The following is a 144,179-nucleotide window of genomic DNA, read 5'->3' as shown; positions in this document are numbered from 1 at the left end:
TCACATCTCATTGACCCTAGAGTATGTGGCAGAGAATAGCAGTAGTTCCTCACCAGTGGTGTGTATCAGTCACCCCGGAAGCTCTCCTGGACCCCACATACTCTGGTCCCGACCCAGACCTACCAAACCTGAATCCCTGGGGTAGAAACAAACAAACAAACAAACAAACAAAAACCCTGCATTTTGATGAGTATTGGTTATGTTGTACTTATACTACTTTAAAATAAAAAGGAAAATAAAAGAATAAAGTAGATCTACTGTTATAGGAAGATGTCCGTGATATATTAACTGCAAGTTGTTACAGAATGCTATCATTACATGATTAAATGTATTACATTATTAAATGCATTCATCAGGCATTTTTGTAAAAATGGGAAATATCTGTATGTGTGATGTAATATACAGGTGGATATTTAAACAAAAGAGTCTATAGACTAGGGATTTTAGCCACTGTTTCCTGTTCTCCTTGCCATTTACCTCGCAAGCCCTAGATACAGTGAAACCAATTTCAAATATAGAATCACACCAGTTGGCCGGGCGCAGTGGCTCACACCTGTAATTCCAGCACTCTGGGAGGCCAAGGTGGCAGATCACGAGGTCAGGAGTTCGAGACCATCCTGGCTAACACGGTGAAACCCCATCTCTCCTAAAAATACAAAAAATTAGCCGGGTGTGGTGGTGGGCACTCATAGTCCCAGCTACTCGGGAGGCTGAGGCAGGAGAATCACTTGAACCTGCAAGGCAGAGGTAGCAGTGAGCCAAGATGGTGCCACTGCACTCCAGCCTGGTGACAGAGTGAGACTCCATCTCAAACAAAAATAATAATAAAAATTAAAAAATCATAGTGGTTATATTATGGCTCGATCATTGGATAGCCATGAAAAATTTGGCAAGTTGCTAAATTACCCTAAGCTTCAATGTTTTCATCTTTGAAATGAGATACAATCCCATTACTCCATGACACGGTATTATTGGAAGAACAAATAAGATTGTATACATGCCCAGTCTTGTGTCAGACAAATTATAAGACATTTTTTAGGGAAAAAATAGTATTGGAAGTTGAACGGTACTTGAGAATTTTTTTCTTCCCAAAAAAATATGAAATGGGGAAAAACACAATCGAGCAGTTTTATATTAATCTTTCTTATTTAAGAACAGGAAAGATTATACCTGGTTTCCCGGAGGATTGCTTGAGGAGTGTCAGCCCATCAGGACAAGGGAATGCAGAGAAGTCCTGGCTAACCCACAGACCTCACCAGCATGGTCTACCTGCCAAAATGAGAGAAAATGAGAGCCAGAAACTCAGGGACCCAATTCTCCCCTCCTAGACCTAGTATCCTTATATTAAACTGCTACTTCCAGTGTTAAGAACTCCACAGAAACCAAAGTACCCACAAATAATAAGAACTGTTTGCCTAAGAGTAAATGATCACCACACATTGATTTCATCCACTTTAGCCAGGTGAGGTGGCACACGGCTGTAATCCTGGCTACTCACGAAGCTGAACTGAAAGAATTGCTTGAGCTTGGAAGGTCGAGGCTGCAGTGAGCTGTGATTGTGTAATTGCGCCACTGCACTCGAGCCTGGGCGATGGACCGAGACTATCTCAAAAAAAAAGTTTGCTTTGTAACCCACAGAATATATGCCTAAAATGTTGTTTTCTTATTTTATTTTATTTATTTATTTTTTTGACACGGAGTCTCACTCTGTCGCCCACGCTGGAGTGCAGTGGCACGATCTCGGCTCACTGCAAGCTCCACTTCCCGGGTTCATGCCATTCTCCTGCCTCTGCCTCCCGAGTAGCTGGGACTACAGGAGCCCGCCACCGCGCCCAGCTAATTTTTTTGTATTTTTAGTAGAGACGAGGTTTCACCGTGTTCGCCAGGATAGTCTCGATCTCCTGACCTCGTGATCTGCCCGCCTCAGCCTCCCAAAGTGCTGGGATTACAGGAAGTGAGCCACCGTGCCTGGCCCTTATTTTATTTTTTTAAGATCATTTACAAACTATTTCTTGTTAGGAAAAATATTTATTTCTTAATTATTTATTATAATTATTATATTTATTTATTAATTATTTATCATCTGAACAATGTATGACATGCTAATATCAAAGAGCACTGGAAGGAGAGAGATTTACAACCAACCTCTGGCAACCTTACTGTCTAACTTGGGGTAACCCCTGCTGTTCAAATGAGAGAAAATGAGAGCCAGAAAAGTTACCTTCTACTACGTCTACGTTAGCATTAGAAGTTGAACAGTACTTGAGAAATTTTTTCTTCCCTAAAAAATATAAAATGGAGAAAAACACAATTAAACAGCATTATATTCATCTTTCTTATTTTTAGAATAAGAAAGATTATGCCTGGTTTACTGAAGGATTGCTTGAAGAGTATCAGTCTATCAGAACAATAGCATTCAGAAAAGGCCTGGCTAACCCAGAGGCCTTGCCACCCTGGTCTACCTGCCTAGTTGGGCCTTGCTGGAAGCACTTGTGGCTGCCACCTACAGGCCTGCTTCCAGCCTATACGCCTTGTGGCAAAAGCTGCATGGCATTTGGCAGACTGGAAAATCATGCAAATATTCATGATCTGGCCAAAATCCCTAAATGAGGGTGAGCAAGCTGTTAAGAGAAATTCAACTGTATCCTATTAAATGCATTTGCAGGAACTTATGAAGATGTTTATCTCAAGGAACAGGAGATTTGGGAAGTACAGGTTGGTCATCATGAAATATCTGACAGTTTATAGTGTAAGGTGGGATTGACACTAATCTAGTGATTCCAGGGTAAGAACTAGGGTTAACAAGTGGAAACTGCTGCCTAGTAATTAAGAGTAAAGGCTGCAGTCATCTTGGCTGTGGTGATGGTTTCACAGATACACCATGACGTATTTTATACTTTGGATATGTGCAGTGTATTTTATTTCAACTTCAGTAAAGTAGAAAAGAGTATAAGCTATAATGTCAGATAGTTTGGGCTCTATTGCTTAGCCACTTACTATCAGTGTGATCTAGAACAGAGATCCCCAACCCTTGGGCTGTGGACAGGTATTGCAGGAGGTGAGTGCAAGTGAGCCAGCAAAGCTTCATCTGTATTTATAAGCCACTCCCCATCACTCACATTACCCCCTGAGCTCCACCACCTGTCAGAGCAGCGGCAGCATTAGATTCTCATAGGAGTGTGAGCCCTATTGTGAACTACACATGAGAAGGATCTAGTTGCATGTTCCTTATGAGACTCTAATGCCTGATGATCTGTCGCTGTTTTCCGTCACTTCCAGATGGCACCGTCTGGTTACAGGTAAACAAGCTCAGGGCTCCCACTGATTCTACATTCTGTTGAGTTGTAGAATTATTTCCTTATATATTACAATGTAATCATAAGAGAAATAAAGTGCACAATAAATGTAATGAGTTTGAATCATCCTGAAACCACCACCTCCCTCCCCAACAGTACATGAAAAATGTGTCTTCCATGAAACTTGTTCCTTGTACCAAAAGGGTTGACGACTGCTGATCTAGAACACATTCTTCAACCTCTAATACATCTCCTGGAGTCAATATGAAGTTAGGTGAGATAATGCATATAAAGTGCTTAGCATGGAATCAACATGTGGCAATCATTTACTGTTAGGCAAACAATTACTGTTATTTTGAGGTACTTTTTCGTTGGCATTCTTAAAATCGGAAGGAGTAGTTTAATATACGGCTACTGGGCATAGAAGGGGAGAATTGGGGCCCTGAATTTCTGGACCCTTTGAAAGGACATCAAAGAGCACTGGAAGGAGAGAGATTCACAGCCAACCTCTGGCAACCTCACTCTCTAACTTGGGGCAACCCCTGCTGCTCAATTAAGAGAAAATGAGAGCCAGGTAATCTTGGCATTAGAAGGAGCTTTTTGAGACTGGCTGGTCTTACTTCCACCTAATGGTCCCAGTCTAGCCATGAGATGTTCCTGCTTTCCTCATGTCCCTGCTCTCAGTCCCTCTGCAGAGAGCTCCTTCCCCAGTCAGCACTCTGCTGGCATCTGACAGCCAGGGGGCTTGCATACCAAACACTATTAAGTAGTTAAGTATTTAAAAACAGGTTGTGAGAAACACATTCATTTCCTGTTTCTTGCTGCCTTACTATGTGATGTTGAACAAGTCATTCCACTGCTCTGAGCCTCAGCTGACTAATCTGTATAATGGGACTGATATTATTGTCCTACTCTTGTGATATTGTAAAGTGCTTGTTTCTGCTCAGCACAGAGTTAAGTGCTCCATTAATGCCAGGTCATGAGATTATCATGCACATCATGAGAGGTAGTAGGTAAAATTGGTAGATATAGAATGCAGTGCCCAAGTCCTCAACTCACGAACCTGTGCAGCTACTGACAGGAGAAGGCCAAAGGGCTTTCTTTCTCCCTAGATAATTCAGGTACATTTTAGACAATGGTTCTCCAGCGCTAATGTACCTGCCTTTGTTCTCCTAACCTACTGGGTTTGCTACCTCCCGAAATTCCACTTTCCCTTATTGAATTTAATACCTCAGTAATTATCCTTAAATTTGGATCTCCAGGTTTTTCTTTGCTTTGATCTTTTTAGCCCCATGATAGAACGGATGGTCTCCAGCTTATACCTTCCTCAGATGCGAGCATTTCATATGTCCAAGCAGCAGCTGGCCTGCCTCCTACTCAGTGTACCAGTGACCTATAGGCCCTATATTCTGCCTTCAAGAATCTGTGACTGCTCCTGGGTACGCAGCCTGGAACCTTCTTTGCTGGGGCCTCTCAACCCCTGGAACATGTTAGGCATCACAAGAGCCTGGCACCACTTTCCCTCTCTCCCTAAAACATCACATACATACGCAAACACAAACTCACACACACACTATTGGAGCATGAGCCCTGGTCACACTTCCATTAGATCCAATGGTAACAGTTGCCTCATCATTCCTTTCCACTACATTCTTCACCCCTTTCACTTACTTCGGAAGGTCTGTTGCTAATATCTTCAGTCCTTTTGGTCAAGGCCCTGTCTCTGACCCCAAATGTCACTCACAAAGCCTAATGTTGTGGTTAACAATATTTGCAATTACTACTAAAATATTTGATGGCACACATATGTTAAAAATGAAAAGAAGTTTTCTGGAAGAGTATTTGTTAATATTTATCAAAGAGGTTATCTGTATAATAATCATACCTAACATGAATGTTTGCCATGTACCAAACACTGTTAACTCTTATTTTCCTATCTTCAACTCTATAAAACAGAGACTTGCGTTACTACCACTTTATCCCACTTTTAGAATTCTCATAAGTGAATCATCTCAGATTCATTCAAATTGTATGTATACAAAAATGTATCACAGCATGGTTCAAATTGAGTTATATCCATATAATGGAATATTATGCAACCATTAAATATCAGAACATTCAGGAATGTTTAATATTTTGAAAATGATAATTAAATATTAAATAAAAACAATATATGCATATTTTTATACAACATGAGCCCGATATTATCCATGGGCACATAAACCAAAAAAGAAAACAAACAGAGAGAGATGTGACAAAATCCTGACAGTGAATATCTCTGAGGGAGAATTCCTTGCTTTATTCCCTTGTCTCTGTCATTCAATTTTCCACAATAAACATGCTTTAGTGTTATAATCAGAAAAGGTAAATGTATTAAAAATATATTTTGCTATAGCACAATGTAGTTAAGTTTCGCTTAATTTCTGCTGGAGCCCAAGTGTCCTGCTCGTCCTCGGGAGCTTCACAGTCTCTCCGATGCAGTCCACGGATGTGAATTAACATTATTTCCAAAGAAGAGGACCCAGAAATGTAAGGAAGTTTAAATTTACTCCAATGTACAGAAAATATCCAAATAAAGCAACCTATGGTCACTTAGTGCCAAGAAATGAATCCTCATTAAGGACCCACCAAACTTCCTGCACTGCCCTTAGAAATGGAAATTTAGCTACCACGTGTTAGGTTTTCTCTTTTCCACCAGGATGTTTTCTTCTTCCAGGATTTTTTATCTCAGCGATATCCTTGGTTTCTTTCCTCCCCACCAGCCCTTGTCTCTCCCAAATCTAGTCGGTCCTGGTTCTGTTTAAATCCTGCCTGGAGGTGCCTCCAAACAGACTCCCCTTCTGACCTGTGAGCCAGAACAGAACTGCATGTTTGTGCCTTTGGTAAAACTGGGCCACCTGAAGCACCACCACTTTCTTTCTTTTCTTTTTTTTTTTTTTTAGATGGAGTTTCACTCTTGTTGCCCAGACTGGAGTGCAATGGCGCAATCTCAGCTCACTGCAACCTCCGTCTCCCGTGTTCAAGCAATTCTCCTGCCTCAGCCTCCCAAGAAGCTGGGATTACAGGTATGAGCCACCACACCCGGCTAATTTTTTGTATTTTTAGTAGAGACAGGGTTTCACCATGTTGGCCAGGCTGGTCTTGAACTCCTGACCTCAGGTGATCTGCCTGCCTCGGCCTCCCAAAGTGCTGGGATTACAGGCATGAGCCACCACGCCCAACCCAAGCACCACCACTTTCTTTTAACTACCAAAGAACTTTGGCAAACAGTTGATTCCAGGAAAAAAGCTGTTTCTTTCTCTAGGGGGAAAATGTAACAAATGCAAAATCTTTCATCTAACTGCAGTAAAAAATAGACACTTCTCTTCCATTTTAGTCATTATTTCTAGACATATTGAAAGGAGCATGGATGTCTAGTCTCCCATAATCTGGACCTAAAGCCAGGCTCTAGAATGGGTTAGGAGAGCATGTGCAAGACTGTGAAGGTTGTTCATCTACAAAATAGGGCTAATAACTTTGAGGACTGTTGAAAGAATAAAAATTGTACATAAATGATAACATAAGTATACATAAACCTAGCACTCAGATCTTTGTTTCTAATGCCATTCTCCAATAAAAGGAACCAAAGCTCCTTGGAAAAATGGCTGAATCTAGGACTGAGGACACAAATATACAAGATGAGCCTCTTGTAGTACACACCCCAAACACCCCCAAACACACACCCCCCCCCCCCCAAAAAAAAACAAAAAAAAAAAAAAAAACCCCCCCCCCCCCCCCCCCCCCCCCCCCCCCAAAACCCACAACACCCCCCCCCCCCCCCCCCCCCCCCCCCCAAAAAAAAACAAAAAAAAAAAAAAACCCCCCCCCCCCCCCCCCCCCCCCCCCCCCCCCCCCCCCCCCCCCCCCCCCCCCCCCCCCCAAAAAACTGCCAGAACATACAAAAGTGCTTAAAAAATTAATGAGGATGGGTCAAATGGGTACAGGAGAAATGAAGGAGCTCCCAATGACCAAAGTTGGAACTATCTGAACAACAAAAAAAATCAGTACTGTTTTATAACCCAAAGTATAAATAAATATTTGTGAACCCACACTGATATAAATAAGTTATAGAATAAATAAACAAATGAGCGAGAAGAGAGAAATCTCTCATGCAGAAGAATTCAAACAATTTATGTAGATACTACACGCTTGCTAATTATAGGCTATTCATAGTGATTTCCTTCCAAAGAGTACAGTGTAGAAAAGAAGGAAGAGAGAAGCTTTGCAGTGGAGAGATTTGACTGACACTACGCCAACCAGCCAGGTGATCAAGGTCAACATCCACAGTGGCAAGTCATGCTGAGAGTATGTTATCCTTAATATAACGGGATAGGAATGGCACTTTGCCTCTGTGCACTTCCTTCCGAAAGCCCAGAATTCTAGTCTAATAGTGAGAAAAATGTTAGACAAATCCCAATAAAGCGACATGCTACAAAATACCGGTCTAGTAGTCCTTAAAATTGACAAGGTCATCAAAAGCAAAAGTAGTTTGAGAAACTGTCACAGCCAAGACGAGCCTAAGGAGAAATGACAACTAAATGCAACCTGGTGTCCTGGGTGAGATCATGGACAGGATAAAAAGCATCAGATAAAAACTAAGGAATTTTGAATAAATGACGAACTCTAGTTAATAACATAGCAGTATTGGGTTTTTGTTCTGGTTTTTGTTGTTGTTATTGTTGTTTTTGGTATTTTTTTGTTTTTTTGTTTTGAGAGAGGATCTCGCTCTGTCACCCAGGCAACCATAGCTCACTGCATCTTCAACCTCCCGGGCTCAAGCAGTTCTCCCATATCAGCCCCCAAGTAACTGGAATGACAGATGCACACCACCGTGCTCGGCTAATTAAAAAAAAAAAAAATTGTGTGTGTGTGCAGACAGGGTCTTGCTACGCTTCCAGGCTGGTCTTGAACTCCTAAGCTCAAGCAATCCTCCCACCTCAGGCTTCCAAAGTGCTGGGATTACAGGTATGATCCACTTCACCCGGCCTGTATTGGTTACTTAATTGTGATAAATAAACCATACTAATGTAAGATATTAACAATGAGGAAAATTGGGTGTGGGGTATGTGAGAACTCTCTGTGCTATCATCACAGTCTTTCAATAAACCTAACACTATTCAAAAATGAGAGTTTATTTTTTAAAAATTACACATACAAATATGCTTTACCAGCAGGGCATGGTGGTTCATGCCTGTAATCCCAGCACTTTGGAAGACTTGAGCCCAGGAGTTCGAGACCAGCCTGGGCAACAAAGCAAGACCTATCTAAAAAATAAAAAATTTAAAATTAGCCAGGCGTGGTGGCACACACCTGTAATCCTGGCTACTCGGGAGGCTGAACTGGGAGGATTGCTTGAGCCTAGGAGGTCGAGGCTGCAATGAGCTGCGATTGTGTAATTGCACCACTGCACTCGAGCCTGGGCAATACATCAAGACTCTGTCTCAAAAAAACAAAGTTTGCTTAGTAAACCACATAACATATGCCTAAATTGTTGTTTTCTTATGTTTTAAGATTATTTATAGGTTATTTCTTATTAGGAAGAGTATTTTATTTCTTAATTATTTATCATTAGAACAATGTATGACATGCTAATTATAAATTATATACTAGCAAAATCTCAATGCATTTTTATTGATTTTTTTTTTTTATCCTTGACAAATGGGAAGGGGAAACTATCGGGTGACGTGAACAGAATGGAAGGATAAAGGACTGGAATAAAAGGCCTCATACCACCACGGCGTTTACCTTTATTTTCTCCTCATACGATTAAACTCAGCCTCTTAGCATATCCTATTCTTGAGTAAAGCAGGGAGGCAGCGTCACAGCAGTGAAATCCACAGGCTCTGAGTTCTCACAGACCAGAGCTTGCATCCTGGTTCTCTAACACGTACCAGTTGTGTGGTCAGGGGAAATAATTTATCTCTACAAACTTCAGGCTCTTCATATGGGACCAAAGGGTAATAATATCTCCCCTTAGGACGGTTGCTAATATTAAATGAGATGACGTATATACAATGCTTAGCACAGTGTATATATAAACTCAACAATTGGTAGCTATTATTATTATTAAAGGGGTGTAAAATTTGGCCAGACATGATTGTAAAAGCAAAGTAGAAAATCAATATCTGGCCAGGTGCGGTGGCTCACACCTGTGATCCCAGCACTTTGGGAAGCCAAGGCGGGTGGGTCACCTGAGGTCAGGAGTTCAAGACCAGCCTGGCCAACATGGCAAAACCCCATCTCTACTAAAAACACAAAAATCAGCCGGGCTTGGTGGTGCAGGCCTGTGATCACACCTATTCAAGAGGCTGAGGCAGGAGAATCCCTTGAACCTGGAAGGTGGAGGTTGCAGTTGCAGTTGCAGTTAGCCAAGATTGCCCTCTGCGCTCCAGCCTGGGAGACAAAGACCTATCTCAAGAAAAGGGCAGGGCAGGGCAGGGCAGGGCAGGGACGGGACGGGAAGGGACGGGACGGGACAGGACAGGAAGGGAAGGGACCGGGAGGGGAGAGGAGGGGAGGGGAGGGGAGGGGAGGGAAGGGAAGGGAAGGGAAGGGAAGGGAAGGGAAGGGAGATCCATGAGTTCAGAGAGAGATATAAATAAACAATTGAATAAATAAATGGGGAGAATAAATCTTCTGTACAGAATTCCAGATAATTTATGCACATAGAGCTCCTCAGACAGGGCTACACAACTCTGCACTCCTTAACCCTGGCTGCTGGCAGTGACTTCCTTCCACAATGCATGGTATGGGGGGTGAGGAGGAAGTAACCTCGCGGTGGAGAAACCCACCAAACACTGCTCAGTCAGATGAAGAAGGTTAATTTCAAAATTGATACATCATGCTGCTAGCATGGCGTGATGAGCATAGCACATTACCTCTTACGTTCTTCCTCCCTAAAACCTACAACTCCTGTCTATCCATGAGAAAAACATCAGACAAACCCCAATTGAAGGGCATTTTATAAAACACCTAATACCCCTCAAAGCTGTCAAGGTCAGCACAAACAAGCAAAATCTGAGGAAATGTCATGGTCTAGGTGAGCGCAAGGAGACATAACGCTTCAATCTAATGTGGTATCTTGAATGGAATCCTGGTACATGAAAAAGATATTAGGTCTGTGAAATAAAAAAATTTTAATAATAAAAGGACGTTAGGCAAAAGTAAGGAAGACTGAGTTACGGACTTTAGACTTCAGTTAATACTAACACATCAATATTGGTTTACTTGTTGTAATAAATGCACCATACCAATGTAAGATGTTGACCAAAGAGGAAGCTGCCCAAGCAGTCAGATGGCTTGGGCCAGGAGTTCAAGACCAGTCTCAACAACATGGTAAAACCCGCCTCTACAAAAAATACAAAATAACAATAATAGCCAGGCAACACGTGCCTGTAGTCCCAGCTACTCAGGAGGCTAAAGTGGGAGGATTGCTTGAGCCCCGGAGGCAGAGGTTGCAGTGAGTCGATATCATGCCACTGCACTCCAATCTGGGGGACAGAGTAAGACCCCATCTAAAAATATAGGGGAAACTGACTTTGTTTGGGATATATGGGAACTCTCTATCCTATCTTCATAATTTTTCTGTAACTCTAAAACTATTGTAAAATAAAAAGTTCATGTTTTAAAAAAGCAGTGGGAATAGAATGCTTGTTACAGTAATTGGGAACTACCTGTTTTAAAGCAGTCTTGTCTTTGTTTATTAATTTGTTAAAGTAATTGAAGTCTCCATGATAGCAATGTCAGAATTTAGATCTAGATGGATGGTATGAACTAGTTTCGGTTTAAAAAACAAACAGAACATCCTCAGTTTAGTGGGATGCCTCTGCCCCCTAGTGTCTTAACATTCAATCTGCGTTTAGTGGCAGAGGACAGCCTGCAAGCTTCAGTCACCTGATGTTTCAAGGTCTGGACAAGAGTGGAGACATTCTCAGAGCACCTGATCTACTAGGATCATATTCCAGTTCGTTCGTACACCCAGAACCTTTGCACCGCTGAGTGGTCCTTGAAGACACTGGTACACGCACGTGAGGGAACCAGCTGGTGGGAATGTAAAAGGCAGGAGAGCAGTTTGACATGTGACTAGGAAGCCTTACAAATGTGTATAGACCAGGTGCAGTGTGACTCACACGTGTAATTCTAGCACTTTGGGAGGCTGAACTGGGCAGATCACTTGAGCTCAGGAGTTTGAGTCCAGCCTGGGCAATATGGCGAAATACCCTCTTTACAAAAAAAAATTTACAAAAATTAACTGGGCATGGTGTGCACGCCTGTGGTCCCAGTTACTCGGGGCAGGGGATGGGGGTGGTGGGGAAGGGAATAAGGGCTGAGGAGGGAGGATGGTTTGAGTCTGGGAGGTGGAGCTTGCAGTGAGCCGAGATCACTGACATGGTTTAAATGTTCATGATATAATGTTTAGCAAAACTCTAAACAATGTGGTCAAAACTTTAAGGAATACCACAGATGTACTTTAAGGAATACCACAGAGAGAGATATATATATCTATATATATATATAATTATATAAAATATGTATAAATATATAAATATAAATATTTATATATAAATATATAATATATAAATATAAATATATAAATATATTATATTTATATAAATATATAAATATAAATATAAATATATATTTATAAATAAATATATAAAAATATATTTATACATAAATAAATATATAAAAATATATTTATATATATATAAAAATATATAAATATAAATAAAATATATAAATATAAAATATATATATAATTTGTATCTACTATGCTAGCAGCATCTGAGACATACATCTGTGGTCCCACCAGGACTTTGATCTCAGCCTTATCTCAGCCCTTTACCATCTGGTGGCAAATGACTCTCTGGAGCACCTTCCCAAGGCTCCTGGACCACAGGCAATTGGGAATGTGGCCTTGCCCAGTTCTTCTCACTGCCACTGCAACAGGCTGGCTCCTCAGTGAACCTCCTTCCCTGACTTCTCAGGTTTCCCCAGGAATCACAGTACAGTTTTTCTCCACTCGAGGTTCCCATCCCTACCACTCTAGAACTTCTAGCATCCCACAAGGTGTGGGGTCATCTCTGAGATTTACACCAGCACCCAAACCCAGTCATACTTACCAAATCTCTCCTCCCTCAGTTGTGGAATTTTATTGAATCCCAGCTCTTATATCATTCATTCTTCCAAAATCAATTATTTATAAAATAAAATTTAGCTTTTGTACACAAAAGTCAGACTTTGAAATTCAAAATCCTTTTTCTCCAGGTAAGGTCTCTTCTAGGACTTCAAAAATCTATTTAGAAAACTTAAGTGCTAATAATTGTTTTCTTTCTTTCTCTTTGCATTCCTGCTATAACCTTACCCTGAATGCACATAGAAAGGCCTTGTGGGTGGTTGAATGATGAGGGGAGGGAGGAGAGTAAACGGGAACTAATCTACATACACACACATGTATATATGTGCATATATGCATACATGTTTATATAAAGAATAGGGAAATTCATTCTACAAAAGTTTTAATGATTGTCTATGCATTATTTCTTCTTTTTAAATACGTTTCCATATTTTCCAAATTTCACAAACAAGTTTTATATAATCAGAAAAAGAAAATTATATATGAAAAAGAAACAGATAAGATGTCTGCCTCCGGCATCACCATCCATAGTGAAGGAAAGTAGGGAACACAAGCTTTCTGTTGGCCACATCTCATCTGCAGTTCCTGGTACTTGATCTTTGACCTTATTGATCACTCTCTCCTTGAAACACTTTTTCCTTAAATATTGGAACACCAAGCTGTCTTAAGCTCTTTTTGTAGTTCTCTATCCATCAAAAACCTAGATCTCAGCTAGGCACAGTGGCTTACTCCTGTAATCCCAGCACTTTGGGAGGACAAGGTGGGCAGATCACTTGAGGTCAGGAGTTCAAGTCCAGCCTGGCCAACATGGTGAAACCTTGTCTGTAATTAAAACACAAAAATCAGGCAGGTGTGGTGGTGTGCACCTGTAATCCTAGCTACTTGGGAGGCTGAGGCAGGAGAATCACTTGAACCCTGGAATGGGGGGAGGTTGCAGTGAGCCAAGATTGCGCCACTGCACTCCGGCCTGGGCGACAGAGTGAGATTCCATCAAAAAACAAACAAAACAAAAAAACCTAGATCTCAAGCCTGAGTCTGATTCTGTAATGGGACAAAACGTGTGTGTTGAAGGCGGGTGAGTGGGGAGAGGGGGGCAGTTGGTGAGTATGAAGCAAGAGGGTAATTTACACGTAGGAGTAATGTGACTCATTTGTAGCCAGTGGGCAGACTGTGGTAAAATAAAGATGACCATATATCCCCTTGAATCTGGAAGCCTCTATGACTATTTTGACCAGTAGAATATGGCACCAGTGACATTTAAGGCTCAGATCTTAAGACACTGGCAGCTTCCACTTTCTGTCACTTGGAATACTTTCTGTAGGAGTCCACTTTGTCAAAAGTGAACTAGTCTGAGAATACTCTGCTGTGAGGAAGCCCAAGCTAACCACATGGATGTGCCATTTGAAGAGAGACATAATAAAATGGTTGTCGTTCTAAGCCACTAAGTTTTGGGTTGTTAGTCACGCAGCAATAGATAATTGGAAGTTTCCCTCCTATAAAAGGGATTAATACTATCCTTGTGGCTATATAAGAGGAGCTATAGTGAGAACTGCAGCCATATTAAACTTTAACTATCATCATGGAAGTTTCTAGAATTACTGTGGAGGAAGAGGCTTTTCTGTATAGGAAAATACTTTGAAAAGCCCATTAGGAGTAGAAGGTGAGATCCTAGGGGATGAGTTGACAAAGAGAAATAAAAGATATAATCAAACCACTTTGAATTTGAATTGCGCAGGAATTTGGAGGTAGGAAAGAGCAGAGAATAGAGAAGCAAGTAGAAATAAGGGAACAGAAATGAAGGAGAGGCGAGAAATGTGGCCAGGGAACAGAGATCAAGTTTCAAAAATAACTGAAAGGCTTTTTAAAAACACAGGCATCTAACAAATTTGATGTTGATTGTATATCCATGGGGAAAATCTCTATTAGATTAGCAGCCCCTGGCGCAGTTTTTCTAATTAATTACTAAAATACCTGAAAATCCCTATGTCTCCAAAATGTCCATAAAGTTTGCTACTAGTATAGATAACTTTTGTGACATTTCTGTTTTGTTTTTAAATTTACGTGGAAATTTTTTTAAGTATCTGAGTGCCACTCATAGGCTGACTTGGTACAGAAGAAGGATAACAGATGCCATTTCCTAAACTGAATTAATTTAGACATAGTGATTTTCAACCAGAGGTGATTTTGCCCCCCAAGGAATACCTGATAATTTCCTAAGGCACTTTTGATTGTCTTGACTGGGACAAGGACTGGGATGGGGCAGGGAAGAAGGACAGCAACTGGCACCAAGTGGGCAGAAGCCAGGGATGCTGTCAAGAATCCTGCAGTGCACAGCCTAGCCATCCACCAGGAAGAATCTTCCAGCCTAAAATGTCAATAGTGCCAAGATTGAGGAGTCCTGATTTAGAGGAAGTCAAAGATCCAAATCAAAGGTGTCCATGAGAGCCTAAGCCCCCTGCAGGAAGTACAGGAATCCTGAAGAAGACATTAGACTTTCCACGATCCATGGAATGTGGCTTGAATCCATCTTATGTAAATTATCGGGCAGAGGGTGATTCTAATTAACCTCTAGGTTACGGCATCAAATAAGAAAAACTAATCAGTTAAAGTTCTTAATTGCAAGTAACAGAAACTAACTCTGGAGAAACTGAACAGAAAAGGAAGGTATTAGGTAGTAGTGGGCAGCTCACAGAATCTCTGGAACAGTTGAAGGACCTGAGCTGGAGGCTAAGTAGAAAAAAACAACACTTCAAAGCATCCTACAGAATGGTCCATGAAGATATCGGCGCCTCCACCACTGGCACAGACACTGCTGGAATAAAGGAAGGATGAATGTTCTGGCAATCAAGATAGAATGGATGCTTCCAAATAAAGAAAGGAAAAAGAAGCAGGACCTCAAAGTTTCATTTTGAAAACATTTAATATCTTTCGGCCTTAACATGAGAAAGTGAAAACTCAGCCACGTAAGCTCAAAACCTCAGCGTCATTGTTGACTCCATAATAGTAATCCAAGTCAAAATACACTTGGATAAATACATTGCCCTCCTAACAGGACTTCTGGTTTTAGTCTTCCACCTATAACCAACACTACATCCACTGGTAGAGTAACCTGCTATTTGGATTACGGTGCTTCCCTGCAAAGAAATTATGCATACATTACCTTTCAAAACAAATCCAAACATAATTTGACATCATTCACAGCACTCTGTGGTCTGTTCTGGACCTACACTCCAGTCTTCTCTCCCACTACTCATCTGGTCAAATGATTTGCTTATTGAGCCCTAAGCATACTTGGCAAATGGTTTTCTTTCTTCTGCACCTTTATTCTCACCATTCTCTCTTCTGAGATGCCTTTTCACCTTTTATCTATCTAAATCTCACATTCGTCCTTTAAAATCCAGCTCAAAACTCACAGAACACCTAACAATACCACCAACCTACTTTGTGATCTTGAGAAAATGATTACATTTCTCTGAACTTAAAAAAGTACAAAGCGGAACATTGTATTTTGTATTCGTATTACACAATGTATACAATTAACATCGCATTTTTATTACATTTTGCTGAAAACTTTGTATTAGGAAACCACATTGTCTACACTGTGCTCTAGTGGAACTGGAAGCTCTAAACCTGTAGTCCTGAGGCACCGGGAGGGTGAGTGCAAGAGCACGGTAATTCCGGTGACTTCTTTGCTAATGAAGTAGGACTCATTTTCAAGTCCACCCTTTATCAAACAGATCTCTATGTTGCAATCTAACATACAGAAGACTGTATCTCATGATAACCTTTTCTTCCAGTGCTTTCAAACAGTGAGGCTTTAACACTTACATGAAACAGTTCTGAAAATTAAAAACACTTCCATCTCTTTTATTCTCTCTGAACAGACAATATGTTTTAATGGAGCAAATTCTCAACTTTCAGACTGCAAATTCAAGTGCATAATAAATATTGCATTTCTTGGGCTGGGCGGGGTGGCTCGCTCCTATAATCCCACCACTTTGGGAAGCCGAGGCAGGTGGATCACTTGAGGTCAGGAGTTCGAGACCATCCTGGCCAACATGGTGAAACCCTGTCTCTACTAAAAATACAAAAAGTAGCCGGGTGTGATGGTGTGTGCTTGTAATCCCAGCTACTCAGGAGGCTGAGGCAGGAGCATTACTTGAACTCAGGAGGCGGAGGTTGCAGTGGGACGAGATCAAATCATTGTACTCTAGCCTGGGCAACAGAGCGAGACTCCATCTCAAAAACATCTACATCTATATCTATCTATGTATCTATCTATCTATTGCATTTATTTAAATAGACTTAATTTTAACTGTACACCTTCATTTAATTGGTTTCTGGGAAGCAATTGCTGCCATTTTGGTAGTTCTCTCAGTATGAAAAATAAAATTAAGTCATTCTCCCATTATAGAGAGTGTGGTGGTTAATTTTATGTCTCACCTTGACTGGATTAAGAGATAACATGACAGCTGGTAAAGCATTACTTCTGGGTGTATCCATGAGGAAGTTTCTGAAAGAGACTGATTTTTGAAGCAGGGACTGAGTAAGGGAGATCTTCCCTCACTCAATGTGGGCAGGCACCATCCAGTCACCAAGTTCCTGGATAGAACAAAAAGGCAGAGGAAAGGAAAATACCCTCTGTCTCTCTCTTCCCCTCCCCCTCTCTCCCCCGGGAGCTGGGACACCCATCTTCTCCTATGCTTGGACATTCGAAGTCCACATTCTCCCCATTCCAACCAGAAACTGACACAAATACTATCCTGGCTGGGTTGTAGCCAGTTTTCTTAATGTATGTGCTGATTTCCTTAATTATTTCTTCCTATCTCTTCTGGCTATAGGATGGCTCAGTGGAATCCATTTTATTAACACCAACAATTAGTTGTTTCACACCCTGTGTGTAAGGCAGAAGAGTACGATCTGTCCGTTCTTGGAGATACCAGCTTCAAATTTGCCAACACCAGCAGCAATAATCAGGACAACACAGACAACCTGATATGTCCCTATAATCATGTTTTTGATAAAGTCTCCCTGACCTGAGGCGTCAGCGATAGTCACTTGCTGGTCTCCAATTTCCACAGGGAGGTATCAATGGTAAGTAATATCACATTCACACTCAGCCTTCAGTTTATCCAACACCCAGGAATAGTGGAAGAAGCCCTTTCCCATCTCAGCAGCCTCCTTCTCGAATTTTTCAGTGGTTCTTTTTGATGCCACCACATGTGTAGATTGGATGGCTAGTAGTGGTGGACCTGCTCGAATCTACGTGTCCAATGGTGACAATGTTGATATGGGTCTTTTTCTTTCCCATTTTGGCTTTTAGGGGGTGGTTTTCATGACACCTGTGTTCTGGAAGCAAACCTGCGGCAATAGGAATCTATATGTATTGATATACATATACATATATTTCTATTCTTACTATAAGTAGTGCTTTTGGTGGCGGAGTTAGGCAGTCTAAACAACACTCTGTTTTCTGCTATTGCTCCCAGTTTTACCTGTGGTTAAGTTGGCCATATGACTAGGTTTTGGCCCACAGGATGTGGGGAGAAATGAAATAAGTCATTTCTATGCCAGCCCTTACAAATTATCTCAGACAATCCTCCGTGCTCTCCAAAGTGACCTTGGAAGCCACATGTTTCAGATGGAGTAGCTGGGAACAACCTGGGTCTTCAGTCTCCTGCCTTTGCAAGAGCTCCCAATGCACATCAGACTGCCATGTGAGAAGGAAATGACCCCGTATTGTGATTAAGTCCCTGAGATTTGGGGGTTTGCTTGCTCAAGCAGCGTATCCCATTCTGTCTCAACTGATACAATCACTGCATGCACACTACGTGTCAAGCACTACTCTGAGTGCCCATACATTAACTAATTTTATAACGAGATACACATATTAGCAAATATCATAACATCATGGTAACAGAATGATACAGAAGGACATGCCTAAAATGGCCATTGAACCCCAAATTTACCACACATGTCCTTCCAGTATTTCTTCTCCATTCTTTCTGCTTGTCTAAATCTCACCCTAAACTTCATTTCAGTTAAGGAACAAAGCGGCAAACGAGATACGTTAAAGTAAAAAGGAAGAAGTTCTAGTGTGTGTGTTTCTTTTATATAAACATGTGAATCCAGTCTATTTGCTAAGAACTTCTTAAGAGCTGTGGAGTCCTAAAACCTCTCCTGCTGATAGAGCCTGGTAAATTGACTGCAGAAAGTGGATTAATTTTGCCTTCTCTAAACACAAGCACCACTGCTGTTTAGGTGGGCCTCCAAATGGGGAAAGAGTAGGTCCCGTTGTTCTAGTGGTGTTTGTGAGTTGGACCAGGATTATAGCAGTTGTCGTAGGATATAGCCTCAACTTGATTTATCTTGGCCCTTCCTACCACCAAGGATTCTTAGGACCATACAAAGTATGAGAGAAAAAGGAGACTGTCGACAGCTTGTGACAATGGGCAGCAAAGATGTGGGAGCTGGTCCCTTTGCAAGGCACACAATTTGACTCACTCTTACAGACGAGGACGCTGGCAAGCTAGAAACTAGTTCGGTGTAGGCACCACTAAGAAGAATCACCATGCGAATTCCTCAAAGCCTAGTATATATATTTTTTTATTGTACAGGCCAAGTTACAGAATAGGATGAAGGTGGGGATTATGTTTTTAGTCTAAAACGGAAGCAAAGAGAAACAAACCAGAGTGTGAGCAAAAAATACCTCCAAGTAGGGGGAGAAAACCTCAGAACTGGGGGGGTGGGGAGGAAAGGGAAGGTACAATTTTGAACATGACATTGGCTTAAAAGATTATAAATTGTAAGAGGCATAGCAACTTCAAAAAAGAAAGAAAAAACTCAATTGCAAAAGCTTTTAATGATGGGAAGGTTGAAACAGAGTGAAGAAAAGCAGTGGTGTGCTGCTCAAACAACGGTGTATGGGTAAGCGTTTAACAACGGGCTCTTCCAAAATCAGTGTGTTCATATGCACGTTTCTTATAAATTTTACTGTGAATAAATGCTTCATTACTATCAATCCTATCTATTTCAACAAAGAAGCTGCTCACATCACTAACCTATGAGTTTAGCTCTGACATGAATATGGGTTGTATTTTCCTGCACATTAGTGAATAAGAGAAAAGTAAAACAATGAAAACGTACATTAGGAAAATTTAAATTAATGAAGATGTGCAAGACTTCTTTACTGAATTAGATAATAGTTTTCAAATACTGAGAGAATATTTTCTCAATTCTCTATGTTATTCACAATGTAAAACCACAGACAGAATACACTTTAAAATTTAATCTGTAGTATTATTTTTTTCCATCACTTTCTTAAGATTAGATAATCAACAAAAAACAAATCAAGCCCTGATTTGTAGTGTGTGCTGATTTCTACAGTGGAAATACTGCCACCGTAACTAGTTTCAAGCTATACCAGCAACATGTCCCTGAACACAGAGTTAGAAAGACAGGCGCAGTAGTACCTCATTGTATGCATAGTGTTTCCACCATACAAACGTAATGGACGAAAAAACCAAGTGCATCGAAAATAGTTCTTTATGCTTAGTAGTCACAGGTAATCTCTGAAGTCCCCCAAATTTCTAGCACTCCCAATCCCTTCAAATCTGATGAATCTGATTATGTTTAGGTGGCATGAATTATTTAGGAGCCTGAAACCTCTCAAGAGAGTGTTAGGAAGGGACACTGAAGGGAAAACACTTACCTCTTCCCGCTCTCTAGGCATGTCTCTCCTCCCATGTTTGCTTCTCTGAGGCCCTCTCTTCTACTCCAGGCCTCCCAGCAAAACCTGGTTTTCTTATAAAACCAGAAGAGCCTTGAATTGCCAACATTTCTCCTGCTAACATCCCCAAGGCAAGGTTACAAAAGCTGGCTGTCTTTTCAATGAGGACAGAAGAGAGAAGTCTGGAAAACATAACATAAATCGAGAATGTATCTCACTTCAGGAGTTGGTACAGCTGAAGCAAGGCTTCAGTGTGAACACTGACAATGGGGCCACATGTTCGCAGCCAGTAACGTATTAGATTAGCAATCCCTGGCACAGTTTTTCTAATTGATACTAAAATACCCGAAAAGACTTTATCATATATATATAATATATACATATATACTTATATATTTATACTTTTCTTTTTCCTTTTTTTTTTTTTTTTTGACAGAGTTTTGCTCTTGTGGCCCAGGCTGGAGTGCACTGGCATGATCTCAGCTCACTGCAACCTCCCCCTCCAGGGTTCAAATGATTCTCCTGCCTCAGCCTCCAGAGTAGCTGGGATTACAGGTACACACCACTACGCCCAGTTAATTTTTGTATTTTTAGTAGAGATGAGGTTTCACCATGTTGGCCAAAATGTTCTCCATCTCCTGACCTTGTGATCCGCCCGCCTCAGCCTCCCAAAGTATTGGGATTACAGGTGTGAGCCACCGCGCCCAGCCATATGTATACTTTTATATACATATACGCATATATAATATATACATGTATATACTTACAATATATACATATCTACTATATATAATAGATATACTATATTATATATACATATATACCATACTGTATATACATATATACACTGTATGTATATACATGTATATGCTTATTATATATACATATAAGTACATACACATATATGTGTACATGTATATATGTATATACTTATAATATACATCTATATACTTACAATATATGTATATATTAATAATATATGTATATATTTTATATATAATATATATGTGTATAACAATGAAAACCCTCTAGCCAGAATCATAAAGGAATAATCACTCTGGAGTAGAATTAAAGGGCATAGTTATGGTCAATACATACTTTACTACATAAAAATAAAGGAGGGGCTGGGTGCGGTGGCTCAAGCGTGTAATCCCAGCACTTTGGGAGGCCAACGCAGGCAGATCACCTGAGATCAGGAGTTCGAGACCACTCTGGCCAATGTGGCGAAACCCCATCTCTACTAAAAATACAAAAATTAGCCAGGAGTGGTAGCGGGCGCCTGTAATCCCAGCTACTTGGGAGGCTGAGGTAAGAGAATCGCTTGAACCCGGGAGGCAGAGGTTGCAGTGAGCCGAGATCGCACCACTGCACTCCAGCCTGGGCAACAGAGTGAGACTCCATCTCAAAAAAACAAAAATAAAATAAAATAAAATAAATAAATAGCAGGATGACAAGAAAAAACAAGATGATAGCTGTAAAAAATATTGTATCAAATAATAGAAGGAGATCTCATATATAGAGGAGTAGCCTAGTACCTGGCACACTAAATCAGTCTTTACTATGCATATAATCATAATAGTTGTTATAATAGAAAGATCCGAAGGAAGATTGTATCTCTGAATTTATTAAGGGACAAGAAAAAAAATCAGACAATAAGTTGGCATCTTCAGTATAATGAAAGAAGCTTGACCTCTAAGATACAAGCACAGTAAGCAATACAAATAAGTAAAGGAAATATTTCAAGTTTTATAATTCAAGAGTAAATCCTTAAAACTACTTAAAAAGCAGGAAAAGGCAAAAGTGTCACTGCAAAACAAAATGAAATTTCTGACATGCAGTAGATTCCAGAAAAGGTATAAAAATCGTTTTTTTAAACAATGTTAAACATAGAGGATTTCTAAACAACGATTAGAAGTACAATTTTAAAACTACAGCTAGTTCCAGGTGTGGCTGTATAAACTGATTCTTTCCTCCCCTTTCCCCACGCCACCACACTCACACATTCCATATCAGAGATAAATCATCACACACAATCTCCCCACAAAGAAGTCTGAATCCTCAGCAGAAGCTGTGCATATGGCAAAGGGTAAATAAGTTTGCTGACCAGTTGACCTTAGAATAGGAAGATTTTCCTTGATTATCTAGGTCGGCTGATCAAATCCACGGATGCTTACATGTGGAAAGCAGGGGTGGAAGGGTTAGCGTTAGAGTGATGTGGTGTTAGAAAGATTTGACCAGTCATTGCTGCCTTTGAAGACAGAAATGAGGCACAAGCAAAGAAATGTGGGCAGCCTCTCAAAAATGGAAAAGGAAAAATAAAAAAGGATTCTTCCCTAGAGACCCATTTCTTATTTCTGACCTTCAGAACTATAAGATCATAAATTCGTTCTGTTTTAAGCCACTAATTTGGGGTAATTTGTTATAGCAGCAACAGGAAATGAATACAAGCCGGAATAAATTCCACACAGCACACAAGGCTCTTTGCCTTTTATGCTCACCTTCTGCTCCTCGTCTCTATACTAAAGAGGCTGTCTTCTGTTGGGTCCATTTCATTTTTCTTCTGTATGCTTCTTTGTATCTTTTTTTTTAACAAAAAAAGATACATTTTAAAATGTTTATAATGTTAACTTTCAACACATGCAAAGTGAACAGAAAAGTATAATGAACTCTCATATACCCACTGCCCACCTTCCATGGTTATTAACCTTTTGTGATTCTTGCTTCATCTAACCCCTACCCACTTCCCATCCTCCTCATGTAATCATTCTTCATAGTTTTTTTAAAATGTAAAATGTACATACACAAATCTAAAATTTTAAATGAACAAATCTTCACTATCCCTTCTGACAAATGGATGTGTTCATGTAACCAAGACTGCTATCATGATATGGAACGTTTCCATGTTTCTAGAAAGTTCCCCAATGTTCCTGCCCGCTCTCCATATCTATTTTTCCTGGTCTAGAGTATCATATAAATGGATGCTCTAAATCAAGCTTGTCCATCCTGCAGCCTGCGGGCTGCATGTGGCCCAGGATGGCTTTGAATGCAGCTGAACACAAATTCACAATCTTTGTTACTGTTTCTTAAAACATTATCAGTTTTGACCAGGCACAGTGGCTCATGCCTGTAATCCCATCACTTTGGGAGGCCAAGGCAGGTGGCTGACTTGAGGTCAGGAATTTAAGACCAGACTGACCAACATGGTGAAACCCCATCTCTACTAAGAATACAAAAATATTAGCTGGGTGTGGTGGCAGGCACCTGTAATCCCAGCTACTCAGGAGACCAAGGCAGGAGAATCACTTGAACCCAGCGGGCAGAGGTTGCAGTGAGCGGAGATCACGTCATTGCACTCCAGCCTGGAGTGTTTGTAGGGTACAAAAAATTAGCCAGGCGAGGTGGCAGCACCTGTAATCCCAGCTACTCAAGAGACTGAGGCAGGAGAATCACTTGAACCCAGGAGGTGGAGGTTGCAGTGAGCCGAGATTGCACCACTGCACTCCAGCCTGGGCGACAAAGCGAGACTCTGTCTCAAAAAAAAAAAAAATTATATATATATCTCCTCAGACTAGGGTTCATAGGAAGCGACCGTAAATGTTTGTTAATGAGGATTATAACATGCTTTTCTGAAGGATGGGGAGAGTTTGATAATGATGATGGTGTAAATATGTGTAACTGTAGCTGATTGTTGGCTTCTCCAGGAAACCACAGAGGAAGAGTACAGTGTGAAGGAACTTGGAGATCTCCCAGGAAGAACTTTGCAAAAGCTTTTCTGTAAAAATGTAAATATAAAACTTATGAAATCAATTTTAAACATTTCCATTTCCATTCACACCTCTCATTACCTTCCTTTCTGAAAATTTCTGATTTGCTGGATAATTCTGAAAGGGTCCCTTTTCCTGCTAAGGTAAATATTTTGAGTTTTACCTGGTGAATTGCTCAATTCCTAGCTGAACATAAAATTTTAGTCTAAAGTAGTAAAATTGTTTCACGACTTCTGGATCAGAAAAATATGTTAACATGTTTTTACAAGTAATTAATACACAAGTTCAGAGTACGAAAGGGTTTATAATATATGTAAGTCTCCCTCCCACTCATGAACCACTATCTTCAAGACCTTCCTTGACTCTGCCCTTCACTAGGACTTATCAGCTCCAGTGTTTCCGTGGGTTAGGCATGTAACATAAATGAGTAATGCAAGTGTGTCTGTTGTATAATGTCATATTAAATTGTATTCTTTCAACATCATACGATTTACTTGCATACTTGTGTTCTTTTGCCAAAAAAAAAAAACCCACTCTTTCTCCTTATTTTGGAAATGGCTGACCCTCTCAGTCCTTCATTTTCTCTCACTTTTGATATTGTAACCATCCAACAGGTTCTTCCTGCTCACTGCACAGACAAAATCCATTCACTGAGACCATGGCATTGCAATAGAAAAAGAGTTTAATTGATTCAAGGCCAGCCTACGCAGGAGAACTGGAGTTATCACTCAAATCACTCTCCCTGAGGGCTCTGAGGTTAGGGGGTTTTATGGACAATGTAGTGGGCAAGGGGGTAGGGAATGGGTGCTGCTGACTGGTTGGGGATGAAATAATAGGAGAACATTCCTTGTGTACTGAGTCCACCTCTGGGTGGGGCCACAGGATCACCTGAGTCATGAGTCATAAGTCTCTATGGGGTGAGTCTGAAAGATACCACAAAAAAAAACAGTCCTAGATTCTATAGTAATGATGTTATCTATAGGAGCAATTGGGGAAGTCACAAATCTTGTGACCTCTGGCCACATTGATTCCTGAGCAGTAAGGGACTATAGAAACTATACCTACATCTTAGCACAGTTCAGGCCCCTCTCATGATCCTATTCTCTTGGCCTTTCCTACAAAGGTGGTTTTTGGTCCCTGAGCAAGGAGGTAGTTAGCTTTAGGAAGTGACTATTATAATCCTTTCTTTCCAGTTAAACTATAAACTACATTCCTCCCCAAAGTTCAATTGGCTTAAGTCCAGGAATGACCAAGGACAGCTTGGAGGTCAGAAGGAAGATGGAGTCAACTATGTCAGATTCCTCTTGTCATAATTTTGCCAAGGCAGTTTCATTACAAGTAGTAGTTCCCTTTCCTCTTGATTTTTACTAAGAAAAGTAGAAGCACAAGCTTCATGATAAATAGCAATTGATGTGTTCAATTTCAGAAAGATGAGGGAGTTTGACCTACTGGAGAGAACATGAGTGCCCAAAGGATAAAAGTACTACTTGGCTCCTGGTTCCAAGACATTTTTTGTATATAAGAATTGAAGGTTGATGTTGTTAGGCGTCCTGATATTTTTATGATTTTTTTAAAATTGAAATTTCTTGATTTTTATTTTGGCAACAAATGTAGTTTTTGTTTTGTTTTGTTTTGAGATGGAGTCTCACTCTGTCACCCAGGCTGGTGATCTCACTCTGTCACCCAGACTGGTGATTTTTCTGCCTCAGCCTCCTGAATAGCTGGCTAATTTTTTTATTTTTAGTAGAGACATGGTTTCACCATATTGGCGAAGCTGGTCTCAAATACCTGACCTTGCAATCTGCCTGCCTCGGCCTCCTAAAATGCTGGGATTACAGGCATGAGCCACTGTGCCCGGCCCAAATGTAGTACTATTTTTAAAACACCGGATAGGCCAACACCATTCAAACAAAACAGGTCTGTGGGCTGAATTTGGTCCAATGGTGGCAGTTTTGTTATACAACAGTTTGCCCTCTTCTCATGGCAATACTATGTATATATGGGAGATTATTCGTTATCAGGACATACAGACCTAAAGCATAGGTTTTCATGGCTAGTATGGATGTAATTTATTGTCTAGTTTCTATACATGGACATTTATATTGATTCCAATCTTTTGCCATTTCATACAGTAGAGAAATAAACATCATCATGCATACATCTTTGCATATGTGGGAATGATTCCACAGGATAAATGCCTAGAAGTAGAATTGCAAAACAAGGGCTTCATAAAACATAATGATAACCACATATAAATGGTGATGGAGGTAAGTTTCTCCTTTTTTTGTGGTTAAAGTCTTTTATCCTTAATTTTTCTTTTTTGTTGTTGTTGTTCAAGTCTTTTGGTTTCTCTTATTTTCTAAAATAACAAGGAAGTAATGATTACAAAGACACTATTTGTACAACCCTACAATCCCAGGAAGATCTACAGTTTGCATAGGTGGGTATAGCAAGTTGCTAACTGGACCTGCCATTGAAATAGTCACCACAATAAACAAAGAAAATTCCAAGAGTCCTGCATTAGGGAATTGTACTGCCAATGACTAGGTCTTCACTTGGTGGTATTGTGAGTGCATGGGTCCAGACTTATGATTCTGACAATTAAGGGAAAAGGAATTTTCTTTATGCTCTGTGTATTTGTGTATGTGTGTGGCATGGGTGGGTTGGGCGTGGGGTGGGTAGCGAGCAGGAGATGAAAGGTGCCTGAGGTAAAAAGGATGCATAGGACCCTTTGATTTTAGTCCCTAAAAATTGGCTTCATAACCTTTCACAGGCCACATCCCTTTTATGGGCTCTAGTTTCCCTTTAAAACATAAAAGGTTTGTGTTGGAAAGGAAAAGGAGTACTTAAAGCCACAAAGCCGACTTATATTACCTAAGGAGAGAATGCAGATAGAGAGGGAGAGGAGCTCAAGATGGCTGGCTGACATCTGGGCCTGCCCAACACTGAGAAATTTGGGAGGGGAGCCAGCAAAGGGGCCTGGGAGCAGCAGTTCAGGACAAAAAGGAGAACGTGACATCCAGAGAGCCAAGAGAAAAAGTGGCTGAAGGAGTGCTCAGCACTGGCATCTCAGCTGAATGCTGCGGCAGGCTCAGGGGCCACAAACAATAGGGAGCTGGTGGAGGCCTTGACGAGGACCATTTCAACAAACTGATGGGCTTAAAATCCAGAAGAAAGTTTGTTTAAACAATTAATGAACAAATCATTTTGACGCCTTTTATAAACCACACAAACTTATTCCAAACCCGTTACTGGCCTAATTGATTGAAGTCCCTTTCCGACCTGATCCTCAGAGATTCTAAGGGACTTGGCCTATCCACGACTCTTCCTCTTGCTTCTCACCTCCCAAGATTGCCCTCGGGATGTGAAAGTGCTTTCAAACAAAGATGCCCAACAAAGAAGGTAGGCAAATGTGCAAGAATTAGTTTGTATTAATCTATTACTGTATTTCACCTTGCACTCCGTGCTTCGTGCTTCGTTTCCTTCGTGCTCCCTCAATATCCAGCTCTTAATAAATTCATGGCTCCCGGTGAGCATTCACCACTTCTGATTCCACGCCTTTAGCCCTTCCCGTCCCCGCCCAACTCTCGCTCCCTCCCCTGGCCAAATCTCTAACCCTCAAGGCTAATTCTGAATTCCAAACCGGAAGTAAGAGGGCGGGGCCACGTGACAGGCGATGGATTGCGCCAGTCCGTTCCCGATGCACTATGCGCATGCGCTAGTCCCCGCGGACCGTTCGTGCTGCCCTCCTAGAAAGGGTGAAGTGGTTGTTTCCGTGACGGACTGAGTACGGGTGCCTGTCAGGCTCTTGCGGAAGTCCATGCGCCATTGGGAGGGCCTGTGCCGCGGCTCTGTGCCCTTGCTGCTGAACGCCTCTTCCTGGGTCATTCCTGGACCGGGAGCCGGGCTGGGGCTCACACGGGGGCTCCCGCGTGGCCGTCTCGGCGCCTGCGTGACCTCCCCGCCGGCGGGATGTGGCGACTACGTCGGGCCGCTGTGGCCTGGTAAGTGCAGGCTCTAATCTGGCCCTGTTAATTCTGGGGCCTCTTGAGAGTGGGGTTGTCTTATCTCTATGTCCAAAATGTGCAGATAACTCTCAGGCCAGGCCGAGCGCAGTTGGAGAATTCCCAGATGTTCTTAAGGACCCAGAATGACAGGAGCCCTGCCTGGGCTGACGTTCGGAGCCGGCTTCAATTCTGGTCCTTGTCTCTGGCCCTATCCAACCCGAAAATTCTGGACGCCTCTCAATCTTGGCCTGTCTCTATTGTCCTTCTGTCTCTGCCCTTTACACTCTTGTGTCCTCAGTGTTCTGTCTTTCTCTGGTTGCCTTTTTTGCCTTTTTTCTGTCCTCTCCATGCCAGGTTTGGCTCTGTCCATGAGTCACCTCTCTCCACATTTCTCCTAACTCTCGCTGTCTTCTTTTTCTTCCATTTCCACGCCATGCGTACATTGCATCTTCAGGTACCTGGGCTCTTCTGTCGGGTAAAGGGGCGTCCGTCTCTTTCCCTAGCCCGCTGATAGGAGTCAGAACTAGAGCAGTGACGCACACGGTGTCAGAGGTGGTGATTCGAGATGCCCTTTCAATAGCAGCTTTTTTCAGTGTGTAGAGAGTGAGACTTGCTTTTTGATGCAAGGTTGTGAACGTGGCACCACCGTTCAATCATTGTTGCTCTGGGCTGGTTTAATTCTAAAAAGAAAATCATAGAAATCTTTTCATTTCTGTGGGTTACTATATGCATTGTAATGAGTTTAAATTGGATTTTATAGGAAATTTTGTTCTAATATCCTTAGATACCTTCAAGCTTAGCTCATTGTTGAAGGCATTTGGTAGGAAGTAATATGCATCAAGCAAAATTGGAAAAACGTGGTTTTCCTGAATTAACTTATAAACACTTGTCTTGAATTTTTTCCAGACCTTTTTAAGTGTTGTAGATAATTTACCGTGTTTATAAGGAATGGAATGTATTTGTTAGTTTTGTTTTGTTTTGAGCCGGAGTCTCGCTCTGTCGTCCAGGCTGGAGTGCAGTGGCGCGATCTCCGCTCACTGCAACCTCCACCTCCCGGGTTCAAGCAATTCTCCTGTCTCCGCCTCCCTAGTACCTGGGATTACAGGCGCCCATTACCACGCTTGGCTAATTTTTGTATTTTTAGTAGAGACAGAGTTTCACCATTTTGGCCAGGCTGGACTGGAACTCCTGACCTCATGTGATCCACCCTCCTCGGCCTCCCAAAGTGCTGGGATTACAGCCGTGAGCCACCGCGCCCGGCCCAATTTGTTTTATATACTGGAGTCCAAAATGCAGAACTAGACGAGATACAATAGTTAACGGTGTTAGTTAATTAGAATTATTGCATAGGTATTTTTAATCTCACGGAATTTTAGTCTTTGTGTAAGTTCACAGCCCTTGGTATTAAAGTAAGTTATTTACAACCTTTGCATTTCTACTTCTCAATATTGAGCGGGGAAACGTATCTGATTTTCTTTAACTAAAAAGAGAAAAGCCTGCAGAAGACGGCATTCTCTGTTGGAGCGGTTAAGGTGTGTAGGAAGAACTACAAAGATGGAGTTTTAAAACCAACTGATTTGTAAGTGGTATTTATTTAATTGGATGTCATTGGGCTAAATTATTTCTAAAGTTACCATGGATACTATTGAGTCATGGCTTAAAAATGTCTCCTGGTGATGGCACAGTTTAGCTACCTAAAGAAGTAGAGATGTGGGAAGCCAGAAGCCCCAAACTCTGGAATCTGTCTTTTGCTATAGTTCCTTTGCATGTTGTGAAAGAATACAGTTAAATTCCTGCTCCCTAACAGATGAGAGCATAAGCATTTTTTTGACATACATATATAAATGCGTGCTCATGGACATGTGAAAAGATCAATACTAACATTTATTTGGGTGCAATAAATAATTTGTGTAAAATTATTTTTAAAAGAATTACATATCAGGAAATGATATATTGATTAAAAGTGATGGTCATTGAACAAGAGAGTAGTTGATTTCTAGGGGAAACCTATTTTGCATCATATTTGATTTTTAGTTTTGACTGAATATTGAAGTCTATATTCAAAATTCTTTTCCTTTAGAACTGTAAAGGCATTGCTACATTTTCTTCTAATGTAAGTGTTTGGTGCTGCTGAGAATTCTCATGACAATCTGTTTTTTTCGTCTTCATGATTATCTTGTTTTTCCCTTCACGGAACCTCTTAGGGTCTTTATCCGTTATCCTAAATTTCTCAAGGCTTGGACCAGATGTGGGTTTGGTTTTCTTTTCTTTTGCTACTCACGTGACTTGGCTCACTCAGTGGGCCTTTCCCTTTATCTTTCTTCATTTCTGAGAAGTTTTTTTCTCTTATTTTTTTATTTTCTTCCTTTCATTTTTCCTGTTCTTTTTCTTTCTAGACATCTCTTAGGTGGATAGTGGTCCTCTTAGATTGATCTGTTATGTCCGTGATTTCCAAAATAAGACCTTTACTCATCGTCTGTTAAAAGGAAAAGCATACATGTACCCTATGTATGTATGCACACTTTTTTATTTTTAAATTATATATGTATCTGTACCAATTATTTACATTGTAAGTCAACCCTAACATAATCTTAAAGGATAAGATACAAAACATACTGCATCTAGAAGCTTCAGTACTTTCTTCCTGAATTCCAGTAGATCCTGTTGTTCATCCCACGGGATGCCTTCCGCCCCCATCCTCCCGCTCCCTTTGGATACCACATTCCCACATCTCTGCATAACTTAACTTTCCTTTTATGTTTTTCACCTTTTTTCTTTGCTTTTTATGTCCTAGGAAATTTCCTTAATTCATTTTATGATTTTACTGTTGATTTTTTTTTAATACTGGCCATTGCAACTTTATTTATTTATTTATTTATTTAACACAGGGTCTTGCCATCTTGTCCAGGCTGGCCTCAAACTCCTGGGCTCAGGTGATCATCTCACCTTGGCCTCCCAAAATGCCGAGATTACAGGCGTGAGCCACCACATTAGGTGGCAACTTAAATTTTTTATTTTTATTTTTCCTTTTAGAGGGCACCTAGCACTGAGTATTGCAACTTTCATTTCCATGAACTTTTAAAAACATTTATTAAACTCTTAAAGACATGTTTAATTCTGTACACTTTCTATTGTTCTTTGATTGCTGTTTTTGAATAACAACAAGGAGTACGCATTGGCATTTTGATGGTATCCTCTTAATAGTCACAATAATAGTTCCCTTGGCATGCTGTATACCCTCAAGTCTTAAATGTTTTGTATGCAGCTATACATTGACAGTGGAATGGTCTTGCTCCAACTGGATCAGCAAGAACATAAAGAATCATTTAGCTGGTACAAAGCTGCGACTTGTGAATTCCCTGTTAACACCAAAGAGACGTGTGAGACTCATAGCGAAACTAAAGATGACTTGTGAGTTCCACACTGAGACCAAATAAGTCTTTATGATGGTGACAGAGAGTGGTGTCAATGGCTAAAGTTTTGGTCAATCTCTCTAAATTGAGGTGCTGACCAAAATGGGGAACTTAACTATATTAGACATAATTTTGAGAAACATGGGTATGTAGATGGTAATGGAGGAAATGGGTGTAGATGAGATTGCCTAGGGAGAGTGAGAAGTACGTTAGGTCTAAGCCCTGATGAGTTCCCAACGTTTCCAAGGTAGCTGAGGATACTGAAAATGAGTGGCCAGTGAGATAGAGGTAAAACTAGAGACTGCCCAAGGAAGAGGAAGTTTCAACAGTGAGGAGGTGTCAGCGTTGTCAGGAATTGCTGAGAGGTTAGATGAAACCAGAATTGAGCAAAATGGCCATTGGAAGCCTGCGGTGCCCTCAGTAAGAGCTGTTTCACTGAAGTGATAGAAATGGAAATCGGGCTGGGCACAGTGGCTCACTCCTGTAAATCCAGCACTTTGGGAGGCCAAGGTGGGCGGATCACCTGAGGTCAGGAGTTCGAGACCAGCCTGGCCAACGTGGTGAAACTCTGTCTCTACTAAAAATACAAAAATCCAGCACTTTGGGAGGCCAAGGTGGGCGGATCACCTGAGGTCAGGAGTTCGAGACCAGCCTGGCCAACGTGGTGAAACTCTGTCTCTACTAAAAATACAAAAATTAGTCGGGTGTGGTGACGGGCGCCTGTAATCCCAGCTACTCAGGAGGCTGAGGCAGGAGAATCGCTTGAGCCCCGGAGGTGGAGGTTGCAGTGAGCAGAGATCGAGCCATTGCACTCCAGCCTGGGTGACAGAGCAATACTCTGTTTCAAAGGAAAAAAAAAAAGAAATGGAAATCAGGATGGTTTGGCTTTTATTTTAATAAAATAGCTAGAGCAGGGAAATGGGGTACTTTTTTTTCCCTTTTAAGATGAGAGATAGCCGGGTGTGGTGGCTCACACCTGTAATCCCAGCACTTTGAAAGGGAGGATCGCTTGAGCTCAGGAGTTTGAGACCAGCCTGGGCAACATAGCAAGACCTTGTCTCTACTAAAATTAAAAAAAAAAATTAACTGGGCATGCTGGCACACACCTCTAGTCCCAGCTATGTGTGAGGCTGAGGCAGGAGGATCACACTTAGCCCAGATAGTCGGGGCTGCAGTGAGCCCTGATAATGCCATTGCACTCCAGCTTGGGCAACAGAGCAAGACTTTATCTCAAAAATAAATAAATAAATAAATAAATACCCTGTCTCACAAATAAATAATAAAGATGGGAGGAGAGATTTGACTTAAGATTCCTCAAAGGGCAGGAGGAAAGAGAATTCCAAACAGCGATTCACCTTTAATGGGAGGAAGATCGCTTAATTTTATGGGTAGAAGAGGATTGGTGGAGATACAGTATGTGAACAGCTTTTATATGAGGAAGTTGAACATGTGTCATTGTAATAGGTTCCACTCTCTGTGAAGTAGAGGACAAGGTCATCTACTGAGAGTTGGGGGAGATCAAGAGAGATAAGGGGAGATCAGAAGAGCTTGGAGAACAAGAAATACTCCTAGCAGAGAATGGAAGAATGAATTGCTAAGAGAGATGAAGTAGGATTGTTAAGTAATTTTGAGGGCCTTGTTGAGATGTGCTTGCAGTTGGGTGTAATTTTCTCCAGTAGTGCTTTATTTCCCTGGGTACAGGCATAGAGAAAAACAATAAGGCTTATGTAGGGTTTGTATTTTGTTGGACAAGTCAAACACAAAAGTCAGAGGACAAGGGAGTTTAGAATATTTGCAAAAGAGTTATTGAAATGATGAACCATATAATCTAAGGTGGATAAGTGGGTGAATAGATAAGGAGCATGTGAATAGGTAAGGAGAAGAAAGAAATATTCCATTATTGATTGTTGACAGTGACTCTCTAATACAGCTATTATGCCATCTTAACTGATTAAGAAACTAAGGCTTTAGGAAATTCATAATTTGCCCTAACTGCACAGCTAGTAAGCAGTGAAAATGTGATTGGAACCAGAGTTCTTCTGACTCAGTAGACTAAATGGATGTAAGGATGTAGTTGAAAGAAGGGTGAGCTAAATGTTGTGGAACCATGAGCTCTTTCTCTGGTTGATATGCCTGTCTGTAAGTGATAACATGGGTCACCCTGGATAAACCCTTGTGATGATCAGTGACTTTCCTTTGTCCTTCCTCCTATGCCTAGTCTGCCATTCCCATATCCTTTCCTTTTCCCTTTTCCTTTCTCATTGCTGCCACCTAACTTTAGGCTCTTCCCCTTACATCTGGGTAACTGAAATAAGATCACCTTTTTGTTCCCCTTCTGATCCACCTTGACCTAACATTATCTTTACTATTTTCTTTAAATTACTGTTTCGTTAGTCTTATTCTACTCAGGAACTCTCTGTAGTTCCCCATTGCCTACAAAACAAAGTTGAGCCTCAGCCTTGTATTCAATGACTGTTCAATTGGATATTCAGTCCAGTTTTACTCCTCCTATGACCCTTCTATGCAGGCTCCTTGGGTCTTTTGCCCTTTCATTGTCTTATCTCTGTGCTCTTCTTTCTCTTTTTAATTTAATTTTATTTTTTTACATTTTTGGTTTTATTTTTTGTTTCTTTTTTTTTGTTTTGTTTATTAAACCTCCATCACACTTCATCCTATAGAGTTTTGAACCAGAGCATGGTGCATTATCATCCAGGGGCTCTGGAGGAAGTGGCAGGGAATCCAAAATGTCACCTTCGCTTCTTATCTGGGGCCACATATATTTCTGCATCTGCTGCTTCCCACACTCTTGCCCACAAGTGTTGCTTGTGGAAATAATTTGAGATTTACTGTCTGGCTGACCCTAGTTTCAATCTCTTTTCCACCATTTGCTAGTCATTCTACCTTAGGCAAAATATAGTATTCAAAGAAAACTTCGGACAAGTTAAATTTGACGGAGTTCAATTGAGCAAAGAAAAGAAATTCCCAAATTGGGCAGTCTCCAGAATCACTGCAGATTCAGAGAGACTCCAGGGGTGCCTCATGGTCAGAACAAATTTATAGACAGAAAAGGTAAAGGGACATACAGGAATCGAAATTGAGACATAGAAACAGTGAGATTGGTTACAGCTCGGTGTTGACCGTATTTGAACGCAGTTTGAACACTCAGCGGTCTATGAGTGGTTGAAGTATGGCTGCTGGGATTGGCCAACACTCAGCTGTTACTACAGATGCATACTATGCAGTTAGGTTTTCAGTTTTGTCTTCCTATTAAGCTAGGTTAGAGTTTGTCCACAAGGATTCAAATATAAAAGTACGGAGTCCTTCTCAGGCCATGTTTAGTTCGCTTTAACAATTCCCCCTTTTTGGTCAGCCCCTCAATTTAGAGAGACTGACCAAAACTTTAGCCATTGACACCACTCTCTGTCACCATCATAAAGACTTATTTGGTCTCAGTGTGGAACTCACAAGTCATCTTTAGTTTCACTATGGAGTCTCACACGTCTTCTTTGGTGTTAATAGGGAATTCACAAGTCAGCTTTGTATCAGCTAAATGATTCTTTATGTTCTTGCTGATCCAGTTGGAGCAAGACCATTCCACTGTCAATGTATAGCTGCATACAAAACATTTAAGACTTGAGGGTATACAGTGCGCCAAGGTGACTATTCTTATGACTGTCAAGAGGATACCATGAAAATGCTAAGGTGTACTCTTTAAGTTCTTAAGAAATGAACTGAACCAAATTAGCCAAGTTAAGGTTCAGACAATATAAGCAGTTCAGCAGCATTAGGGTCTAATTGGTCAGAGTCTTCATGTGGAGTATGATAGTGCTTAAGGATCATCGTGCGCTATAAAGTAGCTTGACTTAAAGAGGTAATCATTTTCATTGTTACACTGGTAATACAAATCATAACTTGGAAACCTACTAGAAGAAATACAAAGATTAGAAACCCGTGGAAAACCCAAGTTTGCCATTCATCACTTAGGATGCCTGCAAACCAACTGTTAGTAGCTCCTATAAACATATCATGTGTTCCTTTCTCTTGAGAGATTCCTTTAATGTACTTGGTGGCAGTGTCTAAGGAAACAGCAGTATCAGCCACCTTTTTAATTAAGCTTTCTGTAGTAACAGAATCAGGGGAGAGATAAGTACAAAATTCAGTTTTGTTAAACACCATATAACATAGGCCTCCAGCTTGAGCAAAAAGATCTAAGACTGTATGATCTAACATTAAGTGTTTTTGTTGAATATGTATGTTGTCATGTCCCTTTCTGAGAGTAGCTTCTACCCATCTGAAACCCTGGGAGGTCTGACTGGCTACAAAATCCAAGATTTTTCCCAATACACAAATTAGCTTTGAATTTCGTACAAACGGTACTTCACTACCACCAAGAGTGAACCCCTAGGAACCCCACTGGAATCTTTCCCCAGTAGAAACTAGCTTATCCTTGTCCATTTCGAGGCTAGTGCTAATTTCATTTTTTGATCATTTTGGCCTCCAATCATAAGAGCTATCATGAGAATTTTCAGGGGAAGCAATTGGAAAGGCAGGAGCAGGCCAGCAAGGAGGCAGAACAGAATATGCAGATTCTCCACAGACCCAATATAGACCCTCAGGTTGGAAAAGGGGGCCACCTAGTTGTATTTGAGCAGGGATCATTCAGGTTTGTTCAACCATAAATCTGTGTAGCTCCTGAATATCATCCAGTAGGAAATTTACTTTTCTGTGGCCCCTTTATAGTGTGTTGTAAGGGTGTATAACCAAATCTAGTAAAAAGAGACACTACTGGATTGAATCTGGTTACATTATACAAGCAATATTTCGTACTAACATAAGTAATTCCCAGATCTTGAGTGTGTGATGCCTGCAAGCCCAGTATACATTTTGCAGACATCACTTAGATTGGTTTTTTATATTTAGTGTAATCGACTTATCAATTGAAAGAGTATTGTTTTTAGTGAGTGTAGGAAAGCAAGTACTAGTGATGTTTAGAGTATCAAGAATAGCTTTCCATTCTTCCCTTGGAGTTTCAGGGTGACTCACTGGGAAATGTGGAGGGGGCACTGGCACCCATGGAATCGTTTCCTGATTTTTTGGAGTTAGCCCACAAACGCAATAATTACCCTAGAGCGTAAGCTCGAGCTGAAGCCATCCACTGACTATGGTCCCATGGATTTTTATGTAAGGAAAAGGAAAGGATTAGGGCAAAAAATGAGGAAAACAGAAAAACACATGAGGCTTTCATGGTGGCAGAGAAGTCTTGATCCGTGATCTTGAGAGAGCTACTGCAACTAGGATGCTGTCTGCTTCTGGGGAGAGATTTCCCTGGTCAACTTTTCCTTAAAGTCTCCAACACATGTACAGTTCCAGCAGTCTGAAGGGACCCTTTTGACCTGTGAGATGTGGACCCATGATTCAAAGCCCTGAAGCGTCACTGCACTCTGGGTAGTGAGAAGAACTTGGTATGGTCCCATCCAACGAGGTTCAAGAGTGATCTTCCTCTGATGTCATTTCCAGAAGGCCCAGTCTCCAGGTTCCAGACCATGGAGTTGATTGTCCTCAGTTGGTGGATGTCAAAACGCTTCCTTTACCTGGTGGAAGTATACTTTGGCATAATACATTAAAGCCTTGCAGTATTTAGTCATATCAGAGTTTAAGAGCAGGAGAAGCATGAGATGCTATTAGGGACATGGGCCTCCCAGTGACTATTTCATAAGGAGTCAATTTATATTTTCCAACAGGAGTGAATCTGATTGACATTAAAGACAAAAGGTAGTACCTTTGGCCAAGGCAACTCAATTGATTTAGTTAACTTGGCCAGTTTCAGTTTTCAGATGCCATTTCTCTTTCAACCTTTCCGAAAGACTGAGGGTTATAAGGACAATGGTAATGCCACTGTGTCAGTAACACCTTATTTAACTGCTTTATAACTTGCCCAGTAAAATGAGTTCCTCTATCACTGGAGATTTTTAGAGGGATCCCCCCATAAAGGAAAAACATTGTCTTGATAATTTCTTAGCTGTGGTCACAGCATCAGCTTAGGCCTTTATCCAGGCAGAAAACATGCAAACTATTACAAGAACATACTGATACCCCATTGAGGGTGGTAACTGAATGAAGTCTATCTGTAAATGTTCAAATGGTCCATCAGGTGGGAGAAGTATACTACCTCAAGTTTTTCCAGGATTATGAGTTTGACAAGTCAAACATTGATTATAAACCATTTTAGCAATTTTGGAACAGTCACCCCACCAGTACTTTTTCATAATTTGGATCATTTTGTCTGTTCCATGATGAGCTGTGGGGTGCAGAGCTTTCAGTAATGGAAGATTCAAGGAGGACCAGGTGGCCGTCCGGGCCCTCTGTGAGTCCTCCCTTCACGTTAAAGTTACATCCTTTTAGATTTGTTTTTCCAAATCAGATGCATTGCACTGTTCAGTAGGTCATCATAAGGAATTTGGCTTAATCTTATGGAGTTCATTCACATTGCATATCTCGATGGTTTCAGCACTAGCTGATTTAGCATAAAAATCTGCTAAAGCATTTCCCTGATATTTGGGTTCATTTCTACAAGTATGAGCTTCAATCTTAATAACAGCAATCTGCATTCATAACGGGATAGCAGAAAGGAGCTCATCTGTTTGGAGTCCATCATTGATGGGGATCCCACTAGAGGTGAGAAACCTTTGTAGTTTCCATATCATACCAAAATCACGTACTACTCCAAAAGCGTATCTACTTTCCATAAATTTTTACTGACTTGTCCTTAGCTATATGACATGTTCAGGTAAGGGCAGAAAGCTCTACAGGTTGGGCTGACTTGAATTAAGAGTTCCCTTCTCTATTAACTCATTTTTGGTAGCAATAGCATATCTTGCCTGATTTTTTTTTTTTTTTTCTGAGTTTTTGTCATAGGACCCATCAACAAAAAATAGTAATTTCAGGATGATCCAGTGGCGTATCTTGTATATCAACACGAGGGACCACTATTTCTGACACTACACTTACACAATTGTGGTCTTCACCATCATCAGGCAGAGATAGCAGAGTGTCTGGGTTAAGTAGATTACAGCCTTTTAGATGAAGATTAGAAGGAGATAGGAGAAGTAATTCATAAGATGTTAGTCTACTTGCTGAAAAATTCTGGGTTTGATTGGAATTTAATAGACTTTCCACAGCATCTGGGACTTGCAAATTAAGTTCATTTTGTGAAACCAGATCTGATGAAGCTTCTACCAGCTTGGTGGCTGTGGCTACTGCTTTTAAACAATTAGGATATGCCTTAGAGACTGGGCCTAATTGCAGGCTGTCGTATGCAGTGGTCCTATGTTTAGCACCGTGTTCATGAGTAAGGACTCCTAATGCCTGATGGTAACACTCATGAACAAAGTGAAAGGTGTAGTGTAATTTGGAAGTCCTAAATCTGGGGGGCTGTTGTAAGGCCAACTTCATTTGGCTAAAAGTCTGCTTATGACGATCTTCCCAAAATAAAGGCTCTGGTACAGCATTTTTAGTGAGCTCATACAGTGGTGAAGCTATTTAGGAAAGAATTTGGAACCCAGGATCTGCAATATCCTGCAAGCCTAAGAAATGCTTTTGTCTTTTGGTTGCAGGTTGAGGAAAACTTTAAAAAGTTTTTATCCTCCCAGGTGAGAGGGAAATCCCTTCAGCAGCCAAGTCATGTCCCAAATAGTGGACTTTTTTTGAAAATTGAAGTTTTGGCCAGGCGTGGTGGCTCACGTCTGTTATCCCAGCACTTTGGGAGGCTGAGGCGGGCAGATCACCTGAGGTCGGGAGTTCAAGGGCAGCCTGACCAACATGGAGAAACCTTGTCTCTACTAAAAATACAAACTTAGTTAGCCAGGTGTGGCGGCACATGCCTGTAATCCCAGCTACTTGGGAGGTGGAGGCAGGAGAATCGCTTGAACCCAGGAGGTGGAGGTTGAGGTGAGCCAAGATCGCACCATTGCACTCCAGTCTGGGCAACAGAGCGAAACTCCTCCTCAAAAAAAAAAAAAAAAAAAGGAAAAAAAGAAAACAAAGAAAGAAAGAAAAGAAAAGAAAATTGAAGTTTTTCCGTTGAAGCCTTGTGACCTTTATATCCAAGTTGCTGTAAAAGGTAAACGGAGTCAATTGCCGAGCACTGCTTAATAGGAGAGCATAACAATAAGTTATCTACATACTGAATGAGAGTATAATTTTGAGGAAACTATAGTGTCATTAGGTCCTGATGCAGTGCCTGGGGAAAATATGAAGGGGCTGCAGTAAACCCTTGTGGTATTACATTCCAGGGGTATTGCTGATTTTTTCCAAGTAAAGGCAAACAAATACTGACTTTCTTTAAGGAATGCTCAAGAAGGCTGAGCCAAGATCTAGTACTGTGGACAACTTGGAATTAGTGGGTACATTAGGTTATAAAGTATTAGGATTTGGGACTACAGAAAATATTGGTATTACAATTTTATTTATTGCCTATAAATCTGGTACAAATCTCCAGCCTCATCTATTTGGTTTTTTAACTGGTAGGATTGGAGTGTTACGGGGCTGGTACATGGAATTATGAGTCCTTGTTTAATTAAATCTTCTACAATTGGTGAGAGCCCTTGAATTGCTTCAGGTTTTAGTGGATATTGGGGTAATTAGGCAAAGGTTAAGAATGATCTATTTGTACTTTTATAGGTTCTACACTTTTAATTCTTCCTATATCAGTTGGGGAAGAGGCCCATAAACATGTAGGTGTTTTCAAAAGATCAGGGATATTACAGGCTTGAGTTTCAATCTTATCAATTTCTGCCTGTAAACAGCGTAACAATTCTGGTTCAGGAGAATCAGGAAACTCTTAAGATTATTTCTCTTTCTGAGGAAAATTGTATGTGCCCTTTTAGCTTTGAAAGTAAATCTTGCCCTAACAAGTTTACTGGAGCAGTATCACATAGTAAAAAAGTGTGGTTTTCTGAAATGGGGCCCAGAGTTACTTGGATGGGTTCAGATATGGGGGCCTCTTCAACTGGGTTTGAAACCCCTACCACAGAAATGACCTTTTTGCTCGTTTGGGATTTGTTGGCTTATTAAAGTGGGATTTATGGTAGCTAGAGTAGCCCTGGTATCCATGAGGACTGTACACGACTCCCTCTTTCTTTTAACCTCTGTTTCCTCATGTTCCTTTACAGGTATTACGGGGAGCAATCCACCAGAGTCCCTTGGAGCCTCCTTAAAGTTGATTATTGTCAGGAGGACTAAGGTTTCCTGGGCTCCCTCTAGTGGTAAAACAGTGTGGCCTGGAGGGAGGTTTATCGGCGGACAATCCCTTTTCCAGCCCCGGTTGTTTGCAATACGGGCAGACATCTTGGGGTAAATAACTTCTTGTTCCAGGACCTCTTGATTGTGATTTAAAATGAGGACAAGATGGTCCCTTTGGTCCCGGTCCCTGTAACTGTTCTAAATGAAGGGGCATAAGCTTGTTAGCCTTTTGAGTTTTTTCTTGCCCTAGAGTCCTCTCAAAATGTTCGGCTAGGCTGGGCACGATGGCTCATGCCTGTAATCGCAGCACTTTGGGAGGCCGAGGTGGGCAGATCACGAGGTCAGGAGCTCAGGACCATCCTGGCAAACACGGCGAAACCCGGACTGTACTACAAATACGAAAAAATCAGCCGGGCGAGGTGGCGGACGCCTGTAGTCCCAGCTACTCGGGAGGCTGAGGCAGGAGAATGGCGGGAACCCGGGAGGCGGAGCTTGCAGTGAGCTGAGATCCGGCCACTGCACTCCAGCCTGGGCGACAGAGCAAGACTCCGTCTCAAAAAAAAAAAAAAAATTCAGCTAAGGCCACCAATTCAGTCACATCTCTAACTTCCCATTGCAATTTATGGTTTTTAATTAAACTGCTACTGGAGTCCATTTATAAATAAAGCAGTTAATGCTGTTTCAGCCCCTGCAGGGAATACTCCTTGCTGTACTTTGAGTTCACAAAGCTTCACAAACAATAAGTGAGCTCTGTAACCTGAAACTGGTTCCTCCTCTTTTGTTTTGTTTGTTTGTTGGCTTACAAGATTGTATGATGGACCAATTTTTTGTGGAAAAATTTTAGGAACTGAATGAAAAGATTTTCAGCAGTTTTTCTAGGTACTTTTGGTCCTTCTCGTGAGGAGCTTTTGGAGGGGCCTCTAATATCATCCTCCTCAGGTTTGTCCGGTTCTGCTGCTGCCATCCATTTCCGACCTTCACCAGCCCCCAGTATCATGTGAATAAATTGGTAAATTCAGGAAGTCCTGGATCGTAAGCTGCTATTAGCATTCTAAATTCCTCAGTAAATTTTTGAGGCTTCTCCCTTGGACCAGGGAAGTCCTTCACAATGGGGCTAAGCTCAGTTTTAGACTATGGAGTGAAAGTAGTTACAGCAGGTGAGGCCTGACTGATCAGAAGGTCTCACTTTGTAAGGCGTCTCTCTAACTTCCTTTTTTTTTAAATCATCTTCAGGGTAAAAGTGTAATTTAACAAAAAGATTAGTGGACTCAGAATATGTGGGTAGAGACGGACAAAGAGAAGGAACAATTGAGGTTAGGTCAGTCAGAGTACAGTCCTCTTTCTTCATCTCCTTGGTCTATTGCTTAAGCTTTTCATTTGCTTTTTGCAAAGAATCTTTTAAGGAGGCAAGTTTTGATTCACTTAGTCTTTTAGAGGCCTTTGCATATCCATGAAAGAATACATCCCACTATATTTGTGGGGGCTTTGATCCCCCTTTTTCTGATATGCCTTGCAAACAAACAATTTTATCCAAATTAAAACTTCTCCATTGTGGCCATCTTAATTCTAAGTTTTCTTTGGTGAGGTTAACCCATTTTTTCTAAAAATGCACACATTCTGGGCCCATAATTTTTATACATAAAATTAGCTGGAGTCCCTGAAGATGGAGTCCCAGACTCCTTGGATTGAGACGATCCCATTATTAAATAAGGTACCTATCAGAGGTCTGAGGCCTCTAACTTAATCCAATCCAGTTACTTATCCAATCCAATTTGGTCTTGGATCCAGTCCAGGCTAAGTATTGCTCAAGTAAACTCAGAGAGCTCAAAACACAAGTTATTGGCACTCGGAATCCAAGAGAAAACTCACCTATGACCTCCAGTTACATTCAAGACACCAGTGAGTGCAGTGGGCTCAGCAGGTACCTCACGTGGTCACCTGGTGTTCCTGGGGGTTGCCGGAGTTTTTCTTCAAATCACACTTCTGACACTAGATCTGTTAAAAGAAAACTTCAGACAAGTTAACTTTGATGGAGTTTAATTGAGCAAAGAAAAGAAACACTTTGCAAATCAGGCAGCCTCCAGAATTGAATGCCGTTTGAACACAGCAGTCTATTAGTGCTTGAAGTATGGCCACTGGGATTGACCAACACTCGGCTATTATTGCAGATGTATACTACTCAGTTAGGTGTTCAGTTTTGTCTGCCTATTATGCTAGATTATGTTTCATCCACTAGGACTCAAATATAGAAGTATGGAGTCCCTCTCAGGCCATATTTAGTTTGCTTTAACAATACTTAAAGAAAAAATTGTAAAATAAGGGTACTTACCTTACTGGATGCTTCTGAGACTTAATATTTACATAGTTACACTGTAGTGAAAACAGCTAGCGTAATGTCTGGTATGTATAGGAACACAAGAGATACCGCTTTCCCCATACCATTCTTCTTTACAGCATTGCTTCTGTTTTCCTTGATTCCTTTTTTTTTTTTTTTTTGAAGATGGAGTCTCACTCTGTTGCCCAAGCTGGAGTGCAGTGGTGCGATCTCAGCTCACTGCAACCTCCGCCTCCTGGATTCAAGCAATTCTCCTGCCTCAGCCTCCTGAGTAGTTGAGATTACAGGCACACACCACCACACCCAGCTAATTTTTGTATTTTTAGTAGAGACGGAGTTTCACCATGCGCAGGTTGGTCTCAAACTCCTGACCTCAGGTGATCCGCCCACCTTGACCTCCCAAAGTGCTGGGATTACATGTGTGAGCCACCATGCCCAGCTTCCTTTTTCTTAAGAAGTTTCCAGTCCCATGTATTTAAAGGAATTAATATTTTTTAACTACTTAGAATCAAGACTGGCCCTGATTATTAGTAAGCAACTAATAGTAAGCAGGCAACTATATATGCAACTATGAGCATATGTTAAGATATGGTTGTTGGTAACCTTTCATTCTCTTCAGGAAGAAGAGGGTGGAGCTCTACAGTGAACGTGTACATTTAAATTCTATTCTCTTTGGGGCTTTTTTGCTACTTTCATTTTTCTGGGGATCCAGGTGCTTGAGTTGGGATTGATTAACTTCCTTAATTTCCACCCCTGTGCTGTCAGGATCAGGAGACATAGATGAAGGTGTTCTAAACTGCTAGAAATTTTGTTTTTGAAAGCAAAAGTTTGCATGCATTTTTTTTTTTTTCAACTTTTACTTACAGTGAATAGTAGTTAATAAAATAAGTCCCTGCCTTTTCTCTCTTTGGTTTCAATTCCTGAGACCAGGATCATAGCCCACATATTAGAGTGGAGTCCCACTGCTTTGGTTTGAATCCTGCCTTTATTTCTTATGTCAGTGTGACTTTGGGCAAGTTATTTAAGTCTTTGCACCACATTTTCCTCATAAAATGCAGATAATACTAGTACTTTCTACATAGGATTATTAGCAGGATTAAATGAGATAGCGCATGCTGTAACCATGTCTGGCACATAGTCAATGATTAGTGAATGTGAACTATTGTGTGACATTGTGGTTAGTCAGGTATGGGAGTGTGTGTGTTTCCTTTAGTATATTGCTCTTTTCATGTGGTTTCCTTTGTACTGTTACCCTATCTGATCTTTCTTCCATATTCATTTTTCTTTCAGTGAGGTCTGCCAGTCTTTAGTGAAACACAGCTCTGGAATAAAAGGAAGTTTACCACTACAAAAACTGCATCTGGTTTCACGAAGTATTTATCATTCACATCATCCTACATTAAAGCTCCAACGACCTCAATTAAGGACATCATTTCAGCAGTTCTCTTCTCTGACAAACCTTCCTTTACGTAAACTGAAATTCTCTCCAATTAAATATGGCTACCAGCCTCGCAGGAATTTTTGGCCAGCAAGATTAGCTACGAGACTCTTAAAACTTCGCTATCTCATACTAGGATCTGCTGTTGGAGGTGGCTACACAGCCAAAAAGGTGAACTTAACATTCCTACTGGTTTTCCAATTATTGTATCATGATTAAGTTTCTATAGCATAAATCATTTTTCTTTTGTATAGTGGAATACAATTGGGTGTTTAAACATTTATTTTGTGTCTCTGCCATGGACTAGATTGTTTTAATGATGCTAATAGGAAGATACCTTTAGAATCTTACCTATAATTATAGGAAATTAAAATGGCCTAGTGGAAGGAGCACAGGGCTGGGAGTAGGAACACCTAGGTTTGATTGTGAGCTTTGACGTTTAGTAGCACAGATGTGAAAGTCAGGTGACATTCTCACATAAGCCCTTCTTGGCAGCTCTGGGACCAGAAGCAAGGCATCCTGTCTCCCAGTCTGTCTTCCTTCTACCCCACAGCACTGTTTAGAGCAAAATTATGAAACCTGTTTGAAATAAAAGTATATTCTGAATTTTTACATTTCCCATAGTTAACAGAGGAGTGTTTACATGTTTTATGTGCTTGTTTGCTGAGGCCACTTAAATTTGTTTCTTAAAAGTTTTGAACATAATACATTGTTCTTAGTAGATTAATGTGTTTTTATTAAATAGTTTTTCTTTACGTGTTTATTTGGCATGCAGAGCATCTGATTGACACACTTTTCTTATCTTTTAGACTTTTGATCAGTGGAAAGACATGATACCGGACCTTAGTGAATATAAATGGATTGTGCCTGACATTGTGTGGGAAATTGATGAGTATATCGATTTTGGTTTGTATCATGAACATTAAAATACTTTTTTTGGTCATCTCTTGAGGAAAGAGAAGTAGTTGTATTGAGATAGTTTCTTAGCTTATGAACCTAATATATCACAGTTTTATTTTAATGATATATGTAATATAATATCAATGAAAAAATCTGGACAAAAGAAATACCCAATAGTCCATCACTTTACCACAGCTGCCACTAGCCATTTGGAGCATTTTCTTTTAATTATACTTATTATATGTGGTTAGTATCTTTTTAACTTATGGATTGATTGAGACAGGGTCTCACTCTGTCACTCAGGCTGAAGTGCGGTCTTGCAGTCATAACTCACTGCAGCCCTGAACTGGGCTCAAGCCCTCCTTCCGACTCCGCCTCCCTAGTAGCCGGGACTACATGCGTGTGCCACCATGCCTGACTCATTTTTCAATTTCTTGTAGAGATGGGGTCTCGCTGTGTTGCCCAGGCTAGTCTCAAATTCCTTAGCTCAAGGCTCTCACCTAGCCTCCCAAAGCGCTGAGATTACAAGCCTGAGTCACTATGCCTGGCTTGAATTTTTTTCTTTTAATTTTTTTCTTTTCATGAACACTACCACAGAATAAAATTTTAGTTCCCTTTTTAAAAATTATGTAATCATGGTGAATATACACTTTGGTATTTTGTCCTTTGCTATTTAACATATTTTGTCAGCATTTCCATGCTGGCCAAGTAGCCTTTCTGTTAATAATATCATTTTCTGCGTTATGTAATGTTGCCCAGAGCATATTTATTGTGACCCACCTAACTAGCTCCTTTTGAATAGATACCTTGGTTATCTCTACTTTTTGTAGCCAAGTTATTTAAAAGTCTGTTAGTATCCAGAGTAATTTCTTTTCTTAGTTGGCCACTGCTCTCCCTTTTTCAATAGGTGGATGAGAAAAAACTATATTGGATAGCTACGATTGCCAGTAATTCATGGTGATCTTTAAGAAATATATTGTCGTCAAATTTTTTTTTTAATTTTGTCAGATTTCTTAGTTTAGGTGTATGTGGAGGTAGAATTTTTACTTGCACTTATTCACAGAATTTATAAAGATAAAACTGTTCTATGTTGACGAATGTATTTGCGAAAAAAGCACACTTTCAAATTGTTCTTCTGGGATTAATGAGGAGAGCTTTCAACTTGATGTATTTGCCAGTACCACAGCATAGTGACTGAGAGCCTATATTCTGGAGCTAGACTGCCTGGGCTGGAACCCAGGCTCCTCCACTTTCTTGCTGTGTACCTTAGTTTCTCATCTGCAAATGGGGTTGATAATAGTAGCTGTTTTGTAGGGTTGTCAGGAGGATTAAACAAGTTAATACTTTAGCCCTTTATAAGAATAGTATCTGACATATTTTCTTAGTTTCACACTCTGTATGTTTTGATCTTTTCCAGAGAAAATTAGAAAAGCCCTTCCTAATTCAGAAGACCTTGTAAAGTTAGCACCAGACTTTGACAAGATTGTTGAAAGCCTCAACTTATTGAAGGACTTTTTTACCTCAGGTAAGGAAGGAGCTGTTTGATCCAATTTAAAATTTTAAGAACCATGGAGGAAAAATACATGGATTATTTGTTTATTCCCATTTTTTTTTTAAACTAAAATATTTAGTACCAATGAAAAACAGGACTTTTTTAAAAAAGATAAACACAAAATTTTGTTATGCGATGGTTTTAATTTTTGTTTAGCCCAGTAAAATGGCAATTCATAAGCACTTAAACATACTTGGCTTTTAGTGAGGGGGAAAAAATATCACTTGTTCTTGACAAGTAGATGAGACTTCCTATGTATTTGCTTTTCATAAGTGGTTGGACCAATTTGGTGGTTTTTAAATAAATTTAACTATGATAGACCATAATGAGTAGCATTTATTAAGTTTAATCCTGGCATATTTGCCCAATTATTGCCCTATTGTAATATGAAATCTGAGATCTCAGACATCTTTGTTTGCTCATTTCTGTTAAATTTTACATTTGTATTTCCCCTTTTGCTGGTTTTTCACAGGTCACAAATTGGTTAGTGAAGTCATAGGAGCTTCTGACCTACTTCTCTTGTTAGGTGTGTAAACAGACATTTTTGCTGACCTTAACATGCCTTTTAAATGCTTCTAATAAACTAGTTGCAAATAAAATTGCAGACCAAATTTATAATACTGCTTATGCTGAATTTTAAAACCCCAGAACTATATTAGGCAAACTCTTTATCCTTTAGGTGGAAATAATAAAATAATTATTTTGTGATAAAACTAAAATTCTTAAATATGTATGTGTATGATAAGATTAAAGCTGTTAAAAGAAAATTTACTTAGCAAAAATATTTTCTTGAAATAGATCTAATTGTTTTTGATAACTGAAATGAAAAGTAATTTTAGTTTGTCTCATCTGCCCTGTCATGGTTGACATTTAAATTTGTTTTCCGGCCGGGCACGGTGGCTCATGCCTGTAATCCCAGCATTTTGGGAGGCCAGGGCAGGCGGATCATGACCTCAGGAGATTGACACCATCCTGGCCAATACGGTGGAACCTCATCTCTACTAAAAATACAAAAAATTAGCCGAGCGTGGTGGCACGCACCTGTAGTCCTAGCTACTCAGGAGGCTGAGGCAGGAGAATCGCTTGAACCTGGGAGGTGGAGATTGCAGTGAGCAGAGATTGCGCCACTGCACTCCAGCCTGGGGGACAGAGGGAGACTCTGCCTCAAAAAAAAAAAAAAAAAAAAAAAATTGTTTTCCTACTATACATGGTCTGTATTGCCAGTGGTATGTGGCTGAACTGTAAGTACTCTCGTGTAAAATAATCCTTACTAAAGATTGTCTTATTTTTTATTGTAATTTTCAGTTATATATTTTTAATTGTTAGGTTAAACATATGCTGTGATTGCTATAGTTAGTATTTTTTTATTTTCTGCACAGGTTGTCAGTCATGTTCCTTAAAATAAGAATAAAGGCGATTTGATTCTTTGAACCTGAATTGCTGTAAAAATCCATTCACCTTTTCATTGACTCAATGTAATGTGAAATTCAGCTTAGGCTGTTGACATCACTGGAGAATGTAAAGGGTTGCGCATTTATCTTTAAGGTTCACCAGGAGAAACGGCATTTAGAGCAACAGATCATGGATCTGAAAGTGACAAGCATTTTAGAAAGGTAAGTGTAAAAGAGAATTGTTCACGTAGGTAGTCTTGAAAGATTTTTTAAAGTTTTTACTTCTTTGGAAGATTTTAAAATGATAACATCTGAGGAGCAAATTCAAAAGCATCCAAATAGAGGTATTGTTACTAATCTTAGTGCAAAGTACAAGGTATTACGTGGCAGTTCTGGAAATATAATTGAGAAGCCCATTTCCTTCACGTATGTTCTGTGAAACATTAGTTTCAAGGGTTGTCCCCAAGAAAGAGTTTTGTTGTTAAGTGTGTGGGGGGAGAAAGTCTGGTTTAGACAAAGCAAGCAGGCTTCTTTTCTTTCCCTAGGACTTCTCAGACTGTAATACATTCATGCGCATTGTGAATTTCCGAGGAGTCAAAGCATACAGTGTTTTCCCGAATTACTTACCAACAGAACCCTTTTGCTCATGGAACATCTTATAGGGACTAGATTTCACTTTGGGGAAACTATAAAAGGAATAGGAAGTGGGTTATTAGGAAATAAATCAATTCCCCAATATTGATAGTTAACAAAGTTATGTATGGGGTTATTTACGGTGTGTTATTTTCAATACATATTCATTAACAAAATCCATATGAAAGTTATAGGAGAATTGCTGAGGCAGAATAACATACTTCGCTCTGCATTTATAATGCTCATGTATTTACCTGATGTTTTCTGAGTCTTCACTTTTTTCATTCTTTTGGAATTGGTAAAATAACTGATTCCTTGAAAGTTTTTTTCTACATAATACCTAGATAAATAGATTTATAGAAAAAATATTGTATGAATGTTTTAACATTAAATATGGAACGTGTAATTTTTATATTGGAGGTTATTGTAGTTTTAATACATCGAGGAAATAATTTTATGTTTATTTTGGAAGCAGGAGGAAGAAATAATTTCTATAAATAGATTTTCATCTCTTTCCTTGTTCTTCAACTTTGAACTTTTTACATTATATTCCAAATTTTAATTATATTTCAAAAGATGTTTTTCTTTTGCCTTTTAATTTTATCTTTTGGAGAAAAATGTCTGTCAAAATGTATGTACGTGTATTTGTCTTTTGATTTGATCTTTTTTGACACTCTTTTGCATTGACATTATTTTAACCAAAGGACACTCTTTGATTGTTCTTGCTACTGGGGAAAAAAAAAATAAGTAGAAATTAGCTTAATATTTGTGGCTTATTTTGAGTGAAGGCCTTAGCCCTTAAGGCAATTAAATTTAATGTGGAGAGAAGATCTAATCTAATGGGGAGAAGGAGCCTTTGTTACAGGTATGGTAGTATGGTTCTTTGAGTGACAAGATTTCTGTTTGCCAAATTGGTAATGGCGAGGTCTGTATGTCAGTTTTCTCTCTGATATGGCCTAGGATCACTTTGGTGAATGAAAAACCTGTTTAAGGGCCTGACTGAGATAATTCTCTTAAAACCCTACTAAGATTGTAAATGAATAATCAGTAATTGAACAGAAGCTCTGCAATAGAAAAGAAGCCAGATAATTATTTTTGGAAGTTTAATTATATTTACAGATTTTATTTTATACAATAGACATGGAATTAAATTTATTACATTATGTTCTAATTTACTCTTTGCTTGTTTTAATTTGCTTGTTTGACAATAAATGTCCTTGTAAACTATTTCCTTTTGACTTTTTCTGAATTTGTGGTGCTTATTTTGCCCATTAAAGACTTATCAATTATTTTTTTTTCAACTATTTGTTATACCTACTGAATCTAGAGTTGTAATTAAGCTACTTTCATTACTGGTTAAGTCAAATTATAGCAAATGCTACTATAAAAATTTACTATCCAAAAATGTATCTCAAGCCCTAACTGATGGTTTCAAATTCTATTGTTAATAATATGCAGCATCGTGTTTGCAAAGTTTGGCTGTTACTTGTGATGCTTGAGAATGATGAGTCACTCAGCTAAGATGCAGATAAACTGACTGATTTTGAGACTTGTGTGCAAATTAATGGTTGAATGTAAGCATGCAAAGAGAGACCTTAGCTTAGCAGTACCCTTTTTGAAATCACTCTGACATCAAGTTTGAAAATGTGGGCAATAATCAGAGGTGGTAGGGTGGCCAGGCTTTAGCTGAATACTTTTTTAACTGGTTCAGTCTGAGGTCTGAAAGCCCCAGATTTAAAATACTATTTAGAGTTTGAAGCAGTCAAGTATTAGTTTAATGGTTGTCAGGTTTGTAACAAAGTTTCTGGCTAGACTTCTAGAAATGTAAAAGTATATGTGAATCGGCTTTTTAAGAAAGTAATAATAATTGAAAAACATTTCTACAACTAGAACTAAAGAAAAGAATTGTCCTTTCTAGTAGGAAAACACATCTGGAGAAGTGCTGGCAAAGAGCAGAACAGTTAGGACCATTCAAAGTCAACTGAAGTGAAAGTGACGGGGAGCTGAGGGGAGCACAAATAGTTTGACTTCAGTCAGACGAAGTAAACAACATGATGAACCGATAACCTGTGATTCCCAGCCTGGGGTTACTACTGGAGTTTTAGGTGTCCTGGAAAGTTGTAATACCAGTCTTCAAAAAGTCTACAGAAAGCATAGATTTCCACATAATGCTGCTGCACAGGCTAATGAATTATCAAGTTTCTTTGGTTTGGCCTGGATTTATATCCATTCAGTTTGTGGACACTAATGAATTATATATGTCATGTTAATCAGAAGTTCTGATGTGATTTGATTAATGAAACATTTAAACAAATAGTAAAACCATTTTTAACCTCGCCCTACTATCTTGAGGTATGACTGACATACGTTAAAACCACCTCTTAATAAATGCTTCTTGTTAATCAAAAATTTGAAAACGTATGTCCGCTGGAGGAAAAGAGACATAGCCCTTGATGTGCACTGAATATTATTGAGACTTGGAGACCTTCAGAACTACCTGAAGACAAATTGAAGTGCTGCCTATTTTAGAGAATTGGTGGACTAATTAAATTTGGGAGTCAGCAGATTTCTGTATATCAGTCATCATATATACAGGTGACAAGACCACTTAGTTCATTCCCTTTTTTAGATTCTGTAAGATTATTGTGTTCCAGTGAAATTGATTTGCAAAATGTGACATTTTATTTTCTGTGCTTTTGTTCTATGTTTCTGATTGGTTATAAGCATCTCACAGAAGTAAGGAATACGGCCATTCGGAAGGCAACAAGCACATTTATAATTTGTAGAAAATATTTGAAAGACTTTTTCATGGCCCAAATCATGAAAAGTAGTAGTATTGTTTTAAGTATAATTATTAAATGATAATACATTAATGTTCTTTCTTGCAACATATTACTCTCATTTTTTTTTTTTTTTTTTTTTTTTTTTGAGACAGAGTCTCGCTCTGTTGCCCAGGTTGGAGTACAGTGGTGCGATCTTGGCTCACTGCAACCTCCGCCTCCCAGGTTCAAGTGATTCTCCTGCCTCAGCCTGCCGAGTAGCTGGGATCACAGGCTCCCGCCACCACACCTGGCTAATTTTTATATTTTTAGTAGAGACAGGGTTTCACCAGGTTGGCCAGGATGGTCTTGATCTCTTGACCTCATGATCCGCCCGCCTCGGCCTCCCAAAGTGTTGGGAGTACAGGCGTGAGCCACCCGGCCCTCCGATTCTTAATTTTATGGTTTATGTTGTACCTCCCCAGATGAAGTGTCTCTTTTCTTTTTTCCTGCATGTTTAGTTTTCACTCATCCTTGTAGCACAGCTCAATTGTCACTTTATGAATCCTTCCATAACCTTCATAGCTCCATTAATTATACTCTTCTCAGTGTTTAAAACACTTGCCATATGAAACACTATTTACTTTTGCTTACATTCTTACCATTTAGTCGGCCATTTCTGTTACTAAATCTTTTTCTCAGAGCACCTGGGATAGTGTTGCATCTTAGTAAAACCAGTTGATTGGTTTAACTCGGTAGAGGCTGATTAAAGTAAATAAATCTGGCTGATGCCAACAAAATTTTGGTCCCCTCAATTTTTTGCTCTGATTACCTGCAGATTCTCCCTGGCCTTCATATTTGGCAACCATTGAGGAGAACAAGGCTGTAAAAGTAGTTCATGTACTTGATATTCTGAATTGTAATTAAGCAGTGTGGCTTAAATAGGATTTGCTTTTCTGGGATTTCCTATGCAACAAATAATGTAGTAACTGGAAATCCAAGTTCAAGGCACTGGCAGATTTGATGTCTTCTGAGGACCCTCGGCTTCATAGATGATGCCTTCTCCCTATATCCTCACATAGCAAAAGGGGCTAGGCAGCTCTGGCGTTTTTTTGTAAGGCCAGTAACTCCAGAAACCTCATGACCTCATCACCTCCCAAATGCCCCACCTCTCAATACTATCACATTTGTGAGGTTAGGTTTCAACATATGAAATTGTGGGGGACAAAAATTCAGACCATAGTATAGTATTTCAAGATTACTTAAAATCTTCTCTACCAAACTCATTAACTTTTAGGTTAGCACAGTATTTTCATTTGATATTTGGTTTCTAGAGTTATTACTGATTTTCTTGATCTGATGTTATAACTAAAAAAAAAAAAAACAGAACATTGTACGTGAAATGAGACTGAGATGTGAAATGAGACTGAGATAAGGAAGCTGACTCAGAGATGGAGATTAAAAAAAGAGAGATGAGAGATTGAGATCTGCAGTGTCAAACTGACAACAGCCAGGAGTCAGGAGACATTAAGAGACTACATCATCTTTGATTGTTAATGATTATTTATTGTTATTTGTAAATACTACTGTATTTTATATATGATATATATTATTTTTAAAAGTATTTTTGTGCCATTTCTTGAAAGAAAAATTGCTAAGCTTGGGAAAACATGTATTGAAAAATGTGGTTTCTACATCTGAGGAGTGTATCTTGCACAGTAGGTGCACAGATTTCTTCCTCTTCCTGTTCCACGTGGCCTTAGCTTAGAGGCTGTGTGGCCATCACTTGGTATTTAGGGTAAGACTGGTGCACAAAATCAAAGACGGGTAACCTTGGTATAATTGTAGTATCATGTAAATAGCTTTTCTATGTCTAATTCTTGTTTTCTTCCTACTTTTTCAGAAGGTCAATTTCAGTTAATTTCAAGTATCTTTACATAATAGTGCTTCAGTAACAGGCGTGGAAGGAAAGTGACATGTCCCTAGAGCATTTTCTTGAAATCTAATAGATGATTGGAGTATTTACCATGCAGTTGTGTATATACATAAGCAGTGAATTTGAGAGGAATTTTTAAGCTATACATAAAAAAGCACTGTGTGCCTGATAGACATGAGTAGGAAATGTGGAATGTGGCTGATCCAAAGGGAGTGAGTTATCTCAATTAATCACAGTCAGTTACAGATTGAACTCTTTGTTCTACTCTTTGCCCCCTTCTCACTATTGCACTTGACTAGTGTTAAAAAAGAAAGAAATGTGGAATATTTTCTCACTGCTTTGGGATTTTATAAATGAAAATACTAGTGGTATGTAAGTACAGCAGGTACACTACTGTATAAACCAACATGAGAAGCCTTCTTTAAAGGGAATTGTTTGAGAAATTTGAACACTTGGATGATTTGAATAAAGGATTATGATAAATGACCAAATGAATGAAAATAAATCAGGTTACTCTTCTTTCTGCTTGATAAAGCAATTTTTTTAAGGTAAAAATTATGAGAATGATGAGGGTAGTAGTTAGCATTGTCTTTGATAGATTTGTTAATGATCATAAAACTGATTTATTTAAAGACATTTCTTTGTATAACTATATTTTATACTTTTGTATCTGGAAACAGATACTGAATTTCAATTGTCATGTGGAAGAAATCAACTAGTTTTATCCTTTGATTTATAGTAAATCAACCAGTTTCATTTATTGTCTAATATTGGCAATGATCACAGCCTAATGTATCAAAACTAACAAACAGAATAAAAATTCTCCAAATTATATCCAGATTTTAAGACACTTTCTAATTATATAAAATTAAATATTTTGGGCAGTCATTTTTTTTTTTTTAACTCTGAAACTATTTAGAAGTCCTACTTTAGAATATCTTAATAAATACCCATTTTCCTCTTTTTATTTTTGTAACTTGGGTAAAAATTGAGTCGATTGTTTTCCCAGAACACTGTTCTTAAACAAATGGTTACCTCATTCATTAGAACTTTACTTTTTTTAGGATTTCTAATTAAGAAAACATTAGGCTTGTAACATTGTCAAATCTTGGTTGTCTTTCCTCCACATTTTTTGAGGTCAGTTATCTAATAGGCCAACAATTAAGCTATGTAGGAAATGACGTGTATTTTAGTATGCCACATGTGAATACGCTGTATTAAAAATTGTGTCAATATACTATTTTATAATTATGAAGTGGAATGAATTTCAGAAATAGAAAGGGTGATTTTTTGTGCTTAGGTCCAAACTCTGTTTTGTTTTCATTTCAAATGTTCATAATAACTATATTGTCTCCATATCTTAATTGTGTTTTATAGCACTTTTGTTTAGTAATTTGTATATGCTTGGCTGTATTCTCAGAGGCTGTTTCTATTTAATGTCATCAGAACAGCTCATAAAAAAGTAAAAATTCGGTCAGACTAGTTATTTGATGTTATATATGAAATCAAAACAGAACCTGAAATATTATCTTTTAATTTAAAAAAAGAACCCTAAATTTTAATCAAAGGTATGCAGAGGCACATGGAATATATGACTTAATGTAAAACCTTGATTAACTTAATGCTGGAAACCTGTTTCTAGGGACCTTTACTTGAATCAGTGAAATATCAAGAAAAAAAATTTACATAAGAATAATAATTTAATAATTAAGTAAGCTAGTATGATCTTCAATCGATCCTGAGAGAATCATGGTTGAGAATTAGAAAATTTTGACCAGTAAGATCAACACTGTTAAAAAAAAAAAAAAAAATCTGTATTTTTGTCCATATTTGGTGTATATCTGGCTCATTTCATTTAGCACTTAGTATTGCACTTTCCTTTTCACTTTTTAAACTGGGCTGTTTTATTTTTCTGAGACATCTAATTTACTGAGGAGGAAAATGGAAATGCAGTACAGAGCCCAAGGGTATGACAGCTCTAAATGAGTTTCCATTTCTGTTTTAAGTTAACCATCCCTCCCTATCTTACATCTGTTCCTTTGTTGCGCCCTTTGGTTTAACATTGTTCTCCTCCCCGATTTCCTCTTCTCCTCATTGTGAACTCATGGCAGGGTCTGCTTGGTGAGCTCATTCTCTTACAACAACAAATTCAAGAGCATGAAGAGGAAGCGCGCAGAGCCGCTGGCCAATATAGCACGAGCTATGCCCAACAGAAGCGCAAGGTGATGGATGGTTTAAGGGGGCTACCAATACATTCACACTAATCAGCCATTTCTGCCAAGATCATGTCGCCTTAATCCATTCATGGACTCCAAATACAAGAAATTAATTTGACAAAGTAAACATACAAAAGATATATCATAAATATGGAACTTCTCTCGAGTGGGTAGTATAGGAAAAGCCAAAAGTAACAAATTCAAGCAGAGTTGTTTTAGTTTCTGAAAATTAGGTTATCTGTAGAGTTCCTGTATTTATATTTAGAATAAAATTAGGAATTGCTGTTTATGTGGTCCAGTTATTGAGTCGCCCTAAGTTTGTAGGCATCTTACCTACCTACTTGCTCCCCAAGTTTTTATTTCCAAAGTGAAAAGGATTGTTGTAGATGACCAGTTTACACTAAAGAATAACATTTATTTATTTGTTTTAGCTAAAGTGTATGGATAGGGAACATTCATGTTCTTATAGAAGAAAGTTATTTTGACTTAACTTTTAGGCAAAAGCACGTAGTTCTTATACACTTTGACAAACTCATTGCGTACATTTTTCACGTTAATCAAAGTCAGCACAAATAAATTTTCACCTTGGACCACTGAAGGTTTGAACACTGGAAATTTGATATCATCCTGGTTGCTAAAGAACAAGTTCTAATAAAAGCGTAAGTCTATACCAGTATGTGGCTTTTGGTGCAATCAGCAGGTCCATAAAAATATTATTTTGATGGTTAGGTAATCCCACCATGTAGATCCCAAAGTTCATGTTTGGAAGAGACTTTTAGGTCAAAGTGAAATAAATGTAATGAGTTTAAAATTATACTCTGAGATCTTGAAATCAGCTAATTATGTTACATCTTATTAGATCAGAAAAGTTTTGAAGTTATATACAAACCCTAGTCAGGAACAAAGATTCTTGTACATTCTGCTATTTAAATCAACCAATATTATAGATAATGATTTAGTACAGTAATTTTGCTGGCTAACCTTACCTCATTTGGTGGTGGTTAGGACTTCAGAGTACTCACCATAGTTTCATTTATTTTTTCAGCGTCACTTCCTGGCTTTTCTCAATTCCATGGCTGTGGAATCAATTCCTATACATATTTAGCTTTGGTGAGCAAAAACATAGGTAGAAAAAGAAAAGAAGTGGGTTTCCTACCTGGTTAAATTAAAGTAGCTGTGTTAAGCCAAGGAGGACTTATTTTGAACGGTACTTTAACAATCCCTGTTCTGTATACTGTGAATATATCATTTAAATAGCTTGACAAATTGGATGGTTAGGCTGAGCCACCCATACTTTAGTTTCGTTACAGAAAGAAGGGAGAAGAGCGAGTATGTTCTTATATGTTACTTAGAAATAAGAATGTAGCTGTAGTTACATGTTGTTCTTAAGTTTTTTTCGTAAGACAACTTGAAATGTGTCCCATAGGCCTGCTATTTAACATTCTGAGATATGACTTAAGATTAATGATGAGCTTTTGAATCTGACAAATCAAGAGATATCTGTAATGAATACTGATTCATTTTCTCATTGCTGGAAGCTAATGTTCATTTTAAGCCTCCTTTACTAGCCTTTATTTGGGCTTAGAGATGTTATTCGTCTTTCTAATATGTATTGGGTTATCTGTTTAACCCTTTTATACCTCCCTTTCCCCATTTGTAAATTAGACACTGGCAAGACGTTTTACCCTGAGTAGAGCAGCAAACAGGGCCTGTTCCTGCCCACATTGTAGTTACCTTGAGGGGAAGAAAATGGGACTTTAAAAATAATTTATGCTCTTTTATAGTGAAATTATCCCTCTTACTCTCCGAAAGACTGTTACCTTACAGTATCCTCCACTCCTTTCCCCCTGTAGTTACTACAGAGATGACTTTTCAGTTCTTCACTGCCATAATGATCAAAATCCTGATTCACGAGATTTTTATCATTCCAGGCATGTGAGGTTTACTTGATGCACAAAACCACAGTACTTTTTGTTGTTTTTTAATTGTTTTTTCTCCCTTATCTTCTTGAAAGTCTAAGTAGATCATCATTTTGGGTATCTTATTAGTAGCAACTAAGAAATTTTCCCTATATCTTCTGAGCAAAAGATAAAAAAGAACTCAAGCAGAGACAGAAGATTAAAACTACCATTGGTAGTTTTGCCTCCTATGGATATGTTCACATACATAGAAATTTTTACAATGACCTTTTTATATATGTATTTCAGAATTTCAGAGTGGCCTCAATGGCTTAATAGGAAGAAATACTTGAAATTTTAAAATTAGGCTTGGTTTTGTGAGGAGCTAGTAAAGGTTTTTCTCTTTCAGCTTTAGCTTGTTTCTGCGGAGGATTCCGCTCTTTCTCCATCAGTTTCATAGCCCTGGAATTGTAGAAAAGCTCTGGTTTCAAGACCATTGATACCCATTTCTGTCAGGGTGAGTTTTAAATTTATTTCATGATGCAAACAATATATTGAACATCAGGACATGAACTTGCTCTTGTTGTAAGTCAATGAATTTTATCAGTAAATCACATCAAAATAAAATTTACCCCATTTGCTAGTTAAGACCTAGAGTGACAGATTGAAAATAGCTTGTGTTATTCTCTTAAGAAAATATATAAAAATTATCATCTCATCAATCTTAAATGTTTGTTTTATAAATCTAAACGTTTTTATCTTGTTTCCTAGGAAATATTAGGTCTGATTTTTTACTTTACCACCAGTTGTCTTTTATTTTACTTTATTTTTTTTGAGACGGAGTTTTGCTCTTGTTGCTCAGGCTGGAGTGCAGTGGCACAATCTCAGCTCACTGCGACCTCTGCCTCCCGGGTTCAAGCGATTCTCCTGCCTCAGCCTTCCAAGTAGCTGGGATTACAGGCATGCGCCACCACATTGGGCTAATTTTGTATTTTTAGTAGAGACGGGGGTTTCTTCATGTTGGTCAGACTGATCTCGAACTCCCAACCTCAGGTGATTGGCCTGCCTCGGCCTCCCAAAGTACTGGGATTAGGCATGAGCCACCGTGCCCGGCCAGCTGTCTTTTAATATAACATTGTGATTAATTGTGATATTCCATTAAACTAAGCAGAGAGGAAACATGCTGGTAAACCATGTGTGAGTTATTCATTGTACCAGAAAGGCAAATGATACATTTAAATACTCCTAAAATTTAAATTTATAAACATCTTAACAGTTGTGATCATTAAATACTACTAATCTAGCATAGAAATTATATTTTTAATATTCTGCTAACCTTGTGTCATTTTAATTTTTTATATAACCTTTTTATTTTGCCAAATTAAATTAACCTTTTATAGCCCTTGGCTTATACTAAACATCCTAACTTTTTTGTTTAATTGTATTAGTTTTTAAGTTATTGCCCCAGATGTCAAGTAATGTTGGATTTTCTATAATAATTTAGGATATATTGCCTGAAGTCAGTATTTACATTTAAAACTAAAACAATTTATACTAATACAGTTTATACATTTCATACTAATTTAGCTACAGTTGGATAAATATTTAATGGAACAGAGTAAATCAAAGTACCTTTTAAAATGAATTGGAAATTAAATCCGCGTAACAATTTTTTATGACCACACTGTTACCGTGTGATGGCATGCCAAATGATCATGATGTGGAATTATTTATTTCTTCATTGGCTTTCAAGATTCTGTTCTTTAGTTTGTGGACTCCTCTCCAACTTGCTTGTCTCCTCACAGTTTAGGAGACTGTTAATAATTCTTGTCCATCCTACATAAACACACACAGTCAAAGTGAAAAAAAGCTTCTATCAGCAGGTCTGTGCTTGCTGTACAGGAATGGGAAAGCAATTGAAGTTTGCATTATCTTTTTTCTAATTACCAAATCAATTTTGGAGCTATTTAGGCATAGACTTTTAAGGGAAAAAAAAAATGTGCAAGGGTTGTCATCTATATTGTTGAAATAAAAAATTGAGGAAATTTTGAGAAAGTATTTAGAAATAGAAATTAAAATCTTAACTCTTCATATTGTGGACAAGAGTTATTAATGTCTACCTGAATGAGCAAATCATTTAAAACTTTTTCATGTATATTTGCTGCCATGTTGTGTTGTGATTGCTCAAATAACCAATGAATGAAGATCAACAAGGATTTAAATGAAGAAGAATATGAATTTAACTATTTTCTCCTGTGAAATAAGTTCATATTTACAAGTTTTGATTTTCAGAAGTTAGACAATTATTTTTAAAGGCTGGGGATGACAACTTCTGCCTCTTACCAAGAAGTCAAAGCACAGTTTTGTGAATTCGTCATAAATTACATCATTTTTATTATATTTGATTATTATATTTTGTATTTATAATTGTATTGTGACTACTTTAAAACCTGTTATATAATAAAATTGTTTGTTTTTTAATATTTTATTTTAGAATTACTAGCATTAATAACAATTTGAAGTAGTTTACACAATACCTGTGGGTTTTATTTTTGTTTTATATTCAAATTAATTTTAGTTGTTTTACTTGGCTTCATTGCTATGGATGCATTCTCTGTATTATGAGTTAGCAGAGCTTTCCTTGAAACTGAATTTAAAAGCAAGCATTTGGCTCCATTTAAATCTCTGAAAATGCGCAACTTGTCCTTTGCATTTATTATATAATTCGCTACTTATGGTACAGAAATGGATACAATACAAAAATATTTCCTTATAAGATACACTGTGACCAATGAACTTTTTAAATAGCTGTCAACAGTAACATGTATTTGACTTTTCAAAACACATTTCTGGAGGGATATCAGTGCTTTATTTCCCCAAATATCTGAGTCCCTATGCTTTAGTACAAAACAGCTTCTGAAGAATTTAGTAACCATATGTGTTGATTTCTTGTTTTTCTAACTAGTCTTTCATAAGAAATGACTAGAATAGCAACAGGAAAATGATTGCCTTTTAAGGTTTTTGTTTCTCAATATAAAATTTTGGTGAACTATTTTTATTGATAAATACAGATATTTTTACTTTCTTAAATCACTTGATTTAAAATTACTTTGATTAAATATGCATATGAAGTCAGTTTTTTTGACTCTCAATACTTATCAAAAAAATTTAACTTGTTGCACATTCTGTATAAACCTAATTCTATTCAACTAAAATTATTTTAAACATTTAGGTGTCAGACAAAGAGAAAATTGACCAACTTCAAGAAGAACTTCTGCACACTCAGGTAATTGTGATGACTAAGAAAATCTAGGGACTTCTAAAAATTATATTCGAATATAACTTTGGTGATTGGACATTTATTTTTTCAACAGAGCAAAATTTGGAATGTTAATGATAGAACCTTATTATCAATAGATGCAAAAGCTAATTGAGAAATAAGGAATAAAGATGGAACTAGATAAGTATGGAGTTAACTCATTTGTATGTAAAAACCTATTTTGAGTGAATCTTACGCCCAAAAGGAAGAAAGTGGCTTGTCCTTATAAACCATGCTTGCATTTTTACATTGATAAGCTAATACAGTTAAAGAAATTTGAGTTGAGTCTACCTCATTGTTCTAGTGGGCTCTCAGGAAGCTTTTACTTTGCTTCACAAGTCTGAAACCAGTCAGACAATGCTTATCTAAAGTTCTTTTTCTGGCACTACTTAGAAAAGCTATTTTCTTATAGTTGGTAATAAAATTATTATTTTAAGGACCTATTTTGTGCAGTGTAATGAGTGGATAACATTCTAGTACAAAATTACCCTATCACAGCCCGGCGCGGTGGCTCACGCCTGTAATCCCAGCACTTTGGGAGGCCGAGGCAGGTGGATCACGAGGTCAGGAGATTGAGACCATCCTGGCTAACATGGTGAAACCCCGTCTCTACTAAAAATACAGAAAATTAGCCACGCATGGTGGTGGGCACCCGTAGTCCCAGCTACTCGGGAGGCTGAGGCAGGAGAATGGTGTGAACCCAGGAGGCGGAGCTTGCAGTGAGCCCAGATGGCACCACTGCACTCCAGCCTGGGCAACAGAGCGAGACTCTGTCTAAAAAAAAAAAAAATTACCCTATCACTCAATCATCAGTTTTTCTATGTAGGTAATACTGACATGCATTAATTAACTTATTTTTTAAAGTTCAAAGAGTTACTGTCAGCTGGGCATGGTGGCTCATGCCTGTAATCCCAGCACTTTGGGAGACTGAGGCAGGAGGATTGCTTGAGCCCAGGAGTTTGAGACCAGCTTGGGCAACCCAGAGAAACCCCATATCTACAAAAAAATTTTTAAACGTTAGCCAGGTGTGTGGTTTGTGCTTGTAGTCCTAGCAACTGGGAGGCTAAGGCGGGAGGATCACTTGAGCCCCAGGAGGTCAAGGTTACTGTGAGCCATGATTGCTCCCTGGCCAACAGAGCAAGACCCTGTCTGGAAGAAAAATTAAAAAAAGAAGAAGAGTTAATCTTGGATCTCTTTTTTGTGAAAAAGTGGAACAACTACAAGTTGAGTATCTCTTATCTGAAATGCTTGGGGCCAGCATATTTTGGATTTCAGATTTTTGAATTAGGGATAATCAATTTGTAGTATATGTTGAGTCACAGATTTCTTTGGTATCTATTTATTGCATCTCAAACCTCACTATACACTAGACTCAACTGTGCTCCGAGTGGCACTATATATATGTTTTTAAGGCTTCCTAGCCAGGCGATTCCAGTCTGCAACCAGGGGTAAGAATCATTGGTCACAAAGCACAGCCTCTGGAGCACATTAGAAATGCACATTCTTGACCCCGTCCCATACCTACTGAAGAATCAGAAACTCGGAGTGAAACCCAGCAATCTGTTTTTAAAAGCCCTCAAGGTAATTCTGATGCATTCTAAAGTTTGAGAATTATTGTTCTAGAGCTTTGAGAGACAGCCAAATAGCACATCTCTTCAGGATGGCTACAGATTAGCTTCTGTACCACAGAATGTTTCCATCCCCAGAAAATGTAGACCCCAAAATTGATTTTGTGCTTACAAAGAAATGAGTCAGTGGAAATTCTACCCTCTTATATATCCCTTGATATAAACCCTTCAATTTGTGCAGCTGTAATTGGCAGCCACTAGGCACTGATAGACTGTATTATGGAGAATTCACTAGGTTTGCTGTATCAATGATGTCCAATAGAAATATGCAAGCCACCTGTGTAATTTTTAATTTTTACATTAAAAAATGGTAAAAAAGAAACGTGGAATTAGTTTTAATAATATATTTAACCTAGTCTATCCCAGATAGTATCATTTCAATATGTGATCAGTATAAAAAATATTAATGAGGTGTTTTACACTTACAGCACAATCTCACTTCAGACCAGCCACATTTCAGGTGCTTGATAACTACATGTGGCTAGTAGTTGCCGTATTAAACAACACAGATCTAATCCTTAGGTACTACCCCAATTTTGTTATATATACTATTACTAAATATAAATGAATAAGTTTATGTAAAAATATGTTTATAGTAGAGTCTAGCTAGTAGTTCTGTCTTATACTATGTATGTGTTCAATTATGTATGTGTTCTTTTAATTTGGCTTGAGTTGGACTTCCTGTAAGGATAGAACCATGATTTCCTGTTACTTTGTTCTTGAAAGATTCCAATAAACTAAAAAAAGTGTAAAGAATATTTTCTGTTACAAAAGGTGTGATATTATAAGTTGGACATAAACATTCAGCTGTTTGTAGGAAGGGGTTATTTTTAATAGGTTTCTCTGTATTAATGTTTTGAGAAGAAATAAAAGCTGGGAAGACAAATTAGAAAGGATCAAATTTATTTGAGAAGGAAAATGTGTAGCCAAGCAACTACTTGACAAAAAAAAAAAAAAACCTGTTTAGACATATTAGTCTTCTTTAAAATTCTCTTTTTATATCATTATTTTGTGTGTGTGTGTCAAATAGTTGCTTGACTACACATTTTCCTTCTCAAATAAATTTGATCCTTTCTGATTTGTCTTCCCAGCTTTTTTTGTCTTTGCCAGGCTGGAATGCAGTGGTGCAGTCTTGACTCACTACAACCTCTGCCTCCCGGGTTAGCGATTCTCCTGCCTTAGCTCCCTGAGTAGCTGGGACTACAGGCACCTGCCACGACGCCCGGCTACTTTTTGTATTTTTAGTAGAGACAGGGTTTCACCATGTTGTCCAGGATGGTCTCGATCTCTTGGCCTTGTGATCTGCCCACATCGGCCTCCCAAAGTGCTGGGATTACAGGCATGAGCCTCTGCGCTCAGCTTATATCATTCTTTTAAATATTGATATATTATCTCTGGACACGGAAATACAACAAAACATAGAAGAGTTTGAGCCTCTGACAGACCTCTATTCCCAACCCTGCTTCTCTACTAGGTGACCTTGGGCAGGCTGTCAGATATTCCTTGCTCTTTATTCCTAGTCTGTGTAATTCCTGCTTTATGGGGTTTTTGTGAAGGTTAAGGGAGTTAATGCGTTTGCAACACTTACTAAGGAGTCTGTCACATAATGCATGCTTGGGTACTGCTAGCTATTATTATTTTATAGCATCTTAAAACATAAAATAATGCGAAGAAAGGGAAGAATCTGAATTTTTGTCAAATGGCCCTGTAATATGAAGACTTAAAATTTTGGTATAATAGGAAATATTCCCTTCTAGAATGTACTTAAGAACTGCTTGTTTAAATTCTTACATTTTTAGTATTTCAAAATAATTTTTTCATTGTGAGTAGCAAGGAATTTTCCAAATGAAATTCTTAATTATGATAGAAAATTACAATTATTTCCACTTTTTGTAAGAGATAATAATCATTGTTTATTTTATTCCCAATGTTTTCATAGATGCTTTTAAAATGTAATACATTTTAAATAGGAGGTATGACTTCCATATTTTGGAAGATTTTAATTTAGACTTCATACTATTTGATAACCCATCTTTTTCTTATATAGTTACACTTATTATTTTGTTGCAGTTAAAGTATCAGAGAATCTTGGAACGATTAGAAAAGGAGAACAAAGAATTGAGAAAATTAGTATTGCAGAAAGATGACAAAGGCATTCATCATAGAAAGCTTAAGGTATTCTAAGTTTATCTTGTTTATTCTCAAAACTTTACTGCTTAGCATTGTGTGTTCATCAGTACCAGGTTTTAAGGAGCTGTAAAGTATGCTGTCGTCCTTTTCTTTCTAATCTAATGTCCTTGGAGGATGGAAGATCTCTTCCTATATTTAACACATTTTAAAAGTTGTAGTCTCCAAATGCTTGTTTTATACCATGCCCATAAAATCTTTACATGTTATTTCATGTGAATCAGTTTATTTTTCTGAAATATCTAGTTTATCTCTAGGTTTAACTTTTACATAAAATTTTATATAAAATCAGAATTGTTAATTGATGGACATGTAAGTGACTTATCATTATTGCTTTGCTTGTATGCCAGTGAATGATTAGACCACTTTCTTCAGTTTTTAAAAAATTAACACTTTTTTTCTAAGGAGAGCTTTCTTAGGCATTTTAAAGAATTTTTGAAAAAGTATGTGCTGGTATTGTTACCATCAGCACATTGGTGAACTTATTTATCAATAAATTGAGTCTTACTATTCCCCACCAAACTAAGCCATATGTGCTAAATTGAATTGAAACAATTATTTAACTTAAATCTCATATAAGTAAGCAGGGTTTATATGTAGCAAAACTACAGTAAATCATGGCATATACATTCTGTAGTCACAGTACAAAGATAATATTATAGTTCTAGCTTAACAAACATGCATTAGTAGCTTTGACTCTAAATCATGACTGCACAAAACAGATCGATAACATGACTGTTTACAAGTGGCACTTAGAACTGAGAAAAGTCATTTCCAAGTACTAATATATGTAGAGTTTACCTCAGAAACGGTATTTTCTCTCGTAAAATGCAGTGGCAATGAACATTTTTTATTTTTGGGTGGGTGGGTTGGCAATTGCTTGCCATTTAATTTTTTTAGGGATTAAGAAATGAAAGGAACCTTAAGCCATCATTTTGCTCCTGCCTTAGCATTAAAACTTATCCATAATGATTAAATGCTTGATGGTACCCCTTTTCTTCAGGCCTGTTTTTTTGTTGTTGTTGTTCATTCATTCATCAAATAATTACATGAAGCTTGTTACATGCAATACAAGGCACCACGTTCTATTCTGATTCTACAGCAAGAAACGATACAGGATATTTGCCCTTGCTACACTCGTATTTCAGCCTGCCCAGTTGTCAGTGGATATTTAACCACTCTTCCTGGTTTAACCATCTTCCTGGTTTATCCTTTATTCAGATGTTTGCTTGCACGTGCTCTCTATCCTCTTCCCTCTTTCTCCCTCATGCATGCCTCAAACTTGGCAAAGAATAATGTCATTGTCAGTTGGTTACCTGACCACCTTATTTTGCCTTTTTGGTGCTAATGGTCTTTCCTTGCATTCAGTATTAGCTCATCAGTATTAAGTAATAATTTCCATCTTATTTAATGAGAATGTTAGGAAATCCTGAATTAATTAACTTTATTAAATCATTGTATCTAAATAAAATAAACTGAATGATAAATGGACTTTTAATCTGTACTATTTTAGTTTTTACTATGAAGATGTATTTATGTAATTTGAGAAATCAATACAATGATTGTGGAAATTTCAATTTGAATTTATCATTTTTTTCTCTTGACACATCTGTTATGTTTTTTCTGTACTTTCACTGTTTTATATTATAATTTTTTTAAATTTTTACAGAAATCTTTGATTGACATGTATTCTGAAGTTCTTGATGTTCTCTCTGATTATGATGCCAGTTATAATACACAAGATCATCTACCACGGGTATGTGAAAAATTGATAGTGAACTTGCCAATTAGCAAAAAAAGAAGCAGCTTTGCTTCTTAAAAATTATGTGTATATATGTACACATACACATATATATATACTGGATGTAGGCATTTATATTTTTGATATAATCTTACATGTTCCAAGTAATGTTTTAAGCAGTATTATTTGACTATTTTAGTTCATTATAAATATAAGTACATTATATTTATGAGTTACTATATGTGTTATGAAGGAAGATATTTGTGTTATATAGTCATAATATTTGTTAATTATAAATACTGAACAGTGGATTAAATTAGCCATATGCGTGAAATTTAACCTTATAGAATTGAAAATGTGTTTGTAAAGAGTAAACTAGGTATGGAAAAGACTTACAGAAAGTTAACAACCTGGTTTTAGAAACAGTGGTTTAAATTAGCACAAGTTTTTAAAATAAAAATTAGGCTGTAAATAGTGGATCCAATTACTGTTTTGCTGTCCCTATTTTCCATGTGCATACATGTAGCAATCTTTTTTTACGGATTTTAAAACATTTTTTTCACCTGTACAAATTTTAAAAGACTAAAAAACCTCAGAGCAGCATTACAAATAGGTTTAAATTTTAATTTGGTATCAGAAAAATATGAGTAAGTGTTCTTTGTTTTGTGGGAAGGTTGTTGTGGTTGGAGATCAGAGCGCTGGGAAGACTAGTGTGTTGGAAATGATTGCCCAAGCTCGAATATTCCCGAGAGGATCGGGGGAGATGATGACACGTTCTCCAGTTAAGGTAAGAAAATAGGCCGTCTCAATGACGTTCCTTAGGAGAGTAACCGCTTCAATGAGATCTGTTCATTGTGTTGAAATGAAGATTTTCAACCAAAGAAAGAATTAATACATAGCGTTTGGAATGATCCCTAGTGTGGAAATCAGTAGGAGGCACAGCCAGGAGGCCAGTGCGGCAGGAGGTGAGTGAGGGGAGAGTGGTAGGAGAAGATGTCAGAGACCCAGTTGGGAGGCCTTTGGATTTTATTCTGAATAAGATAAGAGAGAAGTTAAGAAAATGAGAATATTGGAAGTGGAGTCAATGAATATAGATAATTTTCTAGTTTTATTGTGACAAAAGAGCAGAGAAATGAGGCAGTAGCAATTGAATATTGTTGAATTAAGGGAAGGTTTTTAACCTGTTTCCTGTTTAGAAAAAACGTGCAGCTCACCACCAGTGCTTGTTTAATTTTACGTAAACACTGTTTGAAGCTGAAGCAAACCTGACTAATTTTCAACGTGAAAATAAAATATAAAAACTGTTTTTAGAGTTATTTCTAAACAGTACTAACATCAGAATCATCTCAATCATCAGAAGGTCTGTTTTTTAAAAGTCAGATTTATCAGATGAATCTTTGGCCAACAACTTTTTGAGAATGATGTAAACATCACACATAGAAATTCTACGTTTTCTAGGATTTGACATTTTCAGCTATTGAAAATTACTATATTTTGTAAATGGAAATACTCCTACTAAAAACAGAATGCTTTCAATAGAATGATGTCTTTTGTCTCCAAAATCAGTAGACTAGAGCTATGAGAAAATCATAATAAAAGCGAGATATTTTATGGCAGAGTTGTCTTGGGGCAAACACTGCAGCTGCAAGCGCTGCTGGCAAGTATTGTCGGAGCAAGTGGGAAAAGGGTTAAAGATTTCTATATGCTGATTATAATGATTTAATAAAGGGCGGAAATGATGCAGGAAAGAGGGAAAATTACAAGAGCAAAGTGGCTGAGGTGAAGGAGATTGCAGCTTGGTGTACTAGTCCATATCTAGGCACGCTGACAGTTTCTCCATGGTCATAGGAAGAAGGCATGGGGCTGCAGAGTCTTTCATTGAACAGATGTTTACGGAATGCTTAATGTGTACCAGCAGTGTTCTGGGCAATATGTTGGTAAACAGCAACAACAAAGAAGATCCTTGCCATGATGGAGGGTATGTTCTAGCAGAGGGAGACAGATAATAGATAATAAATATAATACATGACTGTGTAGTATGTTGGAAGACAATAGTGTTGTACAAAAAGAAAAAGTAGAACCAGGCAAGGAGAATGGGGGTGCCAGGGTATTCGTAGATTGCATTGATATGGTGGCGTTTGAACCAAGATTTGCAGAAAGTGAGGGAGTAGTCATTTAGATATCCTGTGCTCAGCAAGGAGAATAGCTGATGCAAAGCCTCTGAGGTGGGTGTGTGGCTGTCATGTTCAAGGAATAACACAGAGGCCTGTGTGGCCAGGTCGGAGTGAAGAGCTAGCCATGGGCGGGGCGAATGATGACATTAGAGGAATAATGGAGAGCAGGGAGGAGCAGATCAATAAGGCCTTATAGGCCATTGTACAGACTTGCGTTTTATTTTAAGTAAAATGAGCCAGTGCAGGATTTCGAGCAAAGTAACAACAGTGCCTTTTAAAAGGCTACTCTTTTGAAAATAGTTATAGGCAAGATGTAGAACCAGGGAGTCCAGGCTACTGGAGTATCCAGGTGATTCTTGAGCTAGGGAAGTAGCAGTGAAAGTGATAAGAAATGGATAGATGATAAATGTATTTTGAAAGTAGAATTAACAGGATTTCTTGACGGGTTTGATACGGAGAAGGGAGAGAAGAAAAGCGATGGGGAGAGAGAGAGAATGTGTCAGTCATCAGTGATGGCTCCAGGGTTTGTAGCCTGAACAGATTGAAGGATGTAGTTTGCGTGGAAGTCTGTCAGTGGATCAAGTTTGGGGGAAGAAGATCAGGGGTTCAGTTTTGGACTTGCTGAGTGGTGATAACAAGCAGTTGGGTATAGCAGTTTAGACAGAGGTCTGGGCCAGAGACATACATTTAGGAGTCATGATCAACTATCTAAAAATAGTATTTAAAGTCGTGATCTTACTGGAGAAGATCTTGAAGGGAGTGAGTAGAGATAGAGCAAGCAGTATATTCTGGGCACTCTGAACATTAAGATGTTGAAGGAAGAAAAAACAACAAACGAATGTGTGAAGGCACAACCGGTGTAGTAAGAGGGAAAGCAGGGCAGTGCAGTGCACACAAAGTGGGGTAAAGAAATATGGAGTAGGGGGGAGTGATAAGTGAGGTCACATGCTGCTGATCCATCAAGGAAGGTGAAGATAGAAACCAGTCATTGAGTTCACCAGTGGAGGCAAGAAAGGGGAATGTGTGGAAGTTTCCTTCTGATTTCTTCTGCTTACTCAGTGAAATACTAAGCCAAATGATCAGCTCTTAATTAGAAAGGAGAAGAGATTGAAGACTGAGGCAGGAAGAAAAAGTGAAGTCTTTTAAGAGATTCTGGTGACTCTAGGAGTGAATCAGTGGAGGAAGTCAAGTGATATTAGGATTGCTGAGTTGGACTGAAGTCCCTTTAAGTTCTGTGGACATACATTTTAAATGAATCTGTATGATTGTGTTTTGTTTTTTTCGTGTTCAGCTGGTGGGGGTAGGTGTACAGTAATTGGAAAATTGAAATTACCAAGAATTATGGCAAGAATAGTGGGAGAAAGACAGTGAGGCTGATGCTGACATCTTCAAGAAATGAAATCTGTTTACAAGTGCAGCAGGACCTGGGCAGCCTAGTGTGATTCATCCAAATTGCACTTTTGTGGGTCTAGCTATGAATTGAACTGTGTTATGTGTTACTAGTTGTTCTGTGTGTGGTACTGTGTGAACGTACCAGACTTTACATACCCCTTTTACTATCGATGGGAATTTGGGGTACATCTAACCTAGAGAAAAAAACAAAATGGGCCTTAGACTACATCTCATATCATGTTCAATAATCAGTTGTAAAAACGTGGGAAAGAAACCCACCTTTTACATTGTTACTAGCACCCTAATTGTAGAGGCTGTGGATGATAGTTCAAGAAGGAATTAATTTTGTTTTGGCAGGCAGAGCGTGAACAGGCAGAGTGTGAACAGGCAGAGCGTGACCAGGCAGAGCGTGACCAGGCAGAGTGTGACCAGGCAGAGTGTGACCAGGCAGAGTGTGAACAGGCAGAGTGTGAACAGCTGTCCTTGAAACAGATGAGGCTGGTCTCTTTCCGGTGTGTCGTTGGTCCCTTAGTGTTTACTGGAGCTTCTCTTTGACCAACCCTGAATTCCAGTGTTTTGTTTCCCCAGAGCAGTGAAAGTGCCAGAATCCCAACTTAGCATTTTAACCTCCTTGGCAGCTTCTTTCTGCTTGGTTTCTTAATATGTGAATGCCTGGAAAGGAAACTGTGCACAGGATGTAGGGTTTCATTTTGGAGGTTTATTTCTGCAGTCTGTTTTTCTCTGGGATTGTGGCACGTTAAGACGTGACTGCTTGATAACTCTGAATTCCAGTCTTGTCTACTCAGCCCAGTGACACTGCTACACATTTTAAGTTTTTCTCTTGGGCCTTTGCCCTGTGCTACAAATCAGCAAATCCTCTGATGGAAAATAGCTACAGGAAAATCCTTCCAGCTTAGGCTGGCCACTATGGTTGCTTTCAAACAGCTGTTTATTGTTTTTTAATCTAGCCTGTTTAGCTAATCTCAGTAGAAGGAGTTGTATAGAAAAGTGGCAATTAGAAGTTTAGAAGTTCTTGTGAAACCACTGACTGTTAATATACATTGCTATAACATTTCTTGGCCAGGCGCGTTGGCTCATGTCTGTAATCCCAGCACTTTAGGAGGCCGAGGAGGGCGGATCACCTGGTCAGGAGTTCAGGACCAGCCTGGCCAACATGACGAAACCCTGTCTACTAAAAGTACAAAAATTAGCCAGGCATGGTGGTGGGTGTCTGTGATCCCAGCTACTCGGGAGGCTGAGGGAGGAGAATCACTTGAAACCAGGAGGCTGAGATTGCAGTGAGCCGAGATCACGCAACCACACCCCAGCCGGGTGACAGAATGAGACTCCGTCTCAAAACAAACAAAAAAACAAACAAAACAAAATTTCTTTCCCAAATATCACTCCTTGAGTGAAGCCTGTCGTAGCTCCCTTATAGTCAGTTCCATTCTCTTCTGTGGCACTCTAGGTTTTGCCACTCTCTTCTGTTATGTCTGTGTATATTTCTCCCAGCATGTAGTGAGGTCTAAAACCGGGACAGTCAGCTCTGTTTCCCCACCTACAACACCTGACACATAGTTCAATCTCTATAGATGTTGAACGAATGAATTGTCCTTTACCTAAATTCATCTTTGAAGTTAAATGCAAGGTTTCCTTTTAGTGTTTTAGAGAGATGATTTTGGGCTTAGTGCTGTGTATGACCTTAACTGGGGAAAGAAAGAGGCAGCAGCATTTTAGGTCATAAGAGATAAAAGGAACCAGCATTCTTGTTGGGAAATCGCAACATGTGTGACATATGTACAAACAGTACAAATACAAAATTATTGCCTTCTCAGAACTACCATGTTGACAACTTCAGGGGGTGCGCTGGCAGTAGTGTGAAGAGACTCTTGGATTTGTGCAATGCAGTAGCCCTGTCTAGACCACGTAAGGGCTGTGGGAATTAATAGTAGTTGTAAGTGCATCATTACATCTCAGTTTTCTATTACTATCAGGTGACTCTGAGTGAAGGTCCTCACCATGTGGCCTTATTTAAAGACAGTTCTCGGGAGTTTGATCTTACCAAAGAAGAAGATGTAAGTAAAATTCATCTAAGGTTGATATGTGTAATTTTATAACCTGGATGAGCTTATAAAAAAAAATTACAGAATATTTGTGAATTAAGATTTTCTTAGAATTTTGTGTTTTCCATTAGCTTGCAGCATTAAGACATGAAATAGAACTTCGAATGAGAAAAAATGTGAAAGAAGGCTGTACTGTTAGCCCTGAGGTAAGGGTTACAATTCATTTCAGTGACATTTTATGGAAATTAAATGTTTATGATTTCAGATAAATCATAACTTGGTATCGATGTTTAGATTGCTGCTGTTCCAAGATATGTAGAGCTTTTTTAAAAAAAAAAAAAAAAAAAAAAAATCCAAATAATATATCATTTTGTGGGTAATTTTCCAGAATACTTACTTTTAGGATCAGAGAAAGAATACCATTTTTGTGAGCATCTTATCTGAATGGATGAGATACAGAATTTTCAGAATATATTTCACCAAAAAAATTGTTAACAAATTCCCCCCAAAATTTAGCAGTATTTTATTTTTATTTTTCCTGAATAGACCATATCCTTAAATGTAAAAGGCCCTGGACTACAGAGGATGGTGCTTGTTGACTTACCAGGTGTGATTAATGTAAGTATATACAAAACATGTATTTTATTTTATTCCTATTGTGTGAAGCATTTATAATGACATTTAAAACCTTTTTCTTTAAGACTGTGACATCAGGCATGGCTCCTGACACAAAGGAAACTATTTTCAGTATCAGCAAAGCTTACATGCAGAATCCTAATGCCATCATACTATGTATTCAAGGTAAATCATATCAAAAGATTTTACTATACTGATAAATTTTCTTCTTTAGCAATCCAAGCTTTGCATTAGTTTGCGTTATGTAAACATACAAGATAAATGCATTTTTTGCCTTCTCTTCATATTTATTTTATTAGCAAATAAAATCGAAGTTGAAATTATTTTGATAAGTTTTACATAAGCATCATTGAAATTTTTATTGGCTAGGATTTCTTTTTAGTAAATAACGTAAATGTATTAAAATCTTTCTTGCTATAATGTAGGCACAGGGGTATAATTTGTGCCAAGTTTTAAAAATCTACTTTACATCTTAAAATTCCACAGTGTCATTTTGTAATTTTTTTCAGACGGATCTGTGGACGCTGAGCGCAGTATTGTTACAGACTTGGTCAGTCAAATGGACCCTCATGGAAGGAGAACCATATTCGTTTTGACCAAAGTAGACCTGGCAGAGAAAAATGTAGCCAGTCCAAGCAGGGTGAGATCAAATTCTTTGTTGCAAGCATAGATTCTTTGTAAAAGCTCCAACTGTGATAGGGATTGGTTATTTTAAAAAAAGCAAACAACAAAAAAACACCTTACAACTAAGATTTATTACAATGAAAGGATAAAGCAAAGTCACAAAAGGAAATGGTACATGGTATGAAATCTGAAGGAGATCAGGCTCACATTCCCACTAGTTCACTCCCAGTAGACTCACATAGGGCACATTTAATTCCTCCAACAACAAGCTGCTTGTTAGAGACTCAGCTCCTAAGGTTTTCATTGGAGGTTAGTCATTTCGGCACCCTCATGTACCAAAATTATTTCATACTCCCAAAAGGAAAGCCTATGTTATAATTAAACGACATTACTTGAGTAGTGAGCCACAGTTATATAGGGAAAGGTTTATATCAGTGTAGGAAACTGTTTACCATTTAAGTTTTCAGATACAAGCCAAAGGCAGGCAGGCCTTTTTAAGGATAGTAGTCTCAGGCCTGCTATGTTAACCTTTTTCTAGGTAGCCACCATAACCTCTGCTCTGCCTTATTTTTAAGGGTAAGGCCTGCCATGGCATTAATGGTTCTGATATGGAGAAAGGGAGAAGTGAGGTAGAAACAAATTTCTGTGGCCTCCTCCCCATCTTTCTTCATTCCTTTCATTTCTTTCAACTGTGGGATAGTGAATTTGTATTTCTTCTGAGATGCAACTGAAGCTTATTTCAGTCCTTTTTGTATAAAAGATTCAGCATTAGCTTAGGTGTAACTGATTCTCATCCCATTATTAATCTGAACGGGCTTCAGTGGGTAGAAACTCTAACATATGTGAAAGATCTCTGTGCAAATATGCATTTTTCTGGGTACATAGTCTATGTTTTTTTGTTTTGTTTTGTTTTGTTTTTTGTCACATTTAGAAATGGATTTTTGATCCTAAAAGAGTTGAGAACCAGTGGATCCAAATATTAAAGAAGAAGGTGGGAGGGGAGGAAGGAATAAAAGAAGACAATCCAGCTTGGTCAGAATTTAGATATTTGAAGAAAGTATGGAAAAATAATAATAGCTACCATTTATTGAGTGCTTCCCGCCTGGCACTGTGCTAAGTATCATATTGTCCCATAATCTCATCAACCTTTTGGAAAAAATTAAGTTGTTTACTTAAGGTCGCATAACTACTAGGCAGCAGAGCAGAAATTCAAACTAAGGTCTGTCTGACTTTAAAGAACTACACATCATTCCGGGTTTTTGATATGTGTGTTTTAATAATACATTTTCAATATAGTAAAATTAAATGTAGTTTTTTCAAATAGCAATGGAAAAACATTTTAAATGCTTTTGTGCAGATTTATCTATTTAACTATATATATGTATAGCATTATTTTGCTTTCTAAATTGTATATTATGCTTTTAAAACTATGTAAATTATATCTCACATTAATTTTTCCCACTTTTAAAAATAGATTCAGCAGATAATTGAAGGAAAGCTCTTCCCAATGAAAGCTTTAGGTTATTTTGCTGTTGTAACAGGAAAAGGTATGCAAAGATGGGTTATAATAACTTATTTTTAGTTTCTGTCATTTTCAAATAATACAGAGTAATTTTCTTGGTGAAAATTTGACCATCATTCTTCCCCAGGGAACAGCTCTGAAAGCATTGAAGCTATAAGAGAATATGAAGAAGAGTTTTTTCAGAATTCGAAGCTCCTAAAGTAGGTATCTTGTTAAAACATTTAAACATTTTACAGTAAGAGAGTAGCTTAAATTAAACTGTTTTCACTTAAAAGATCAGGTTTTATAACTATTAGTTTTACATCGGATTTCTAGAATTTTTCCCAAATAGTGAACTGTATCTAATAAGCAAGTCCTTAGCTACTTTTTAACAGAATTGAGAGCAGTTTATCACATGGTACAATACATAGTGGCATGCTTTCTTGGATGTGGACACCAAAAGACAACAAAGATCTCTGCCTCTTACTTTATTTTACTTATAAAGTGGTTTTAGAAAATCGACGCTTTCATTTTTAAATATGTGTACATATTTCTCTTACAATATTAGGAAAGGTTGGAGTGGGGTTGTCAAAGAAGTATCCCTAGATAGATACTGACAGGAGATAAGATAAGCAAAAAGAGCTAAAGACCAGTTGTATTACTGTATACTAAGACTTTAAATGTTGAGTTTCTGGAAATAGAAAAGTATGTTTGTTCCTAGGTTAGTATGGTAAGTCAAGATAGTTCTTGCAAACCATAATCTTACATGCTTTGGGGAGTACACTGACAACATATAGAGCTGTGCTGTCTAATATGGTATCACTAGTTTTGTGTAGTTATTAAAATTTAAATTAGTTGGAATTAAATTAATTTCTGGAAGATGGCTTTCTTCATGTTCTTTTTAAAGGCATGGTGGCTCACGCCTGTAATCCCAGTACTTTGGGAGGCGAAGAGGGGCGGATCACTTGAGGTCAGGAGTTTGAGACCAGCCTGTCCAACATGGTGAAACCCCATCTCTACTAAAAATACAAAAAAAATTAGCTAGGCGTGGTGGTGCGCACCTGTAACCCCAACTACTCAGGAGGCTGAGGCGGGAGAATCGCTTGAACCGAGGGGTGGGGGACGGAAGTTTTAGTGACCCAGGATCGCGCCACTGTACTCCAGCCTGTGTGACAGTGTGAAACTCCAGCTCAAAAATATAATAATAATAAAATAAAAGATAACATTAAATTTAAATTAGTAAAAATTCAATAAAATTAAAAATGCAGTTCCTCAGTTACACTAGCCACACATTTCAAGGGCACAATAACCCAGTGTGCCAGTAGCTACCATATTGGAATGTTTCCCTCATCACATAAATTTTATTGAATAGCGTTGGTATAAAAGGTAAGAGTGGCTGTTAGCAAGCACATTCACAGACTTGGTGGTAATATTGTTATTGTTTTTGTCATTTTAATATACTTTAGCTCTTGTTTTTTTTTTTTTTTAATAGGACAAGCATGCTAAAGGCACACCAAGTGACTACAAGAAATTTAAGCCTTGCAGTATCAGACTGCTTTTGGAAAATGGTACGAGAGTCCGTTGAACAACAGGCAGATAGTTTCAAAGGTAGGTTGGATTTTTTTTAAAGAAGCAGACAGCTTAAAACATTTTATTAGCTGGCAATCTTTGGCATCCATCCCATTCTGTACTTCTTTCCTTTAACAGTTGCTTGGTAGTTCATTTACAGTTAGACAATATCTGGAAAATAGAAGAATACAAACCTTCAGTTATACAAGAACGAAATTTTTCCTTTCAGAGGAAGCATCTCTAGGAACACATTTGCAGAGTTCAAACAGATGAGAACGTTTGCTAGTACTTGGAAGTACACAATAAATTATAGAGAATTCAGATTCACCCTGTTGAGGGCAAAGAGAGCAGATGTGTTGGGAAGCAGAGCACTCTGGACTTCATTTACATGGCACCATTTCCTGAATCAATGTCATGGTACCATTTCCTGAATCACTTTCCTGCTCAATGTCTTTTATCTGAAGGGAATATGTTTGCTTTCCCTTTTCCCATATGTAAATCCTACCTGATCCTACCTATTTATCCCAGTTGTCCGTCTGCAACCTTGTATTACTTTTATTTCCATTTTACAGAAGAGAAAACAGAAGACAGAGTAACTTACCCAAATAACTTACCCAGTGGCACACAGCATAGGTAGAACACCCGGGATTTGCCTGTTGGTGGTACAACTACTGCAAAGTCCATTCTCTCAGCAGCTCTATGATACTAAGCTACTTCAGCTGTGTGCTAATGGATTTAACATGGAGAAACTAGAATCAGGGAGAATAGTTTTGAAAGCTGTTGCAAAAATGAAATTCTGAGACGTTGAGATCCCAGAGTACTAAGGGGTGATAGGCACACTCTCAGAAATTCACTTAATACAGAGGACATGTATTTTAACCGCTTTAACAACTGCATCTGGAAAGAAGGAGAATCATCAAACTTGAACTTTTCCTTCTTCCTCAGCAACTCGTTTTAACCTTGAAACCGAGTGGAAGAACAACTATCCTCGCCTGCGGGAACTTGACCGGGTAATATTTGGATACTCATGTATTTTGTATGTATCTTAATTTAATGTTGTGTGCTGACTAAATTTATGTTGGGAGAAAAATCCGATGAGCTAAATTACTTTGGTTTTGACTATAACTACTAATTTGTAAGAATACATCTCTAGGAGCAGTTCTCTCTGACAATAATTTAAATTATTTATTATATAATATTAAAAACAGGGATTATAAGACGTCAAAACAAGTGTTGAAAATATTTTCTGAGAAGGTAATGAATATGCTTTAAAGGTTTTGTAGAATTCGTGTATTCATGTAATTTAGTGGGAGTTAAACATTGTTTTTCCTTGATTTTAAAATGCCCATTAGTTAATAAAACACAGCATTAATGTGTAATTACTGATGTACTAAATTAATATGTATTGATGCTTTCATATAACATGAACAAGTGTTATGTGAAAAACTGCATTCAACATTGAGAAGGTAGATATTTATGTCAGTTTCTTTGTCCTTATCTGGATAATGGCATTCCTAAAAAAAAGACACTAGAAGTGCATTTTTACTAGTCACGTGTATTTAAACCCAAATTCAGCCTAGTAGCCTGTCAAAAACCTCCTTTTGGTTATCTCTGAAAATCATGACGGGGTAAATTTACTGTCTTATGGAAATCTTACTTACTTGTATTTATATTGCCTAGAATGAACTGTTTGAAAAAGCTAAAAATGAAATCCTTGATGAAGTTATCAGTCTGAGCCAGGTTACACCAAAACATTGGTAAGTATTTGATATTAATCTCTTTTCTGAAAGACTTTACTGGCCGGGCGCGGTGGCTCAAGCCTGGAATCCCAGCACTTTGGGAGGCCGAGACGGGCAGATCATGAGGTCAGGAGTTCGAGACCATCCTGGTTAACACGGTGAAACCCTGTCTCTACTAAAAAATACAAAAAAGTAGCCGGGCGAGGTGGCGGGCGCCTGTAGTCCCAGCTACTCGGGAGGCTGAGGCAGGAGAATGGCGTGAATCCAGGAGGCGGAGCTTGCAGTGAGCTGAGATCCGGCCACTGCACTCCAGCCTGGGCGACAGAGCGAGACTCTGTCTCAAAAAAAAAAAGAAAGACTTTACTATATGGGTTATAATGAAATACTAAAACTTAGATTGATAAAGCAGTGATTTATTATTACCTTGGCTCTTAGGCAAAAACACAATAATTTTTTTTTTAGCAATATCTACTATTGTAGTCTAACCAGTTGAATTTCTGGAAGATGGTTTTCTTCATGTTCTTTTAAAATCTTGATTCTCTTTGCCTTTTCTTTATCTTATACTTAATAAATACATAATCATAATTTCTGTAAAGTCATTTAGGCAAAAGTTTCATCAAATTGTACTTTAGGTAAATATCAACCTGTCAAAATTGGTTTATAAAGGGAGATTAGTATATATTTTCAGCTTCTCCATTCTGAATAAGAACAGTTAGTGCTTTCTGTACCATGTGGTTAATGTGTTATATACAAATCACATTTTGAACTTAATGCTATTAATATTTGAAATTTTTAAAATTAGCAAGTAAATGCACCCTTTTGAAAAATTTTTTATGTTAATCTTTTCTAAGGCAAGCTTACCTTCAGTTTATGTTTTATGTAAGTTTGGCCATTCCTAAATTCAGTGGAATGAGACATGGTAAAACAAGGTATTATAAATAACCTTGACATTTTTGTAGTCACATGTTAATTAACAAATTCCTCAGGCAGAAATTATCATTCTGATGAAGACTGGTATTTTTAAGAATTTATTCTTGGAGCACAACTATCCTCACTGCCATTCATTGTAAATATTTTCTGTACCTAGTCTATTGACTCAGTTAAAGGTTATCAAAAGTGAGCCTTGATAGTGGTATCTAGTCTGTACATTTAAATTCAGCATCACTAGTGTCCTCATCTCAGTGCCCTTTCTTCGTCAGTGGTGAAACCTCTTCTGTCTTCAAGTAGTCCACATTTGCCTGTTTTTAATCTCCATTCCTTCTCCAAAAAAAAGAGATCTGATTTTATCTGTTCTTGTTGATTAATCAAATATTATTATGACACAACTTATGTTTATTTGTATCTTAGCCCAGTTCCATGGCTTTGTGTCAGTCAGCTTTGAAGTTACAAAGAGATACATAGGTTTACAGATTGAATATAATACCAGTTGCCTTGCTAGATTGTATGAGGGTATTTAATGTATATAAAAGTGATATATAAACTGTAACAACTAATAATGCTGTTTATGGGGAGAAAATGTGGTCCTTCTATAAATTAATTTTTGGTATCATCAAATGGAAAGGTTAGTTTTGTTTGGACAGAGCAACCCTGAACTCAAAGTATTTCTTCACTAAAGTGAGCTTTGAAAATAAATGTAATTTATTTAATACAAAGGTAACTGAAGAGAATTGCCAAGGGACAATGAACACATACCACCAGATTGCCCATTGAAAAGGCAAGGGTCAGAACTAGGACATCTGGCTGCTAGAGATTTATTTGCGTAAGCTGCTGGATCATATATGATTCTCTGTTTTTTCAGACTGTAGAGGCTGAAAAAATGTTATGCTAACACAAATATAAATCAGAATAGCAGGTCCAAGCCTTAGCTGTTCATGCCACATTGAATTCAAGTGCATTACACCCCAAATATTTTCCAAATATTTTATTATTGTGACATAGTTGATGTTGTCTTGAAGTTTCTGTTGGTATGTTTTTGTTGAATAATGCCTATGTGATATTTTAGGACAATGCCTAAAATGCTTACAATTATTTAAGTCATAAGACTGTTTAATCTATATTTAGTTATCTGGAAACAGTGTTAAAAGCATTTTATGTCCTAACATGACTGTTTGTTATTTATTTGTAGACATTCCACTGTCCTTTGGTTAAGTTTTAGGAAGGTTATTAGGGGTATAGATTTGACATATAATACATTATAGTTGGAAATAGGCTCTCAGCATTTTTACGCCGTGCCTGGTTTTCAAGAATGAATCACTGACCTTCAGCAGGAGGTATTGATATATTATTAACATCATGTGACCATCAATGTAGATATATCTTTTCTAGAAGGATAGCTAGCTAGCTTCACAGAAATACATTTTTTCAAAAAATGCTAGTATGGTACGTTTTTAGAAATTCTCGGACTTCAGAAATCAAAGATTTGCAATGTCATAATTTGAGGTTTAAAACATGAATAAGTGTTAAGGCAGAGGCAGGAATATGGTAAGGGCCAGGAGATGAGAACAAGAAAGGCGACACAGGTAGCTGTGTACTGTGGCTTTAACATAAATGGGGGTAAGAGGCAGGAGATAAAACAGTTGATGTAAGCAAAATATTAAGTTTATTAGCCATATTCAGAAGTTTAGTATGTATTCCGGAAGCAGTGGGGGGAGGGTGGTCACTGAAGAGGATTAGGTCAGGTTTGCATTTTAGAAAGGTCTTTGTAGTAGGCAAAATGGAATACGGGTGGAGAAGACTGTAAGCAAGGAGGCAGTTGGCTGTTGCAATAATTTAGGCAAGAGGTGATTGTGGCTTAAACTTGGATAGTGAGTGGTAATACAGGTAGAGAAGAGACACTTGTGAGATACTTGAGAGGTCACATAAAAGATAGAATTTACAGAATTTAGTGATTGTGTAGATAATGAAGAGTCTATTAAATAAAGAGTATGTTTATGTTCAGTAATTACGTTGCTGGGAGTATATGCAAATAATGATATATTTGACAAAGATGAACACATAAAACCTTTCACCTTGGTTTTTTTAATAAATGTGAAGAAATGGAAAACAATTTATGTTTCCCATTTGGAATTATATAGTATTTGGTTTATATAGAGCAGATTGCTGCTCTATGGATAGAAGTAGCCTTTGAAAAGTATAGGATGTTGACATGGAAAACTAAATACAATATACTTTTAGATTTAAAAAAAGGATTTATAGAACACTATGTATAATTATGAACCATTTGTGTGAATACACCCACACAAACAATTACATAGACATAATTTTTTTAATAATAAAGCCATAAATAGTGGTTATCTTCTAAAAGAGGAACTATGGGATGCTTCTTACATTTTCTGTATTGGTTGAAATTATTATATGGAATATAATAGTCCTCTACTTTAAAATTTAAAAAAAATCCATTTAAAAAAGTATTTCTTTAATTAAAGTGGAATGTAGGTAAAGTTTCTGTAGATGAAGAAGGCAGTAAAACTATTACCTTTATTATATTTTGTTAATTATATTTTGTATATTAGTAGAAGTTATCCCTGGTTGATGGCAAAACCTGGAATCCAGAAGTCACCTGTAATAACACAGAATATAGTCCAGGCGCGGGGCTCATGCCTGTAGTCCCAGCACTTTGGGAGGCGCCCATGGGCAGATCACTTGAGCTCAGGAGTTCAAGACCAACCTGGGCAACATGGTGAAAACCCTGTCTCTAATAAAAATACAAAAATTAGTCGGGCATGGTGGTGCACACTTGTAATCCCATCTACTTGGGTGGCTGAAACAGGAGAATCGCTTGAACCCAGGAATTGGAAGTTGCAGTGAGCCGAGATTCGCCACTGCACTGCAGCCTGGATGACAGAGTGAGACCCTGTCTGAAAACAAAACAAAACAAAAAACATAGAATATAGGCTGGGAAAATTGTTAGATGATAGCAGCAAGCAATAAGGTAGCAGATGGCATAACTAGATGGAGTAGCTTCACAGTATAAGGGTTTTTATATGAACATTGAGAACTGATGATTCAGAAGAGAGACTGGGGTGAGGAGGACTTAGCTTCTACTTTCTAACTCTGAAGGCCTTTCAACTACTGAATAGCTTCCTCTGAGCAGAATGTGAGGATGGAGGACAGTCACTTTCCTTAAGGAAAGGTTTGGAGATAAAAAGAAAAGGAAAAGAGAATGAGAGTATAAAATGGTTTGTCATGGAACCGGGTATTGGGAGCACAACAGAAATTGTGGTGGTGGAGGGAGCAGTGGGGGTCTGGAACAGAGGAGAGCCGCTTGGCGATGAAAGGCAGGAGAGGCTGGGCAAGGAGAATTGATAACAGCTGCCTCTGTGGATGTCAAAGCAGCAACCTCCCTTGAGAAAGTTGCCTTTAGCTTCTCGGGATTCGGTAGTCAGGATTTTAAAAAGGGTGTCAGGGATATGGATTCCTGGCCCAGAGACTCCAGGGAAAAATAACAGACTATGTCTCTTCTTCTGAAGCAGGATGAGACAAAAGCCCTGGAGGGCAGAGGCTGGATCCTGGTCTTCAGTTCAGCTTTCAGTTATCTTCTTGAGATTGTGTTTAAAGTGGTGTCTGAAGGGGAGGCCCTACCAGGCTGCTTTTCTTCATCTTGCTCCTTACACTCTCCCACTCTCTGTCATTAACTCAGTGACTAAATTGTCTTTGTTCTTTTGGGCCCCAGTTGTATATCCTCCTCAGACTCTGTTTTCTTTACTGGTTATAACTGAAAAGTGACCTGAAAGTTAGCAGTAGGAAACCAGGATCTGTGTTCATTGATTGAGTAGACTTAATTTTACACAAAATGTTTAGTAAATAGTCTTGGAGGGTAGAAGATGTTGACTCGCCTCACCAGAGGAGTTCAGCTGGGCTTTTGGACAGCGGGATATTTCTGCTACCCTGAGATTTGTGTCTATATCCTAAAGGGTTGAGGTTACTACTCTTAAGAAGGATCCCCTGATAAGTAGAGTTTTGGTTTTTTTTTTTTTTTTTAATGTATATTGTAGTATTCTATTATGGTATAAGTTTATTACCCAAATAAATATTTTCTAGAGAGTTCAAATTAAAATAGTTGTATTTTTTTATTAGTCACCCGTATTCTTTTAAGATGTCTTTCATGGCAGAATTTTCAGCATGATTATGCATCTTTTACATTGTTACCTTCATCATGAATTACTGGAAGATTTTGTCTAACAGCATTCTATAACATCTGTGATCTGATAAGTTGTCATGTTTATACCAAGAAGTTTTCAGTCTCGGACTCTCCCATAAACACATGAAGTATGTGTTAATACTAGGCAGATAAGTGTGCATGAAAAGATGCTCAAAATTATTAGTCATTAGAGAAATACAATGTAAAACCACAATGACCACTCTAAACTTACGAAAATGGCTAAAATTATAAATGACAGACTATACCAAGTGATGGCAAGGGTGGAGAGGACCTAGAACTCTCATTCCCTGCTAATGGAAATGTAAAATGCGGCAAACATTTTGGAAAAAAACATTAAACATGTAATTACCATATGATCCAAACATTCCACTCTTAGGTATTTACCTAAGAGGAATGAAAGCATGTGTGCGTAAGAAGGACTTCTACTAGAATTCTCATAGCAACTTTATTTGTAATAGCCAAAAGCTGGAAACAGCCTAAGTGTCTATCTACACAAGAATGGATAAACACATTCATGCAACATAATACTACACAGAAATAAAAAGAAGTAAAATATTGCTAGATGCAGTGGCTCACACTTACAATCTCAACACTTTGGGAGGCCAAGGCAAGAGGATTGCTTGAGCCCAGGAGTTCAAGACCAGCATCAGCAACATAGTGAGACCCCCATCTCTACAAAATTTTAAAAAATTAGCCAGGCATAATGGCATCCTCCTGTAGTACCAGCTACTCGGGAGGATGAGGTGGGAGGATGGCTTGAGCCCAGGAGGTTGAGGCTGCAGTGAGCCCTGATTGTGCCACTGCACTCTAGCCTGGGCAACTAAGCAAGACCCTGTCTCAAAAAAAAAAAAAAAAAAAAGTGAAATATTAATACATACAACAGCATGATGAACCTCAAAATAATTATGCTGAGTGGAAGAAGAAAGGCAAAAAAAGAGTATATGCCACATGATTGCATTTATATAAATTTCTAGAAAATACAAACTAATCACAGTGACAGAAAGCAGTTCCAATGGTGACAACTTTTGAGGATGATGGATGCGTTCATTATCTTGACTGCTGCGATTTACAGGTATATACACATGTGAAAACTTCTCAAAACTTTAAATATGTACAGTTTATTGTAAGCTAATGGTACTTCAGTCAAGCTGTTTTTAAAAACAATATTATATTTAGATTTGGTGTTTTTGATCCTTTTTTATTTCAGGGAGGAAATCCTTCAGCAGTCTTTGTGGGAAAGAGTGTCAACTCATGTGATTGAAAACATCTACCTTCCGGCTGCCCAGACCATGAATTCAGGAACTTTTAATACCACAGTGGATATCAAGCTTAAACAGTGGACTGATAAGCAGCTTCCTAATAAAGCAGTAGAGGTTAGGATATAATTTAATTAAATGGGTAAGAAGCATTATCTGAAGGGAGTAGAAGCTGTGAATTTTAGACTTTATTCCCATCACAGCCTCTTTCTTTCTTTCTTTCGTTTGGGTCCTTATATCTCATTTATTCTTTACTCCTCATCTCTGTGTTGGGCCTAACCTTGATGTTGCTACCAGTTACTACGGTTATAAAAATTTACTAATTGTTATGGTGTTGGCCTGAGGGTATTGGTACTTCTTCCAAAGACTGTATTTAACAAGCAAATTTTGCTTGAATGTGAAATATTTGCTTGAATATTTGCTTGAATGTGAAATATTTTGAACATTTCATCTGAGCTCAGTTCTACTTAAATTATCATTTTCTTAGTTAGGATCCTGACAGAAGATTAAACTAGGAATTATTTAAAAAAAAAAAAAAACTACCTTAAAGAATCTGTTTCCGCTACCATGTCTCTTGGCTTTATCACTTAATAGCTGTATGGTCCTTTGCCTAGTTGCTTAACTTTCCTATGTGTTTTTTTATCAATAAAATGGTGATAGTAATATTGCCTACCTCACAGGGTTGTTATAAGGATTAAATAAGTAATTGTATATAAAGTACTTAGACAATGCCCAACCCATGATAACTGCTCAGGAAATGGACCTGCTGTTATTATGATCATCATCATCTGAATTGATCCGTCATGTACATCACCGCATAAACAGTGATTGTTGAAGCTAAGAGTCTGTGTCCTGTGCTGTGTGAGGTTGCTCACAAAATTGAAGTCCATGTTAAAAGTAATTTTGTTTTTCATAGCTGTCTTAAAGGCAGTGTCAGTTTCTCGTTATTCAGATGTGATTTCACCCCTTTCCCATCTTGCTCCAGTCTTGACTTCCTTACCTCTGTTCTCAATGTCTTCAAGCCCCTTTCTAAGAACTCTAGCAGCCTCCCTGCCTAAGTTGCACATTGCTGAGCCCTGGCAGATCTTGACACATTTACCCCTGAAGAAATTAGAGAGCGGCTGCTCCCCCTTCACTAGTTCTCATTACTGGCACTGACATTTTTTCTGGGCCATGTCCTGTGATAGGATATTTTCACATCCTAAGGTTCAAGCAGTGGAAGTGGTTATAAAAGCATCAATTTTTCATTCCACTGCTGCTTTCTGTCCCTCAGCATTAGGTGTCATGGAAAGAATGTAGATCTGGTGAGAAGGTCAGGAAACATGGATCTTAATACTCGCCCCACCACTCACTCCGTATTTTTGGACAGTCACTTCTTTATGTTTAAAATGAGAGAGGGCTAAAATTCAGCATTAAAAAGCCCACTTAGTTGTAAGTAGATTTTGTTCTCCATTGATTTTGTTCTTCATTATTTTTGACACTGTGCTCTTCCTTTCACTTTTCAGATCATTAGGAGTTAGCTGTAATACAAAGCTGAATACTCTTCAGCTGTGTTTGAAAGTGTTGGCGCATTGCTTCATGTCTTTGCTTAAAGACAAAGATACGAAGATGACTGAATCATTAAGACATTTTAAACTTTTTGCAATGTGAAAGAAGCAGGCAAACTCATGTCTTAGAGGTTGAAATAAATAAGTGAACTAACTTGGGTGGCAGGCTTAGAATACATACCTTATCTTGAAGAGACAGCCCTGTTCAGCTACAGCAGGTGGTGTCATGTAGGAATATGGATGCGTGTACCCTTCTCAGTCAGTTCAAGAGAAGCTGTCAGCGCAGACTTTTAAATGAAATCTCTCAATTTTTAAATATTGGCAAGCAATTTTAAAAATGTGAACCACTACGCATGTCTAGCAAAGCATATCAGGAAGCCATATCTGTCGCCAGCAACCCGTGTGAGACCTCTACATCATTGGCCGTTTAATGTAGTTTCACATATATTTTCTGATAAGCTGATTTATTTATCACATCTGGCTTGAGCTCGTGTGTTATTTTTCATGTTAAACGCTAAAGTATGTAGTAATAATACACCTTTTTTCTTTCAAATAATTCTAGGTTGCTTGGGAGACCCTACAAGAAGAATTTTCTCGCTTCATGACAGAACCCAAAGGGAAAGAGCATGATGACATATTTGATAAACTTAAAGAGGCCGTTAAGGAAGAAAGTATTAAACGACACAAGTGGAATGACTTTGCGGAGGACAGCTTGGTATGTTGTTTGTCTACTGGGGTATCAGCCTCATATTTTTATATAACTTCTCAAATTGTTTCTTTTTCATAGGAGACTTTTTATATGACTAAATTACATTCTGAATTAAAAATAATGAAGTAAAGAAACAGATTTATGATCTGTAATCTGCCCTTTAATATTTCCCTGCCCTTCTAAAATCACCTGTTGCTGTTTCTTTCTTGGCTATCACTTCAGAAAAAAGTAAAACTTTGCAGTAAACAGGCTCTGATAAACTTCTACAAATGTCATCTATTAGCCATTTTATGGGCCTGTCTGTAGATAACTGATTCTAATTTTACCCTCTGTGGTAATGAAAGGAATTAAATACATTGGTTTTCAGTGGACTTATAAAATGTTAGACTTATAAAATGTTAGACGCCTAAAATCATACCACCAGCTACCATGTATTGAAGCTCATTATGTGCCAGGAGCTCTGTAAGCATTATTTTATTTAATTCTTAACTAGTCCTATTATTGTCATTGACAGAGCTGGGATTCAAGCCCCTCTCTAATGGCAAAGCCTGGTTCCTGACACCACATGATAAATCTTTTGTTACGTAGAATGCTCTCACTACCAAAATCAAATCTGTGAAGTTTCTGCTCTGCTCAGAGAGTTACTAGAGGTGTTGTTGAATTACAGGATTGAGTGATTTTCTGGGAAAATGCAGAGCTGGCTGTGATTAGCCGGTTGTAATTATAATTTTGTTTTAAAGAAATGTTTGTCTTTATGGCCGGGCGTGGTGGGTCACGTCTGTAATCCCAGCACTTTGGGAGGCCGAGGCGGGCGGATCACCTGAGTTGGGGAGTTCGAGACCAGCCTGACCGACATGGAGAAACCCTGTCTCTACTAAAAATACAAAATTAGCTGGGCATGGTGGTACATGCCTGTAATCCCAGCTACTTGGGAGGCTGAGGCAGGAGAATTGCTTGAACCCTGGAAGGGGAGGTTGCAGTGAGCCAAGATCGTGCCATTGCACTCCAACCTGGGCAACAAGAGTGAAACTCCCATCTCAAAAAAAAAAAGAAAACCGTATTTATTCTTGTTAAATGCCTTATTAAGACTGGCTTACTGAGAAAATAGTTTCATTTTTATTCATCCAAAAGTTATAAAATTTGGAAGCCAATTTCAACTGTAATAAATAACTTTTATGATTTTATAGACCTTTTAAGTGTCTACCTTATTACTTTTTCCATTGCTGTTAACACTGGGAATAATGGTTATTAATTTTTTTCTCCTCATTTTTGAAAAGACTACCATATAGGTCATATGGCAAAAAGGAGAGTTGAACATGATCTGAATTATTAAGCCCTGAATTTTAGGTTTCTAGATGTTGCATTTCATGTAGTTACATTTGTAATATTTTGTATAATGTAAATGTGTAATATTACCCGTGCACCTCATATGGTTAGCTTATTTAATTTGGGCCAGGAGAGAATCTCCATTCTATATTTTTTAGATAGCAAGCTAACAAATAAGCAGGCAAGTAAAAGGAGCTTATGCATTTTTGTGGGAAGGATATATTTTTATGCTGGTTTATATACATAGTTATTTTTCCATATTTACTAAGCTGTCAATTTGAATAAAACTACTAAAATGACGAGATGTAAAAGAAGTTAGCTTTTTCTTTTCTTGTTATTTTCAGAGGGTTATTCAACACAATGCTTTGGAAGACCGATCCATATCTGATAAACAGCAGTGGGATGCAGCTATTTATTTTATGGAAGAGGCTCTGCAGGCTCGTCTCAAGGATAGTAAGTAGAGACGCAGCTTATTGAGTTCTGAGTTCACAGTGGTGAAGGAGTTATCCAACTTTAGTGAACATTTGTAAAAATATATTTAACATTTAAAAGTCTTTGTCATTAATACTATAGTTAAATATTATTTGTGGAATTTTTTTTTAGTCAACTGCTTTGTAGCTACTAAAACAAATGGACACATGATGCTTATATGTACTTATATTCTATAAAGCTATAATGCAGAATATTTTAGTGTGTTTGCTATTGTACTTACAGGAATTGTATAAGCAATTATACTTTTATGTATCATAAACTCATGTATAATTAAACTCTTACACATGTGCCATATCAGTCATGTGGGCTTTTTCCTTTATTTCAACTGCCTTCATACTGATATAGCACTTTGAAATAGTGAAGAAAGCAAGACCATTATTAGTTATAATTTGTGTACAGGTAAGTAATAAAATTGTTGATAAGTTAATTTTTTTTTTTCTAGCTGAAAATGCAATTGAAAACATGGTGGGTCCAGACTGGAAAAAGAGGTGGTTATACTGGAAGAATCGGACCCAAGAACAGGTGAAATAAACGCATCTCTAGTCTTACGATGATATCATTGTGTTCATTTTCATTCAGGCATTAAAATATAACCTTTGTGTGGCTCTAGACCAGTCTCAGGAATTTTAAATGTTTTATGTCGTCCTTTCTAAAATATAATGAATCTTTAGAATAAAGAATAAACTACATAAGAAAGTTTTTTTTAAGTGAAGTAGCCATGTTGTTAAAAGACAAGAGATGAAACATGCCCCTTTTGTGGTTGATTACTTTGTTCATTTCAATTCCCTGTTTGAGGTAAAAAGGAAGATTAAAGTTATGAACAGGCCAGGCAGAGTGGCTCATTCCTGTAATCACAACCCTTTGGGAGGCCAAGTTAGAGGAATCGCTTGAGTTCAGGAGTTTGAGACCAGCCTGGGCAACATAGCAAGACCTCTGCTTTATTAAAAGTCAAAAAAAAATTAGCCAGGTGTGATGGCACATACCTGTTATCCCAGCTACTAGTGAGGCTGAGGTGGGAAGGATTGCTTAAGCCTGGGAGGTCAAAGCTGCAGGGAAAAAAACTTGTGAATAGAAGAAAATGATAAGGTTTTCAGAGGACGTACAGTGAATATGCTTGGCGGGGGAAAAGATACAATTTTTCTTGCCTTATTTTATTATCTTATCTATATCTATCGTTAAAGTCCCTACCTCTCACCTCCACCCCTGTTCATTCCTTTCTGATTCTTATAGCTTCTTTTCCTATCTGATATTCAATCTTATATCACTGTCTCATTCCTTGTTCATTCCTTAAATGAAAGAATCTAAATAGAACATAGACTCTAACTACATAAATTAATGAAATAATGAAGATGAAAAAGATTTAGCATCCAATCCATTTTCTTTTCTTGTTTGCTTTGTTCCTTGAATTCATTTAGAGAAAGGAGATCAAGGAATGGAAAAATAGAGGAGAAAGAGAGAATAAAAATTGACCAAATGAGATGTCCCTATTTCTTTATATTTTCATTTTCATTTTAAACACAGAGTTAATTGTATAATCTATATCCTATTTTTTCCTAGTTTCCCACATTTCTTGTTTCATAAGTTCTCTATCAGACATGAGTCTCAACTTCCTCAAAATAATGAAGAGACAGTCTTCTTTTTCTTTGTGTTTTATTATTATTATTATTATTTTGGTAATGACTTTTGTGAAAAATGAGCCATTAAGAGACTGAAGTGAAGCTGAAGAAGTGGACAGTTAGTGATTGGGTCATGCATGTGTTCAGGGTGCATTGGTTATCTCTGCTCTACAGATGGGCTGAGAGAAGGAGGTCTGTCAGAAAAGAATTTCTAGGGATCCATCCAAGGTTTCTGACTTTGATAGAGGAAGATGCATTGATTAGAAAGAGCTGCTGTAAGGGAGATAAACTGCAAAAGAAAAATGGTGTCTGGCCTTCAAGACTTAGTGATATTAGGCCTAAAGTCTCTAGAACAATTGATGGCACTCCTCAGCAACTGACTGGTGGTTAATGTGCTTTGGCCAAACACTCTCTGAAAGAAATGATTCCTGCTAGTAAGTTATTTTTGTCAGGAACTTAAACCCACAGGGGAATCCCTTCAAGAGAAACAAAGGAATTCACCTGAAAGTCAGTGCAAAGGGTCTGTAAACCTAGAAGAGGAATCGGGAAAGAAACCCTTTAGAGAAGAGCCTTCTCCCCCACAGGATTTCAGGGCAGCATGTGCGAGACCCAGGCTGACTGTAGAACAGAGGCCATAATTTGGAATATAGAAGGGAGGGGCATCTGAATCACCTGGGGAGGTGTTTATATATATTGTTTTGGTTTTTCCTTCAAAAGCTAGCCTCATGTCAGACGGAGTCAAGCTCTCCTTCTCTGTCCTTTCTCCCTCCCACTCCCAGTTGAAAACAAGTGTTTTCAGCCTCACACCTGGAGGTCACAGGGAGAGACAGAGATTCTAGAAGAGGTTGAGAATATCCCTAGGTCTCACATTGTAAGTTCACATAGCTGAATGACAGGATTTGGCAGGAAAAGAAACTTAAAGATGAGAAATCCATTCACTGAAAAGTGTTTTGTGTTTTTGTGTTTCTTTTTTGTTCGTTTTCTAGGAACATTCATCCCTTTGAAACATTCTCACCTTGTTTGAGCCAAACTAATGGACATTTTGGTCAGGATAGATCCAAGAGTAGTTCTCTCTTCTGAGGGCCAAGTGTAGTGACAGTCAAGTGGTGATGGATAGAAAGGGGGAAGTAAAACACGAGGCAGGATGAGCTTGGGAACACCATTACCAGCAATTTCCTTTCCATCTCAGACTGAATAGTACATGTTTAAGCAAACAGTGAACTTTCTCTTTATCAAATGCTCTTTTTTCTAAAGTGTTAGTTTTCAGAGAGTATTAATTAGTAGTTCCATTTACAAGCTAATTGTTTGCATGTATGTGTTAATCTTGTCTAACTACTCAGATTTCATAGCTGTGATAGAGTTTGGGGCAAAAAAAAAACACTCAGTTTCATAGCTGTGGTAGATTTTCTATTCTAGTAATTTATTTAGGGTAATGATTGAATTTAAAGCTAGTTTCTTGTATCATACAATTTTGAGTGGAGGTTTGAAAAATGACAAGATTAATTTAACACAGTATAAGAATCTTGTTATCAAACATAACTAGTGTATGTACGTTTTCCTCCTTTGGTAAAGAGATTATGAATAATTACAGAAAAGAGACTGGAAGTGAATTTAAGAAGGATAGATACCTCACAGAAGCAGTCTGAAGTACCTTTTTTTTTTTTTTTTTTTTTTTTTTTTAAGACGGAGTCTCGCTCTGTTGCCCAGGCTGGGGTGCAGTGGCCGGATCTCAGCTCACTGCAAGCTCCACCTCCCGGGTTTATGCCATTCTCCTGCCTCAGCCTCCCGAGTAGCTGGGACTACAGGCGCCCGCCACCTCGCCCGGCTAGTTTTTTGTATTTTTTAGTAGAGACGGGGTTTCACCGTGTTAGCCAGGATGGTCTCGATCTCCTGACCTCGTGATCCGCCCGTCTCGGCCTCCCAAAGTGCTGGGATTGAAGTACCATTTTTTATGAAAAGGCTTTTTAAAAATCAAACTGTGCATTTTATATTTATTGAAAAAGAGACATGTCAACAGGTTAAATCCTTACAGTAATCTCGTTCTTAAGTGTAGTTCTTAGATATGAGGCATTTTAGAACGTCAACTCTTCCCATGCATTCAGAGTGCTTTTTTCTAGATTCAAATTATACCCTACGGTCAAGAAAGAAAGAAAATACATAGTAAGATTCCTGGTGCTGTAACTTCCACAGCAAAAACATTTCAGCAAAAGTAAACACATAACAAGTATGGCTAGTCCCTGTGTTTTTTCCTCGCTCATAAGGCAAATTGTTCTGCGTTCATAGGCCATTTACCATATTCATAAGCCAGGGTGCTGTGTTCTTTCTCGTGTTTCTTTCTTGTTTGTTGTGATTAAGCTTGTGGTATATTTTATGCAATAGTAATATATTTATTAAAATCGAGACTGTTTTTCAAGCGCCAAATTGTGAACCATCTAAACACAGTCCTTTTTTAAACATTTTAAAGTGTGTTCACAATGAAACCAAGAATGAATTGGAGAAGATGTTGAAATGTAATGAGGAGCACCCAGCTTATCTTGCAAGTGATGAAATAACCACAGTCCGGAAGAACCTTGAATCCCGAGGAGTAGAAGTAGATCCAAGCTTGGTAATAAATACTGCTGAAAAGCAGGAATCCGCTTCTTTAATATTTGTTTCTTGCAGTAAATGTTACTACAAGTGTTAGTTAGATATTTAAGTGCTTAATTTGACTTTTGTCATGTGTACATTCGCTGACAGTAAAAGCTTAGTCATTTTGTTTGCGTGAAGAGAAGGAATTTTATTCTCAGTATTGCTTTTTTAAGGGTAATGCTTTAATTTGTAAATGGGGAAATTGACTTTGGCAAGTTCAATGGTCAACAGTCAGTTCTTGCAGAATGGGATGAAGCCGACCCAGACCTTTGCCCACATCACATTGTTTCAGATTGCAAAATAGAATTTCTGTTCAAAAATGGCATATGTTTAAAAATATATGTGTTTTTGTGTGTGATTTACAGTCAAATGTAACTCAATTAGATGTGAGTGGATTCAGAAAAAATAAAAAATAAAAAGGTTTTTTTTTTAAATTAGATACGACCATTGAGTTCTAGCTCCATATTCCTCTTTTATTAGTGTGAGAATAAAAATAGTCTATACTTTAGGCTACTTTTTGCTTACCTTCATGATACTTTTTGAAGATGAATGTTAAAAAATACTTTTGGGCCTACGTTTTTTAAAAACTACATTCTCTACTGCTTAGTTAAGATGTAAGAAATTCAAAAGCTCATTATTATATTAGCTTAAGTGAACACAATTAGAAAAATAAGTCTAGTAGGGAAATCAATCATTAACAAATTGCAAAGCCACACAAACTCTTTTAAAGATTATATGCTATTTATGTTTCTGTACTTGAGGGATGAGTATACTTATTTTAAATTCCATCGGAGGTCAGAACAAGTAAAAAAATAAAAATAAGCCATTGGTAAAACTCAAAGCAGTTATACATCTAGCATTATTTATAAATTGAAAATGAGATTGAAACTAATTATTACATCAGATATTTTCATTGAATATAGATTTAATTTTTATTCTCATTGGTCCCAGTTCTCGTTAACAATAAGTTATATTCAGTTTGACACTTTTAAATGTTATGTGGCACGTTGGTGAATACAGTAAGAGGGATTTTCTCTTCGGAGTGGTATAGAAGAGATGTTACATGATTTTTTTTTTTAAGTTTTTGCTCATGTCTTAGGCATGAATTGATTGTATGTTTTAATTAGTTTCTAAGACCAAGAAAACCTCAGGTTTGTTAAGTGACAGTTTGTTCAGTGCACTTTGCAAAGCTATAAAATAAGTAGCAAAGTACCACAAGAAGAATATTGCATGGACTAGATGTCAGGACATGTGAATGCTAGTGTATTTCCGTTATATTAGCTAATAATATGTCCTTTAATAATTGATACCACTTTTCTGACCTCACTTTTCTTATCTGTCATAATGGGGTTGATGTTTGTTCTTGTTAACATTATTGCTGTTTTGCTCAAAGAAGGACAGAATACCGGTATTAAAGAATATTGAACACTCGGACTATCTAGCAATAAAGTGGTAGGAATCATACTGGTATGGTAGCAGTGAAATTTGATAAACAGAAAGGAAATGTTGAGTTGATAGACGTGATCTGAGACCGTCTTCTTAGTCCTGACTCTTCTTAGATAAGGCTTTCAACCTCTTTTTGCATTGGTTTCCTCACGTCTAACTAGGGGAAGATAATACCTACCCTATCTACTCCACAAGATGATTATTTAATTATGATAACAGCATTTGTTTAAATCGTTGCTAATTTTTAAGTACATAAACTGGTAATGGTTCAGAGTAGTAGTAGATCTAATCTTTGTCTTAAAAAAAGTAAGTGAATAAAAAAATTTGAATAACTATGTAAAGAATAACCTTGCTTTTACTTTTAATTAACTTTTTTGGTAAATAAATTTTTTGTACAACTTCTCAGAGTGTGATTGATCAACATGAATAGTATACAGTAACTCTTTGTTTTCTTTTCTCATTTTAGATTAAGGATACTTGGCATCAAGTTTATAGAAGACATTTTTTAAAAACAGCTCTAAACCATTGTAACCTTTGTCGAAGAGGTTTTTATTACTACCAGAGGCATTTTGTAGATTCTGAGGTAGGGTTTCCAAAAACAAAGAGAAATATTTTTAAGCAATAGTTGTTAAAGTATGCTTAAAAGTAAACTTTAGCTTAAGCATTAATTTTACGTCCTTTGATCATCTGGGGAAAAAAGTATGTATAATTTATAAAGAATAATCTAACTCTTATCTTTTCAAAGATATTTGCCACTTTGTTAGTAACTACATCTTACGTGCGTATTATCCCCAATGCTTATAAGAATGTGTGAATATAAATAGTAAAAAAAAGTGTGAATATAAATAGTAAAAAAATAAAGTAACAGGAAATAGTCTCTTATAATTCCCTGACCTATAAGGATTTTAGTGAACATTTTTATGTATTTCTTTTCAACTTTTTCTATACACAGGGAGAGAGAGAGAAAGAGAGGGAAAGAGAAAGTGTGTGTGTATCTGTGTGTGTAACATAACCACCCATTTGCATAATGGAAATCATACTGCAAAACAATTTTTATCATGCTTTTTTCAGGTGTCATAATTATTTCTCCATATCACTAAATCTTGTTTAATCATGAAGTTCTTGTATTAGAATGATTCATAATATAAAGTAACCCCTAGGTGGCAGCAGGCTGATACATTTTGAGCATTTTCTTACAAGCAAAAACGCTTTCAAATATCCTTTTGAAAAAGCTCAGTTCATCAACAATCTTATTTAATTGAGACCTCTGACATGCTGTTCTTTCGTTTCCAGTAGATGAAAATAAATTCGTATTTAAATGCACCTAATTAAAAGTGGCAAGTTTTTTTGCATAATTTTAATTGTGGAGGAAACTTCTTTCTATAGAAACTTCTGTAGAAAGAAGAAACTTCTATAGAAACTGCCTTTTATAGAAAAAGTTTCTTTTTAAATACATCAATCTATTTTCATACACAGCTGAATTTTAAAAATGACTTGAGTGCAGACTCAAAGAGAAGGGGTTAACCTAAGGACATATTTAAGATAAATATGGTTAATGAAATGAAATATAAATGGAGGGTATATGCTATGAATTTCTACTTACATACAATGTAATGGAATTGTCTACTACTCAAGCTTATTTGCTTTGTCATTAGAATTGAAACAAAGCTATCTAGGTGTCAGACATATAGAAGCCAAATTATGTAAAATTTCATGGCTCCGTACAGAAAGGATTCTGTAGCTTAGATCTACAGTATATGCATTAGGTAAATCTGGGTACTTTTTAAGCTTAGGACGTATGTACTGGTTCTAGTAGTTGTATGTGTTTACGATTATAGTTTTCATTTCAACTTTGCATCTGGTAATCTTAGTTATTTAATATTTCAGTTGGAATGCAATGATGTGGTCTTGTTTTGGCGTATACAGCGCATGCTTGCTATCACTGCAAATACTTTAAGGCAACAACTTACAAACACTGAAGGTAAGCCACATAGGCACTGCAGTCTTATTTTGACATTAAAAAATAATAGTGGTGATATCCATATTTAATACAAGGATGCCAAAATACTTCCCTAAAACAGATTTATTAGAAAAACTGGCCAGGTGTGGTAGCTCATGCCTGTAATCCCAGCACGTTGAGAGGCCGAGGTAGGAGAACCGCTTGTGGCCTGGAGTTTGAGACCAGCCTGGGCAGCATTGCGAGACTCTGTTGCTACCAAACAATAAAATAAATTAGCCGGGCATGGTGGCACACATCTGTAGTCCTAGCTATTTGGGAGGATCCCTTAAGCCCTAGGATTTTGAGGCTCCAGTGAGCTATGATCATGCCACTGCACTGTAGCCTAGGTGACAGAGTAAGACCTTGTCTCTTTAAAGAAAAAACAGAAAAAGAAATTATTTGCTTTTAAAATAAACCATAATTGGAAAAGATGGGCTATAAAACATACCGGGAGTTTATTTTCATTGCATGAAACTCTTTTGGGAATTGACTCCTAGATATCACTTAGTTTTTTGGGAAATCTGCGCTTCCATTAGAGTATATAGCTTGAGAATATGACATTCTCTGAGACTCTATGACTGTGAAAAGTATTAACTTAGCAATAGTTCTAACATGATAAAAATTTACTCTCCATATATAGGTTAATTTTATCATCTTTTTTCATTTATAAAAATGATGCTTCTCAGGTTTTTTAACTTTCTTTAAACAGTTAGGCGATTAGAGAAAAATGTTAAAGAGGTATTGGAAGATTTTGCGGAAGACAGTGAGAAGAAGATTAAATTGCTTACTGGTAAACGTGTTCAACTGGCGGAAGACCTCAGTAAGTAGTTCTTCCTGCCCTCTACCTTACTACCTTTCCACCTTTCCCATTTCCATTTGCTTGTTGATCCATTTAATCTCAAGCTTACAGAAAAGGTACAAAGAATTGGGCTGGGCGCGGTGGCTCACGCCTGTAATCCCAGCACTTTGGGAGGACAAGGCGGGCAGAAAACAAGGTCAGGAGATCGAGACCATCCTGGCTAACACAGTGAAACCCCATCTCTACTAAAAATACAAAAAAATTAGCCACGTGTGGTGGTGGGCGCCTGTAGTCCCAGCTACTCGGGAGGCTGAGGCAGGAGAATGGCATCAACCTGGGAGGCGGAGCTTGCAGTGAGCGGAGATCCTGCCTGGAAGTGCACTCCAGCCTGGAAGAAAGAGTGAGACTCTGTCTCAAAAAAATAAAAAGTGTGTTACAATGAATTTTTTTCTTCTCCAAACTATTTGCAAGTAAGTTGATGACCTTAAGTCCTATCACTTCCAAGTAGGTTCATGTATAGTTCTTAGAAACCGATTTTCTCACAGCAACCAAACACTGATAAATTACAATATCTAATTCTCAGACCCCTTTCAAGTTTCACCCATTCTCCAGTATTATCCCTCCATATAACAAGATGTCCCAGGCTCAATACTGACCCAGCTTCCTTTTTATGAAGAACGGTGTTTAAAAATGGAGACCTAGACATTATATATGCTCACTGTTATTAGAATATCACTAATTCCTGGTTTCTCAGTGGAAAGAGCTAGGAAATAAGTGTTGTGTATGTTTGTGTGTGTGCAGGTGAATATACACACACTGACATCTGTACTCCTAAATCATGTGTATATTTATATATTAAAACCTGAGTTGATACTGATGCTTCCCATTTTAACCCAGCTTACAGGATTTGTTCTAGTGTTCTCCCTTTCAGTATATGTCACCCCCTTTCCTGATGGAAAATGGGCTTCTAGTATCCTTAATATATTTTCACATTTTGGTCAGTCCTCCTATACATAACCAAACTTGAATGAAGATATGTCGTTTTCCATTGCAGAAATGTTCTTTTTCCCCAGCTTGGACTCTTAACACTACACACCAGGCCATTACATGGTGCCACACCCAGCATTGACACTTCTTTTACCTTGTCTGGGCTCTGACATCTGTGCCAGGTTGCTTTTCTTCATGGAGTCCTTTTTACTGAGCTCTGCTCTGACGCTTCGTGCTGGGTGCCTCCCTATCTCATCCTTCCCACCTGCTAGCCCCTACCCGACCCCACAGATTCCCTCTTCACCTGAAGCCAGACCATGCCTTTGTGGAGATACCCTCTTTACCCTGCCTGTGCTTTGCCAGCCTGCACCAGGCCACCCTCCTGCACAGATACTCTCCTCATTACTGGACCAGGCTACCAACAGCCCCGTATGAATCCATTAACCCAGGTCAGGCATTAACACCTACAGTAGGCTACCGCAGCTTCCCCTTCCCACCCTCCTAGCTTGGCCCTACTAATAATCACTTTGTCACTGTTCAGGGGGATATTTGGTTCTTTCTTGTAGGTTCCTAGCTTTAAGATAGGATTGCCTACTAAAATTTACTTAGATCCTTGAGAACTCAAGGAAATCAGTGAAACATTATTGTTATTAAATAAAAATAAAATACCTGTAGTTGGTTCCTCTGTTTGAGCCTGTCTTGTTACAAGTTTCCCTTATTTCAGCTTCGTGTAACCAAGTATTTTTTTCTTTCAATTTTTTTCTCTCAATTTGCTGTCTTACTAGTTTTCTGATATCTAAAAGGAAAAAAAGCAGATACTATTAAGAAATTAGAAGTTCTGCAAATTTAAAAGCAGTTTCTAAGCTGAATTGTAGGATTACAATCAATCAATAGGAATATCCTGAAGAAAACAGGCAGGGTTCTTCTGTTTTATACCCTGTGCCTGCGCAGTGTGCTCTCCCCTCGTCATCAGCCCTGTGGTCTCATTCTCTCCCTCTAGTAATAATCTAAGGTCTGCAGTGCTTTCTCCTTTCCTTTTCTTTCTTCCTTTAAATATTCTTCTTTTGAAACATTTTAACTTTTATTTTCATTTTCTGTCACTTTTGGTTTTTTTCATGCCACCTTGGCAGTATAGTTAAGTTTGTGCTAACGTAGAAGATTAGTGCTCAAATCTGAATTGCCATTTACTACTAGCTGTGTCATTCTCGGCCGGGAATCTCCCAGAGCCTTAGCTTCTTTATTTGTAAAATGACTATTATAGCGGTTGTTTCTCAGGATTGTTAGAATTACTTCAGCAAACATTTGCAAGTCCCTGGTTCATAATTGCATGCTAAATTAGCATTGTTACAGGAAGAGGTATGTCATTGTCACAGTGTATACAAATGTATTTCTTATATATCCCTCATGATATAATTATCAAGACAGTGAAACAATTCAATGAATTTTACCAGCATAACACATTTTTAAGTGATTGAAAAATCGTAAGCATCTTTTCTTATGTTTTTAATAGAGGCTTTGCAACACCGTCACTCTCCGCTCCCCATTTGATTATTTTAAAAAAGTGGATTACTAACTCAGATAGGTACACAGTCAAGCCAAGTTTTATGTTCTACTGGTGGTTTTCCTGAGAAAGCAGTTATGTAACTCCCTTGGAATGATTTACTACTTTTGTACATATAAAATTGTGGTGGTGTTAACGTACCAAATAATGTCCTTGGAAGCAAGGGTTTTGCCAGTGACTCAGCTCCGTCAGTCACCCTCAACGAGATGAGCCATGACTTTATCCGTTAGTTGGAAAAGAGTCTGGAGAGTGCCTTTTGCTTATTGTTTATCGTTGGTCTGACACTTGGGAATATGGTCATGGCTACTTCAGCCAGCCAGAAAACTTTCAAAATTTAAGTTATTAATGTATTATAAGGATCAAAATTTCTAGTATAACCTGTTCAGTTAGAACATAGTATGTTGGTTAATTGGATTTGGAGAAAGGGAGGCAATCAGGTTTTTATTACAGTTTCAACATGTTGCAAAAGATTGTATAGATTGTTAAAATGTTGATGCATTCATATTTTTTTGCCAGTTTTAAGCTTGTACGATTTTAAATCATTTTCTCACCTTGGAGACTCACTGACTGCCCTTTTTTTTTTTTGAAATGGAGTGTAGTGGCTGGAGTGCAGTGGCACAATCTCAGCTCACTGCAAGCTCCGCCTCCCGGGTTCAGGCCATTCTCCTGCCGCAGCCTCCCGAATAGCTGAGACTACAGGTGCCCGCCACCTCGCCCGGCTAATTTTTTTTGTGTTTTAAGTAGAGACAGGGTTTCACCATGTTAGCTAGGATGGTCTCAATCTCCTGACCTTGTGATCCGCCTGCCTCAGCCTCCCAAAGTGCTGGGATTACAGGCATGAGCCATCGCACCCGCCCTTGACTGCCCTTTAAGATGAGTACATAAGTAGTAGTAATACATTTTTCTTTCACATCCTGAAGGAGATGCACTATGTTCACTATTGAAATGAAACCATAAAGCTAGAGTTAGGAAGATTGAAGAAATGAAAAAGCTCACATGATTTTTGTCTCAGGAGAGGCTCTTCTAGGAAGGAGGCTCTTCGAGGATTCTTCGGAGATACGGTGGATTCTACAGCTGGAACAGGGAAAGGACAAGATGAGCCTGTGGGTGTAGAAAGGAAGGGAGTGCTTGAAAGATGATGAGGCGATGTCAGCAGGTCACAGAAACCCTCTGAAGCAGGCTCCACTTGGCCAGGCTGGGGACAGTTTGGGCTCCAAAATAATGACAGTAACAAATTTTAACTCACTGAATGAAATAGGAATCCATACATTGGTAATTATGTAAATAGAGGAATAAAACCAGTGATGCAAAAAGGGATGTATATGTCATCGCACAAAATATGTTCACAGAACATATGTACTAATTAAAAGAGGAAAAAGAGTAACTTTACAGTGGAGAGGCCTGGCAATCATCACTTGAAGCAAGTGGTCAGAGTTAATACTATCAGTAATGGTCAAATCAAAACCATACGCCATCCTCTAAAATGCAAGAAGACTCCTGCAGTACTTCTAGTATATTCTTACCAAAGATGTAGAACTTAAATTTGGTCATAGCAATACATGAGACAAACCCAAGTTAAAGCACAGTCTGTAAAATAACTGGCCTGCAATCTTCAAATGCATAAAGATCATGAAAGACAAGGAAAGAGTGAAGAACTGCTCCAGCTGGAAGAGACTTAAAACTAAATGCAATGTGTGATCCTAGATTGGATCTTTTTGCTCTAAGGACGTTAATGGGCCAGTTAGTAAATTTGAAGGGGATCTGAGGGTTCCTTCCATTGTAGTAATATATCAGTGTTAATTTTTAAATTTTGATTGTTAAGTTGGGATTATTTAGGAAAATACCCTTATTCATAGCAAATACACAGTAGAATATTTGGGCATGATAACACATGATTACAACAAATGTTTCAGGAAAAATGTGTTCTTTGTAGTGGTCTTGCAACTTTTCTCTAAGTCTGAGAGATTGTTTTCACATAAAAGGTTAAAGGTTTAATTTTGTTTTTTTTAACTGATAATGGATTAGGGTCATGTGAAAGTACTTTAGAGAAGACAAGACTTTTGAAAACATCATCTGTAAAGACGTTGAAAGACTGAGTTACCTCATGGGTAATTTAATAGGATATGCAGCTGATTTTTCCACCTTAATTTCTTGTTTGCAGTATCTACCCATACTTAGAATTGTCTGGTCTTAAAATATGCCCATTAGGACTTTCATGAAATTCTTTTGATTTTTGTAGAAAGTTCAGTTTCAGAGGATTTTTTTAAATAGATATTTAAGTTTGGTGTCAACTTAGATAAAATCTATTTGGATTCCCAGTATAAATTTTAGTAATGTGTCCAATCTGTTTATTGAAATAGACTACAACTTTAGAATACTTTCTTTAGAGACATGAAGATTGGTATGTTATGGCTCAATTCAAAGTTGTTCTTTCTATTATGATCTATTTTATGATTCATAAAATCTATCTTGTGTTTGTCATCATAAGTGGAATTTGTTTTCTGCCCCATTCTACCTCAGAAACTAAGTATCTGGGCACCCATAACAATTGGTAGTAGTGTTTGCTTTGCTACTAAGCCAAGTTTCACCAGTACAGTGGGTAATTATTTTATTGTTCTATGAACATTGTATCCGCTGTTTACTAGGTTATTGTGAGGTTTTGGACCTTCATAGAAATTGCTTGGAACTGTTGTTCACTAAAGCCTGTTATACTTTTTATTCTCTGTGCGTGTCATCAGGGACTCATTGATACTGACACATTCGAGGGTCATTACTGATCGTTTAGATTGCTCTAAGACCTAAGGGGTCTTGGCCAGGTGTGGTGGTACATGCCTGTAATCCCAGCACTGTGGCAGGCTGAGGCGAGTGGATCACCTGAGGTCAGGAGTTTGAAACCAGCCTGGCCAATATGGAGAAACCCCATCTCTACTAAAAATACAAAAATTAGCTGGGCGTGGTGGCCGATGCCTGTAATTCCAGCTACTCTGAGGCTGAGACAGGGGAATCGCCTGAACCCGGGAGACAGAGGTTGCAATGAGCCGAGATCACACCATTGCACTCCAGCCTGGGTAACAGAGACAGACTCCATCTCAAAAAAAAAAAAAAAAATCTAAGGAGTCTTTTGTCCTTATTTTAGAATAAATTTCTTTTGATTTTGTGTAAAAACTTGAAACTGTTTTTGAATGTAAAGTAACATTTGATTACTTTTCTTGTGCCAGATATTAGGTTAAATGCTTTATGTGAATTTTCATTTGATTGTCACAGCTTTTGAGTTAGGTAGTTATTTTTCTCATTTTACAGATGAAATGGAGGGTTAGAAACCCATAGGTAGTAGATGCTAAAGCTGAGATTTGGACCTGGGTCTTCTAAATTTTAACTACTGGGTCTATTAAAATAATTTGGGAGGGAGGAAAAAACTCAGGCCTTTGGAAAATATGATTACATAAAATTGTCCTTTATATTGAGAAGCTTCCATAGTTACCAGTGTCCTTCACAGGGTTGATCAGAAAGACGTACATATTAGTGATGATGATAATGGTGAAGATAATCATTATTACCACAGGTACTTCTTATAATATAAGTATCTTTGGATTTTAAACTTTCAAATTGTATGAAAACTTTAATAGAACATCTGAGTAAATGAACAGTACAGTGTGCATGAAACCACTAAGCAAACTAAGGGAAATTAATTTTCTTTATATGATTTGTTAACATATCTCTAGATATACTTTATCAGATTCCACCATGGGTAAGTAGTGCCTAAGTTGCCCCGTATTTAGAGTTTTTCAGTGAGGTTGTGTTCCTACGTAGAATCCTAAAGTTCAGCTATAACAGATATATTAATAAAGTCTATAGAATCTTTAATTGAGCATAATGGTGGCTGTTATTTTAAGTTGAGGCTTTTTGTTGAGCTGGATTGAAAGTGCAACTTATTAGAAGTTGCAGTATATTTCTTCCTGTTTCTTGTTCTTTATGTGAGCAGAAGATATACTTTAGTAGACCGAACACTTCAGAGCTGTATCTCATTTACCAATAAAATGTGAAAACAGTGGTAAATTCCTTCACTTGGGCTACCATTGTACAGGCCTATTTTAATGGTATAGTTTGCTATCCTTTATGTTAAAAGCAGTATAGCTTAAAGAGGCTGGTAAATTGGAATTTTCCAATATCCTCAGCTTTTTTCCTTCTGCAGTTAATTTGCTCTGCCGACTCCCTACGCGAGGTGGCAACAGCTGGCCCTTTGACTGGAGCTTGGGGGGATTAGAGAGTAGGGATCGCAGCAGCGTGCTCGGCCTCTTGCCTCTGTTGACTGTTCTTTATTGTTTGATGCCTGAGCATCTCCCAGACAGCAAGCAATTGTTTCTCGAAACTTAAAGTTTGTTTCTCTTGGGAGTAGACAATGCTGTTGGGGCTTGTCTTTGTGTTTCTTCACTTTCCCAGTCTCCTCTTATCCTCCATCCTATGCTTTCTCTTGATAATTAGAAAGGAGCAAAGATACCACCTTTTTATTTAGGTCTACATGAGATTCTAAAACTTAGAAATATAGGCTATAGATGGAAGTTTCTTTTTTCAGTAAACCACTTCAGTAACAAATCATGTTTTAAATGAAAACTTTGTTCTTCATAATATCATTTAGTGAGAGAAAACAAATGCATTAGTGCATTTTTGAAATTATGGTACTAAAAGGGAGCAGCAGCAAGGTGACCTAATGCTGCCATTTTAAAAGCTAAGATTAGAAATGTGTCATAACTGCTTAAACCTAAAACGGTCCTTTCACTGACTCCAAAATATAATTCTAATTTATAGGATAGTTATAAGAAATCTCTATGCCATGTGGAAACTTGAATAAAAAGTAGTCAGAACATAGCTAAATAGAACCCTGAGGTAGGCAGAATGATTTTATTCTTCACATTTAGAAAAGAAAACGTCAGTTAACCCTGGAACTTAATTTCGTCTAGTGACTTCACATTCCGACACTTCTCCCATACCTGCCAGACCCTTGAGTGTCGTTACGGATGAGAATATTGTCTGTGAAGTAGTATGAGATGGAAATTTTCCTAGGAAGATTATTGTACTCGGAATTTGGAACTGAAAATTGTGGAAAGGGGAAGTGATGTGTTTACAACTGTTTGTGGAGGTGGGGCTCTGCCATGTGTATTTTGACAAAGCTGCACAGGTGATTCTTGCCATCTCCCATTACTGTCTACCCACCTGCCCCTGAGCTGGCACTCCAGAGAGTTCTTTCAGTACATAGCAAGATCATTTCTCATGCTATTAATTGGGATAAAATTGAAATATATTTATTTGTAGAGCCTGAGAGACAATGGCACTTTGGAAAATTTGGTGAGCAATTTGAACTGCATCTGCACTAGTATGTTCTTTTTGTTTCTGTAGACTTAACCAAAGAAAGTAAACTTTAAAGGGACTTTAAAGGCATCTGCACTAGTGTGTTCTTTTGGTTTCTGTAGACTTAACCAAAGAAAATGAATTTTAAAGGAAGAGAGGGTGACACCAAGTTGTAGAATTCTAGGTACATAGGTTCAGAGGAGATTTTTTTTTTTTTTTTTTAAGGAAAAAAAAAACACCCAATCAAAAAGTATAGAGCAGGGTGTCCCAGAGAGAACACATGAACTAATCATCCTGGCAGTATCGTTCATATCTCGGTACTGTTGCTCTGTTTCCTTGGCTCACAATACCATTTCATTTCTCCTGGTTTTTAACACATCTCGAGGCAACCTTTTCCCTTTCTTTTTATGCACTTCTCTCACTGTGCCTCTTCTATGTCATCATCACTTCAACCTAACCCAGTATTTTCTCCTACCTACTTATTTACCTTCCTTCAGTGACTAAAAACCTTGCTCAGATACTGCCAGTGTTGTTTAATTGAGCAGAATAGAAGCTTCTCACTATAGGCAACTATAAATCAACGAAAATAACCATTTAAAGAAGAAAAACATTTTCATGTCTATCATGGTTGATCCCTTCTGCCAAAGTGATTTGGTTCGTTCATAAATTCCCCATACCTTGTGTGTTGCATATTGTGCTGTACATGTTTACTGAATGTTCGATTGTGATCTTGTAATACAGACTGTTCATTAGCCCCCTTCTCTTGACTTAAAAAGTTGGGGAGAACTAACTCTTTTCATCCCAAGGAAACTTTCTTCTACTCTGTCTTGCCAGGAAGTTACTGCTCTTTTCTCTTATAGAGCAGCTTGCATCTGTGGCATTCACTCCTGTTCCTCCCACTCCTTCCATCTTGCAGTCTGACTTTCATCTATATCAAAACCACTTATTGATGGACCACCAATGATTTCCTAATGCCAGTCTACCCAGTTCACCAGGAAACTTCAATAACTCTTTATGTTTATTAGGAATTTTTAAGTTTATTGGAATACATTCAAGTGCTTTTTGGAATGATTATATGATATAGAAATGTATATGTTTGAAAGACAGAAACATTGTTTTTTTCCTCTTCACTACAGAATAAACAACATACTTGTTTTATGGTAACAATACTTGAATTCTTTAAAATTGCCATAAATGTGGCAATTTTAAAAATCTGGCCTTTGTAAAATAATTTTTTTATAGTAAGACGATTAACACATTAAAGCAACTAGGGAAGATAGTGAAGAATTATTTTTACCTTGAGTCTGTATAGATGAAGTAGGCTCTGCTTTGTGTTGGAACAGAACAAACAAACAAAAAAACCTGAGTTGATACAAAGATAAAGTAATCCTCAGGGAAAGTCTTCTGTGTTAGAGAAGTAGTTATTTACACACCAAATTCCCCGTGACAGTGCCTGAGTAGTGTGGTTTCCAGGTTATTGATGAGAAAATCGAGACTCAAAATGGGTCTTTTAGAATGGAGTACATTTTTCATGGCCTAAGTCTGTCTTAAAAAGTCATCATTGAGGAATACTAATAAATTAGTATGAGAGTAAAAGAAATTTTCTTTTCTATAGTATTGTACATGCTGCTGGTAATCAACACTTTACTAGCAAGTATGTTCTTTTGCCTTAAACTCAGGTTTTAACTGATTAAGAATAAAGATAAGAATGTTCTCTACAATAATATATGGATTAAATTTGCCATTTATCATTTTAAAGTAGGTTTTATTTATATACTATTGTGAAAATACTCTTATGTATCCAAAAGGCCAATGCACAAATTTTTTTTCTTTTTCTTCTTTTTTGAGAAAGAGTGTCACTCGCTGCCCAGGCTAGAGTGCAGTGGTGTGATCATGGCTCACTGCAGCCTTGAACTCCTGGGCTCGAGTGATCTAATACCTTTAAAGTTGGGAATAAACTTTATCTTAAGCGTTTTTATTTTAAAATTGTTATGTTTTTGCATATTCAATAGAAAAAGTAGAATGTAGTAATTGAAAACCTAATCACAAAACAAATCATTGGACTATGCAACATTATATAAAAAATAAAATTAAACAAGATATGAAATCTTAAGAGATTGGTGGATCGATGCACATGAAACTAGTAACCTCTGTTAAGCACAATTCTCCAGGTAGTTGGAGAAATTAGTTAAATGTGGAGAGAATTTTAATTTTTCACTATTTTGTACATTTCTAAACTGTGTCTTCCACAGCCCTTCTCCCCCAGAGAGCACGATTCAGAATTACCTTTGAAATGTTATAGTCTTAATTATCCTATTCATGGAATGACGAAGCTGTTACATGATGTGCTCTACCTTAAAAGTAACAGATATTTTCCCAAGTAACCTATTGCCGATTGTGATGCCAAGAGACATTTCATGGGACCACATGGTCGTTGCTCATCATGATGCCATCCTCAGTGGTTGGGGGATTCACAGTGAATTTTCGTATCCTGTAACTATGCATCATGGATCCGTCATCTGAAAATAAATCAAAATCTTTATTAAACTCAGTTTTCACACTTGTACCACCCATTTAAGATTCTTTCATTGTTACCTCCTGTGTATGGAATGTTTCATTTTAATTTCTCTTAGAGCAGCTCACTCATCTATTCTCTAGTTTCAATATTCTGATCAGTGGAAGTTTGCTGTTTTTTGTTAACTTCAGTTAGATCTCTTTTCTGGGCCAAGAATTAAAGCCTTTTTATCTTCAGTCTCTCCTTTTGTTGGCACTGCTTCATCGTCTGTGTCATATGTACAGATCTGTCTTTAGACTGATCTTTACCAAAGTACACTACCGGAATTTGAGGGTTTTTTTTCTTTTTTTTTTTTTAACATCCTTTTTATTATGACAGAGCTAGTGTTTATGCATTGTGGGAAATTAGAAACTATAGATGGCAAAATTTTAAAAACTAATTGCCACCACCCAGGGTTTAGCACTGTAGTTTAAGACAATTTTGAATGTGGTCCTAGGGACATAATTTCTGGACGCATTTTTCGTGAAGAGGTCTCAGGTTGGCTTCCTACACCCACACATCTTCAGCTCATTGTCATTGCCCCTATTTTTAATTTCTCATCGCTCAGTGAGCTAAATTTTTCTTCATTGTCTTCATATAAACTTATTTCAGAAATATTCATTAAGAGGAATAAGCAGCATTAGTAAAAATGAAACCTATGATACCAGTTACTTTTATAGTTCAAGTATTCGGGAAGCCATATTGTAGCATAGCATGTACTGAAAATCACTGTCCTTTGAACAGTAATCCCATACCTGTATTTGGTACCTGGCCTTCCCGTATGTGCTTGTGTATTCATTATATCTCCTTTCTTTCTTCAAAGATGCTCAAGTCATTCTCATCTTAAAACTAATGAGTTGAACCTTCCGTGCAGTCTAGTAGCTACTGTGAACTCTAATCTCTATTACAAAGGTTAGCTCTTTGAGTCTCACTTCTACTGAAACTATGTTTTTCCCAAGATTACTGAAAATTTAAGAGAAAATAATGACCCAGGCATGCATTCAGGACTAGAAAATACTTCCATGTACAGAAAACCAAACACCACGTGTTCTCACTCATACGTGGGAATTGAACATTGAGAACACATGGACACAGAGAGGGGAACAACATACACCAGGGTGTGTTGGGGCGTGGGGGGTGAGGGGAGGGAACTTAGAGGACTTAGGTGCAGCAAACCATCATGGCACACATATACCTGTGTAACAAACCTACACATTCTGCACATAGATCCCGCTTTTGTTTTTGTTTTTGTTTTTCAAGAAGAAACAAAGGGAAAAAAAAAAAAAAAGATTTCAAAACTTAAAAAAAAAAAAAAGAAAGAAAATACTTCCTTGTAACTGCATCATTTGATACTTTGGAGTCCATATCCTACTTGAAACTCTAGGATCTGGCCCTCACATTTATATAGTGCTTTGCAGTTTACAAAACTTCTGCTTGTCCATGTGTGTCTTGTAAAGTCATATGAGGCTTGTAAGGCATTATATGCCCATTGTTCAGATAGAGAAATTAACATTCATTTACGTAAATGGTTAAGCCAATTACATAAATATTTATGGCAAAGTTGGGGCTAATCATATGTGTTACAGATAGGACTTTTTTTAGAATTGTTTAGGTATTCTGTTCATCATTTGTCTTTGGGTTTGTGTTTGTGTTAACCATAGACAACCAAGTTCATGTAATTTGGCTTCTTTTTTTATGTGATTTTTAATATGTGTTAAGGATCTATAACAATGAATTTGCCTCCTAAAGAGGTACATAATGTTTTCATTCCTCAAAAAAGATAATTCTCAGTTTATAAATCTATGTATACTCAGTGCCAGTTGAATTTTGTGATTGTTCTTTTCAATAGAAAAGAAATTGTGACTTAAAGGTGATTTTCTAATTTAATTTAATAAGTGAAATTAGTTTAGAAGTTATTTTTATTTTTCTGAGCCTGATTCTCACTCAGTTGTGATAAACAGCACCTCTGTAAAATAAATTCAGTGATAAACCAAGAACTTCTGAAATCAGCCTAACATGAATACCTGTTCTTCTTGTGCTAAGTTTCATAATACTTTTTCCTAATACACCATTTTTTTAAGAGATGGAACTTTTATTTTATTTTTGCTTTCACCTCACCTAATTCATAATTTTATTAAAACCTACAATTTTTAATTTCATTTTTTAATAAATTTTTAGTTTGGTTTGTAAAGCAGAATTACATTCTCTGATCTTATACTTTCTTTTACTTTTAAAATTACAGTGATGAACTGTTTAAGAATCATTCTCATGATTCATTCGTCTGTTTTGCCTCCTTTTTAAAGCTTCAGCACTGAAGGTCTTTTGACAAACCAATATTTATAACAGTTTGACAGCAGGATGAGGAACAGCGTTTGTCTTTGTAACAGCTTGAAGAAAGACCCTTTCCAGGACCCAGTCATGCAGTTACAATCTTGACCTCTTTCTTATGCTGGGAACATGCATACAGCAGCACCTCCCATGTGTTTTCTTGTCCCATTGACTGTCCATTCACTTCCCATCTGTTTTGCAGTCTTAAAGGAACAGAAGGGGCCCTCTTATAAATCTGTCTTTGCAGGTGATAAATGATGCCTATCTCTTTAAGGGCTGCCTGGGTGGTTTTCCTTTTCTTAGAACATTTCTGCTTTCCTCCTAAGTAAATTCAGGGAAAAATATAATTTTAGAAATAAGAGAAAAAGAAAAACAAGATGAATTGTTTAAAGCATTTTTAATTGACTTAGAATATTTTACTGATCTTTTTTAGTCTTCCCAATTCATAATGCCTAAATCATATTTTTTTAAATGTATTATCGACATTTAAATTTTTATCAGGGAGCAAAATGAATGTATTCATTTTGAAATAATGGAACTTTTTTTTTTTTTGAGAAAAAGCAATGTATCATTAATGAGTTAACATATAAAATAACTTTTTAAGTTTTTTGTCATAATTTAAGTGTGGAGCATCTTATGTATTGGATACAAAAGTAAAATATTTCAGAGTAAATCATTGTAATCTTATGGTAAAATCTATTCATTTTTTACATTTAAAAAGATGATCATAAATCCCATAAACATTTATGCTTTTACTTCTGTTGCTGAAAATAAGTATTATAGGAATAGATATTGATATCATTGGGTTTGCTAAGAATTCAGCAGAAATAAAAATAATTTACTTTTTCTCCCATGCAGAAATTATTTATGCAAGGTTTTATGTAACAAATATTGTCCCTCCGTGGCCCTGCAGAATGTTCTTAAATTACTGATTTAAAAACTATTACCAGTATAAAATGACCACTTTTAGAATATTGTGTTGTATTATTTGAATCAGCTGGCTAATAATATATCTTCTACAGACTAGCTTGTTCGTTTATTAATTATCCAAAAGGAATTTGAGGCAACTTACATATATCCTATGCAAAAGATAAAACTACTTATGTGAAAACTTTGAGTTGAAGGAAAAGGAAAATCCAGGCAAGTGAAATAAAGTAAAATATAAGATAGAATTGGTGCCCCCTCAAAATGCATGCTCAAGGGTTCTACATACAGGCAGACCTCATTTTGTTGCATGTCACTTTATTGCACTTCACAGTTACTGCATTTTTAACAATAGAAGTGTTGTGGCAACCCTGTATTGAACAAGCCTGTTGGCACTATTTTCCCAACAGCATGTGCTTACCTCATGTCGCTGTCACATTTTTATAATTCTTGCAATATTTCGAGTTTTTCCATCATTATTCTATCTGTCATGGTGATCTATCATCAGTGATCTTTGATGTTTGTATTGTAGCTGTTTTGGGTACCACTAACTAACTGTGCCCATATTAGTCAGTGAACTTAATCAGTACATACGTGTATTCTGGCTGTTCCACCAACTAGACATTCCCTGTCTCTCTCCTCCTCTTCAGGGCCTCCCTATTCCCTAGGACACAACAGTATTGAAATTTGGCCAGCTAGTAACCCTGCAATGGCCTCTACATGTTCAACTGAAAGAAAGAGTGCCATATCTCACTTTAAATCAAAAGCTAGAAATGATTAAGCTTAGTAAAGGAGGCTTGTTGAAAGCCAAAACGGGCCATTAGCCAAACTGTGAATGCAAAAGAAAAGTTATTGAAGGAAATTAAAAGTGTTATTCCAGTGAACACACAAATGATAGAGCAGAACAGCCTTTTTGCAGAAAGTTTTACTGGTCTGGATAGAAGATCAAACCAGCCATAACATTCCCTTAAGCTAAAACCTAATCCAGAACAGGCCCCTAACTGTGTTCGATTCTCTGAAAGCTGAGAGAGGTGGGAAGCTGCAGAATCAAATTTGAAGCTAGCAAAGGTTGATTCGTAAGGTTTAAGAGGAAAAAAGCCATTTCTGCAACATAAAAGTACAAGGTGCTGAGGTAGCAGCTGCAGCAAGTTATCAAGAAGATCTAACTGAAATAATTGATGAAGGTGGTTATGCTAAACAGCAGATTCTTGATGCAGATGAAATAGCCGTCTATTGGAAGAAGATGCCATCTAGTAGTTTAATAGCTAGAGAGAAGTCAATGCCAGGCTTCAAGGCTTCAAAGGAGAGACTGTGCCTCCCATTGGGTGCTAATGCAGCAGGTGACTTTAAGTTGAAGCCAACCCAAAGAATTTACCATTCTGAAAATCCTAGGGCCCTTAAGGATTATGCTAAGTCTACCCTGCTTGTTTTCTAAAAGTGGAACAAAAAGCCTGGATGACAGCACATCTGTTTACAGCATGGTTTACTGAATATTATAACTCTTGAGACCTGCTCAGAAAAGTTTTCTTTCAAAATATTACTGCTCATTGACAATGCATCTGGTCAAGCAAGGGTTCTAAGGGAGATGTACAAGGAGATTAATGTTGTTTTTGTGCCTGCTAGCACAACATCCATTCTGCAGCCCATGGATCAAGGAACACTTTCAACCTTGAAGTCTTATTATTTTAAAAATACATTTCTTAAGGCCCTAGCTGCCATAGATAGTGATACCTCTGATGGATTTAGGAAAAAAAAAAAAAAAAGGAAAAGCTTCTGGAAAGGACTCACCATTTTAGATGCTGTTAAGACCATTCAGGATTCATGGGTGGAGGTCAAAATGTCACCATTAACAGTTTGGAAGAAGTTGATTCCAACCCTCGTGGATGACTTTGAAGAGTTTGAGACTTAAGAGGAGAAAGTAACTGCAGATATGGTAGAGACAGCAATAGAACTAGAATTAGTTCTCTTGGAATATGATAAAACTTGAACAGATGAAAAGTTGCTTTTTATGGACAAGCAAAGAAAGTGTTTTCTTCTTTCTTTCTTTCTTTTTTTTTTTTTTGGCAGTCTCAGTTTGAAGAAAGTGTTTTTTGAGATGGAATCTGTTCCTGGTGAAGATGCTGTGAACATTGTTGAAATGGCAGTAAAGGATTTAGAATATTACATAAACTTACTAGATAAAGCAGCTGCAGGGTTTGAGAAGATTATCTCCCAATTTTTAAAGAAGAAAAATTTGGGTAAAATTTATCCAAAATTACCTATTGTGGGTAAAATGCTATCAGACAGCATCACATGCTACTGTGAAATCTTTCATGAAAGGAAGAATCAGTCAGTGCAGCAAACTACAATTATTATCTTATTTTAAGAAATTGCCACAGCCACCCTAACCTGTGATAACCACCACCCTGATCAGTCATCAGGGTCAGACCCTCCACCAGCAAAAAGATTATGACTCACTGAAAGCTCAGATGATCCTTAGCATTTGTTAGCAATAAAGTATTTTTAAATAAGGTACGTACATTGTCTTTTTAGACATAATGCTATTACACACTTAATATATTACAGTATGCTGTAAACGTAACTTAAATGCACTGGAAAACCAAAACACCTTATGCGACTCCCTTTATTGTGATACACGCTTTAGTGTGGTAGTCTAGAACCAAACTTGCGTATCTCTGAAGTATGCCGGTACTCTGCTAGAGGGAAGATGCAAATGTAGCCCTCAGTTTCCTGGTGGCTGGCAGATACAAAATGGAAAGCAGAGGTCATTACATCATTCGTGGTGGACATCAGACAGCAACACAGCAGTTGCTTAGGAGAAGCATAGGTCTTCTTGGTACACACAACTGAGAGAAATTTCCCTTAAAGTGGACCCTGAGTTAAATGATATAATAATGAATTTAATGGCTACGTATAGTCAGCAATATCCTGGGGCCCTTTATTGTAATGTTTCTCATGCAGGCTAACATACGCAGTTCTAGGGAAAGAATGATGCTGTCCAAACATATAGCTATTTGGTTTGGCTTATCTAAGGATAAAATACTTAGTATCCAGAGAAATAGATGAACTTACATCCTCCATACGGTCTCCCATAAATATTATTTGTTTTTGCAGCTGATCCTTGAATAAGTATCAGGTAGCCAGAAGTTCAAGATTTTACACTTACTGACATTGACAAGCACCTGGAATGGTACTACCTTTTTTTTTTTTTTTTTTTTTGAGACATCTCACTCTGTCACCCAGGCTGGAGTGCAGTGGTGTGATCTTGGCTCACTGTAACCTCCACCTCCTGGATTCAGGTGATTTTCCTGCCTCAGCCTCCCAAGTAGCTGGGATTACAGGCGCCCACCATCACGCCCAGCTAATTTTTGTATTTTTCGTAGAGATGGGGTTTCGCCATGTTGGCCAGGCTGGTCTCGAACTCCTGAGCTCATGTGATCTGCCCGCCTCGGCCTTCCAAAGTGCTGGGATTACAGGCGTGAGCCACTGTGCCCAGCCAAGTACTACTTTTTTTATTAGTTAAGTCGGAGCCATAATCATTACAACTGAGCTGAAATTAGGATTGCCATCCACTTAAGAAAGTTGAGTGGTCTAACAAGGATAAAAGCCTAAGTATAAGGCTAATTCATGTTCATACTGAAACCTTTTGGGGAATAGGCCTAAAATACATAGAAAATATTTGAAGAGGTTTTAATTGTACTAGCCAAAGGGAGCCTGGTAGAAGTGCTTGTGTTATAAGAGTTTATTTTTTAAAAAGCTGAATTTATCTGACCAGGCACGGTGGCTCACGCCTGTAATCCCAGCACTTTGGGAGGCCGAGGCGGGTGGATCATGAGGTCAAGAGTTCAAGACCAGCCTGGCCAATATGGTGAAACCCCGTCACTACTACAAATACAAAAAAATTAGCCAGGCATGGTGACACATGCTTGTAGTCCCAGCTACTCGGGAGGCTGAGGCAGAAGGATTGTTTGTACCCAGGAGGCAGAGGTTGCAGTGAGCCGAGATCATGCCACTGTACTCCAGCCTGGGCAACAGAGCGAGACTCCATCTCAAAAAAAAAAAAAAGAGCTGAATTTATCAACAAATTGCTATGGAGCTTTTCATATATTCAGCATGCTGTAATTTACCTCACAGACTTTCTAAAGGCTACTTTCTTTCTCAATTATACTTTATGGGGGTCACAAAATAGCAAATCTTTAATAATCACCTTTAATGATTAAGTATTGTTTAAGTCAGACTACTCAACTATGAATGCATAAATATTCATGGACATCTATTACATAGCAAGCAGTGCTATGCTGGGCCGAGTGATTTTAAATAACAGACTTTTTGGTAAGTAGAGAATTTATACAAGCAGTCCTTGCTGTTCTCCACATTAATGCTTAGAAAAAGTACATTATAAAAATGATCTTTCCAAAATGAATTATGAAGCCCCGTGAGAATGATATGGCAATTTGTGGTTACATATTTTACTAGAGGGTTAATATCAAATAAATAAAAAGATACTAAGGAATAAACAAAAAGAATTTTAAAGATGCAGTTATATAATGAATTAGAACAATACATTTTAATCATAAGTTTTAAATTAGTGTGGACTTTGAATTCTCCTGGACAAATTCCTTCATTTTATAGATAAAGCTAGGACTGTGGCTTACCCAGTTACAAAGTTAATGGCAAATACCACATTGTCATATATTTTAAATGATACACATTACATGTTCTCTGCTTTATAAAAATCATATAAAATAACTGCCCCATAGATTATTAAAGATGTTAGACTAGGGAGCCTTAAAATTTTTTTTCATCGAATGTTTCTTTCATTATTAATTCCATGAAGTCCATGTTACAGAAGATTTTGTCTACAACAGTGCAGTTACATTCTTCGCATTAGAAATACAACCACCAGCTAGAGTTCCTAATCAGTATAAGGAAGTAGTTGTTAGGAGAGGGGATGTGCTTCTAGTCCAAATGAAGATTTCCATTTTGAGTTTTTGAAGTAATGGAACTCACCCAGCCTTTACAGGCCCCAGAAATCTGGGAACCTCAGCTTTCAAAGTACTGTACCAGTCCTTAACGGTTTTCCTGGACACGTGAATGATGCCTCCTTCTATAACATGCGGGAGTATTCAGTTTGTCTTCATTGAGTGTTTAAAAATAATCATGCTTATTTTAAGGAAAAAATCTACAGAACTAAGATTCAGAAGTGCTAGATTTAGTCATATACCTTTGTCTATCTCTTTGGTTCAACCTTTCATCAACTGTAAAAGACGCACATTTTTTCTTGTGCTAAATCTAAGAATTTAACTGTAGTTTTGAGAATCTTGAGTGTAGTCTCTTGTTCACCTTTTTTTCCTTTTCTTGTTTCCCCCACACCCTAGATTCACTTAAATACTGAACTTCTAAAGGGCAAGTTAATAGTGTAGTTGTTGAATAAAAAGCAAACCTTTTCATGAACAATATATATTACATAATAAAAAGTGTTCCTTTACTTTTCAGTACTATAGTGAATAGCTTTTTACAGTAGAATCTCACTTAGAGGGTGTCTTAAAGCTTAACACAAAGTGCTTATGCAGCATGTTATAAAACAGTTCTATTAAGGTACATTTGGATCTTTGGGTGTGTGGTTTGCTTAAAGTACACTGCATTAGTAAGTTGGCAGCTTGCTTTCTTTAAAAACATCAAAAGTTTTAAAAGGTTTATTTCAGGGCATGTGTTAGTGTTTTGTGTGTGGTTCTTTGTTCCTGTTCTAAACTGTTATTAACCACTGAAGTGAACCTTCTCCCGGGTTTGGCCTTTTGGTATTCACAGTGTATTCAAAACCTAATTACAGATTAGTCTATATTTGAGACTTTAGAGCAAGTATCAGAAGACCCAAAAAGAAAATGAGAGTAGCAGTATCATTTCATGTTGAGATAAAGAGACCCAAAACATGAATGGGCGTCAAGTCATCTGAAGAGAAGAAAAAAGAGAAGGAACTTCATTCACTGAGATGGTTTATGAGTTGGGGATTATGGGAATATTCATGACTCAATCAAGAAGCACAGTGAATTGATGTTTGAAATAGCTCATCTTTTAAGTAAACATTGGATAAATGCAAAGTAGACTCAGTATTCACTACACATAGAAATAGCTATTTCGGTATAACAGAAATAGCAGTTTGTTAATCCCTTCCTGAGTTGGTTTAATTTACCAAGTAAATCACAAATTTTATTCTTTATTTGTGAATATTTAATTCAAATATTTAATGGAAATATGAGTTTGCTTTATAATTACTCATGCTGATCCATACACCTATTTCTGAGAGAAAGCAATTTCTAATGGTGAAATAGTTACAATAATATTTTTGAAATTTGAATGCACTGTGATACTGAAGCATTAATTTGAAGGATCGGAAAGTAGGAAGTTTTTGTTGCCAACATTCAACTTCATTGTTTATGGATAACTTGGCTTTCTGTGCAGCCAGATGGCACAGTTAGTGTACAGACATTCTTGGAAACTTATGTCAACATTTAAAATGAATGAATTTACGAGAAATAATTCTGCTTATTATTTGTAATATAGCTTTCTTGGAAAGCAAGAAATCAGAATGTAGTTTCTAAAGCTTCAAGTGAGTATGTATACATAGTCAGCATCTTTCAGCCTTGATAATAAGATGCAACCATTCAGGTGAAGGGATTTTTTTCCCACTTGTGTCGTTGGACCTGGGTATCCTGTTCTATGTTGCTTGTCTGGTTCAGGTGGGGGCCACCAGCTTTCCTTGACCTTCATTATCTATGTGTGTCTTGCCTCCCATTCCCAGGCTTGCTGTAGCTCTTCTGATCCTGTCTTCCTCCCGCTCGATCACTAGTGTATATTCATGAAGCCAGCTAAGTTCGTTTTTCCCTTTGAAAACTACAGCCCTTATTTTCTGTGCCAGATTTTGGGCAACTTCATTTATCATTGATTGAGCATATGCAGTGATCGGGCCTTGTTCTGGACATGGAAGGCGCTGAGCAGTTGTGATCCCATCTTGTATTGTTCTCCAAGGGCTTCTCCAAATGTGTATAGATTTAGTCTCCTCAAGAGGGCACAATTTTCATCAGAATATGATAGCATATTATGTACTGTTTGGTCATCCTTAGGCATAGACTACTTAGGAGGTGTCAGGAAGTATTTTGTTCCCTGATTTTTATTGAAATGCCTGTTTTTGTTTTTTTTTTTGAGACGGAGTCTCGCTGTGTCACCAGGCTGGAGTGCAGTGGTGCGATCTCAGCTCACTGCAACCTACTACGCCTCCGGGGTTCAAGTGATTCTCCCTGAAATGTGTCTTATTTTAAGTCAAAGGTAATACTTAAAGACCAAATAGACTTAAAATAACAGCATTTGCTTTGTCACTATGAGCTTTGCTTTGTTATTATGAGTTAACATATGGTAATAGACGGGGTGTAGTAGCTCACACCCTGTAATTCCAGCAGTTTTTGAAGCCAAGTGGGGAGGATTGCTTGAGGCCCAGACTTCGAGACCAGCCTGGGCAACATAGTGAGACCCCCATCTTGACAAAAAAAAAATTAGAAAATTAGCCAGGTGTGGTGCTACATGCCTGTGGTCTCAACTACTTGGGAGACTGAGACGGGAGAATCACTTGAGCCTAGGAGGTCAAGGCTGTAGTGAGCTGTGTTTGCATCCCTCCTGGGTGACAGTGCAAGACTCTGTGTCAAACAAACATGGTAGCAGATGTAGTGTGTGTTTCTTAATCAGAGAAGTGTAGACAAGGCTAACTCTCCAGGCTTTAATGTCCTCATATTTAGTAATGATACCTGCAAGGTTGTATGAGAACCAAATGAAATGCCAAATTTGGAAATACATAGTAGATACATCATAGCCTTAGAATGAGAGAGTAAGCCGGGAATGCTTCTCAAAGGTAGGATATCATGTGTGTCCTCATATCCAAGTGCATTGTGAAAGTGAAAGAACAAAGAAAAAAATGTTTTTCAGTTAATGTTTAAAGGATACATTGATCATAATTGCTCTTTTAACACTCACCTCCAGTCTCTCCCCCCCTCCCCCCACCCCCCGTTCACACCTCCTGCCCCCGGTACTGCCTGGTAACTTAGTTAAGTGTTCTTTGTCATTCCTGAGGTTTCAAGGCATGGTAGTACTGTGTCCTGATATTCTAATCGTAAATATTTAAGGGAAATTTGGCATTTTTTCATTTTGTGGTTTTCATATTAAAGTACATTAAATAGTCTTTTTGCTTTCATTTAGGAAAAAAAACTGCTTACCTGTTAATTTTAGAAAAATCTGATTTTCATTTAGACCTTACAGAGTGAGACACTCGCATCAGAGTGGCTCTGGGTATCTTTCGATCCAATTGGATCTTGCTCTGAATAGTCTCTTGTAGGGAGTAAGGCTGCTGTGCCGCCTCCCTGCAGTAGTCCATCCAGCTTAGGATGGGGGTCACCAGTGGGGCAAAAGGATGGATAGACCTGGCCATGCACTGCCCTGTTGTTCTCAAATCATGTATCAAATGGAGTTGGACTTCTCTTCATACAGTACAGCATTCCCAAGTAGAAATATTTCTCAGTGAAATGTGGAGAGAAGCACCTGTTTGAGATTCCCATGTGTTGTGTAAGTTAGATGATTTTTTTTTTAAAAGACCACATTCATTTCCAGAATTCTAGGTAACAATTTAGAAAATGTCTTTCTCCTAACCCCCCCACTTTTTAAAAATCCTTCCACTGATGAACTGATATGAAACTTTCTTACATTCACTGAAAAAAAAAAAAAATAGGTTAAGCTGTTTCTAAGCAACTAAATGAATTAATTTTAAAACTAAGAATGTGGCCTTATTTTGGGAAAGCAAGAAAGTTTACTGGTTTGTCTGCTGTTTAACAAATGGAAGTGAGCCCACCAGAAAATTGAGACTCAACTTCTAAGAGATGGGTTAGGAATTTTTTTAAGTTTTTCTAGTTTAATTTTATATATAAGGAGTTAATGCTGCCTTCATAATAGCTATTATCATATCTTCTCAATACATAGTTTGAGTAAAACCATTGGACTTTCCCTTCCCCTCCCCCCACAGGTTTTATATCAGCCTGAATCGAATACCTAGAATGAGCAGTGCTGCAGCCAGGCGTACTGGCACTCACCTGTAGTCTCAGCTACGCAGGAGGCCGAGACAGCAGGATCCATTGAGCCCAGGAGGCTGAGTCTAGCCTGGGCAACATAGCAAGACCTACAAGTTTTAAATTACTGGAAAAATAATATGGAAAGAATAAATTACTGGTAAAAGAATATGAAAATGTTACATTCTTTATATCCAACCATGGTAGGCTTTTCTGAGTTCCTGCAGTGCTAATAAGAATTCATTAAAAGACAATTCTTCATTTTCTTGGGTACTCATCACTAATGCTGCCTCGCTGGTAAAAAGGAATACTTATATCTTCAATTGCAGATTGTTTACTTTTAAATATAAAAGATATAAATGTCAAATATTAAATGCATTTTACATGGTTTTCCTGCATAAAGTAGAATGCTTGCCAGTTTTGCCTCTAGGTCACTCACTTTGAACCAGCCAACCCACCTTAATTGATACTTTCCACTAATATGTTAAATTACATTAAAAGGACAAAAATATTTATCATGCTTACTATAACCTACATTTTAAAATAGAAGCCAGGCACAGTGGCTCACACCTGTAATCCCAGGACTTTGGGAGGCTGAGGCAGGAGGATCACTTGAGCCCAGGAGTTCAGGACCAGCCTGAGCAACAAAGTGAGACCCTGTCTCTACAAAAAAATTAAAAATAAAAACCTAGCCAGGCGTGGTGACACCTGCCTGTAGTCTTAGCTACAGGCGAGGCCAAGGCGGGAGAATCACTTGAGCCCAGGAGGTTGAGGCTGCAGTAAGCCCTGTTAGCGCCACTGCACTCCAACCTGGGCGACAGAGTAGGACCCCCATCTCAAAATATAAAATAAAATAGGAGGTGTATGACTAAGTTAGCAATGAAGTAGTATAGATCATGACTTTTCCACTTTTAATAGGGGATTTGGCGTGTACTGTGAACAGTTGACTTGTGGAGGAAATCTACATTTCAGAGAGAGATAAACTTCTCTTATTTATAGCTGGCAAAGTACTTTTTTGTATGTGTTTTTACAGAATCATTGCACTTCTCGTATTTATTGCAAGCGTCTCCCACAGTTTCCCTTGTCTTTTAATTTAGGACATATAAATAAAAGTATACATTTCAATGTGGCCATATTGATGGATCTTTTCCTTTGTAACTCATTACTTTATACTTAAGTCATTTCCCAGTCTAAGGCCACCTCTGCTTTCTTTTAATTTTTTAAAATGGTGTCATTGTTGTATATTTTCCTGTGACCCAGACATTTCTAACTGTGGGTTCTTGATTGGGCTCCAGAGAATCTGAGAATTCCTTAAAATTCTCTACATAATTGTACATGTACTTAATACATGCTGTTTTCCATGTTAAGAGTTCACAGTTTTTAGATCCTCAAAGGGGTCAGTCTGTCTCTCCTCCCACTTCCAAAATATGTCTGAGACCTACTGCTATAATCCATCTGGACTTTATTTGGATAAAAGGTGGTATGTTGAGACTCATTTTTCCTTTTTTCCCCAAATAGTTAAGTATACCAACCATTTAGTAAATAATTACTTTGAAAAATAAATGTTTTTCTTTAATTTATTTTTATCCCCACAGAGAAAGTTAGAGAAATTCAAGAAAAACTTGATGCTTTCATTGAAGCTCTTCATCAGGAGAAATAAATTATATTAAGTGAGTAAAAATTCTATAACTGTATTGGTGATGACTAAATACAAAATTATACTTTTCTTAATAGTTTATCCTTCTGCTTCACTTACATCCTGGTTGTTACTTATGCTGTAATTTCAGTGGCATCAATCTCTGAAACTAGCTTCCGAAATTCATTTGTGTAATGTTCCTTTGAATAACTTGATTGCCTTCTGGCTGAACTAAAAATATCCTCTAGAACTCATTTTGAATAGAACAAAGGTGAACAGAGAGCTAAGATATTGTATAATATGCAGGTGACTCATTTTCTAGGTGTAAAGAATTGAGCTGTAGTTGACATTACTTTATTCCTCATTGCTTATAGTCTGTCAATAATCATGTGTATGTTAAATATTTAACTTACAAAGTTTTCTGTTTGACTTAAAATTGTAATAATTGTTCTTAATCTTTATCTCTTTTGTTTAAAAACATTTAGATAAGTGTTTTTCCTACTTAATTTATATAGCCTTAGAATTTAGTACTCCTCTCAATGAATTTACTTTCTTGTCTGATTCTGTTTTCTGGCATTAGAGGCATGTTCCTAATAAAATGCATATTTAAGGACTTTTCCTTAGTAGCATAATCAATTAATTGTTGCTGAAAAATTGTAAACAGTAAGTCACTTGCATGAGGTGAGCCCTCGCTCTGTCACCCAGGCTGGAGTACAGTGGTGCAATCGCAGTTCACTGCAGCCTCAACCTCCTGGGCTCAAGCAATCCTCCCACATCAGCCTCTCAAGACACTGGGGCCACAGGCTCATGCCACCATGCCCAGCTAATTTCTGTAATTTTTTGTAGAGATGGGGTTTCTCCCTGCTGTCCAGGCTGGCATTTGCTTTTATAAAAGGAGTTGAGAAAAGAAAAATGCTGTAGTTAAGTCATTATCACTTCATATATTTTGTCACTTTTGTCTGTGAGCCTTACCCTACAGACAGCCTGCAGCAGGCTCAGAACTGGAAGGAGTAGAAATGTGCAAGCTTCCCTCCCTAGCTACACTCGGTTCAGGTCAGTTCAGAAACGGCTCTTAAACCAAACAACCTACTTTACTGTCAGGAAAATGTATTTGAGAAAGCAGGTGGAAAGGGAAGCACAACTCACATGGTACATCATTGGGAACAGTACTCCAGCAATGAAGGAGAGAAACAAAGCGTAGAAAACTTGAAAATAAAGCTTTGTTACATTGTTTCATTTGTTTCTTTAGTAAGTTAAGACAGGCCAGTGCGGTGGCTCACTCCCAGCACTTAGGGAGACCAAGGCGGGTGGATCACTTGAGGTCAGGAGTTGGAGACCAGCCTGACCAACATGGTGAAACGCCATCTCTACTAAATATACAAAAATTGCTGGGGCGTGCTGGCACATGCCTGTAATTCCAGCTACTCGGGAGCCTGAGCTAGGAGAACCACTTGAACCTGGAAGCAGTGGTTGCAGTAAGCAGAAATCGCGCCACTGCACTCCAGCCTGGGCGACAGAGCGAGACTATGTCTCAAAAAAAAAGTTAAGACAGATATGTGGAAATATACATAATCATCTTTAACACAAGGCAAACATAATTTTTGTGTTTTATAAGTGTCCATGTTCATAAATCCTTTCTACATCTTCTGTGTATGAATATTTTATTTTAAAACCATTAAGTGTTATAGTATCACCCTAGTCATGATAGTTACCATGAATACTTACTATTAGAAGTAAACATCTTTAGTACCTTGATCTCCAGCACCAGAGCTTACATGATAGTTTTGTTTACCAATCTGTATGTGCTTTGCAGGGAAAAACTGATGAAAGCCCCGGAAGCCCCATTAAAAATATAAGCTGTATTTCTGTTTTTTTAACAAAATGAGGAAGCTGAAAGCCAGCCAGTGTTTTACATAATGGTGTCTCTCCACTCAGCTGATCAGTGTGACATCCAGAATTGCTGTTGCTGCTACCTGTCTAGTCTCTAAGACCCTTTTCAACCCTTGTGACTTAAGACTCTGAACTTTTACAAAGTATCTTGTGAACTGGACAGATGATCTGTTTTGTACTCTGCAGATGCATTTAAAAGAGTAAATCTGGCAGAATGGTAACCTTGCTTCATTCTGACCGTTTTATAAAAGTTACCAAGGACCCTAAGGAATACTCTCTCCAGTGTAGTTTTAACACATAGGATTCCTAGTTAATTGTTACTCTGATATTTGCTGAAGATGTTTATATGCTATACAGCCATACACAGATTCTCCTCCAATTAATTTTAGTATATGCTTTTAACTTTTTCTACAAGAAATGAATTCCAGTAGATTTTTATTTATGTTTGATAAAAAAATTATGCCAATACTGTTATGGTAGGTGATAGACTATGTAAGTTTAGAAAAACTAGCAAATGTAAGCAGGTAGGCGTCAACGTTGTTATGATCATGCGGTCATAAACTTTGTTTAGAAATTTTGCATTTGTCTCCCCTGACCTCAGTTTGTTAAATGGGTTTATTTTTACAGATTCATACTCATCATCAGCTCTGCATATATCTGAAGAACAAAAACATCAACATCTTTTGTCCAGCCTCTTTTTCTTCTGCTGTTCCACCTTTCTAAACATACAATAAAGTCATGGGATAAAAACAATTGATGTGTGTTACGGGCGTTTTCACCGTCAGCTGCCTTTCGAATGGAAGAACAGTGGTAATGGATTAACATCGTACTTTGCTGTACTAAAGTGACAAATGGGAATAATAGACTTGGTGTGGCCATTAGGTTCAGTCCTTGAAGATAAGAAACTTGCTCTCTGTTGGTTGTCTTATCTGTGGTGGCACTAGTTTACCGCGTTAACTGAGGTTACTCAGTGTCAATTTCTTCTCCAGAAATACAATGCTAGGTGTTTTGAAATAAAACTTATATAGCAATTTTTTTAAAGTTATCAATTGTATATAAAATCACGATAGCCTGCTAAATCATTGTGTGTGTCTGTAGTATTCTATTCCCAGAAACTATCTGACCATGATAATTCAGTTTATATTCACCACATGAAAGAAAAGTAACAGAAGAACCCCTAAAACAGGTTAATTTGGATTGTAACAATTCAGTGTACATTCAGTGAAAGAAATTTCAACCCTTCATAGCCAGCGAAGAAATTTGCCTTGGAAGCTAAGTCAGTACCAGCTTTTACCAGCGAAGAAATTTGCCTTGGAAGCTAAGTCAGTACCAGCTTTTACCAGCGAAGAAATTTGCCTTGGAAGCTAAGTCAGTACCAGCTTTTACGTATTTGATTCAGTTGCTGTTTTCTCACTCTCTGTATCCATTTGAAATGATTTATTTTAGATGTTGTATACTTACGTTAGGCTTTCTGGTAATAGTGGTTTTTCTCCTGTTGACAGAGCCACTGGATTATGACACAGGATGAGGAAGATTAAGGATAATCAATTGACTAATTTCATTTAGAATATTATCAAACATTTCAACTAGACATCAGAAAAAGGCTTTCTTTCATAAGACTATTTTAAATAGAAATTATTTCAATAATTAAAGTAATGTTGACCATCCCCCTCTTAGCTGAATAAAGAAAAATTTAATTTATTGCAATTTAATTACAGTACTATCTTCACAACATTTTCATGTGTTTTAAATAAATATTTTTTAATTGGCTAAAGGACATTCAAGCAAAGAAATGCTTTTTTACTTACAATGTCTATCTCATTTGCTGCCTTTTCACTAAGGCTTCACTTTGTTAATAAAAATGTCCATTGTGTGATGTTTTTTCTTTTACAGTTCACTAAATCTTATTTTCTTGGAATTGCTTTTTGGTAACAGCTCCATTGCTACTCCCCATCTTATTGTTTTCCATCATGCATGCTTCGCTGTGATCCCTCAAGATGTAACACTTGGTACACACGGTTGAGGATATGGAAAAACACTTCCGAAAGCGGGAATTCAGTATATGTTTGTTTTATTCTGTTTGATAAGGAAAGTAGGTCCAGTTTGAAGCAGCACAGATGTGCTGGTAGATGCATAGTCAGGAACTTTTTTTCTTTCTTTTAGGTCTAGGGACAGGAGTGAATAGAAGGGGAGGAGAACTCTGTTATGTTGAATACACAGATTAGGAGATCACCTTACTGGATATACCCCTCTAACCAGTGCTTACAGGTTAATGCATGTTAATGAATATTTTTGCAGTTGTAAAGCATAACAATTACAACTACACATCTATTTCTAAAGAATAAAACAGGCCCATATTTATTTACTTCTGTCAACTATAGAGAGAAAGAAGTACCCTCAGCTGTATTTCCACAGATTTCTCCCAAGGAAAAGGCTAATATTAGTCACTACTGTTATCACATCCCTTTGTGTAAGTTTTAAAAAGAGGTGGAGGGAGAGCTTCGTTTCTTTGAGGAGATCAGTATTGTAACGTATATGAATAGATGATAACAATTAATATTACTGAAAGTCCCACGTGAGAGTCCTGACGTCCTCTCCATGCCGCACAGTAATTTGGCTTCTTTCATGGGTTTTTTTCTTCTTTTTAGCTGATCTCATCCTAAGCATGCTTTATTTTTCCTTGAAAGCTAGGTATTTATCAAGTGCAGACGTTATTGAAAGAAAGTAAAATTCAGTCTCCAGAGTAAACCCTGTGTCTTGTGTCGGTAGTTCAAAAGTTCGAAATGACTCAAATTTCAGCAAAAAGATACTAAATAGACAGAAGTTGAATTCGAACTAGCCACAGAATCATTTGTTTTTATGTCAGAATTTGCAAAGAGTGGAGTGGACAAAGCTCTGTATGGAAGATTGAACAACCGTAAATAGATGATATCCAAAATTAATTCGGCTAGGACTTCAGTCTTAAAAATCGGCGTACCTAGGCAGCGCACAGTAGGAAATAAGTGGTCCTTGCAGCTTCCCCGTTGGACCCACTGTGCTGTAGTTGCATGTGGAACAATCAGCCTTTCTAGTAGGTTACTGTATTGCCCTCTCATTGTATTCCCATTTTCCACAGTTTTTTTCCAGCAGACTTCTTTCTGCAAATTATTCAGCCTCCAAATGCAAATGAACGGTATAAAAATAAGTAGGGAACATGGCAGAGTGGTGCTTCCCAGCCTCACCATGTTGGAATTTGATGTGGGATAAGAGAGTATAGATTTAAAAGATAAAATCTTTAGTTAATAATTTTGTGTTTATTTATTCTAGATGTATGTATCTGAGGAAAGAAATATGGTATTTTTGCTTTCCAATAAAGGGGATCAAAGTAATGGTTTTTATCTCAGTTCTCTAAGCTGGTATATGTTGTAGCTCTAGCAGTATGGAAATGTGCTTTAAAATACGCTTACCTTTTGAATGATCATGGCTATATGTTGTTTAAATATTTAAAACTTACCTTGTTTTCACTTGTGCACTGTGAATGAACTTTGTATTATTTTTTTAAAACCTTCACATTACATGTAGATATTATTGCAACTTATATTTTGCCTGTGCTTGATCAAAGGTCATTTGTGTAGATGAGTAATTAAAAAATATTTAAATCACATTATAATTCTATTATTGGAGAGCATCTTTTAATTTTTTTCTGTTTTAATGAGGGAAAGAGAAACCTGTGTACCTAGGGTCATTATTTGACCCCACAGTATAACCAGATTCATGGTCTAACAAGCTTTTAATGTGGCTTTTCTCTGAAAGCTTAAATTTCACATGCCTTGCATTTCACAGTTGTACTCCATGGTCAACGGGTCCTTTTTTCACATCGTGGTACTGGTCAAAACATTTGTTATTTTCCTTGGTAAGATATATAAAAAAGGTTTTATAATTTCACTTTGCTGCCAAGGCTGTCATTTTCAATAATGCTGCTAACATGTTCCTATGAGGCTTACTAAAAAGTTATAACTAAGCCTTAAAACTGGAAGAGACTTTAATTTCATCTACCATCTGATTATAAACTCCTGTTACTCACTTTGTTATTCCTCCAGAACTTTGCTCATAAATGATACCTACTAACTGTTTGTTGATCATTGGATATGTCAAGTTAGGCAGAGTATAGGTGTGCCGCCTTAATTCCTTCAGAAGATGCATGGGCAAGAACATTTTCAATCATGTCAGCATTGGTTTTCTGTATCAGTGCTAACAGACTCGTCCTAGTGGGAGGCCCCAGACTTTTATTTTAAACTAGGTTTTCACCCTTTGTGTAATTCAAGTTCAGAATCTTCATGTATCAAAAAGTTTGAAGAATTTAGTTACCAAAGATTTAATGAGCAATGTATGTTTCTTTAGCATGTCTGATTGAAGAATTAATATATTTATCAAATTGAGATAGCTACCATGTGCCTATAGATAATACAGAGGTATTTAATTACAAAGTACATCTTAAAATAACCACATCCCCGATTCGTGATAACTAAAACAATCATATCCTGCACATACTGGACCCAGTTAATAAGTGTAGAAAACTTAAGGGTTCAAACAAGTACTACAAAAATTGTTGAAGGTTCAAAACCAGGGGACAGGAAGGCTTAAATGTGGGTGATCTGTAGCTGGAAGAAGACAACTTCTAAAACTAAGGGTAGGAAAAACCTGTATCATAAGGCATTCGTTTAAATTTATATCCTAAAATGACAGAATTTGGCTTGAAAATTGAGAGTATGTATGTGATTCCTCTCCAAGACTTACCGTGAGTTACGTACACATTCCGTAGAAGCAGTATTAACGTGTATTTGTGGTCAAGTTACTGACAAAGAGGTAAATACTACTTTTAAATGCTTTTAAATGAAAATCGTTTTCTTGGTTTGTTTGTTTGTTTGTTTGAGACAGAGTCTCGCTCTGTCGCCCAGGCTGGAGTGCAGTGGTGTGATCTCGGCTCACTGCAAGCTCTGCCTCCTGGGTTCAGGCCATTCTCCTGCCTCAGCCTCACGAGTAACTGGGACTACAGGCACCCACCACCATGCCTAGCTAATTTTTTGTATTTTTAGTAGAGGCAGCGTTTCCCCGTGTTAGCCAGGGTGGTCTCGATCTCCTGACCTCGTGATCCACCCGCCTCGGCCTCCCAAAGTGCTAGGATTACAGGCGTGATTGTTACTCTGTGATAAAAAAATTCTTGTTCCTGCTGTTAGTACTTTTAATTCATTAACCCAGGTGTCAACTGTTCCTATCCAAATATTTGGGAAATCGAAGATCTGTTTTTGAAAAAACTAGGCCAGAGGCGCTCCTGAAGATCTAGTCACAGTGCAGTGATATTGCCAGCAGCCGCCCACAGAGATATGTCTTATGGCTGTATTAAGAATATAAGCTACACTCTTTAATGTTCAGAACAGAATATTCATTCTGCTGCTTTTGTAGTTACTAAATCACAGAGCAACAATATGGAAATTAGAATTTTATCCATTTGTCAGAAAATATGCTCATGGTTTATGTGACCTAATACTTTCCAAAAGCTCTTGAGACCTCTCATATTTGTAAGAGAATATGTAGGGAATAGGTTAACCCCATTTTTTTGCTTTGGTAAACTTCATCTGAGATTAGGCCAAATCATCTGAAAGCAATACTGCCTGGGCTGCTACTTGCCTTCCTCTTTGATACTACGTCCTTGGCTTTCACAGGCAAAACCATATGAAACATCTGTTTGAAGAAAATACACAGTCTCTTTTGCAGAAGTCTCACCTAATTACATGTCTTGATTATCACTGAAATTCATTAAGGATTACTAGATAGTACCAGCGGTTACCCCTCCAGACACATGGATGTGCTGCTGGCCTTGTGGCAATGAGAACTCAAGACCTTACCATTGTCTTTGCTTCAGCTGCCAGGAAATGCTGAAATTATTTCCCTCTCAACCGAAGGAATGAACCTAACCATTTTTCTGCTCCCTTAGTTTGTGTTCTATTTTTGTTACTAATCTCTCTTTCCATACATCTTAACAGAGAAACAGCCCTGCGTCACTAACAAAATACAATGCTTAGTTATTTCTCCTTTAAGAAATATATTTGTCTAGAGGGTTTAAGTCAGGAATTCCCACATTTGCCATAATGCTCCAGGTGGTAACACAGCCACTCCCCTTGCATGCCTAATGTATATAATTTTTTTCTACAATCAATTATAGTAAAAAAATCAGAGATCACCTCAAGACACAGTACACACCCAGTGACGACAACGTGCCCGGCTCCCCGCCTCCGTGAGCAACACTTCACGGTAGCAGGAGGTGCCTGGTGTGTGTGGAGAGGAAGGATGCAGAGAGATGCGTAAGTTTGTAGCCATTCCAGAAATATCAACACATCCTAACTAAGGGTCTATCATAAAGGTCTGAGCAGGACTCGGAACATGACAAAGTGTTCTAAAACTGGCCAGCAGCATTTTGGGATCCATGAAGAAACTCCACTGAATTCTTTTTGAATGGTCAGTATCCTATCTTGCCAAGGATTGGTCCCATGAAACATTTTTGGTTTTCCTTTAAAATTTTGTAACTCAGAAGAGAACTTGAATCCAGAGCAGAGAAACCAGTATACCTTGCGTTTTGCACCCATTATCCCAGACAGTATTATTTCCATTTTATAGATGAGAAAATCAGCTCAGGTTTTGCACATGGTTATTCTAGCTGAAATTTGAAAACGAGTATGATTGCAAGCCTATGCACTTTCAAAATATGCTCCCTTTCAGAAATACTTCTAGGAAAGTAAACATTTATGATACTAGGAGCACAGTAGGGCACATGATATACCTAGAAAGTGCAAAATGACCTAACTCATAAAAACCGCCTACGATAGTCTTTCCTAATTACATGAGGCTGTTGCTGCATTGCAAGAATGGAACCATCTATCAGCAGAGATACGTGGCTGCCTCTGAGACCTCAATGGACAAGAAGAGAATGAGATTCAGTAGGTTCTCATTTCATGTTAACTCCAGGCCTTAAGTTTTAGGTGTAAAAAACAAGTGCTTTGCAATTCTCAACATGTTAATAATGTTAATTTTCTCATTTTAGCCTGTGCAGATTCTCTCAATCTTTTTTAGTTAGTCCAAGTATTAAAATAGGAATTACTCTTTCCTCAGTTTTTAAAAACTTGATTGAATATTTTATTTTTCCAAATTACTCTTTTTTTTTTTTGAGACGGTTTCCCACTCTGTCCTCCATGCTGGAGTGAGTGCAGTGACACAATCATAGCTCACTGCAACCTCGACCTCCTGGGCTCAAGAGATCCTCCCACCTCAACCCCTCGAGTAGGTGGGACTACAGGCACACACCACCATGCCTAGCTCATCTTTTTTTAAATTTTTAGTAGAGATGAGATCTCAATATGTTGCCAAACTGATCTCGAAATTCTGAACTCAGGCAATCCTTCTACCTCGGCCTTCCAGAGTACTGGGATTACAAGCGTGAGCCACCTCGCCTGGCCCAAATTACTACTTTTGACTGTTTTTTTCCCCCCCCAATAAAATTATTTTGAAGGAAAAGCTATTAGCAGAAGCCTTGAAAATTTCTACTAAATTTATATTTCAGGAATCTCATGTACATTCTTTAATTTTCTTGCATTGAGATATGTCTGGTTTCCCAAGACTGTTAGGACCAAAAGATATTTTCATGCCAAAATCTGTATGAGTTATCTTTACACGTATCAGGACATCTCTAATACGAATGCTTAATTGAACATGCCTGCCATTTGCTGCCTCTGCCATTTCATGGGCTTTTGGTACCATCATAAAGCCACTCCCACTTTCATACATTCAGATTTCTCTAAACATCTGAGGCATTCATGTCCTTACTAATTGTACTCTTTGCTCTGGTCATAGCTGAATCAAGATTCTGAGAGTGTAATTTTGTTCATGTCAAAAGCATTGTTTTCTTATCCTGTTGGTGGATTGAGGCATTTGGACCTGGATGCTGTCCCCATTGGACGCCCCCCGTTGGTACGTTTCGCCAGCTGTGTACTCTATGATTGGCTGGCCTTTTGATGTGCAGATACTACAAGTTGGTCACCAACTTGTGTACAATGGGCCTGTTCTGGTTCATGTGAAAATCAACATCCTTTTTTGTGTTACCGGGTGACAGGATGCTACAATACTATTAGCATTTGCAAAGAGTGTGCTCTGTCCAAGGGTGTAACCACAGATCGTGTGCTGCTCAGTTTGTGTTTCTCTATTATGTGAGAGACACAAAGAAGCTGAAGGCTGGCAAAGGCCTGTCAAATCTTGTAATGTAGCGCTCGACCCCCAAACTCCACTTGGCCTCCAAGCATCTCTTGTTCCCTGTCCCACCCCTTTCTCTGAATGGGCTCTGAGGTAGGTAAATGAATTCAGGGGCCTGGTAGGCGGGGGATTCCTTTCTGACCTCATTCCTGTACCATTTGTTTGCAGGCTTGTAGGGGGAGAGGAGGACATTTTGGAATCCTTTGTGTCAAATCATTTTCTTGCAGGTTGGGGAGTTAATGGTAACTTTGTCTGAAGCCAGCCGAGCAGAAAGCCTCCACGGATGAGGCGTGCTGTGCTCAACCTCCTCAAAACCACAAGATGAGAATGTGGAAATGGAGAACTTTCTAGAGCAGATGAGTATGTGGCAGGGCTGCGTGTGCCACATCTAATGGGAAGCTTAAACCTTCCTGTGTGTTTAGGCATACAGTAGTTCATTTTAAGAGTGTTTTCCTCTTTCTGAATCATGGCGTTTTTATTGATGCCTGTAGTTTGGATAATCTTTTGTGCAGCCAATATTTGTATATTCTGCACCATTTTGAAAGCCTTCTGCTACCTGGCTACCTATATATATTGTGTGATTTCAAGAAGTTTTGTCATGTTTTTATCCTCAGATTTACTTTGTTTACCTAAAAAATGAACTATTGTTTTAGAACAGTAATAACTCTTTGGGAAAAAAAAAAAAAAAAAAAGACCCAGAGAGAAGCAGTTTGCTCAATTAATGTTAGAACTAGAAACTATTTCCTGATTCCTAGGCAAGTACTATGTGTTTCATGAAGATTTAGATCCAGGGCCACAGGTTCAATACTTCCAAAGCCAGGCATTTTGTGAAAGAAGTTGGGGATCTAAATGTTTATGTGAAACCTCCCTATTTTTAAACGTTAGCAGCTAATTTTGAAAATCTTAAATACTTGTGTGAGTCCAAGAGAAACATCTGCAAATTCTGCCCACCCATGAGTCACTATTTGAAACCTCTGATTTCAACTGTAGCTTTCTGCTCATTTCTAGCCTCGGTGCATTTGGGTGATAATAGTACCTTCTGAAAATAACATGATTACTGGTCATTTTTAGAGACGCAGAGTTTTTTGTTGTTTCAGCTTTATTATGAGGCTGGACTGAAGGGAAATTCTCATTTATTAAATGCCTGCTGTATCCCAGGTATTTTAAACACATTATCTTGCTTATTCTTACAACTTCCTAATTTAGACATTCTCGTTTACCAACAGGCTAACTCTGGCCCAGAGGCGTTGCCTGAAGTTCCACCGCTGGTTAGTTGACAAAGTCTTTCTGGGATCCCATGCAGGTCTGACTGCAGATCTTCGAAAAAGAGCAGGTACACAGTGGGCTGGAAGAGTGCTAATAGCTTCCTTCCCTTACCTGTTCAGCCATCCTAAGGAGGCAGTTCCTTTTTATGTCATGACCTGGTTGGCAAAAAACCGTTACTGCACTCTGGGTACTCTGGATATAGTTAGCTAGAAATAAGGCAAGTGAAGGTTTAAAATGTCCAGGAATCCCAGCATCTAGGAATAAGTTGGCCTCTGCTGTGAACCCTGTACAGATGCTCCTTGACTTAGGATGGAGTTACATCCCAATAAACTCGTCATAATTTGAAAATACTGTAAGTCTAGAATGCATTTTAATACACCTCACCTACTGAACATCACACCTTAGCCTAGCCTACCTTAAACATGCTCAGAACACTTACATTAGCCTGCAGTTGGGCAAAGTCATCTACCACAGGGCCTATTTCATAGTAAAGTGTTGAATGTCTTGTAATGTGCTGAATACTGGACTGAAAGTGGAAAACCACAGTTTTCTGGGTGCTTGAAGTACCGTTTCTACCGAATGCATATGGCTTTCGTGCCATCATAAAGTTGAAAAGTTATCACTCAAACCATTGTAAGTCGGAGACTGTCTGTCTATCTGCGAACTGCCCTATCTTTCATTCACAGCCATCTGCCTTGAAAGAGGAGTCCTCCCCATTCCTTCTTCAGCCCCCTCAAAGCCAGTGTGTTCTTTTACCGTCTGGGCCCTTGCACCATATCCTCACCACAACCACTGCCACTTTGCCATCTGCCCCTCACCAAGGCCACCAGTGATCTCCATTTGGCCAATTGCCCTCAATACATTTATTATTTGGCTTGGCCCCTTAAGGTTATTTAATACTTTGTGATACCCTTTCATTCTCCCTCTCCTCCCTCTGGGACATTTAGAACTTTGTGACATACATTCTCTCTCTCTCTCGCTCTCTCTCTCTCTAACCTCTTATTTCTTTGGCTTCTGTGCCACTACTTTCTCCTGGTTTCCCTTCTAATGACAAAACGCCTGTTGGTTTTCAGTGCTGCTCACAGGCCTGCCTGAGTGTTGTCGTTCCCTGGGCACTTGGCATTTCTCGACCCTAATTCTCCCTGGCTGATCAGCTCTCCCTGCTGTATTTGCTCCCGCTCTCAACTCGAGCTCCATCCTGCTCCTCTCTCCATGCTTCACAAACCCTATCTCCAACTATACCTGCACGTCCCACAGACACTTCACACTTAACCTATCCGAAATGCAACCAATTCTTTCTCCAATAAACCTGTCTCTTCTCCAGATTCCACTATTTTTGTGACAGGCACTGTGATATACCTAGCTGCACAAGACAAAAACCTGCGATGCTCTCCCCAGTGCAACCAACAAATCCAATCACCACTTTCTCTTTTTTTTTTTTTTTTTTTTGAGACAGAGTCCCACTCGGTTGCCCAGGCTGGTGTGCAGTGGCACGATCTCAGCTCACTGCAGCCTCCGCCTCCCAGGTTCAAGTGATTCTCCTGCCTTAGTCTCCAGAGTAGCTGGGACTACAGGTGTGCACCACTATGCCTAGCTAATTTTTTATTCATTTTTATTTTTATTTATTTATTTTTTTTTTTTTTTGTATTTTTAGTAGAGACGGGGTTTCACCATGTTGTCCAGGCTGGTCTCGGACTCCTGATCTCAGGCGATCCGCCCGCCTCCGCCTCCCAAAGCGCTGGGATTACAAGCATAAGCCACTGCGCCCAGCCCACCAGTTTAATATATTTGTGCCCCTCCACTCTTTCCCATCCTGTCTGCACAGATAGGTGGCTCCCATGTCTCACCTTCGTTGTTGCCACGGGCCTTCATTTTCATCTCCTGTTCATCCCCCACCCTCCTGCCAGAATGAAATATCTAAAATAGGAACATGATCATTTGATTAAAATCTGTCTCCAGGTAGCTTTATTTCTCCATTGATAAAATAAGAGGGTTTGGTTGGATGTTCATTCAACATTCTTCTAATGCTGACGTTTGTGAAAGCTTTAATTCTGTTTTATATAAAACTGCCTTATGTAAATAAAACTGCCCTTAATTGGCATAGAGCTTTATTGTCTCATTTAATCTTTAAAATATGTCCACAAGGTAAATAAGATATTCATTGTGATGGAATAAATCAAACTGATTATCCTATTATTTTAAACAATTAAATAGTTTGGTTCTGGCACTAAACTTTGAAGTACTTATTACAGAGCTTTACTGAAGATATAAAACACTTTCAGGGGAAAATCTTTGCCTTTTTTGGCATCTGGAGAGTTTCTCCATGACTAGATTGCCTTCTGAAATGCCAGTGCTTACTCTGTACCAGCAGTTGGTAGAGGGTGGTCTTTGGGTCCTTGGGGGTCCTCAGGATCATTCCCGTGGTCCACAAGGTCACCATGATTTTGATAATAATACTAATATTTGCCCTTTTCACTGTTGATATTCCCTGGTTGTAGAAAAACCACAGCACACCGCACTGGAGCCTTGGTGTGAATCAAGGCAGTGGCACCACCGGTCCTAACAGGCACTATGGCATCTTCACTGCCATGCACTCTACTTTTTTCCAAAAGAAACACAAAAGTCTGGTACACAGATAACATGTGCATATAATGGATAATGGTGATCTTGAGAAAAAGTACTTGTATAATTGTTTAATGTGTGATATAAATGACTACTTTTTTTTCAAGGAACACCATTTTGCTTAAAAGAATGACTGACAAACTACATGAGTCAGGCTTGGTCATCCAGCAACCATTTACTCAAACTAAGCAGAGTGAGCCAGCCACTTTGAGGAAAATCACTTTTGTGTATTTATTGCCAATGATACAAATTACACATTTAAGCAAGAATGAACATTTTGAAAAACTTGTATCTGTCATTGAGCTTGACAGCTTTTCAGTGTAAGTATTTCTGATGAGATAATGATATTAATGGATGTGATTTTTGGGTATTGTAAAGTACAAAGTGTCAACAGTTGGAGGAGCTGCATAACCCCAGGAACTAGTATTTCTCGAATGGTTAATGCATTGTGCTAACAAATCAGACTTGGGTAAAGATGCCTACAAAATGGGAGCTGGGCCAAAGGAGTTTAGCTCACAGAATATGAGAAGTTCATTGATACGGTTTCAGATGCCACATTACAACTAACCTTTGTTAAGTGTTGGTGCAGTATCAAAGAAGACTCACAAGAACCTGAAATGGCTCTTACATTCTTCCCTTTTTCAATTCCATAACTGTGTGAGGCGAGGGTTTCCACATCCACGTCAACCAAAACGGCATATCACAATAGATTGAATGCAGAAGCAGGTAAGATAATCCAGTTATCTGCTATCAAGCCAGACATTAAAAAGAATTGCAAAAATGAAAGATGGTACTACTCTTGTTGCTATATTTGTTTTTTTCATCAGAAATGTTATTTATGTTAACATGTAATTGTTTTGTTTTTAAAATAAATTGAGTAATATTTCTCAGTTTTAAGTTCTTTTTTCTTTTTCTTTCTCTTTTTTTTTTTTTTTTTTTAATTGAGACAGAGTTTCACTCTTGTCACCAAGGCTGGAGTACAATGGCACAATCTTGGCTCACTGCAATCTCCACCTCCCAGGTTCAAGTGATTCTCCTGCCTCAGCCTCCCCAGTAGCTGGAACTACAGGTGTGCACCACCACACCCGGCTAATTTTTGTATTTTTAGTAGAGATGGGGTTTCACCATGTTAGCCAGGCTGTTCCTGAACTCCTGATCTCAAGTGATGCACCCACCTCTGCCTCCCAAAGTGCTGGGGTTACAGGCATGAGCCACCGTACCCAGCTAGTTCTAATTTCTAATATAATAAATATCAACAGACATAACCTACACAAACAAAAACTCTTGGGGTACTCAATAATTCTCAAGAAATTAAACATTTGACAATCACTGCTTTGTACTACGAGGTTTACCTATAGGATCAGACCCTTTGATTAAAATATCTGAAGCTCTGCACTGTCCATGAAAATTACCTGTTGGCTTCTTTACCTGAAATTGGGATACATTTTATATCAATGGCAAGTGCCAGAAGCGAGGCCAGCAAATGGCAGTGATCCCTGGTGTATTGGTTGCATGTTCAAATCAGCTGTATCACTCCACCAGATCTGTTATCCCTAAGGACATGGTGGTGTCCACATCATTACATTCATCAGCTAGTTTTCAGGCCAAACCTCACTTCGCCCATTACTGTATTCTGTAACGCTGACCACTTCATCTTTGAAGTACTTGCTTCTCTTGGCTTCCATTACAGCACACACTTCTGATTTTTCTCCTACCTTCCTGGCTGTTCTTCCTCCTCAGGGCTCTGTTCTGGCCCTCTCCCAACCTATATTCTCTTCCTAGATTTTATCCACTCCCATAGCCTCAACTCTCATTTAATTGCCAGTGCTTCCTGATGCCTATTCAACATTATCACTTGCACTTTTCAAAGATACCTCGTAGCTAAACTCATGGTCATTCTTGCCCACCTGTACTCACTTCACACTGCTCTGTTTCACTAAATGGGAATATCATTTACATCATTTACCTTTTTGCTCAAGTCAAAAACTAGGAGTCATCCTTGACTCTTCCCCCAACCCCATGTCCACATCAAATCTCCACCATGGCCTATTAACTAGACATGCAAACATCTCAAATCCATCCAGGCCTTTCCATCTGCACTGTCACCATCTTGGCCCTAGTCATGATCTGCAGGGCCTCCTAACTCATTTGCTCTCTTGCTTCCCTCCGGCCTAGCCTCTGTACTATAGCCAGATCCTAGATGATTGTTATTTTTCTGCTTAAAGCCATAGTATGGATTGGCACTGTCCTGATAATGTTCAGAGTCATCAAGACTTCTGGGGGCCCAGTGAGATCTGCCCCTGCCTTCTCCAGCCTCCTTTTTCCCTGTGCTTCAGGCACTTCAGCTTTCGGGTCTATAAATATACTTTATGCTACCTTGGGCTTTTGTGCCTCCTCTTCTCAACCCTGAACTCCCATTTGCCTGGCCTACTGCTACTTATCCTTAGGGCTCTCCTTAAATATCGCCTCCTCTGGGAGCCCTTCCCTGACCTAGCTCCCAACTCAGACTAATTTAAGTCTTTTATATTCTCCTGTAGCACCCTAAACTTGGCCCTCTTCGTGCATGTGACATTCCCAGTTACTTACACAGTGTCCGTCTTCCCATTTAGATTGTAGATTCTAAGAAATCAGAGACTGACTGCACCTGATTTCCCATAACACAGTGCCTGGCACAATACATTGTGATCTAATGAATAAATAAGCTTATTTGAATGTTGGGGCTATACAGGATTTTGAAGACCCAATCCCTGTTCAAAAACATGGCAAAAATGAATCCCTGAAGAAGAATATAGCAAAGCTAGTTTGTTACAGTTTACAAAGCTAGTTTGTTTGGATCTCTGAACCAAAGACTTCCAGGCCTCCTGATTTGTAGTATGATTTTCTTCTCAGGATGGTATGCTCGTGAAGACCCTGGGCCCTGCAGGTCTCAGTACTGGGTTAAAATCCTGGCTCTGCTGTTTTAAGCTGTGTGGTATCAAATTCTTCTCTAAGCCTTCATTTCCTCATTTCACACAATGTGTGTGTGTGTGTGTGTGTGTGTGTGTGTGTGTGTGTGTGTGTGTGTTTTCCATCTCAGGGGCTTTGGGGTTAAAATTAGATAATATATTTAAAGCACTTTCAAAGCGTCTAGCACATGGTGAGTGTCCAAAACTATTCGCTATTATTACGGACGATGTTGGTTTACATTCAGATCTATCAATAATTGTTTCCAAACCAAAAACAAGAATGGCATCAGAAATATTGATGTAATTGGCTGGACGCAGTGGCTTATGCCTGTAATCCCAGCACTTTGGGAAGCCAAGGTCCAACATGGTGAAACCCCATTTCTACTAAAAATACAAAAATTAGCCGGGTGTGGTGGCAGGCGCCTGTAATTCCAGGTACTCAGGAGGCTGAGGCAGGAGAATCGTTTGCCAGGGAGACGGAGGTTGCAGTGAGCTGAGATTGTACCACTGCACTCCAGCCTGGGTGACAAAATAAGACTCCATCTCAAAGAAAAACAAAAAAAGAAAAAAATACTGATGGAATCTTGCCCCTCTCCTGCAGTGTCTGCTCACCTACGCTGACACAAGTACAACTTATTCTCCAGAGGTTTTTCCTCCACTCTTTCTGCTAAGCAAAGGGTTGCAGACATTTCAGTGCCCTGCTTCCAGTCAGGGCCCAGCTCTGCTCTGTGGAGCCACTGCGGCTCCAACTGCTTTGCTGGTGCTGGTGCTGTGGGCTTGGGCCTGGAAGAGTGAACAGTCCAGTTCACAGTCCAAGCCCTGTGCATTCATGTCTGTTCAGGAGAGGCCCCTAAGGGTGTTACCTGTGTGGCACCAACTCAATAAGCTGCACTTACGGTTTCTGAAGAAAACGTGGGCTATCATACAGGTCGGTATTTTTCTTAAGAAGATACAGAGAATCCAGTTTCAACCCATTTTAGCAATGCTTAATGAAACGCTGACCTTTAGCGCAGGGATATTAATGATGACATTTTTAATGCGGCACACCAGGATTTTTGTTTGAGGACCCACAGTTGACAGAGAGAGAGAACCCAGCATCAGGGACAACTGTGCTGCCCTGAGCAAATACTTTGTTCTTACCTCCTATTGACCATTTTCCTCCCTTTCTTTTGACCGCTAGGAAACCCAAAACTAAATGATCAGGCTATCGTTGCTCTCACATGGAGCCTTACATTATATGTCTTATAACCCCCTAGAAAGATGAACCCTTTCATTAGAAAAGCAGATTCAGTCCTTAATTTAATGGTATTAAATTTTTCCTTGACTTGATTTCATTTTGCTCCCTTTTTTTCCCTCGTGTAACTTGGATTTCTTCATCTGCATTATTGTGGGGATTTCCAAAAGTGACCTCAGATCCTTGTGTCCGGTGAGGTAAAGTGTGAACCTAAACACTCAACTACCAGTGAGTCGGTAAGCATGTTGCCTCATGTTTACTGACGCCAAGCGGCAGGTTGCATGTCTGTAGCTTTTTTCTTGTTATGTCTTTTAACTCTTCTACAACCTAGGGACACGGGTGAGTGAGGGAAAGCAGCGTAGCAGTGCCTTATGAAAATCCGCTTCTTCTTCCAGTCTACGCGAGTAGCCGAAAAGTCAGCAGGGACCCAGAGGCTGCGGAGCCCGACCGCGGAGCAGAGGCCAGGCCGGTGGGCAGGAGGAGGTGGGAACACCGAAGGACTGAATCCGCTCCTCTAATGAAAGGGCCCTTCTTTCCAGGGGATTATAAGAATATTCATGACCCTTGAGATCAGCAGGTGAGGCTCAGCCCTCCCTACTCATCCTTTGGGCAAATAGTTCAGAAAGCCGAGGTTGCCAGGATGAGAAAGAAACAGTGGGAGTTGGGAGCTTTTCCCGCTTCCCTTGGCCCCCAACCCCCTTTCATTTTCAGAGGAGGGCAGGGTGGGGGCACTTGTCCTGAGGTGAATCGAGGACTGTGTCTTTCATTTCCAAAGAGCGGGCAGCGAGGCCGAGGCAGAAGTCCCGTGACATGACTTGAGACACAAAATGGTATCTTAGCATCGAAGACTCCCTTTGACAAGAAGAAGAAAAGCCCTTTTCTTCCCAGCCCGGATTAGGCGAGGAGGGAATTCTCTGGAACATGTGTGCATTGTTTCGTGGAGGGCAGCCAGGCCGGCCTGGGGCTTGCCTCCCAAAGTCAGCCCAAGGAAGCTTGTCCCCGTGTAATTAAAAGGGAAGGGAAACAGCAGGGAGTCTTGTTCCGCTGCTGCCCACCAAAGTGGGGTCCCCAGGGGACGGTGTGGCCCAGGAAATTGGCTAAATTAATGGTTATGGGAGGCCTCCCTGAATGTGCGAGCCCTGGAGGCAGAGAGAGGGCAGGGCAGGGCAGGGGGTCTCATCAGAGCCCTTCTGAGAAAATGGGAGAAAGAGAAGCACTCTCTGAGTGGGGGTGTCTAAGCTCTTGCCCCCTGACTGGGCACTCGGGCTGCCCTAGGGACACAGCACCTGCAGTGAGGGGTCAGCCCCTCATGGACAGCAGAGCCTCCGGGCAGCGTGTCCAGGCCCTCCCTGTCCAGCTGATGCAGGCTGGCCCCTCGCATTCTCCAGCTGACAGCGAGGCCGAGAGCAAGGAGGTCACAGGTCATGGCCGGCCACTGGGGCCCTGGAGCTCACAAAGCGGGAGCCGCCTCCCTGGGCAACATGAGTTTCTGGAAAGCAGTCTCTTGTATTTGTCCATGGTACAGTGTCTCACTCAGAAATTATTGGGAGAAGTGAAAGCCTGAGCTGGAAGCCAGCGTAGGCATTCATAGGGTTTAGCCCATTTATGAAGAAGGAGTGTCCTTTCCTTATGAAAAAGAAAGCTTTTCTTTGTGAAGAAACGCTTTATAATCGCCATTTCCTGAAAACTTCCATTCAGAAAGATGAACTCCATGCTTCATTTTCGCCAACTCGCTTCTTTCCAAATCTTGTAGATTGGATTACAGAGGACATCGGGCAATCCTAATCAGCAGTCTGGAGATTCATGACCCCTCTCCACAGCCTGACTCCAGGGTACACCGGCAAGATAATAGTGACAACAGCCATGAAATGAAGGAGGCTGGCTTTCCATGACCCCACACATTCTGCCTAAGGCCACACACCTCCCAAAGGCCACAGTGAATGAGCAGGCGGGCCTGGGCACTCAGGTTTCTCTGGTAAGTGATAAATCTAAGTCAATATCGCAAAGTAGACGTGGCTCCTCTGGCTCTGCAAATATTGGACCAAAGACTTGAGTGCAGCGATGCTATTGACGATTACGAGATGGCGGCATTGTTGTCTTTGTTACCATGAAGTGCAGCTCGGTGGAGCCTGGCCTAACACCCTGTGTACACAGCGGGGACAGTGTGTTCGGAGGCCCGTGTGTTTGCTCTGCCAATATGCGCCGGTGGCCAGCCCTCAGACACTCCCCACTCCCATGGTTACAGCTGGGGGTGTTTGAAACATACCGTCCTCTCCCGTACGCCCCGGGGCTGCCGAACAGCGTCGAAGCCACATGCTCCTCTCCTTATTTTAGTTCTTTTTAAACAATATTTGTATTGAAGTACAGTGCACACATATCATCCGCATAGCTTGATGAATTTTCACAAACTGCCACAGCCTTGTATTGAGCACCCAGGACAAGAAATTGAATATTTCCAACATCCTCCAAGCTCACCGGTGCTCCTTCCCAGGAATCACTCCAGCAAAGTGCCCACTATCCAGACTTCTAATATAGATTAGGCTCGCTTGCTCGCCCTTCCTTTCTTTCTTTCTTCTTTCTTTTTTCTTTCTTTCTTTCTTCTTTCTTTCTTTCTTTCTTTCTTTCTTTCTTTCTTTCTTTCTTTCTTTCTTTCCTTCCTTCCTTCCTTCCTTCTTTCTTTCTTTTTCTTTCTTTCTTTCTTTCTTTCTTTCTTTCCTTTCTTTCTTTCTTTCTTTCTTTCTTTCTTTCTTTCTTTCTTTCTTTCTTTTCTTTCTTTCTTTCTTTCTTTCTTTCTTTCTTTCTTTCTTTCTTTCTTTCTTTCTTTCTTTCTTTCTTTTCCTTCCTTCCTTCCTTCCTTCCTTCCTTCCTTCCTTCCTTCCTTCCTTCCTTCCTTTCTTTCTATCTTTCTTTCTATCTTTCTTTCCTTCCTTCTTTTTCTTCTTTCTTTCTTCTTCTTTTTTTTTCTTTAAGAGACAGGGTCTCACTCTGTCACCCAGACTGGTGGCATGATCATGGCTCACTATAAACTTGAACTCCGAGGCCCAAGCTATCCTCCAGCCTCAGCCTCCCAAGTAGCTGGGACTACAGGTGCATACCACCACAGCTGGCCAATTCGTAACTTTTTTTCTTGTAGAGATGAGGGTCTCACTGTGTTGTCCAGGCTATCTCAAACTCCTGGGCTCAAGGGATCTTCTTGCCCCAGCCTCCCAAAGTGCTGCGAATACTGACATGAGACCCTGTGCCTGGCCTGTCTTGCCTGTTTTAAGCCCCAGAATTTTGAAACTTTACCTTGGCATTTGAAGCCAATATAACCTGTTTGTCCAGCAGACCATGATTATGAGCCCACCAGGTACAGTCTTTTGGCTCTGCCTCTAATTTGATCAGTTCTCTTCCAAGCTCTGGCATCGAAGGCTGACTCTGTTAAAGGATGGAGTTGGTCTTTGTGTCTCTTGGGGTCCATCCAGGGCCAGCATATGGTCCCTGACTCCATTATCCAGTCCTGAGCATGGGAGGGGTGATGGGTGTGACCATGGAGGATGGTTTCTACTGGCTCAAGCCAGTTCTCAGAAGGTGACTACTGCCCTGCCACCAGGCCTCACCTCCCCCTTCCCTCCATGCCACCATCCAGAAATATTCCAAGACAGGTGATATAGTTTGGTTATTTGTCCCCACCCAAGTCTCATGTTGAATTATTGTAATACTCAGTGCTGGAGGTGGGCCCGATGGAAGGTGTTTTTGTCATGGGGGCTGATCCCTCATGGTTTGATGCTGTCTTTGAGATAGTGAGTGAGTTCTTGCAAGATCTGATCATTTAAAAGTATGTGGCACCTCTTCCCAACATTCTCTCTCTTTTGATCCTGTTCTGACCATGTGATGTGCCTGCTCCCAGTTCACTTCCACCATAAGTAAAAGCTCCATGAGGCCTCCCCAGAAGCTAAACAGATGCTGGTGTCATGCTTGTACAGCCAGCGGAACCCTAAGACAATTAAACCTTTTTTCTTTATAAAATTATCCAGACTCAGGTATTTCTTCACAGCAGTGAAAGAATAGCCTAACATAGAAAATTGGTACTGAGAGTAGGGCATTGCTAAAAGATACCTGGAAATGTGGAAGCAACTTTGGGACTTGGTCACAGGTAGAGGCTGGAAGAGTTTGGAGGGCTCAGAAAATGACAGGAAGATGAAAAGTTTGGAACTTTTTAGAGACCGGTTAAATGGTTGTGACCAAAATGTTGATGGTGACATGGACAGTGAAGGCCAGGCTGAAGA

At 38.4% G+C, this 144,179-nt stretch overlaps 2 protein-coding genes and 1 long non-coding RNA gene across 8 annotated transcripts in view; 1 reads left to right on the top strand and 2 right to left on the bottom strand.

Moving 5' to 3' along the window:
- ATP13A4 (ATPase 13A4) overlaps nt 1-1,352 on the bottom strand; it is a 173,468-nt gene extending 172,116 nt beyond the window's left edge. Inside the window, exon 1 of the mRNA XM_050779097.1 lies at nt 1,171-1,352. The gene's annotated coding sequence lies outside the window, so the exon portion shown is untranslated. The remainder of the gene's footprint in view (nt 1-1,170) is intronic.
- An 874-nt stretch (nt 1,353-2,226) lies between these two features.
- On the bottom strand, nt 2,227-22,792 carry LOC126948010 (uncharacterized). Its single transcript, XR_007723306.1, has 3 exons — nt 22,699-22,792; nt 20,183-20,382; nt 2,227-2,281 (listed from the first exon to the last, which is right to left on the bottom strand). It is a non-coding gene; the product is annotated as an uncharacterized LOC126948010 (long non-coding RNA).
- Nucleotides 22,793-27,707: 4,915 nt separating this feature from the next.
- Nucleotides 27,708-124,639, top strand: OPA1 (OPA1 mitochondrial dynamin like GTPase). Of its 6 annotated transcripts, none has more exons than XM_050779106.1 (31): nt 27,708-27,968; nt 44,250-44,568; nt 45,207-45,303; nt 46,715-46,822; nt 47,322-47,375; nt 48,395-48,462; nt 55,680-55,790; nt 60,915-60,968; nt 64,700-64,804; nt 66,486-66,572; nt 67,231-67,344; nt 72,118-72,198; nt 72,318-72,392; nt 72,733-72,804; nt 72,888-72,987; nt 73,332-73,462; nt 74,921-74,993; nt 75,096-75,168; nt 76,440-76,555; nt 77,462-77,526; nt 78,197-78,273; nt 84,624-84,789; nt 86,782-86,934; nt 88,599-88,707; nt 89,189-89,268; nt 92,827-92,967; nt 94,903-95,019; nt 96,324-96,417; nt 97,145-97,255; nt 121,634-121,708; nt 124,192-124,639. In XM_050779106.1, exons 1-30 carry the CDS (start codon nt 27,937-27,939, stop codon nt 121,696-121,698), a joined length of 3,048 nt encoding a protein of 1,015 aa, XP_050635063.1. In that variant the 5' UTR covers nt 27,708-27,936; the 3' UTR covers nt 121,699-121,708; nt 124,192-124,639. The 6 variants fall into 6 exon arrangements, with proteins under 6 accessions (XP_050635063.1, XP_050635064.1, XP_050635058.1 ...); XM_050779101.1 differs by lacking the exon at nt 27,708-27,968 and adding an exon at nt 40,557-40,735; XM_050779107.1 differs by lacking the exon at nt 47,322-47,375.
- The last annotated feature ends 19,540 nt before the right edge of the window (nt 124,640-144,179 follow it).

Source organism: Macaca thibetana, chromosome 2, assembly GCF_024542745.1.
Source record: "Macaca thibetana thibetana isolate TM-01 chromosome 2, ASM2454274v1, whole genome shotgun sequence".
In the NCBI taxonomy this organism is placed as follows: domain Eukaryota; kingdom Metazoa; phylum Chordata; class Mammalia; order Primates; family Cercopithecidae; genus Macaca; species Macaca thibetana.
Note: the sequence above shows the minus strand (reverse complement) of the source record. Positions and strands in the feature narration are given on the sequence as shown.

Coding starts and splice junctions, on each gene's coding strand:
- OPA1 (XM_050779106.1), top strand. CDS start 27,937: ATGTGGCGACTACGTCGGGCCGCTGTGGCCTG. Junction 66,573..67,230: donor CACAAGATCATCTACCACGG/GTATGTGAAAAA, acceptor TTTTGTGGGAAG/GTTGTTGTGGTTGGAGATCA. Junction 88,708..89,188: donor GCAGGCTCGTCTCAAGGATA/GTAAGTAGAGAC, acceptor TTTTTTTTCTAG/CTGAAAATGCAATTGAAAAC.